This window comes from Pangasianodon hypophthalmus, chromosome 24 (assembly GCF_027358585.1).
Source record: "Pangasianodon hypophthalmus isolate fPanHyp1 chromosome 24, fPanHyp1.pri, whole genome shotgun sequence".
Taxonomy (NCBI): domain Eukaryota; kingdom Metazoa; phylum Chordata; class Actinopteri; order Siluriformes; family Pangasiidae; genus Pangasianodon; species Pangasianodon hypophthalmus.
Genome location: NC_069733.1, coordinates 13,722,676 through 13,861,103, shown reverse-complemented (window position 1 = coordinate 13,861,103; position 138,428 = coordinate 13,722,676). Strand labels below are relative to the sequence as shown.

The window sequence follows — 138,428 nt, the reverse complement described above, 5'->3', positions numbered from 1 at the left end:
AATTATTTAGTGCAGGCATCACTTCTTTTATAAGTTAAGACCTTTAACTCGACCGTATTTAAAATTCTGCCCTGGTTTTCAGTGTTCACTTAACCAGCACATGAGCTCATTTGTTTCTCAGACAGTAGCAGGTGAAAAATTGAACACGAATGCCAGAGCCCACTCACCTTTCAGTGCATGGCACATTTTAATTCCTAATGGATAAAAAAAGAAATATATAAATAATATACTGTATGTACTTTATAAATTGTATGTGCAATGAAATATGTACACCCTCTAAAAAGCAGCAACTCATTAGCTTTTTTTTTTTTTTTGGGATCTTTGCCAAATACCTTCAGCCAGTTTCAATTACGAACTGGAATATGACCAAATCCTTAACCTTGCTCAAGCACATCAAGTGTCCTCATGGTGATGAACTACCCTTTAATTAATTAAAAATGATCTTCTCATCTGTTAATGAATGGATGTACATTACAAGCTGGACACTGAGTGAAAGTTGGATGAAGTTTAATGGTCATAGGAACTTGGTGGGGCAGAAAGGAGTGTCTGCAGGAAAAGGTGCAGGCATGAAGTGAATGTTTTAGAAAAAATGTGATGGAAAAAATGAAGTGAAGTGAGGTGGACAGAAGGAGATGGAGAAAAAAAAACAATTAAAAAGCATGACTGATGAGGCAGGTGTGGAGGAAACAGACAGGAGAGAGAGAGAGAGAGAGAGTGAGTGGGTGGCAGGTAATGTGGAGGTGTTTAATCAGATTGGTGGAATGCTTCGTTGAATCAGGCTTCTGTCTTGATGAGGCTGTGGTTCATCAGTGTCCTGCTCTGAGTATTTCTCTGATCTTTACTTGCTCTGAAAATACACAGCAAGTCCTAATTCATCTGAATACTGTAGGGAACCGGGGTTGTACACTAATGTTAAACAATAAAGGAACAATCATCCCCGAATAACTTGTATACTAAGCTTTATAATTAACTTGACTAGCCAAGCCTGCATATACATAGTTCATTAGATTCTGGAAATTTGAGTCCAACATTTGCTGTCTCTACTATTAACATGACACTGAATATTGAACATCACTGGAAAATATTGAGTGAGAAAAAAAAAAGCTTGAAAAATTATCACCAGTATCACTAAGCACATCACAATAAATTATATACATTTTTTTAGTACAAACTTCATTATAGATTTTTATTTTAGGACTTCTACATTATCAACTCAGTGCAAAAACATTTTAGATTAGTTTTCCAGCACAAAATTAAATGGTACAGAAAAATGTTTGTATGTCAGTAAAGAAAGCAGCGTATTACGTAAGAGACCACTTTTCAGACAAAAGACATTATGAAGGCTGCTGGGTTTTGCTGCAAAAAATAAGAAGCAAGTGTGACAGTCAAAGTCTCCAGAAGAACTGTGGCTGGTTCTGCAAGATACCAAGTAAAACTTCAAGCTCATTTCCTTATAAAACCGCACAAATCATACCTGAGACTACTCGTTTTTTTAAGGCAAAGGATTGTTTCAAATATTGACTTTGTTTCATTTATTACTGTTTGCTGCTCTCTCTTTATAGTATTTTTTAATGTAGAAACATACATTTAATTTCACTATTTTTGAAGGCATCTTTGCTCTGCAGCATTCAGTGTGTGTGTGTAGTGCTTCAAGGTGGACTTTTCCTTTAAAGACTGAATTATGTTTTGAGATCAATACTCTTTCATGTCTACCTTGCAACTTAACCTAGTGAAGTTCTGGAAAGTGGAAAGAAAGAAACAATCTCTGTAAGTGCTTTGGGAAATGTGAAGTGTCAGCATAACCAACAAAACAACAATCCTAAAAAACAACATTCACTCAGCAAGACCTTCACCCCACACTACTTCTCTGTCATGAGATCAATACTCATGAGTCATTCCAATTATGAATTTGCATATGTGAGCTCATGCTGGCACCAATAGAATAACCTTACCAATGCTTTTGAGGTACTTTGATCTCTACCAGACCAAACCAGACCAAGCAAAGTAACTTCTCCAGGAATCAAAATGGCCACCTCAAATATTTCAGCACCTACAGTACTAAGACGTGACTCAGACAAGCATCCCATTTGCTACTATTCTGAGTCACCTAAATGATCTCATTGGGGAATTTAATATGCCTGGCTTAAATATCAACATGAGAGTGGGTAGATAAGTGTGACAAATGCCAAGCTGATAAGATTGAAGAAGGTCGTCACACTCCTGAAGCACTATGCTTGACACACTTTGTGACCAGTCGGTTGTGGCATTAAAGACAGGAATCATGAAGATGTTGGGTTTTGAGTTTAAGAATTAGTAGTGCCATTTCATGTCAGTCCAACCCCAAGATACAAACTCGGGGGTTACATACTATGTAGACTAGTTGACTAATACAATAATCCTATTACTAATACTAATAATCCTTGGTTGCTGCTGTGGGAGGCTGTCAAGTAGCTGGGGCCGGGGAAAAAAACAGCAGCAAGTCAGATGGTAAGAGAAGCAGGCTAAATGTAATGGACATGAGCTTCCATGCTGCATGCTCTCAGTTCCAGTACTCAGTTATTTTAGCTAAGCCACCTATGTCTGCCGCCAGGGCATCTACATAAGTGCATTTTAAGAACTGGTCCTTAAATCGTGTAATATGATACATGTTTACTGTCTTGCATATTTTTTGCACTGATTTATTTATTTCATTTTAACAATGTAGCCTAAAGCATTGAAGCTGGAAATGTAATTTATACCCTGTATATAGCTGTTAATTGAATTGCAGTTTGATGTCTTCTTTGCTGTTGCTTATCACCTGCACTAATAAAATAACCTAAACATAGCAGCATGTGCTGAATCAGTTTTTGCTTTAATTACAGAAAAGACAACTAATCAACTACTTTTTTGAAATTATGTGTTGACTAGTAAAAATAATATTCGTACACCCCCCAGTACAATCATGCGGAGAGCTCCATATGGTAATGATAAGAAGGACAGTCACAGGTATGAGCTTGCTAAAATCTCATAAATACTAACAAGTACACCCCTAAAATCCTAGACGCATTGAGACAACAAACAGATATTTTCTTCTTCAAAACAACTTTTCCTTGAAATATAAAGTTATTATAGCATTGGCTACAATTTACCAACAGACACAAACTACAAAAATGACACACCCTGTTCAGATTGCTTTCTAAAGAGCTTTCCTTCTTTATTTCGCTGAACCATGTTGCTGAATGATTCAATAAGAGCAAGCGAGTCTTTCTTAGACAGATTTACAGCACAAATTCAGCCATGCTACTCTCCTCTTTCTCAAATCTAATATCTGTCAAAACTTCCTGATAAGGATCAATGTGAAGCTTCCTGTCAGGATCATTGACAGTGTGTCTTTGGTTTTATTGTTGATTAGATAAACTGCTTTTGGAAAGAAACCCTTCAGGTGTCATGTGCTACTCTTTTCTGAGCAGTATCTGTGCCCTGAGCTTATGGTTATCTATGTGTGTGTGTGTGTGTGTGTGTCTGTGTGGGTGTGTGTGTGGGGGGGGGGGGGGGGGGGGGGGGGGGGGGGTTGGCAGCATCTTGTGCAGCATCTTAACTGATCAATTATTGTTTTGAACATGTAAACTGTTCACTGTAGCCTGTTATTTGTGAAGACGAGGTCGAAGCCGAACCCCACAGTGATGGACGTACTGAGAATGGAAGCGCTAGTGGATTTGTAGAAATGGGACATGACTGGCTTGAGTTTTTGCACTTAGAACTGATTTTAAAAAAGGAATTTGACCTGTAAATATGATTTAGTTATAGAAAAGACAACTAAAAATAGGATGGAGGAAGGACTTGGGATGAATCGAGACAATTCACATCCACGTAACTGGCGTAATACCAGGCAAGCCAGAGATGTATTCGGAGGAAACACAGCATGAACCCAGTATAGCAGAGTACAGTTTGAACCACATCATTCTTAATATGCCATCAAAGAGGCCTTTGTGATATAATGCATTGCTCAGCCCTAATATTTTTGGTCAAGCTATTGATAGATATTAGATTTTAATCTCCTATTTAATATAATGACCAGCTATCACTGGTTAGAGCTATTTAAAAAATCTGTGGATTTCTAGAACCACTTATCACTGTCTATAATACTAAATATAGGTATTAGTATAATACTGTAAGTTACTGCTAATTTTTTACTGTTAGACAGTTGTTTACATTTGTTAACTCTTTTCTTTCCAAATGTATATCTTAAATAAATTTAGAAATCTCAACAAAAAAAAAATCCAAACAAATTAAAAAGTGTTTATGAAAGCAGTCATTTCATATCAGTAGCTTTTCTGGTAGTTAGCTACCTAGCTGACTTTGCTAGCTAAGTAAATGTTGTCTGCAGAGGCTAGCTATTAGCTAGCTAAGTTCATTTTAGCTTACCTGTCAGTTGTTGTCTGAATGCAGACAAGGTACTGGATATAATGAAAGTTTAGCTCATTTTCAGTGTGAGTATCCAGCTTTCAGTGTAATGTCTTCAGTGTAGGCTGTTAGGTAGCAAACTTGATGCTAACAGGTCTTCTGGTTTAAACTTGTGTCACTCCTCCTTATATTACTGTAGCTAGGCTGTTTTGTCAAAAATCAGCCAGTGAAAATTCATTGCTTTAATGCCTAGTTTTACAGTAAGATCTGCCTCTAGTGTAAATATCTTCCTGTGTAAAACATTTAAAGCATTGTTTTGGTTTGAACAGTATACAGTATATAATTGTAGACATTACAGAAGTTCATTAAAGTGCATGGCTCATCCTAGGTAAATATTTTTTACACTGTCACATAGCAGCTTTACAGAAATCTGGATATAAATTTAGATCCCTAATGAGCAAGCAAGCTGCGACACTGGCAGGAAAAAAACTTCCTGAGATGTCATGAAGAAGAAACCTTGAGAGGAACGAGACTCAAAAGGGAACGCATCCTCTTCGGGGTGACATCAGATAGTAGGATTATAAATCATTACAATATACAGATGTAAAAAATTAGAGGCAAAGAGTACTAGGTATGTTGAAAGGATGTTCAGTATGAGTATATTGTCAGTAAGAGTCCTGGAATGAGCACAGAACAGTCTTTATGATTACAGCAACTGTTTTTTGGTACAAATCTACAGTATCCAGGTGAGATTATTCACTGAAGCAAGAGTGAGTCTTGGGAAGTGCACATCTTTGCAAGTGTTCCTTACAGTAGGATTAAATGAATAATTCTACATAGACTTTGAAATAAAATTGCCAGTAGTATGGGTTCTTCTGCATTTTAGATATTTTGTGGTTCGATGTAGTGTTTTCCCTAAGTGAAAAATCATCAATGAAAATTTTAGATTAGCCTTTAGGTATTGCAAAAGCTGAGACATGTTTTCAATCTTCTGACACACCGCAAAACAAGCACAAATGCCCTCAGAGTAGAAAAGAAGCTGAAAGGTAATAAGCTCTTAGAAAATAATAGAGTTATAACCACCTGGAGGCAGAACGCAATCTCTCGGAACAATCTACTGATATATATATTTATTACAGAATCCAGATCAGACAGCACACAACTTTCTGGAGCGTGTATAAAGCTCTGTGTGTGTGTGTATATGTGTGTGTGTGTGTTTTGTGGGTCTTCACATGTTCCCTGAGCTGTTTTTAGAAACCTGACTGAATGGTGACGCACGAGAGACACATCACGGCCTACCCTTTATCAAAAAATATCAGCTTCTAAAAATAAGCTGGCGGCCTGCAGAGATCTACCTGTGATCTCTATGAAGCTCTAATTCTGTGTGGATGGAGATGGCAAAGGAAGACCAGAAGGTCACAGTGATATTCTTGATAACCTATGTCATGACTGAGAACACTAATGAGACAACTGGGTAAGAGTCTACCATTTCGGGCTGTAGAAATAGCCATCATTTATTATGGATTAAGGAAGACTGAATTGCTTGATATTAATAGTGATGCAGAATCGAGGGAAAATGTCATTGGAAAAATAAAATAGCTCATGAGACCACGAGGCATTGATTTGAACAGTTATTCCTACTGTAAAAGCACAGACTGGCTCTTTTCATTTTTATATAGGTCAGGTTCAAACAATATCGAAATTTATTTGGGGGTGTGTGTGCGTCACTTGCTCTGGCTGAGTCCAAAGAAACTTTAGAAGGTCAGAAAGCTGCTGGAGACCAATTACTTTTGAAATTATGAGGAGAATGGCTAAATGTATCAAAATCTTATGGCACATGTTAGCACAAAGTGTCCTAAAGTAGTGCAGACCTAATTTACAGAATCACTTGCACCAGTATAGCAAAATCCCAGAGCAAACCATGGAGCATGTACTGTATATAAATATAGTATAAGCTACAAATAAAAAGAAACATGAACTAATGCATTATTTACTTATTAAGAACTGCTTACAGAACCAAAAGAACACAAACTGCCTAACTATTGTAGGAGTCATTTCTAGATTTATGTGAAATTATTATAGGATTTAATTTAGAATTAAAGTTGAACTATCTTGTGTAAAGATGTCTTAGCAATTTATCCTATTTTCATTCATTCATTTATTTTCAGTAACCACTTTATGGCTCATTGTCATGGTGGATCATGGTGGATCCAGGACCTATCCCAGGAACCCTGAGTGTGAGGTGGAAATACACCCTGCATGGGGCACCATTCCATTGAACACACTCATGCACACCTAGGGGTAACTTATCACAGCCAATCCACCTATGGCATGTGTTTGGGATGTGTGAGGAAACCAGAGAACCCAGAAGAAGCCCATATAGACACGGGGAGAACATGTGAAACTCCACATAGTAACCCAATTTCAGGATCGAACCCATGTCCCTGGAGCTGTGAGGCAGCAATGGTCATTTATTTAGACTTGCGTTGGGCTTTGGGATTTTTATTTTGATTGTAAGGAAGCAGGAAGTAGGCTTAAGGATGTCAGTCAGAAAAAAGGAGTACCTTAGTGTCAGTTAGTTAGATTGGGAGACTGTATTGGAAAGGTTTGAAAGGTGTTGGCCACTGTATAGTTCCTTACTACTTGTGGCTTTGATTTACTTGTCCACTTGTCTGTTTTTCAACTTGCCTTCTCTGCTGAATGCCTGCATATTGTCCACCTGCTGGATTTGTTGACTTTGCTTCATCAAGATATGGGCAAAGTTAAGAATTTAGGATTCAATATTTAGGTTTGAATTTTTGTTTACGTAAAGCATAACAAGCTTTACTATCCATCTATCCATCCATCCATCCATCCATTAATCCAATTCTATCCAATTCTATCCTATCCTGAGAACACTGGATGCAAGATGGGAATGCCAGTCCACTGGAAGGAATGCCAGTCCACTGCAGGGCAATGCACACCCACTCACCCACCCGAACAACCCACCCACACGCACACACGCACACACCTGGAGGCATTTTTTAATAGTAGGAGGAAACCTACACAGACACAGTGAGAACATGCAAAACTGCTCAAACAGTAACCAGATCAAAACCTGGATGCTAGAGCTGTAAGGTGGGAATGTTACCCGCTACAATACTGTGCTGCCTAGCTTTATATTTATGAGGTATGAAAATCAAACTTATTGATCCAGTTTCATTCTCTCTGTCATTGTACAATCCCCCTTGAGTTTCCTCCAATATTACTTGCATGATAGCATAAGCTTGAACTTTTTGTTTGCCATGAATTATCTGCCAACAAACCAAAAGCAGTTTTGAGCTGAACTCTGCCAATCCATGAAGTATTATTTCTATTTCCTAAATTAACTAAAAGTGTCATAAATATTGCTTTACTAAAAAGCAAACTTGCTACACTTATGATTACAAATTAGTCCAAATGAACTTAAAAGTGATTTATAATGATACTTGGCAACAGCCTTTTGAAATTCTCCTCACCACATCTAATCATTCTCTTGAACTGGGCTTTAACTAGTCCATAAGAACATTATCAGTTTAGGTTAAAAAATAAATAAATAAATAAATAAAAACATGAGTCTATGCATTTTTGCTTTTCTCATCTATAATGGATTATGACTCTAAATCCAGGCTAACCATAATATTTGAATCATCATAATTAAGTTGAAAATTATGAAAATGACACCCTGGTTTATTGATCCCCTTTCATTCTCTCGGTCATGTATTTTCTTCAATAATGCCAGCATGATGGCACAAGTATGAGTATATTTTATTCTTTGTGTCTCTGTCAATAATCAAAACCACAAGCTGTGAATGTGTACTTTTGAAAATGAATTTCCTCAATAACCTGAAGTTGTTTCAGGTGCAAAGCAAACCTTCTACACTTGTGATTTTACGAATTAGTTTAAAATCCAAGACACACGCTCCTACTGCCCAGTAATATTCCTTAAGTATAAAAATACAACACGCAGCACATGCTTTTATAGGAAAATAACCAACAATGGGGTGGTGTGATATGGCCCAACATGAAGCAGAGTTACTGTTACCACCCTGAAGTTGATTATTTCCCTACAGCATTGCATTTTATTCCTCTTATACCACAGCAAGGAAACGTCATACATTTAACTGTTTATAGTTATGTTCAATGTTGTGGAACTTAGTTCCTGTTGTTAGTTCTTACGTTACAGCAGCTGTATACAGTCATCCCTCACCAGCATCTCTTTTTTCTCTAGCGAGAAACCTTGTCCTCTGACCTGAAGACTCTTCAATGGCAGAAAAAAGTGCTGACACTGGAGTCTCCTTCCATAAACATTAAATAAACATCTCCTTACAGAAAACATCACTATATCAACAATTATATGTTTTTTCTTTCTCAAAACATATTTAAATCTGTTTACTATTAGTTATAATATAACATAGATTGGCCATTCAATTCGCTTTGTAAGTTGTTACTATAAAAATGATAACGTATTACTCTGCTGTTATAGGCATGAAACAATTGTGATTTAATCACACGGGTTTCCTAAGACGAACAAGTGTTTAAGATTTGAAACCTTTTTGAAGGTCAGGTTTGTTGCAGAGTCCTTGTAGAGGCATAGGGGGAAAGGGGTGGTGGAGTAAAGAGGAGCCAGGATGGAGGATTTCATGAGGAAAGCTTAATTTTACCTATTTATTTTTACTTAGTTTAACCCCATAGTTCTTACCTCTGTGGCTCTGTCATGTCACTCCCAGCTGTCACTCAGAGGACCCACCTCCTGTGTTTTAATTAATTTCCTGACCTCTGTCCAGGGAAATAGGCTTATAATTACCTATCTAGAGTGCCTCCATGCCCCTGACTGCATGCCACTACACCTGGGCCAATTATCAACCATGACTGGTGACATTTTCCCACCACTTTTTAAAAGTGCAGTCCATTAAAAAAAGAACTCAAATACAAACAAGTGACAAATTAAAGAAAAAACTAACAAAGTGATGTTGGACCACCGCAAGCCACTAGTACAGTCTCTGGAATGGCACTGAAGGAATAAACATGATCCTATCAAGAAATCTTCCCTCAGTTGGTGCTTTGATGATGATGAAGGATCTTTCTAACACATTACTCTAAAATTTCCCATTAGTATTCAGATGAGTTGCGATCTGGGGACAACTAACACCATAGCATGTGATTTACATCATTATTAAACTGTTCACTCTCTCATTAAAAGGCATTATTGCCCACAGAACTGCTGCTTACTAGATGTTTTTTGTTTTTTTGCACTATTCTCTGTAAACTCTAGAGACTGTTGTATGTGAAAATCCCAGGAGATCAGCAGTTTCTGAAATACTCAAACCAGCCCATCTGGCACCAACAACCATGCCACGGTTAAAGCTAGCTAAAATAAACTAACTTAAAAGGATTTCTAAAAGAATTGTTTAAGTCATATTCATAACACATTAGTGTTAGCTAACAGAATTCTGAAAAGATTTTTTTTTTTTTTTTTTTTTTAAAAAGTCAAAAATTAGACCTAATCTGAAATGTTTGAGTGTGTCTTTATGTACATACCGTATATGACACACCCACATCTGCGGTCTGCAGGCAGATCCTTCCTAAATATTTAACAACTGCTTTTTTTTCCCTAAATATCCATAATTGAAATATTCAAACTGGCAAGATAAAGTTTGCAAATCCCCCACTAAAATCCAGGTCAGTCAAGCCTAAGGTAGTACATTTGTGTCCTGATGAAAATCAGTGCAGTAACATTTTTGTTCCTTTGCTGCACACATTTTCATCTATCTTGCACCTTGCATGTGAAAGAACACAACCAATTACTCATACTGTCAGCTTGCTGTGACGTAGGATAGTGCTACTACGCAGGACACAGAGGGAATTCAGCTTTAACTGCACCCTGACCTACATACCTGAGCTTGGTGCTGTTGCCCTAAAAAAGGGATGACGACAGAAGCAGGAAGTGGAGCAAGGGGAGATGGGGACTGGGTGTGATTAAGGTAGTACAGTAGAGTGCAGCACAGAAACATAGAAGGGAAGAAGAAGGTCATGAAGGGGAGTGAAGAACTCTGCAGTAGAGAGAAATTGCTGAAATCTGATCTATAAATGCAGTTACAGCGATCTGGTTACATGACATTAGACACCAGATAGAGATGCTATGCTTTCTGTCAACATGTCATGTCTTTTTTTTTACCCCTAAACTCCATTGTGCCATTTGTTGGCTCCCTCTCATCAATCTCTTTTCATGTCTGGCTTCTGCACCATATTGATCTGTGTCTTAAGCTGACTGCTTATTTCACAATTCCCGACAGCTGTCTGCCCCCGAACTCATTTTCTCAAGTGCTCAGCTATTCTTCGAAGGGTCAAAAGTGTCCTCCTCAGGGTTTCCAGCCACATCAGTGGCCATGCTCAGCACTCAGTGCTTAGTGTCCTACATCTATATCCACATATATACAGACACTTTTGAAAACAGTTTTTTTCACAGTGTTCTGGCCTCCAGTCCACATGAAAACAGCACCAATAAAAATGAAGATTTTCAGAAAAAAAAAAACCCTCACAGATGGAGAAATGCTCTCTTTTTGCATACGGATGGGAAAAAAGCTGATGTCACAGCCTTAACCTGCACATTTTTGGTTAGTGTTTTTCAGCCTTTTTTCTTCTCTACCACTCAATACACATGCTCTTAATGTTATTCCTAAAAGTTTATGACTACTATCAGTTGTGTGCTCATGTGAATGTTTTCAATTTGTATTGCTTCACTACAGCTTACAACACAAACTTGGGCAATGCAAAAAAGAAAATTCCAGTGAGCAGTTTCACAAGTTGAACATGAGTTTGATCATAAGCCATGGTGTAAAGTTGATCCTAAACCAAAACGAGTATGGTGTAGAATTTCAGATATATTTCACCTTCACCAGCCAATCAGAAACAAAATCCCACATAGACAGATGATACCGCATCCAAAATCGAGATTAATATCTGTCTTTTTTCCCAGTGTAATATATTCAAGTTATATTTTTAACTGCAGATAAATGAATAAAATCAAAAAACGGATTGTGCTTTACAATAAAGTAGTGACTGAATTTATCTATCTCTTGTATTTGTATTTTATACTGTTATGCTCTTGTTCTGTTGTGTGGCTTTGATTCTTGTGTTTTAGTTATACGTTATAACTTAAAGCTACTTTGAAACTATGTTAACAGTAAATTTTTAGTAGTTTGTAAACATGAACGAATTGGCCTTTTTAAGTTAGGTTTACATTCTGCTCGTGCAACTGACTGCTGTACTCAAATATGCACATTCATCTTTAAAGAAGCATAAAACTCCAAACAAAATTAGACATGCTGGCTTCAGGAGCTTTATTCTTAATGCTTGATTTCTCGCATTTGACCTCTGATTTTCTCACCCTGACCTCTTGAGCTTTCCTTGGAGCCCTTTGTGGACCAGTGGGTTTCAATCAGTCGAATGCTGCGTTGTTTATTGTTGTCTTGGGTGAGAGAGCAGTCATCCTCCTGGCTTGGAAAATGGAATGCTTCTGAAGAAAGAAGAGTAAAATATAACAAGGGAATGACAGAAGGAGATTAGACAATCATTGTCTAGAATGCTTCTAAATGGATGGCTGGAAAGCCTCTCTTGAACACAAATAAAATTACATAATTAACTTTACATGCCGGGAGACTAAAGTACTCTTCAGACGGAATAAGATTTCCATCAGCAGACAACATCAGTAATGATTATGTCCAATTCACATGGGATAAGTTACAGAGATGGGAGTGTGTGAACAATATACTGTAGGCATTGTTGTCGCACCAATAAAGCTCCATGATTAGTAATATGCTACACGCAGAATATTCAACGCTTGTCAAACGTAGTGTGTTAGCACAAGTTGAGCTTGATTTGGTAAGCTACATGGCATAACATGCGTGGTCTAGGATAACAATAGTTTGTTGAAAGCTATCAGAAGTGTCACTCAACAATCATTTTGAATGTTATCTATATTTTGTTGTTCAGAATTTGAAACTCTTGGGTTCCGTTTGCGGTGTTGCAGGACAATAGAAAAGAGCTTTCTGAGATGCTCTTCTGCTCACCATGGTTGTAAAGAGTGTTTTTTTTTAAGTTACTATAGCCTCCCTGTCAGTCTCACTGTTCTCCTCTGAACTTTCTCATCAACAAAGAGTTTCCATTCACAGAACTGCCACTCATTGGATGTTGTTTGTTGTTCGCACCATTTTGTGTAAACTCTAGAGAATGTTGTGCGTCAGTGCAATCACGTTTTTCCCCCACTCTGATGTTTGATCTGAATATTAACCGAAGCTTTTGACCTTTATCTGCATGATTTTATGCATTGCACTTTTGCTGCCACATGATTGGCTGATTGGATAATTGCATGAATATGCAGGTGTACAGTTGTTCCTATTAAAGTGGCCACTGTGTGTGTATTACCTGGAGTTATTTATACTGGTCATTTTATAGAGGGTAAAATTCAGTGCAATCTTTCTAGACATGTGCATGCACAGTCCATAAAAAAAAATTCTTGACATGATGGATTGAGACAAGACTAAAATCCCAGAGATACTCCGGTAAGAATTACATCAGCGAACCTGCATAGGATTGATGGCACACTTGTAATTCCCAGGCTCCATCATAATGCTCTGCTCCAGCCTTTACAGCTACAGTATAAGCATATAAGCATTTTGAAACAGTCTGGAGATCCGTGGCCTTCTCCTAGAGGAGCTGGTCTTCCATTGGAGGTAAAATCTGCACATAAGCATTGACCTCCTTCAGCTTCTCCACAGCATCCAGCTCACCCTATCTTGGGAGTCCCTGTGGGCATATCAAGAAGAAGTCCAGAGCTCTGCGTACTCTCACTCAGTTCAGTGAAATGGAAAAAAAAACTGTGCACATCCAGACATACTCTTATACAACCCCTCAGAGACATTTGTAAATGTCTGGGGAGCAGTTTTGTGGATTTAAGACCCGGTGAAATATTCTCTCTTCATCACAACTGACAGCATAACACGATTTCACAATTTCCAGGCTGTTATAACATTTGTTATGATTGTTTGAAAGCATTACTGAAGATTCAGAAATTCATTGCCTACCTATTTGAATACGGAGCTTGGAAGCTGATAAAAGTATTTAAATATGAATTTATGAATTTATATTTCAAGTATGTACACATCAGTGTATTTCTGTTGTGTATTTAATAGATTTACATTTTATATTTTTTCTTTGTTTTTAACTTGCGAGAAGTACAATTTGCCTTTAAAAAACATATAGCAATTTGAAATTTGAGGTTCGGTTTTGAGATTTTAAAAAAATCAGAAAACCAACATATAAATCTCTGAAATTCAAATTTAAAAAATACAGATTTGACAGATATTAGACTTTTGTGTTGTACTCAAATAGCTAGTTTCTACAGCGTTGTTAAACGTTAGCTGTTTAATAGGAAGTTATCTAATTCAGTAGAACATAAAAAGCTCTGAACTCTGAACTCTGAAAGCATCTATTTTTCCCTGGGAATTTTAATTTATTAATGTTAACTTATTGACCGTCTGACACTGGAAACTCCTTCCATAAATGTTAAATAAATATAAATGTTCCATAACATTTATATTTGTAACATATATATTTTACTTATTTATATCCATAATATATGTAACATTCCATAAATGTTAAAACTCCTTACAGAAGATTTCACCATAATTTTTAGAGATGACACAATTCCACTTTTTTCTTTTCTGATACCAATACCGATACTGAAACCCATCTGATATTGTTTTCTTTAAAAACTACTAAGCTTTAAAATTAAACTTCACACAAAAATCACTTACAAATAAAATAAACATAATAAAGTATAAATATAATAAAATCAATCCTAAAAAAAGAAAAAACAGTCATCATTTTATATGTAAAACTTTCCAATTCCAAAAATAGACTTATTTTCCAAATCCAATTCCAGTCTTTGCTATTTGTTATAGGATGCTATATCTGATATTTTTTCTCCGATATCTGCAGCATGGCACCACAAAATACTGTCTTGTTCACCAGACCCTAGTAAAATGTCCTTTTAAAAAGACCCTACCAAATAATAGCACCACTAAAAGGGTAATACATTATGTTCTAGAGCTTTTGAACTTTGAGGACAGAAATAAAGTAAGAGCTGTAGGGTGTGTGTGTGTGTCTGATACAATTAAGATCAGGACCTGATAATGCATGTATATGCATGGAGAAAAGGCTTAAGTAAAACTCTATCACTGTCGACAAAGAGTAATGGCACATTGATTCACATCTACAAATGCATGCTTTTGGCAAGTAAAATCACTGCACTTGAGGCAGAAAGAGAAGCGATATGTGAAGCAATGCTTGCTGCGCACTCTTCTGCACTGTTCTTGTTTGAACTGATATTGGCTAGTGCTGCTGTAGGCTTTAACACTGCACAGGGACGGTTATGTACCACACAATATATTAGCACAATACATAACACTCACTGTCCCAAGAGTACAATAATGTTAAGATTATTGCAAAGCAATACTCGCTTTAACATTTTATGATGTGTTATGATGCTTTTGGGTAAGTAACAAGCACCGGTGACTCATGTTCCCTAGTTAGTCATGCCGTGGATGTGTGCTCGGTGCAGTCCTCGGCGCTCTGCTGAATTTGAGCTGAGTGTACTGGAGCTCTGGGGCCTTTAGTTTCTCCTGTCTCTGCTTCACCAGCTCCTTGTTCTTGGCTATCTAAAAGAGCAGCCATTCCCGTGTGGCTTTCAAAGATGCCAGACGTTTCTCCAACTCCTACAATGATAAGGACTACTGTTACTATGACCACCGCATTGGCTGTAACAAGGATTATTTTGGTCAAAAATGCATTTTAATCCCTAAACAGGTTCTATCCTTGCTTACAGGAGTCCACAGCCTTAACAGTTGTTTGCTGAGGATACATGCTGATTAGTTCAGCTCAGAGCTTTTCTCAGCTTCTCGATGTCCTTGATCAGTTCGATCACATGCCATAGACTGCTCGCTTGATCCGAGGACTTCTGAACCACAGGAGAGCCCACACAAAACAACAGCCTTTCAATTAAGATTTTATTAACTTTGCAATTCAAATCACAGGTTTATATGAATGCGCACATTCAAATACATTATCGTTTCTAAAGTAACAACTCATTCACAAGGACATGTATGGCAAACACGCCACATAATCTACAATTAATAATTAACAGATTTTTAAAAAATGTTATTTAACAAAGAAAAGCATATAAGCTTTGATGCGATGAAGAGATTTATTAATAGTTTGTTTTATATTTATGGAAGGAGTCTCCAGTGTCAGATCTTTTTAACAGTAGGTTTTCCACCGTGGGAGTTTTCATGACAGAGGACTTCGTGCTTTCAAGTTAATTTATTTTTATTAACATCAAGAGAGAGAAAACGAGAGAGGCTGGTGAGGGAACAACTGTTCGTAGTTGCTATAGCGTAAGTGATAACAGGGCCGAATGTGTTTCACGGATGTTCTACAACATTAAAGGTAACTATAAATGGATTAAAAAAGTATTGTTGTTCTTTAATAAATAAAAATGTAATAATTGGACAAATGCTGTGGTGTAAGAGGAATAAAACACCTACAACAGCATGTCCTGCTGTGTTTTACTCCTTACATATCAGAATATTGTTTATGATATATTATCTTGCTCTGGACTGCAGCAGGATTTGTGTGTTCAGCCAAAACGTCATGTGTATTCTTCTCTCCCAGTGCCACAAAAAATACACTGTGCATCAATCTGACATTTCTGGTACCTTTAGGATATGAACAAATTCTTCTTATCACATAAAATTCCTCTCACCTACTAAAAATTTCTTTATATTTCTTTATAAGCTGTTGTTCATTTTCAGAGCAGACATGGTGCTGTGCTTCTCTCTCTCTCTCTCTCTCTTGTCAACAATGCCTCTCTCCAACTCCTGTTCTTTCTCTGGCTGTGCTGCACTCAGCTCTTTCTCCCTGACCTTCTGCTCTATCATCATCTGCTTCTCCATTTGCATCAGCCGAGACTGCAAGAGAAGAAGCAGAGTCATGGAAAGCAAGTTGCTGTTATTAAACACTGAGCAGGCATGAGATCTACCTCAGTGCTGTTCATATCAGCTAGGGCATGGTGTAACATCCTGGTCAGCTTGGTGAGCTCAGAATGGTTAAGGAGCATCTCCATCACCTCCTGATAAAAACAAAATGACAGAAGTCTTTACTGCATGTTTCTTCAGCATTAGAAAATAAGCTGATCACAGATCCTTTAGATGAAGACTTTATTTTATGCACACTGGCCTGCTGCAGATGTTCTTGCAGCCTGAGGTTGGATTTGTGTGTGTGTGTGTGTGTGTGTGTGTGTGGGTGAGTCTATTTTTTTAGCCTCTGTGATTATCAAGTTAATTTTCTTACAGAATGTTCTCCACCTGGCACACCCTCTGGCATAAATAAACACACAAAAACTCACATTTAATTGAAAGTATGCTCCATGTTCATGTGGACTAGAACAGCAATGGTACTGAATACGAAACCCTTAGAGTAAAGCATTAAATATTCAGTTCACTGCAAATATTCCCCTGTGGATTCTGGCTGAAAACAAAACAAAATTGAACTTTATTGTACGATTTATCTACAAAAAAAATCAATTCCAAGTTTTAAAAAAGAACCCTTTGACCCTTTCCAAAACTGGTGTGAAAAAATAGTGTATGACATTTGGAAGAGTTATAACACAGATATCAAGAAGAAAGGAACAAGATTGTCCAAGCAATCTGGAACAATCAGAAGTTAGATGTAAGAAAGAATGAGGAGTGAATAGTACAACTCAAAGGTTCCAAAAGTTGGTCAAAGGGTACAAAAGAGGTCTGCAGCAGTGGACATACAAGCTATTATATAGTATTTATTTCATATTTGGATGGTACAGTGGTGCTTCTGGTGGTTTCCCTGTTAATATCTTAACATATACTGTTTAAGCATTTTCAAAAATGATAATAAAGGAATACACGAAATGTCTTTTTGGAGTCAATTAACTTTTTTTTATCATCTTGATTTTGTCCTAAGGGTGCACAAAGATTTTCAGTTGACTGTACACAGTATGAATCATAATGATGAATGTGCAAACAAGCATAGCAGATCCTTGGCAACAGGCAGCTGTGCTTTGTGAAAATTAAAAATTATAGAATGTACAGCCAGTTGGATGAGAATAAACCTGTGGGCAACATTTACTAAAACTGTAAACCTTTTGGAGCTTGGCAGCACTGATGAAGGTAGGAGTGGAGTTGGGGTAAAGCTAAGATTACCTACCAACTGTGGTGACACTGGCACTGCAAACATCAGAACATCTGTCTCTTTCCATTGCACTGAAATCTATTTAGTAAAATTGTCTCTGTCCATGGCACTTATATATGAGTTAAACTGTGTCTGTACTAAAATCTAGTTGAGTTAAACTGCCTCTGTCCATTGTACTCAAATCTACTTGAGTTAAATTGTCTCTGTCCATTGTTCTGAAAGCTAGTTGAGTTAAATTGTCTCTGTCCATTGTACTAAAATCTATTTGAGTTAAATTGTCTCTGTTCATTGTTCCAAAAATCAATTTGAGTTAAATTGTCTCTGTCCATTGTACCGAAATCTATTTGAGTTAAACTGTCTCTGTCCATTGTACTGAAATCTATTTGAGTTCATTTGTCCCTGTCCATTGTACTAAAATCAATTTGAGTTAAATTGTCTCTGTCCATTGTACCGAAATCTATTTGAGTTAAATTGTCTCTGTCCATTGTACCCAAAACTATTTGAGTTAAACTGTCTCTGTCCATTGTACTGAAATCTATTTGAGTTAATTTGTCCCTGTCCATTGTACTGAAATCTATTTGAGTTAATTTGTCCCTGTCCATTGTACTTAAATCAATTTTAATTAAATGGACTCTATCCATTGTACTGAAATCTATTTGAATTAAATTGTCTCTGTCCATTGTACTAAAATCTATTTGAGTTAAATAGTTTCTGTTCATTGTACTGAAATCTATTTGAGTTAAATTGTCTCTGTTCAATGTGCTGAAACCTATTTCAATTGTTTCCGCCCATGGCACTGAAAGCTAATTGAGTTAAATTGTCTCTGTCCATTGTTCTGAAAGCTAATTGATTTAAATTGTCTCTGCCCATGGCACTGAAATCTACTTGAGTTAAATTGTCTCTGTTCAATGTACTGAGATCTATTTGAGTTAAATTAGTGTGGCACTAATACTATTTATTTAAATTGTGTCTGTCTATTGTAATTATATGTATTTGAGTTTGATTGCCTCTGTCCTTAGTGTTAAATGTTAAACACCCAAACCTGTTCACACTTCTTATAACTGGCATCGGGTGAGCTGTCCAGTTCTAGTATTTTCAAAGTCTGCTCCAGCTCCAAGAGTTGGGCTTCTTTGCTTCAAACTTCAAACTGCAACTTCCTGTGCTATGCTTTCAGAGTATGTATGTGTGTATATATACAAATATACACACTTACATACTCTGAAAGCATAACACAGGAAGTTGCATGTGTGTATATATAAATAGCAGTGAAGTAAATGTGAAACTGTCACCGCTTAAAGTACTTCAGTTCTGCGAGCACTGAGCACTGAGCCATACTCTCCAGGGTCTACACTTGGCTTCTGAGTCAAGGTTCGTAGCAACTAGTATACATTTTTAATGACTTGCTAATGCTGCACTGCAAGCTCAAGTTGGATGCACTCGCACTCTCTAAAGATACTGTTTTAACCTAGCATGAGGGCTTCATTGCACAAGGCAACAACCAACATAGAGAGCGTTAAATAAAATGTTCCATTATGCACCTGATATGTACCAAAAAACATGTACTCATACTTGGTCTAAAAAAAACGGTATTGATGCATTCCTAACTGCAAGTGGGCAAATTGTACAACCACAGAACCATATAGACAACCTCAAAAAAGATACAGAAACACTCACAGTCATATTTTCTTTTTTTATTGTCAGGACATATTAGTTTGGAGAGGTTCAACAGAACAGACCACATATCTGAAATGTAAAGCCCTGTATTAAAAACAGAGTCAGATCCAGGTAGACCATATAGCAATTCCCCATGTGATAAATAATACTGAAACACTGTCTACTTTAACACCATGAATGTCAGTTACACACTACATTATTACATTACAATCAACACAAACAGACTCACTAAAGATCTTTTTTTCATCGATTAACAATCACAGACATAAACAAAACAAATGGTATACAAAAAGAGCAGCTAAAATGTATATAAAAATTGCATTGATTGACTTGCATTAGAAATGCTATTAGAAATGAGAAACCAGAGCACAAAGGTTTGTGCGATATGTATTTGTGTGTACAGCAGCTTATCTAGGAGTCAGATATTTAGTATTAAAGGGATACTCAAGAGTTTATCAACCTTATCTGCATCGACTGGATCTGTACAGTATGTGCAACTACCATGGGAAAGAATTTCAACACGTTTTTCTGTATTAGGACAATAACAAATATCTCGTTTACTCAAAACTCACTTAGAATCAAAGACTAAGGGCAGTTGCTAAACATTTACACGAAACTAATTTTTTTATTCTGTCAGTTTTCAAGTACAGAGAATTTTGTTGAATTTCTTATCTTTAGTAATAACGCATATGCTACAGATGAGGTGGATAGAGATTAGAGTGAAAATCACTGGAGTATCCCTTTAATCTATAGAAGGCACACAGTTTCAGATCTGTAAGATCACAACACTGGCCACTTTTTTTTTTTTTTTTTTTGAGTTTTTGTCCACTAACTCTGAAACCCTTCATGATGTGCGTAAAACACTGAATTGTGCAAAACTGCAGCCAGAACTGTAGGTATGATTTCACATGAAACTATTTGACACACTGATTGCTTTAAAACCAGTTTGTCCGTATATATCCTGTTCACTTAACTCAGGATGCATTAACACTGAAACAAATTACATTACCTTCCCTTTTTGCTTTGTAATAGTAAATGAAATTACCATCCGTCCTTCCTGGAATTAACAACTGTTTTACCTAAGGTATGTGCAAAAGTCAGGGATGTAGCCTCTAGGGGTGTAAACCTCAGGCTTCCACATGATACGATACGAATTTGATTCATAAGGCAACGATTTGACATCTGACAATACCACTGAATCTGCTACAACATAATATGATTCTTAAGGCAATGATTCAATATTTGATGATACCACTGAATCTGCTATGATATGATATGATTCAATTTAGTAGCCTCTGATCGATATTTCACTGACTTTGTTCGGAATCAGGGTTAGGCCTACTGGTAATTCATGAACAATGACGTTGTAGAGAAGGACTATTTTAAAAATATCGGGGTTACGGGCCAATCACCGTAGTAGCCTATTTATATATCAATTTTAAAATCATGAATTATTTCTATACACCATTGATAATGATAATCAATAATGATCAATGTATACTTAATGTCTTGATTTATTTCAATCATTGCCTTTTAAATCGATGCATTAATCCAAATCGTCTGATCGTTACACCCCTAGTATCCTCACTCCTTCCTCAATGCGCATCATGGCTCGTGTGATTGGTGTTCCGGTGCCGTCTTTGTCTTCTCACCATCTTGATGTCTTCATCCTGTGTAAAATATTAGATCAGCAAAAACAAACATCGCTCTTTACAAGCCAGACTTTATTCATGTTGTATTTATCCTTTATTCTTACTGTATCGGCGGTGTCAGCTGTCTCTTCTGTATTCTCGTCCTCTTCCTCCGTGTGCTCGTGCTCACTGCTGGCATTGGACAGCTCAAAGTCGGACAGCACCATGTCCTCATCGTAGTCTGTGTGATACTCCGATTCCTCTGTGTGATTCAGAGGTGTTAGGGGTGAGTATAACTATAAGTGTAAGGTATGCTCTAAATACAGTTCTCACCATCCACTATGGCCTGCTTCACCGGCTCTATCCGGGACACGATCTCAGCCAGGTCAGTGAACGAGGCATTGGGGCAGGTCACCACCTGCAAGACAAGAAAGCTGGGTCTTTATTTATTCACTGATTATCATCAGTTAGGAAAGAATTTATTGGGCAAAGCTTTTAACAACTCCCAGAGTAACTCATTAAAGGGGTATTAGGAACAACCGAGCAGCTGCTTAACATGCAAAATGTTACAGCTAATATAATATTTATCAAACAGGCTAGAAAGACATGTTATGAGCTAGCTGGATATAGAGTAGGGGCCAAAAATCAGAGAGTACTACCAAATATGGTTTATTCTACTGTGAAAAATTACATCATCTTGTTTAACAGTTTTTAAAATAACAAAAGCTAATAATAGTTCTCGCTGACTGCAAATAGTACCAACAATTAAGTAATAAATCACAACAGGGCATGGTGATATAGGAAAATAATCAACGATTATTACAGTGTGGTGTGATGTGGCCTGACACAAAGTGGAGTTATGCTACCACCCAAAAGTTTATTTTCAGAAGCAGCATGCCCTGAAGTGTACCACAGCAATTTACCAGCAGTTATTTATTAAAGAATGACATGCAGCACAGTTCCTGTTATTTGTTCTTATAACAGATATAAGCATTCTTTTTTCTACCAAGCTCTCTTTTTTCTCTCTCATGAAGTTAGTAAAACAAATAAAAATTCCTTTTTTACCGAGAAACTGGAAATGCACCAAGTCCTGTGTCCTGAAGACTTTTTCTGGACCCAATATATACTCGGAAAAAAAGGTTCAATGATTCTTTTTCTGAAAAGGAATGATGTAGGGCTCTATATGGAAAGAAAAGATTTCATCTTGCAGCAGAGAGTCCTTTGTTTGGTCCCTCTGGAGGACCCCTTAAAGGCACTCAATATCAGATCAGTGCATCTGTATTGTGTATTAGTTTATACCACAGCGCGGCTGGGTTCCTGAATCTGATGGGTCAGAGGGTGTGCATTATTTCTGTACAACAGCACGGCTCGGACAGTAGCTCCGTCTGTAACATGAATGATAGGTTAATATTAATGCACTTGTTCTAATACGTTACTGTTTCTATAGTAACAGCTCATACACCGGGACTACAGCAGACGCTCCACATAAGCTAAGACTAATAATCAGATTTTTTTTTTAAAAATGTGTTGTTTAATAAACTAAAGTGTATAATCGTTAATGTTAAAATTCGTTTTTGTTAAAAGATATTTATTTAACATCTATAGAAGAGTCTTGATTGTCAGCGATTTGTAACAGTCACGGTGCTTTGTCTGCATGGGAAAGTCTTCAGGACAGAGGAGTTTACGCTTTCCAGTCAGTTTCTGTAAAATGACAAGCTATGTTTTTTTTTTTTTAAAGAGAGAGAGAGAGATAATTTAACGCCATGCCAGCTACCATGGTTATTTTCATGGCGAGAAACAGGTAAAATTGTAGCAAATCACAAACATTTTTAAAGTTTATCTTCGATAAAAAATCTATAACTAAATCTGGCCTCACTTTATTCAAAATCTTTTCATATGTACCGAATAAAAAAAGAAATCGTCACAGTCCGTTAAAATATGCCTCAAAGATATTGGACTTTGGCATAAGGGGCATAAAGAGGGATCTTCATCCGTTAACAAAAACTTATGAGTGAGTCTGGAGCGGCCTATTCGGCAACGGGTGTAGATGATCTTGTCCCAGTGATTGTTCAAGTAGAAACGTTTTCTACCAACAACAGGATTGATTTCATAAAGTTTATTTGTACTGCACTGATCTCAATCGGTTTGCCATTTTTTTGAAGACATAAGAGTTTATAATGGGTTTGAGCTCTGAAGATGATTCCTCCTTAGCAGCAGCATCTGCTTGCTCATTCCCTGGAATTCCACAATGTCCTGGTACCCAACAAAAAATCATTTTAATGCTGCACCTCCAAGGACCACAGTCCTTTTAAAATTTCCACAAAAGCTGGGTGTTGGCTGGTGAGGGAAAGACTGTTGCACGTGACTATAACATTATTGAGAACAGGAAATAACCTGTCTCTTAGATGTTCGCCAACATTAAATCTAATAAACCGTTAAAATGTGTGATGTATCGTTCATTAATAAATTACACATTTTTGTAATTGGCAAATTGCTGTGGTATAAGTGGAATAACACACACCAGACTGTGCAGTTGTATGAAAATAAGTCTGCTTCACGTCATGCCACTTCACACCACCCCCGGGTGAATTATTTTGGTATAACTTCACGAACTGTCATGTGTTATTCCTATTTTAGTGATGTATTAATAAAACACAAAATAAAGATGGTTCTTAGTAGTGGACTTTTGAACCCTACACTAGGAGAAGCTATCTTACTGAGAGATGGGGTTCCACTCACATTAGTGCTCTTGCTCTTGTGGAACTCCTCCTGATGTCGATCCTTCAGCATTTTCTCCACCACACCACTGCGGCACCACACGTCAAACACCGTCTTCCCATGCTGATAGCCTACATCCTGCAGAGAAGTAAAAATAGACTGAGTGGATACAGATGAGAGACAGGTGGAGTGCTATCATTATAATGCTAATTGCGCTGTAATGCTACTCATAAAAGGTCAATGTAGTCATCATTACAGGTCTTCCATATTTAACCACCTCAGATGTTAACTGAATATGTCCCTTAGTTAGTTTAATCGTGTTGTTATGGTGAGAACTAGGATTAGCTAATCAGGATCATGCATTTTCTCTGTTTCTGTTTGAAAGCTAGTTAATGAAGTACTGGAGGTTTACTGCAGGAGGAAGGGAAGGTCTGGTTTTGTAAGATACGATATCCTTAACTGCTGTTACTAGAGTATTAATCAGTGGAACTGTCATAAAGGGTTTTTTTTTAATATTCTACACCTATTAACTTTATTAGTATGTCAAAATTGATGGTGGCTGGTAGATGGACCTATAATCGTACTCTGGCATCCACCCAAAATGCATGAGTGCATCACACTTTTTTAAATCACAGATCTCAATACTACATTTAATCACAGATCGCATTGTGATTTTATTTAGCGCATATTCTCATGCCACTAAAATGAATTCCTGGCTACACGACTGAAATGCAGAGCGAGGAAAGGTTGCTCACGGCGATCTCGTCGAACTTGCCAAACTCCAGAGTGCCGTAGCGGTCAATAGCAGGTCGGATGTACTCGCAGTACTCGCTGTCTTTTACCAGTTCCAGCTGACGCACGCAGCACACGTAGGCCAGCCGTGTCTGGATCTCCGCCATGTTCAGCACCTGCAGGGTCATTTATCACTGTAATAAATCGCATGCCTTATGGAAACACATTTTCACGTTACTGTTCATCACCTGGTGCCTGCAGGCCAGAACGAATAAAGAAAAGGCAATGAGGCAGAGTTTGCTCGCTATATGAAAATTCAGACCAGATGGTCATCACTACATTATTTTAGCTGGCGAACATATATTTTTATTACTACAGCCAAGTGGTGTTAGCTTGTTGCTGATGTAGGCCTACACTGCGTTATTTATTCTATGGGCTTCTTCCAGAGTCCTAACCTTCACTCTCTCCGCTAGAGGGTTCAGGCGTTTCCATAGCAGCCACCATCCGGATAGAGAGTCTCCGTAGTTGGTTAGGTTGGTCTCATCCTGGCTGCCCACGTCAATCGCAATCACTACTTTGGCACCCATCGAGCGAGCTACGTCAGCTGGGAACACATGGGTGTTATACATCATAAACCAATAGCTATTCGAACACACATGTCACCAAAGTGCAATCCTACCAGGCAGGTTATTGATATAGCCACCGTCCATGAGTAAGTGTCCATCTTTCGGGTCACAGAGTGGAGGCAAGTAGCCTGAGAGAGACATGCTGGCACGTACGTACCTCCACAGAGAGCCTAATTGTAAGAGACCAAATGAGTACACAGTTCATCAATGACCCACAGAACGTCAGGAATTGAAAAACAGAAGAATCCGAAGGAAAGGCACTGACCATCAGTGTGCACTCTCATGGCAGAGGCGGTGATATCTGTAGTGATGTTAAAGTATGGAATCCAGAGGTCCTGTAAGAAAGTAAAAAAAATAAAATAAAAACACACATACAGGCTCAAAATTAAATGGAGGCATATGGATAAAAAAGGTTACACAGCTGCATGACTAATCACAGCTCCAATAATGAGTTGATGAGCTTTCTCACAAGAAAAATCCAATCAGGATGCCGCAGAGACGAGGGACAAGAGACAATCTGGGTCCGCTCACAGGGAACAGAACCGAGCATGCTGAACATCAATAACTTTCAAGCTCAGCAAGCAAGAACACGCAAGAACAAATGCAATTACAGGCCTTTGTGATATAATTAACATTCTTGTACTGTACTGTATGTGCAAATCCCTTAGCAAGCTCTTTACTAAGCTCAGGTGCTCCACAGGTGGGGGACTGGTTTAAAGAGGAAAACTGCAATTGCAAGGAAATACTTGACAAGCCTTCACCTTCCTGCCAATCAATTAACCCTGTTCTCTCTGTTGACACTTTAAATGCCCGTGAAGTGTCTATTAAAGAAACAAAGGGTTCTGTTTGGGGCTGGAGCTAATTTCAGGGCCAGAAAATGTAAACTCAAGCCTTAAATAAAGAAACTATGGCATAGCAATACTGCAAATCACAGCTGTTCTAAGTTATCTTACAATTTAAATGATACTTGTATGATATACTTTTTGTAACACTTTATTTTAAGTAAGGAATAAAATCAGCTACAGGAAAATAATCAATGGCAACATGGTGTGATGGAGAGTCCTCTGTCTTAAAGACTTTCCCATGTCGGAAAACTTAAAGTTACAGCTTTACTTCTGATTGTTACAAAGAATTCTTCCAAAAATGCCAGAAATCTTCACCATATCAACAATTACACACATTTTTAATACATTTATGTGGAGCGTCCACAATACAAGTCCCTGTGGTAGTTGTTACTATAGAAACTATATCATATTAAAGCAAGTGAATTAATATAAACCAGTGATTTGCCCCTCAGATGGAACTACTGTCAGGGCTGCTGTTATAGAAAATTAATTAACACTTCTGGCCAATCAGAATCGAGAATTCAGCGTGATCTAAGATTCCCTAAACAAACATTAATTACAGCCTTCAGCATACAATAACAAAATCTAAAACTCAAAATTGATAAAATACACCATTAATAAAAGTAATTAATATAGTAGTAATGTTTTTTTTTTCTTTTTAAAAGACCACAACAGATTATCAGCATTTACTCATTTAAATTCAGATAATTTATGTAATGGATGGAATAACAGTGATTACTGTAGATATATTTAGTTCACAACTAGAACTAGAAACATCAATTTATATGTTACCTTATTACTTTTTAAACATTATTTATACTTTATTTTTGCTGAAGCGTTTATTTTTTTAATGTTAACTAATGCAGTAAGTAATGTTAGTTAAGGAAACCTTGTAGCTAGGGCTTAAAAAATGATATTGGTGCCTCAAGAAAAAACAGAATGCATATTTTCTCCACATGATAAGAGTGTTTAAAGAAAGACAGGGCTAAGCTCGGAGAAAGAGTTGGTATTTAATGTAGTCTATACTTGATTCAAAGACAAACCTTAATCTAGAGCTAAAATGTCCACACTATTTCCCACCTCAATTTGTTTGTCCTTAAACATTGCACCGATGCTGGAGTTAAAGGATGCCCCAGTAAACATGGAGGTCACTGGATATGTCAGGTCCAGGATCTTCTTAAACATCGACCCAAACTCCTAGAAAACAGATATGAAACAATGCGTTAAAAAATGATAGACAGTTAAAAACAGTACTGCTGAAATATATAGATTGGTGTTCTCACTATGGCCCATTCACGTGCTCTGACTCTCATACGGCTGTAGCTTCTCTCCTCGGCAAACAGCGCCCCCATCAGGGAGCCGATAGAAGTGCCTCCCACCAGATCAACAGGGATCCCTGCTTCACACAGAGCCCGGATGATGCCCACCTGAGAACAGCCTCTGTAGGGTGGAGAAGGTCAGTCAGCTGAAAATGTAATATCACACCAGTAACGTGCAAATGTAGCCAGCTGATTACTCTATCACATCCTAGATGATGACTGAAACATATAATATAACCCATGCCTGCTTCATATCATCTTTTCGCCCACCTTTAATATATTCCAGAGTCTGATAGGTAAAAAGCACAGACAAACAAAACACTATCAGCAAAGGATGCATAAACACACATGCACATCCAATTAGGTTGCCAAACTATGTATAGGGCAGAGAGTTCGAAGAAAATCCTAGTAAACAGAGAGGAAAAAAACTGAATTTCAGTGGACAAGGCAACTATTTTTTTTCTGCTGTGCGCCAAGCAACAGTAAGAAAACAGCATCTAATCATAAGCATTCCCTCCTCCATTTTTTTACTGACCAAAGAGACCACAGTCCTGCCCACTTGTTTTCTATTGACTCACAAAGCTGTACCTCGTGAATTCACAGGTCAAAGTTCACCTCGATAAAATTGGCACGAAGCGAAAGTAACTGGTTCAAGAAGCAAATACGAGCCTTTTACGTCCTACATCCTTTCCCCTCGGCTATTCTGCCTGGAGAAAACGTTTATTCATGTTTGTTCTGTCCGCTGCTTTAGCTGAAAAAGCCGATAAACATTGTTTTCATTGTATTTTACAAAGTAATTTTTTATTTTTTTCCCCCTTACCTCTACTATACCTCTACTACCCACTTGGTTAGGAAACCCTGAGCAGCTACTCATTCATGCAGTTATAACCACTCTTTACAACCGTGGTGAGCAGAAAAGCATCTCAGAGCACACATCAAACCTTGAGCAGGATTGGCTGACAGGAGTGGAACCCGGTGTGATTATCTGCTGTTGTACCCCATCTGACTCAAGGTTTGGCATGTTTTGTTTTCTGAGATGCTTTTCTGCTCACCATGGTTGTAAAGAGTGGTTATTTAAGTAAGCGTAGCCTTCCTGTCAGTTCAAACCAGTCTGGCCATTCTCTTCATTCACTTATCAACAAGGCATTTCCACACACACAACTAACATGTAGTAGGGTTTTTTTTGTTTTTCACACCATTCTGTGTAAATTCTAGAGACTGTTCCATGTGAAAATCCCAGGAGATCAGCAGTTCTAAATTGTAAATGAAATGTTGAATGTTAAATGCTAAACTGCTGGCACCTCTGGAGTTCATTTGTGTTAAAAAAAAAAAAAAAAAAAAAAAAAAAAAAAAACAGAGGTTCTGGTACTGGGACCACAAGCCGCTAGAAGTAAGTTTAGAGATCACACTGTTACTTTAGATGGTCTCTCTGTTTCAAGTAGTCTAACAGTAAAAGATCTCGGTGTGATTATAGACTCTAATCTCTCATTTGAGGCGCATGTAGATAATGTAAGCAGGTTAGCATTTTTCCACCTCAGAAATATTGCTAAGATTAGAAATATACTTTCGCTAAGTGATGCTGAAAAACTAGTCCATGCATTTATCACGTCCAGATTAGATTACTGTAATGCTTTACTATCTGGATGCTCATCTAGATGCATAAATAAGCTTCAGATAGTTCAGAACGCAGCAGCGAGGGTCCTGACTAGGACTAGGAAGTATGAGCATATCACGCCAGTCTTATCTACATTACACTGGCTCCCAGTAAGATTCCGCATCGATTTTAAAATATTACTCCTAACCTATAAAGCATTAAACGGTCTCGCTCCGCAGTATTTAAGCGATATGTTAGTACCTTACGTTCCGCCGCGCCTACTTCGCTCTAAGGATGCAGGCTGTCTATCAGTACCACGCATTGCCAAAACCACGGCAGGGGGCAGAGCTTTCTCTTACCAAGCCCCAAAATTATGGAATAGTCTCCCAGTTAATGTACGTGAAGCAGACACGGTCTCAGTGTTTAAGTCGAGGTTGAAGACTTATTTATTTAACCTAGCATTTAGCGACTAGTGTTTTTATCAAAGGAGTAGATCTGGGGGACTCGTGGATGTTGAGTTTTATCTCCACACGGTGACTGTGAGTGTACCTAACCACTTTCCTTCTCCTTCTGCCGAGCTACACTCCTGAGCTGCCGGTGATCCAGACCTCCCCCCCTTCACTCTGGACCTGTCCACCGGCAATGCTTCATACTGCCACGAAAACGCTTCAGCTGTTTTCCATGGACTACACCAACACACATTGTGCTCACACACACGCACACTACAGTGTAAACCCATATGAGGATGGGTTCTCTGTTGAGCCTGGTTCCTCTCAAGGTTTCTTCCTATCACCATCTCAGGGAGTTTTTCCTTGCCACCGTCGCCCTGCTTGCTCATCAGAGACGGCACACACACACACTTCACTTTACTTTTGTTTGTGTAAAGCTGCTTTGAGACAATGACCTTTGTAAAAAGCGCTATACAAATAAAAATGAATTGAATTGAATTGAATATTTACTGGGTGGAGAGTATCGCTGAGCTGAAATTAAATTGACGGTTAGACTAGTGGAAAATATTGAAAAGTCATTAGTTAAAATCAATCAGTGTGCCACAAATATGGACATGTGTCTGATTGATGATGGTGCTGGCAGCAGGTGCTGAGTGACTGAGCAGAAATGAAGAAATGAAGTGTGTGTATGAGTGTGTGTATGTGTGTTTGTGTGTGTGTGAGAGAGAGAGAGAGAGAGAGAGAAAGAGAGAGCAGTACCTAGCACCTCCTCCCCCCAGCACCAGGGCTATGGCGTTGCCTGTCAGCAATCGAGCCAGGCGAGAGAAATCAGAGTGGCGGTCTGGGGGCTTCTCAAACACACGCTGGTACATCTCTCTCTGAAAAGAGGAAAATGAGAGAGGAGAGCAGACGAGATTAGCTCACATATCTGTAATGACTGCAGAAATTCAGTGCAATCATATGGCTTTTGCTGCTGTTAACTTGAGATTAGCATTTACATTAATGGTGAAATTAGCATAAACTGGCTGTGTGTCTCAGATCAGGGCTTAGCATTAGTAATTAGTTTTAAAATGAGTGTGTTGGCTTTGGCACCAGTTTGGGCAGGCTCCTACGGCTGAAAACCCTGCGAGGGCATGACAGGTGCAGGTGTCTGGAGATCCAGCTGCGCATATTGAGCCACTCAGCTGTTCCTCTAGGTGGAGGTCCGTCCTCCCGATGCAGAAGCACCAGCTGCTTCTGAGCCCGAACTGCGCTGCCCTCCAACATCTGCTCCAGCTACAGCAGACAAAAAGACGCATATGAATGTTCAAAATGTCAGTGCTACTGAATTCTCAACAATGACTGGTTGAAAGGTGTTGATTAATTTTCTAAAACAGTAGCTCTGACAATAGTTTATATTAATGAACACATTCTAATACATTATTGTTTCTATAGAGATGAATTGTATGGTGTACTGCCCACATTAATGGATTAAAAAATGTGTGTAAGTGTTGATGTGAAATGAATTTTTCTGTAAGGAGAACATTTAATTCGTATTTTTTGATGGAGTCTCAAGTGTCAGGGGCCTTGTAACACTCAGAGATAAAGCTACTTTTAGGTAGGTGTTAAAGGCTATTTAACAAAGTAAAATCATTGAAATTTTCTGTAAAGTAACATTTTCCACTTTCCAGAACATTAAATGTAACTATAAACAGATAAAAAGTATGATGTGTCATTCTTTACTAAATAAAAAAATGTTAATTGTTGGCAAATTCATGTGGTATAAGAGGAATAAAACCCGTCAGGATGTGCTGTTATTGGAAAAGAATCAACTTCGGCGTGGTAACAGTAGCTCCACTTCGCGTCATGGCGCATCATACAATCCCATCATTATTATTTTCCTATAAGAGCATACGCCCAAGTGTTTTATTCCCTACTCATCTCTTAATAATTAATATAATAATGATCTGCCTGTTAGTGGTTAATTAGCTCCCAGTAATGCTATTGTTACGTTTGTTATTGTTGTTGTTAATGCATTGTTGATTGTATTGCTTTATTTATTTTCTAAAAGTTATGCTAAGAAAGCTCTTTCAACTGAGAAAAATCAATCGAGGACATTTTTATACTTAGCACGAATACTCAAGTCTGTACCAAGGTACACATCACAGGCCTTAAAGTTAAATAATGTTAGATCTTGAAAGTGTTTATTCTGTCCATGTGCAATTTACATAATTTTATTGCAATGCTCAAGAGTGTCATTATGGCTTTGGAAGCTCTTTGACACAAATTGCAGATGTCAAGACATCAACTCCTATATTGCAGAACTTGTAATATGTGAAAATTAAGCATGTTTGGCTCTAGCTGTAATCACTGCCTGTAATTTTCAATATCTAGACACTGAGTTAAACAGGCAGGTGTAGTAGTGTAATGCTAGTGAGTAGGATATCATTTAACACTTATAAAAATCACCTGGTTTATGTCCAGTGCTAATTGCTAACACGTTCCATTTAGAGACCTGACAGTGAATGCTCAGCGGGCACATAATAAACACACAATATACATGATGGGTCTCATTTATCAGTCTTCAGTAGTAAAGTTGTGTATAAATGTTTTTGTAACCCAAACTAAAATTCCTTCAACATGGTAATGCTGATTTACTTCTTACTCATGTGTGTATGCTGAAAGATGCCAATCAGCTGAATGGTCATGTTCATGACACAGCTGATTTACAATAAGTGATGCCTACAAAACTCCATAAAATGCAAGCTGACAATGACAAAATGATGACTACATGGTAAAAGTGTACTTCCTCTAAATCCTCCAGTAATGCAGCTCAGCCACTGCAGCTACCATCAGCTACCACAGACACTTTTCCTCTTGTTGTGAACCGACATTATTTTTGTCCTAATTGAATAGCTCGGGTCATTTTTCTTAAATTATGAATTTGTTTTCGACTGTGTTCTTGCAAGTCATTGATATGAACCTAAATATGAAATTTTCACTAAATTAGTGTGAAGCCAATCAGTCGAGGTTTACACTAGTGAGTTTCCTTATACATAAATTTTCACAAACTCAGGAGCTCTCATATTTCCAAATGTTTTTCTGATATTAACTGAATTTTCACATCTACCACATTTCTTGTGTAAATGCTCCTGAGAAGGATTTATGAATAAATTTGTTTGTATCCAGCTTGATAAAAGAGGCCCAATATGTATATGATTCTATGAATTTTGACCAAAAGGCATTTTTTCCAACCTACAAGTAAAAAAATCAAGTATTTTTCATTCATTTTTTTTCCTGAATTATGCATATTTCAAGCTAAATTTAGACATAACATGGCTGAAAACTTTCAAGCATTTATACAAACCCTGTGTGATGTTGAGTGTGTATAATGTATAGAGTGTGTGTACCTCTCCTACAGTGGGCTCCTGCTCTCCCAGACCCACAATAAGAATACAGTCGGCCTGGCGGATACAGCGCTGGGTCCACGGAGTCAGCGTGCTGTCTGACTGGTACACAACAATCCTGTGGATGTCCTCCTGCTGGCCCAGCCAACTGGAGAGCCGATACTCATGAACACTGGATATGAGACAGGACAGTACAAGTCACAGAGAAATAGTAACTGGAAGAAAGACGTAGTGCTACATGAATGTATAATACTCATGAACACTGGATATGAGACACGACAGTACAAGTCACAGAGAAATAGTAACTGGAAGAGAGAGGTAGTGCTACATGAACGTTGGATGAATAACCAGGCTGACCTGTCAAGTGCTGCGGCACCCAGGCGCTGTTTGATGATGTCACTGGTCAGGAGTAAAGTGGGGCCTGGAATAGGGACGAAGTCATGATCATTTGTTATCTTTTGGCTTATTAAAATGCCCAATCTTCTCTTTCTCCCCCGATAAGTATAAGTATATTCTCCACTCGAATGTTTAATTTGTCACCCATCTGTATCGTAATATAAGTAACACCTATTAAAATGATTTTTCAACTAAGCCAAACAGAAAGTTGAAAAATATTTGCAATTTAGCACTGATCCATTTTTATTACAAATGTAAAATGAGACATGGACTTGTATAAGGCTGTGAGATGAAGTTACCAATAGCGCTGAGAGCGTGCTGCAGCTCCAGGGCAAAGGATGTCATGGGCACGTCATCAGAAACAGGTAGGATGGAAACGGTGGACAGGTTGGAGACAGGATTACCTGCATCCCACTTACTGCCAGAAGAGTGCAGACCCAGACCATGAGCTGGGGGGGTATAGCCAAGAAAGGAGAAATTTAGGGTGGAAAAATAATAAAATAAAATAAATTAATAGATGTTATAAATATTTAGTAATATTTATCAATGCTATACTATTATCATTATTATTATTATTATTAGTAGTAGTAGTAGTAGTAGTAGTAGCAGCAGTAGTAGTACTAGTAGTAGGAGCAGGAGGACGAGGAGAAGTAGGAGTAGTAGGAGTAGTAGTAGTAGTAGTAGTAGCAGCAGCAGGAGTAGTAGGAGTAGTAGGAGTAGAAGTAGCAAAAGCAGTAGCAGTAACAGTAGTAGTAGGAGGAGGAGGAGGAGTAGTAGTAGTAGTAGCAGTAGTAGTAGGATGGAGGAGGAAGAGAAGCAGGAGTAGGAGTAGTAGTAGGAGTAACAGTAGTGGGAGGAGTAGTAGTAGTAGCACTAGTAGCAGTAGTAGAAGGATGGAGGAGGAGGAGGAGAAGCAGGAGTAGGAGTAGTAGTAGTAGTAGCAGCTTTACTAGTAGTAGTATGACAAAGGTATAAATCCTATACAATTCTGTATTATCCTATAAAAGCAATAAATTGTATAACAAATGACTTTTACTATGATTATGATTACTGCTACTGATAAAAGATACAAACATACTGATATACTGACAATATTTTAAAAATTAAATAGATGTATACTTTTCTTTTTAATCAATAATACAGTACGATTTCATACTAAAGTCTAAGGTAAAATACACCTGTTTCTCCCTGCAGCTCTTTACACACCTGATAACGGTCCACTGACTTGCTGCATGTTTCCCAGGATCTTCTGACCGAGGAGATGAATCAGCCTAGTCACAACCTTTGTTAAAAAAAAAAAAAAAGGTAAAGTTTAGAATGTATTTCCCTCTGTCTAAGGTTACTGTGTTATTACTGCTGATTGCTGGAACCTGAGGGTATTTTCTTTTGATGGAGATCAGTGCTCCTTCAGGCAGCTTGGCCAGCTCGGAGTCTCTCACTGCGTGAACTGTAGTGGCTCGGTTCATATGGGTCAGAGCTTCCACCTAGGAAACAATGTAAGGTTTCAGACGGTAATAGGGATCAGGAGACTATATTAGCTTCTTACTATTACTACTATTAACAGCAAGAGGACTCTTACCACGCCAATGAGGTCACCTCTCCCGTACTCTCCAGCCAGCTCTTTCTTCTTGTCCTCCCTCATGATGACGGAGCGCAGACGACCACTCAGCACGATGAAGGTGCTGTCTGACTTTTCACCCTGCCTGAGAGATAGAGAGACAGATACAGACTCAACAAACCCAACAGTTAATACATAGTAAGGTAAGCAAGCAAGACAGAAGTGGAAAAGTGGTTTAGTAAGTTCACTCGTCATTTCAGTCTTGGGCAAAGTCAATTTTTTTTTAAAGATAGACAGATAGAGAAAAATAGACAGATAGAGAGAGCAAGAGATGGTACCTATAGACGGCCCTTCCAGCCTCCACTGCCATCCAGTCCAGCGCAAAATCAATCTGTCTGACGAAGGGCGAGACTCTGCACACCACCGTATGAGCCACATTCAACACCACCTGTGGCTCCTCACGCATGATCCTGCATGTGTGTGTAACATCAAACAGTCAAAACACTCATACACTCCATACAGTGGATACATTTATTAGCTAGTCCACCACACAAGTGTAAACTCCCGTGTGTTGCCGAGGCCCATGTTGTGATTGCCTAAAAACTGTCAGCTATTGTAATATAATAATGGATGTCTAGCTAGTTAGGTAGTTAAGTGCCGTAACACAGACTAAATCAAAAGAATGAGCACGAATTCTTTGGAAGTGGACGACTGTGTAGCAGTAGTACTTATCCTATTCTTAAAAAAAGTTTCTAACATGCCTGTAACCTCAACTATCAGCAAGTCGTTGATGAACGTTTCGGCTATGAGCTGTGGTGCTGTCTCCTCACATTGCACCTAAAAAGATATCATTTGAGACTAGCTGGTGTCTCCACTTGGTATGTTTAATCATGAAGTCACTGCATTAGCTGCATTAAGTCAATAGGAAATAGTTTTTTCTATCTCTGGCTGTTGGAGAAGAGAAAAACAACCCCTGCATTCATTCATACGCACACATGTAATCTATGAGACATCTCGGGATATGGTGTGCAAATGTAAAACAAGCAGTAAACGTTGCACTGTGATACCTAATCTGTTAAATGCAATTCCAAGAACCTCACACAGTGATTCTGTCTCCACAAACAAAACATGAAGAAACCATGCTGTCTAACACAAAACATAATAAATGTCTGATTTCACTCTGATGGCTCAATGCAGCTTTTACTCAGTCCAAACTCTCAGTAAAATGTTCACCCACACTGCTATCCATCCAAAACTGTTTGTCAGATGCAGCCATAAGACCTCCAAGAAAAATCAATGAATGACATTTTTCTAATATTAATCACCCGTGACCTTTGGCAGAACAGTTGAGACCAATATCTCAGGACTATTACTCACATGAGCACTTCACTGCACGTTAATATCTCCCAGGAACAGACCAAGGGGGTGTATCATTTATGAGTGAATCACTAGCAGACTCTAGGAACTCAGCATTGGTAGAGAGGAAACACAGGTGGTAAACATCTCAAGTATTTATTTATAACATGAACACTAAAAAAAACTGACAACAACAGGACGAGACATTGCGCTGTATTCAGAGTTGAGTTAAGCACGCATTTAATACCAAAATCGAACACATAGCTATTAAGATTGTAGACGTAACTCTGGACTTGATGCTACTCAGACAGTCGCAAGACTTATGAGACTTATACATGGGGGTGGAGTTTGCGTGTCTCACTTACATGTGATTCTGCCCTTCGAACTATTTCTCTTGCCTGATATCATCTCACCAATGTCTGACAGTGTGATGTGACCACAACACCTCATGCTGATACTTATCTTTTGGGATGTAAATAAACTCAAAAATCTATTGGACGCCATTTTAGGTCAACATTAAATACAAAACAATAATGCTATTCATTTAATTATATTTTTATTGGATAAAATTATAAATTAAATCGAGCCGTTACATTTTATCCATAAAAAATTTGTACAGATAAGTGCTTGGTCAGATTATCCTTCAAACCATGCGCAGATTAACAAAAAAAAAAACAGGCATTTTTTAAAAATTGTTTTGACAATTCAAAATAGCAGACTGAGCGCATGACAAAATAGCCAAGTAAAATTAACTGTCAGTGCATGATATAAAATAATAAAATGCAAAATAATAAGTTGTGCTGCATCAAGTGTTATTTTATAAGCTGCTGAATAAGCCATATTGTTAAATTAAAACCAATTTTGCATTGAATAATGTGATAATTATTAGATATTTATTTCAATGCTTGCCATCTTCTCATACATCATTGCATTAGCTTTTATTTTTTATTTTTAAATCGTGTCTTACATTTATGGTGCATTGTATTGCATTTGACAGCAAAGAAAAAAAACATAATATGCTTCTTCAGTCTGCATTTTCTATCCCTGATTTTTTTCAGGCTTAAAGGCAAGTGCTTGTGTTTAAAGGCAGTAGTCTTGACCATGCTGCAGACGCTTCTACTCAAGAAACATCTGGCAACATCAGAGGCATGAACTACATGCAGATGATTTGCGTAATCTAAATGGGGTGCCCAGAGAATTGGCATGTGCGTAACCCCAGTGTGTATATACATAACTTGCACCTTGAAATTACTGATGTAACTTTTAAATTCTGGATACAGCCCATTATACATAACAAACCAATCATGACAAATGTATGGGAAGTCAATAAAATCTGTCAAAAGATTTCATTTAGTGAGATCTAATTACTGGTTTGGATGCACATTGTTGCCATGGAGATATCTTTAAATACCTTCAAAATTATTTCATAAACATGTGCAGCGAAGTGACATCATGTCAAAGCGACATTGAGTGATGGGTAGAACTGTAAAAATCTTGCCAAAGAAAAAGGGTTATCATAGAGAGCACTTGCAGAGATGTATGCAAAAGCTGAACCATCTTGTGTGTGTGTGTGTGTGTGTGTGTGGTTACTTACTCATAAAAGTGCGTTTTGGAGATGGATAGGAAGCTGCAATCACGGTGAGCGCGCACGCTGAAGATGAGCGGTTCTCCAGTGAGCACAGCCAGGTGACCCACCAGCTCACCCGGGTGAGTCACAAACAGGCACAAGTCCTCTTCTCTGTCAATCATCCGCTGGTATACATGGAGCATGCCAGAGATCACAAACTGCATGCTCACATCCTGAAATATGAGAAACGAAAATCAACAGAGTGTGAAATGTTGGGGGCCAAATGTCTAACTCTAAAACTTATAACTGTCTGACAGCCTGGATATGTAACCATGTAACCTCGGGGGCCCAGGCTACCGATTTTATCAACCCTGCTTTAGGTAGAGCATTTTACTGGGCTTAGAGAGTGTATATTACATGGGAACTATTTAAGGGTAAATGTGGTAAAAGAGTAAAAGGGTCATGTGATACAATTTGATCATTGCTGAGATCATCCAGACGTGAACTGTTTAGTAAAACCAGTCACATTTTAAAAAAAAAAAAAAAAAAAAAAAAAAACAGTCACAACAAACGTAATATACGTAACTCAAGACAGATGTATTACAGGACAGAACTAAAAGAAGTCTGACAGCAGTTGAACTCCTGGGTTGAATATCACTACAGACCTGGTCTCCTTGGTTTGCTACTACACTTCCAGCCTTCACTTGTCTCAGAGTAACTCTGCCTTCCAGAAGACTTGGGTCCTGGAGGATAAAGACAAATAAAATCAATATTATTATAAAGCCTGAGGCATGACTCCACACTCACAGAATTGTATTTGTTTAATTATTTTTGCCTGGAGCTGAATGATCTTGAGCAGGTCTTTCTTGGCAGCCTGAAAGATGGCGTTGACTTTGTTGTGGTGGACGTGGCCGGAGTGCCCCCCAGTGTCAGAGTAGTGGTACACCGCAGAGGGAGCAGGCTGCATGGTCACGGTTTTCTTCAGAATTGACTTGAGAATACAGAAAAATAACATTCAAGAAAAACACATCTATAATTTGTGTTGTCAGGTTGTAAATTATATGTGAATGTACCTTATACACTACAGGATTTGAAGAGAGTTCAGTTTTCTGAACAGTCATTTCTTCAAAGGCAGTGTTGAGATCACTGCCTCCTGCTGTAGGAAGGAAAAATTGTGTTTTAAAGAATTTAAAGAAGTTTACACTGGGAAATAAGTTCTCACTTAGATTAACAGCATCATCCACATCAATCTCTGTCTTATGTTAACATTGGGGGGGGAATAATTGCTGATTATCAGTCAGTTCTGTTGGTTGTACTTGTCTTTTATCAGGTTTTATTTATTTGTCAGCTGTCAGCTGTATAGAGTATATAAGCATGCTTCTCCGTTTTGATGATATTTTGGTGCAGGAGCATCATGGCCATTTTGATAGCTGGTACCTGAGTGTTTTATTTATATATATATATATATATATATATATATATATATATATATATATATATATATATATATATACATACACATACACACATATACATACCTACCGTGTGTTTGTGCATTCATACCCAGTGTGTATATATATCAGTCTTAAGTCATTTCACTCAGGATAGACATTTATATAGCCTAGTTTCATGTAAAGTTCAGTAAATATGTCCAAGTCAACTTTGGAACCTTTTAACCTCAAATCCAAGTCTACTTCTAGATTACTCCATCAACGCTATACAGGTTTTCTCAGACGATTGGAACAGCCTGTAATCAAACTACCTGAAAGTGAGCTTTCTAATGGAGTGGACATGGAACGAGATTTCCTGAAGGCTGCTGAGGGACTCTGCATCAGTCTGGGCTTCCCATCACCTGAAATGACCAGAATCAAAATTACACTTCCTTTAACTGAGTCATGGGAAGAAAAAAAAATACTCAGAGTTGTTGTGTTTCAGAGGTTCCCTTTAGGGCTGTGACAGTATATACTGTGATGAAAACTAAAACAGTTCCAAAATAGTTACCCTATTAAAGTTATTAAAGTTATATCACAAAAATGTCATTTCCAGATATGGCAGTTCCTGGGATTTTTCTGTCAGTTTCGATTCACTCTGCTGCCCTGACCAGAGGCAAAACAATAGACTTCTAGCTTTTACACCTCTGAATAAGACATTCTGATTGATGTGAAGTAGCCACAGCCAAAAAACTAAAAAGAAGAATGTGCAGAAATTGTTACTCTACACACATCAATAACAAAGAAGGTGGATGAGTATAGATCTATTAATGCATCTAAATACACTTTATTTTGTAAAATTGTCTTCAAGTGTCCTAATATGATCATTTTGTCCTCCCCTAGGACAAACAATGCATTTTTTCTAAAATTTACATAAGACAAACTAGGGCTCACTAATTCACCCAGTATCTCTATCTCATTCCTAGAGATAGAGGTGCGAGGTGAGAATACACCCTGGACTGAACATCAGTCCATCACAGGGCACCTGTTTTAATAAACCACTTAAGTAACAACAATCCTCTAAAGAAAAGTGTAATGTTAGGTTGCATGATTAACACATCATGAGTTGTTCATGCTGCTCCACAAAACTAAGAGGAGCAGACAGACCTGCATCGGTTTGCTTCTCTGTGCTTCCGTAAGCAAGTTTCTCAGCTATAGCTTCCTCTCCAGTGTGCGAGTGTCTGTGATGGCTTCGGCCTGGGCTTCCGTCACCCAGCACCCTGGCCACATTCTCTAGAGGAACGGCCTGACTCCCCTGAGACACACAACACACACATCTGGATGTTTTAACAATCAATATACCAGGTGAAAATCAGAGAAGACAATAACTGATTTGCACTAACACTTCAGTGTTATACAGTATGTCATTTAAAAGTCATTCATTTTCAATTTGAACTTGATATCGCTATTGCTATTGATATCAATGAAACACCTTTCAGTCAGCATGTTTTCATGTGCATGTCGAGTGTAATACTGCGGCTCTGACCGGGTTAAACAGCTCGGTGGTCAGCCCCAGATAGTTGTGCAGGGCGAGGAAGGTCACTCTCTGCAGACGCACCATCATGATCTGTACAACATACACACAGTAGGAATCAACATACAACATACAAAAGCTGTTTTGTAAATGGTTTGAAATTTTTTTAATGGATTTCCGAATGGGAGCGCCCTTGTTTACTCATCTGAGTATTATCCATTCAAGCTGTAGTTAGTGTGATGACTGTTGGTAACCAAATGTCTTCCAATTGCAATGTATTTCTATCTTTTCCTGTCAGTGCCTGGAAATAGGTTATTGCTCATTAGGAACTGTGGCTGCTTGCTTTCCAAATGTAATTCAGTTAACCTTTTACAGAAGCTACAGCCTCACTATGGGAGTTCCCCAGGGCTCAGTTACTGGTCCATCCTTTTTCTTATTGTATACTTTATTACTAGGCTTAGTGATTGATTGACATGTCTTTAAAATTTGGTCAGATCTTCTGAACGTCTTCAGTAACTGCTTTATCCTGGTCAGGGTCATGGTGGATCCAGAGCTTATCCTAGGAAGGGACACACTCTGGATTGGATGCCAGTCCATCTCAGGGCATCATGCGCACACACACATTCGCCCCTAGGTGCAATTTAGGGTAGATAATCCACCTACTGCCATGTTTTTTGAGAATGGGAGAACCCAGAGGAAACCCACATGGACAGGGGAGAGCATGAACCTGTGAAACCTCACATAGACAGTAACCCAAGCTCAGGATCGAACCCTGGACCCTGGAGCAACGTGAAGTGGCAACACTACCCGCTGTACCACCACACCACCATCGTTCATTGAAAAACTGAATTGCATTCAATTTGCTGTGTGGAATAATCAGTACCTGAACGACTCGGACCAGAGTTTCAGGATATTTCTCAAACACTGACTGAAAGGCTGCAGCAGGGAGACGGAGCACGGTGGATGGAGCTGCAGCACGGGCTGATACTGTCTTATAGGGGGCTGGATATCCCTATACAGGACAAATACATGACGTCAAACATCAGAGTAGTAGTTCAATAAGAAGATCGTGTGACTACAACATAGCAGTGTGCTCTGATGAATCTTACAGTGATGACATCCAGGATACTAAGCAGACTGTGGACGCTGTCTCCAGGCAAAACATGCTTTACCACCAGCTCTGTGCCGTCCTGAGAGGAAAGAAGAAATTGTTTATTTGTTCTCAGCAACAGACAATACGATACTAAACATAGGTCACTATATGCTTATCTAAGGAGAATTGTAAGCACTTCTCGATCCTGTCTCAAGTTTCATACAGGAGAGTTATACTAATTATAGAGCCAGTGCCCCATAGCTCATTTCTACCCAATTACAAACATTCAGGCTTTTTGTGAAAGACATATTTTTATATTTGCCTACATTAACCGCTGCTTTTTTGTGTCTACGGCACTAATAGTGATCAAAGTAATCAAACAACAAAGTCCGGGTGTCTGAATGTTTTGACTGGAAGTATATACGTTTTGACCTTCAACTTTGACCTTGCTGCTTTTTCAAGGTAAACAGTTGTAGTTCTTTCAACACCACCACGAACCCTTTGAGAGATACACACACGTACATACTGTGCACTATAATGTTGCAAAATTTTCTACCCGTACATGCACTGAAGTTATTTCAGATGGCCCGGGACTTACCATCTGATTAACACAGAGGTCCAGTCGGCCGTTCTGCACCACATAGATGCTGTCGTCTGTGTCTCCAGGCCGGAAAAGTCCCTCTCCCTGCTGCAGCTCCACGAACACCATGTGACGGCACAGCTCCAGGAACAGGGGCTTCTCAAAGTGACCCAGAACCCTGGGCACGGCACGGAAGAACACAGGAGACAGATTTACAATGGTCAGGCGAGGCAAAGATTACGTATCTGAGCTAGTCACTTGAAATTTGGGAGTTCAATTCTGAGAACTGCTCAAAAAACTGATCTGTTAATAATTAAAAAAACAGTACATTTAGAAAACTTCTTTAAAAGTCTCTAACAGAGCCCACCTGACGTTCTTCAGCATGTACAGGACCTCAGAAGGCAGGTGAGAATTTTGAACGTCATACTCAGTCAAATCTGCCTCCAGAACTGACGGAGGTGGCTCTTTGGGCTCAAGAGTGGGTGGCTCCCGCCGAATACGCAATATCCTTATTGGATAAATCAAAGAAAGCAAGTGCGACACAAGAAATTTGTCTCAAATATTTAATGGCAATGGTTAATAATATCTGGAATACACATTGAAAGGGTTATGTACTTGCGTGCAATTGAAAGAACTTTGGGTCTCTTTCTGGTTCGTTTTTGAGACACTGGACCTGAATTGGCTGGGGAGGATAACGTCTGCACCTAAAGCAAAAACACAACCCATTTGTGTACAAGGATGTGAAAATATGAGAGTTTAATACACACAGTGTTTATCTTTCATCTAGTCGTACATCTTGTTAATCACAGTTCTGATGCACTTTCCTGAGTACTGGAATATTGTCAGTGGTTGATACTTTCATAAATCATTGGTATTCACTGTAATAAGTTACTGATGGGACGTTAAAATCTGTTTTTGCACTGATTTGGTTTCATTTGACCTCCTTTTCCTTGTTAAATACTTTACATTTTTGTAAATGTTGAATCAAAAATCTCTGAACTTACAGTTTTTATACTGCAGCTTCAGTATTTTGTTTGCCTTTTTTTAGCAAAACCTCTTTGAAATTAAGATGTTTTCATGACGCATGCAAGTATTATAAGTGATTTAATATTTTTGCCATATTGCCCACAATAAATGAACAAAAAATATTAAGCCTTTCTTTGAGGCAATATCCACAACAAGGTGTACCTTTCTCATTATTTTTCGTCCGTAAAACATTACTTTATCCCTTTTCCTGAAGCGATACTTGGGGGTTCCAGTTTGCTGTTCTGTAAAACAGTGAGTCCACAGCAGGCAAACCATTTATTAGTACAAGAAGCCCATTGTAAATATCTCATAGCAGACAGCATCAAGGGAAGGTGACTAGACTTGTGCTATAATCTTGAAGGGCCTTCATTAATACTGAAACATTATCAAGACCATATGTCCATCTGGTCACCTTAATATATAGACTTATTACTGACTAATAAACGTTTAAGTGGCATTAAAGATTGGCATACGTACTTGCTTTGTATCTTCTGTACAGCAAGAATATGATAACACTAATGAGTGAGATAGCAGCTGCCAATCCAATCAGCACACCAGTCCACTGAAACATCAGAAACATACAGCAGGATATTACATACTGTAAATTTTAAACAAGTGACATTGATTTAAATGAATGTGATATCTTACCATACTGGTGTGCATCTGGTCCTCCAAAAAGTACAGCAGCCGAGCCCTAATCTCATCTCTGGAGGGCAGAACGGCCTAATGAACAGAACCCTCAGTGTTATCTGAGCCAGCTAAGGAAAACATACACTCACACACTCCTAAAGGTATACACTAGCATGGTATTGTGTACTGAGGAAAGAACAGAAAGCGTACTTGAAACTTACTTGAAACTTAATGGAAAAATTGGGGGCATGCTGGGATAGAAAAATAATCAGTGATGGGGTGGTGGGATGCAGCCCGATGTGAAGCGAAACTACTCTTACCACCCCAAAGTTGTTTATTTGACTACAAATGTACATCCTGGAGTATTTTATTCCTCTTATGCCACAACAATTTACCAATGATTACCATTTTTAATTTATTAAAGACTAACACGTCATACTTTTTATACTATATTAATAATGCCTAACATACAGTAAGTCAATATAACATCATGAAGAGTGTCAGGTTAGAAAAAGAATTATAATATCTCTTCTTAGGAACGCTGTAGGCACTAACACACTACAATACAGGCTGTATGTTTGGTAACACATAACCACAAATTCTTCCTTTTGAAAAGGTCATTCCCCCAGCAACTCTTGTTAGACTTCCTTTGTAAGTGAGTTTTGAGTAGTTTTCTATTCTTTTCTTAATCCTGGGAAACTGTTGACAGTTTTCTCACCACACACATATGCTAAAGATACAGAGAATAGAGACTAGCTTCAAAACAGAATAATGGAGTATTAATTTACTTTCCAATGTTCGGTGGAGAAATTAGAAATTCTTACTGGATAAATACTGCAACTGTCCTCTTCTTGTTTCCCGTCCATTACTATCACAGAAAAGAAGATTACATTCAGCATGTTTAGGCTTGCACCTATCTCACTTCTTTTCATTTTTGATATACTGTTATCAGAAGTACATGTGTACAAGGAATGTGCCTTAGTGCCAGAATCAACACAATTTGCTCGATAAACAATATGCAGTAGTTATACACAATATACAATCACTTACATAACAGACTGTAATTTTTAGAAAACATAGTCCTTTAGAGTGATCATCAGCAGGTGTTGCAAACAATTGTGCTACAGTGCGCTACAGTTTAGTCTTAAATGTCAGTCCTATTAAATTAAACACAGGGGCTTGCATAATTATTCATCCCTCTTGAAATTTTTCCACATTTTGTACTGTTACAACCTGGAATTGAAATGGACTTACATCAGGAATCTACACAAAATGTTGAAAGTATTGATTGGAGTCCACTTATGCGCAGTTAGAATTTCACACGGTCTCACCTTTGGACAACATAGTCTCCAACTCACCTACCAGCATGTTATTGGGAGGTGGAAGGAAACCGAGAACCCAAAGGAAACCTCTCTGGCATGAGAAGAACATGCAAAACTCCACAAAGACAGTTTGGGGAAGAACCGCATATGGGTGTTATGGTCAGGTGTTCACAAACCTTTGGCCATATAGTGTATATGTCATGAATCTTCACAAAATAAGCCATATTGAAACAATGGCCCATAATATTTAAATAATTCATTTAAAAAGTGTCTTGTGATCTCACCTATGGACAATTTAGAGTCTTCAATGCACCAACTGGCATGTTTTTGGGAGGTGGGAGGAAACCAGAGAACCTGAAGGAAACTTTCTTGGGTACAAGGACGCACAGTAAGACAGTAACCTGAGCTCAGGATCAAACCAGAGACCCTGGAGCTGTGAGGCACTAATGCTACAGGTTTAAAAGGGGTGAATACTTATGCATATTTTCTGATACCCAGGACCAACAAACTCACAACAACAACCAACAACTTTCTGAGAGCTACTTTTTCCCAAGTTATGTAAAACTCAAGAGGTGAAATGATGACGTGATTTAGGACAATCTGTGTCATGTTAGTTAACATATTTAATTCTGGGAGTGTTCTTAATTTAAATTGGAATAAATTACCAAATCTGATCTAATATTGATCAGGTCTTTTAGGCCAGTATTTACTTGGTGCACTATGACCCATGTCTTGATGTTCTTATTAAAGGTTTGGTGAAGGAACCCAATATAAATAGTATATACTATGTTGTAAAAATCATCAACTCAAAAACAACGTAGACTCAATTTAATACAAAGACCTGCTACACAGTTTTAAACAGTTGGGGTCATACGTTTACTTACGCCTTGCAGAATCTGCAGAATGTTAATAATTTTTAAAAAAAATAAGAGGGATCATAAAAATTTCATTTTGTTTTTTATTTAGTACTGCCCTAAATTAGCTATTTCACATAACAGATGTTTACATATAGTACATATCGGTGTAAATTGTTATTATTTTGTTTAAAGATCTTATTTTTTTCATTTAGTACTGCCCATCAGAAGCTATATAAGATATTTACATGTTTCCCAGATAACAAAATAATAACAATTTACACCAATCATCTTGTTCAAAAGTTTACACCCCCCTGGCTCTTAATGTATTGTGCTGCTTTCTTGAGCATCAGTGAATGTTTGCACCTTTTGTAATAGTTGTGTATGAGTAGCTCAGGTGTCCTCAGTGTGAAAAGCCAGAGCTCAACATCATATAAGTTGGAAAGGGGTCAAATATGCAGAAGATGCTAGAAAAGCAAATAATGCGCAGGACCTTTAGGATTTTTCTGAAGAACAGTGGGCAGTTTAACTACTCAGGACAAACAAAGTGACTCATGAACAACTATCGCAAAACATAAAAACAGCTGTTGATCATCCAGGTAACAACACACAGTAAAAATCAAGCATATGTAAACTTTTGAACTGGTTCATTTGCGTAAATTCAGTTATTATTGTGTCTTGTGGACTATATGTAAATATCTGCTATGTGAAATAGCTTATTCAGGGAAATACTAAATAAAAAACAAAATGCAATTTTTATGATCTCTTTTATTATTATTATATTTTAATTATTAACATTCTGCAAGGTGTATGTAAACCTATGAGCCCAACTGTATTTCTTCCTGTAACAGAAGAATGCAGGGTCCATGATCTGGCCTGTCAGTGTTCAGTGTAAGCAGACCCTCAGCACTGCCGTGTGTGTTTCAGGGGTCAAAGTAAAGTCAAAGTCAACATAAAGTCAAACTGGACCTTATGAGAACAAACTACAGTACAGCTGAGATGTCCAGAGCACATCTGGTGAGCTTGTGGTGTGTTTATTAAAATGACAGTGAGTACAAATTCAACTTGGAGGTCATCATCACTGTGTACACATAAACATGCCTGCACGCGCGACCAAGCCGCTCTATAAATACTAAACACAAACAACAACAAAAGTCACTAGCATTCGAGTTACAGATTAATGTCCCAGAACAGTTCTAAATTTAGTGAAAGATTTAAAGAGATTACTTACTGAATTTTGTTCCAACCCCCCGCCCTCCCTTTGTCAACACTATAAACTTGCCTGCTTGAATCAATACACGCTGTACGATTTCCCCCCCCCAACCGTTTCCGTTAAATCCCGCCTCCTGCTCAACGATTGGTTACTTCTTTACACACACAGCTTTTAACTGGCTAACAGCCTGTGAGTATAATGTAATAACCAATCGTGACGCAGGAGGTAGGATTTGTCAGAATATGGGTGGAAAAAAGATTTTAGTGTCTGATATTTCGATTGGGCTGTGGGAAAAAGGTTTTGACCAATAAGAAGCGAGTTCTTTGAAACGCCCATTCCGGCAGTTCACAAGCAGAGCTTCATTTAGGATACACGCTTTTCAAGGTGAGTGTGGGCTAAATAAAACAAAATGAGACATATTATATGTAATTATTGTTTTAATTGTGTTTTTTTTTCTTTATGTAACATTTACTTACTATCTTATGGCGGCTGGTAGGTTTGTTATTGTTAATATTTATAGACATATTGACAGCTAAAATGCTAACGCTAACTCACAGCATAGTAGTTTACTAGATATTAGCAGGTCTCGCGAGCTAGGTGTTTTTCTGAAATTATTATTAATTATGAATTATTTAAGGCAAGACGGTACAGGTGAATAGGGTAATGTTTGTAAAAAGTAAATAAATAAATAAAATATATCACAGCATTTCTTGGTTGTTGATATTTTTATAATTTTTTTTTCAATTACCTTTAATTGTTTGCATCAATTTATGCAAATGAGGCTTCTTCTAATTAAATGTACCTTAATTTTCATATTTAATAAAACCAAAAATTTAGTGAAGACACGCTCAAGAAATAGACTTTTACAGAATTGTCTATAATTTATAATGCCTGTAATTTGTTTTTTTATTTTTAAAATGTTTTTTTGTTTGTTTTTTTTGCCATTTTCTCAGTATAAAATCTAACCTAAACCCAACAGTTATCAACAGTTTGTGAAATTCTTCTGTAGTATCATATTAATTAGGTATAGGCATGAACATGTTTATGAATGCAGGTCATCTAGAAACTAAAATGTTTGGTTCTGAACAAAGAAAATTGTTAATAAGTTTGGTTTGTAAGGTTTATAAAGGTATATCATAACATAATGATGCAGAAATTGACATGAGGAAGCCAGCTTTTCAGGACTATATAACATGACATCATTCTGCCAAGTGGGTGGAGCTTAACAAGTTTCTAACTCTAGATTTAAAATTAGATTTATAACTTGGCTTGAGAATATTCTTGGGAATTTTACCTGGATAAATATAACTTTTCATGATTTGTAACAGTGTTAATGCATTAGTGATTTGATTTTGTCTTGAATCCTAGGTGAACTGGTTGGGGAGGTGAATAAAGAAAATGGGGCTGCTTTCGGCCCTGACTCGAGGACTGGTCCGGGGAGCAGACCGCACAGCTGAGTTCACCAGCAAGCGCGGCCCCAAGACCTTCTACAAAAGCCGAGGAGCCATGCCGGCCGGAGTGCTCACCTCCAGCAGGAAGTTCTTCCCTGTCCGGGAGATGATCCCCGAGTTCGTTGTACCCGATCTGCAGGGCTTCAAGCTGAAGGCGTACGTGTCGTACAGGAGCCCGCCGGGTACAGAGCAGCCCATGACTGCTGAGAGCCTCTTCAGCCAGGCTGTGGCTCCACACATCCAGAGAGACTTAGAAGCCAGCACATTTGACCCACAACAGCTGGAAAAATACGGCTTAGAGAAGACACAGGACGGGAAGCTGTTCAAACTGCATCCCAAAAACTTTGTACGTTAAATGTGCTGCAGTGACGATTGGACTGTGAAGGAAAAACGCTTTAGGATTTCTGCATGTAGACACCGGTATTGTACTATTGAAACCACAATTTGTTTAATTAAAATTGACCTCAAAATACAGATCATATTGGATATTGGTGCATTCACTGGCCAGGAACAGGCTAAATATCAGTTTTCATCAAGTCCCCTAAAAGCATTGGTAAAAAATGCTTTATTTATATAATATCTTTCTCTAACTCAGAGATAGAATGGGATAACAAAATGATTATACGCAATAAAACTTAACAAAGAGATAAAATGACAGTCATGATATGTCAGAATTACACCCCCAGCTATACAATGGGTGTTAAACACAATGATGATTGTGCATTGATTGGCGAGACAAGTCGAGGCAGGCAGTATATACTCAAACTGCTTAAACCCTATTTCGACAGTAGTACTTTCTCTGCATCCAGACGCAAATGCAATCTCTTTTTAGCACCCACTAACTAACTAACTGTGTCTGGATAAGCTTTTAGTGATAAATAACAGTCTAGGACGTCTCAAGTGTGAAGAGAGAGTTTGTATTGAATACAAAAGAAACAAGTGACCAGGAATGTCACATTGAGAAAAGATATTGGAGTTTGGTTTAGTTTGTTAATGGTAGCTTACATCATGGTGTAAAAACGTAGTTCTCAAGGTGGGGTCATTTTTTTTTTTTTGTAACAGTGGTGAAATTTTTTTTTTTTTACAACCCATCATGATCAGTGTTTTTACACTTCTAGTCACTAGCTCATAAATAATGTCAATTTGGACCTAATCTGTTCTGTTTTTGTAAAGTTAATGAATAAAAAGCTCTATGGCTCTAATAAATAGCCAGAATATTATTGTACACAATTAAATTACAGTCCAAGGGGTCCTTGGCTGAAAAAAGTCCCAGTACTTCAGTAAATAGTTAACAATAGTTAACTAAATAGTTAACTAAAAGCCATCACACACATACTGAAGCTCCTTCTCTCATGGGGCCCTTTCAGGTGACAACCAGTAGCTTCATGGCCTGAAATTCTGGGGTGAACTTCTGGGTGGAATCTAGCACTGATCTGTAAATCCAGCATATGGTCCTATAGGTCCAGTACGACTGACATTCAGCCGAGAATATCATCAAAGATCATTCAGTGATATATGTACCACATTTAATGGAAACATGAAATAAAAACAGCTATAATGAAAAGTGGAAGCCAAGTGAACACTGCACTCTTTCACCGTAAATAACAGAAAAAAGCACAAATAAGATATACATGTATATAATGTAATTTATTGATATTTTTGTGCATTTTATATGTGTGTTCTGTGCATAGATGATATAAAAGTATGTAAATATTCCATGTGGAGGAAGTGACTGGAAGATCTATAAGAAGCCCCGTCTGAATGGGACAATCTAAAAAAGGTCCATCTCTGGATATTTATTAGCTGTAGTATCTGTTCAGTTCGCAGAGTACCCTGTCTGTTCTGAAAAGAACCCATAGTTGCTCTTCTGTTACTGCTGCGCCCATCCAAAGATAAACACTCAGGAAGAGGGAGTAGGCCCGGTCTCTGCTGACTGCGTCTCAGTCTCTGGACTCCAGTCCCATCTCCACACATGCAGCATGTGGTCGTAGAAGGAGCAGGACGCCAGCAGGCAGGATAAAGAGGCCGAGTTGTCTCCGACGCCGGGGACAGGAGCCGGAGCCGAGACAGCAGTGGTGTGATCAGGGATGTAGCGTCCGCACTCGTCCTCCAGTGAGGTGTCGAAGCTGGCGGTCGGGGATTCGTACTGGATCCTGAGATGGCCTTTGGGCTCTGTGAGGGTGAGGCTAGCTGGTGTCGTTTCTGTAGGAGGCGAGGAGGGTGGAGGGCCGCTCAGGGGAAGCCGTGACCAGTCAGCTCCGTACGCTAACGAGTTGTGAAGGATGTAAGACGCCAGGATAGGACACGGGCCTTCATTTCCGTCTGTTAAAGCAAACATGGAGCGCTAAGAAATAAAGTACAGCTGATAGAAAAAAAAAATACTTTAGGTTCTACTACTGTCAGTAGAATCTAGTTGATATCATGTTATTAACAACATAATCAAAATAATTTTCAATACCATTTCCACCATGACCGTGATAAAGCAGTTAAGTGAAGAATAAAACATAACAGAGTGTGACGTTATAGAAAAATAATCAACGACGGGGAAGGTGTGATGTGTCCTGAGATGAAGAGGAGTTACTGTTACCACCCTGGAGTTGCTTATTTTCCAATAACAGCATGTCTTAAAGTGTTTTATTCATCGTATACCACAGCAGTTTGCCAACCATTAAAATATTATTAGTGCAAGATACATAGTGCTTTTTATCCATTTGTAGTTGTGATGTTGTGGAACGTCCATGAGACAAGTTAGTCCCTGTTATAACTTATAACAGCTAGAAAAAGTCGTTCCCTCACCAGCCCCTTTTTCTGTCTCTTGAAGTTAACAAAACAAAATCGCAGCTTGTCCTGTTACCAAGAAAACACAACGTGAAGCCTTTCTGGTCTTCACTTGACGAAGCTCCATCCCGCGAGCTTCATACCAGACCGCCAACGTTTTTGTTGGGTCCTGTGGGATCCCAGTCCTGAAGCACGCCTCTACCGTAAAGCATTAACTACGCTTTGTGGGTCTCTCAAAATCGCATGAGCCAAATTAAGACAACAATTAATTAGGCTACAGTATAACTTGTTTGAAGTGATTTATTTAGAGAGTTTAGATGAATATTAATTTGAGCTAATTGTTCACTGCCATTAGATTAGTTTGTGGAATAGCACCTCTTAATATTTTACTGTGTTTAGTACAGGCTATTTTAACGTTACAGATCGTGGAGCAAATGGGACGTCCTCGGAAACTAAAACACACTTTCCGGCTTACCCGCAGCTTGCTGGCAGTGAAGAATGTGAAAGTCGTTGTGCATGCACGCAGCCAACAGCAGGTGTTCATGAACAGGGTGCCACTTCAGTCTCCACACTCCTCCACCCACTGCCGTTTCACTGAGAGGCTGTCGCATGTTCCTCCCATCCCATAATAGCACGTTTTCATCGTAACTAAAGCAAACACAAAAAGGACACAGGAATAAAGTAATACGATTCAGCAGTGTGGACCGTGTTCATTCTCCACGTATGTGGGAGTGAAATTAGAGCTGCTTTACCTGCCTGTAGCCAAGATGTGCTCTCGATGGGGGTTGCTGTGTATGCTACACACTCCCATCGAATGCCTGTGAAGGAAGACGGAAACAGTAGAATCTGACATGACAGAAATGATAGTAGACACAATGATGACAGATCTTTGTATCTGCAGTAAAATGCATGCAAGTGTCACCTTTTACTGGTGAATGTAGGGGAAGAGGGACCCATCCTCAGATCCCAGCCCTTAAGCTTGCAGTCATCACCACCTGGGACATCACATTACAAACAAATGTTTCCTAAAAAGAACTGACATTTATATGAACTTTATCTGATGAAATCAGATGCTATTTAATTTTAGGCGTACTTGTAATGATTAGATGTGTTTGAGCGTATTCATTTGACTTGATAAGATTCTCGATGAGGCAGTTTTACTGCATTTTGTAAGAAACAGCCTAAAAATCTGCCTATTACTGGTGAAGTGGGCGTGTCCAATTTGCATATTCATAGATTCCGACTATCTTGAGGAGAGTGTAGGAGCTTGTGTGCCCTTGTTTTTTAATGATGTCAAGCCAAACTATTTATTATGCGATATAAAAATATTTACAAATTGTTCAAAATGCGCCAGCTAGGTTTTTAACAGGGTCTAGAAAGAGGGATCGCATTTCCCCCATACTGGCATTGCTTCACTGACTTCCTGTTGAGTTTAGAGTTGATTTCAAAATTCTTCTTTTTGTGTATAAAGCACTGTCTGGTCTTGCACCAAAATACATCAGTGACCTTCTTCACCCTTCAGTCTCCATCCAGAGCGCTCCGATCTTCCAATCGATTACATTTGTCTGTCTCCTGCGGTTGATGTAAATCTAAGGGTGATTGGGCTTTTCCTGTGGCCGGACCCAAACTTTGGAACAGTCTCCCCGTTCCTATGAGATCTGCGTCATCATTAGCTATTTTTTAAATCTTCCCTTAAATCATATTTTTATTCTTTCGCTTTTGAAAATGTCTAGATGTTGATGTTATTGTTTTTAGTGTTTTACCTTTTTCTATTGTACAGCACTTTTAAAGTGACTTGTGGCCAAGTATGGTGACCCATACTCGGAATTTGTGCTCTGCATTTAACCCATCCAAGTGCACACACACAGTAGTGAACACACACCCGGAGCAGTGGGCAGCCTTTTTTGCTGCGGCGCCCGGGGAGCAGTTGGGGGTTCGGTGCCTTGCTCAAGGGTCTCACCTCAGTCGTGGTATTGAGGGTGGAAGAGAGCGCTGGTCATTCACTCCCCCACCTACAATCCCTGCTGGACCTGAGACTCAAACCCACAACCTTCAGATTCACCTTCGGGTTGCAAGTCCGACTCTCTATCCATTAGGCCACGACTGCCCCCAACTTCTGATCAACTTATGTCGTGTTTAAATGTGCTTTATAAATAAATGTTAATTGATTGATTGATTGATTAAAAGGTATGATCTTCAAAACAAGTTTATATACATGGTGTATATAAAGGGAAAGATGACAGGATAATGACAGCATGACAACAGAAAAGCAGGCCCACTCATGTCTAACCGGAATAAACCAGCTGCGTATCCCAGTAACTGAAAGCCGAAATCCAGGCCTCAAAGTCATGAGCTTTCCACTGAGACACAGCACTCAGGTTATCCTCAGCCAGAGACAGCACCGTAAGAGAGCCGGTCGAGTCACTGGTCACCACCCGGGGGTCAGAGCTGTAAACAAACACAGCAACAGCTTAAACCAGGTCAGCTGGTATCGTGTGTGTGTGTGTGTGTGTGTGTGTGTGTGTGTGTGTGTGTATAGAACAGGATTAGTTTGAAAGCGCAGAGCCTCTTACCTGTCACCTCTCCCTGTTGACCAGTCCAGTGACAGTGCTAATCTGTTAGGACCCAGCTCTGTGCTTAACACACGCTCCAAAGCACACCTGCCATCCTACTCAACAGTGATGTCAGATACGCAAAGGACACTTAATGTGTGCGTTTAAACAGCAATCAGGGTAATATTTCTTACATCAGTCTCTCCATCAGTATACACAAAGTAGGTCTTACGTCTCACCTGCGTGTCTTTGAGCCTGTGCAGTTGGATTTCTCCGCATGCTGTGGCCATTCCCAGCAGGGGGCGCTCGTATATCTCTGTATGACACCTGAGGAAGAAGTTTGATTAATAACAGCGACTGCGTTTACATGCACATCAAATTCTGTTTATATTCAGGCTGCAGCCATATTCCGAATATGATGTTTATATGCGTACAGGCATCGGAATATTCCTGTATACATGGTTGTTGTAAATTTGCCCGAGTTGCCGTTCCTAAATACCTAGCCCACAGCTAAGCATCTGTTAGCACCCACAATTCCTTGTGGAATGAGCATGTGCATATATTCAATTTCAGTGGATTTACTGAATAAGGTGTTTACATGCGACAAATTTCCAATTAAAACAGGCATAATCCAAGGATGGGAATCGGAATATTATTTTAATCTGAGTTGGACAATAGGATTGTGGTGTTTACACGACTCAATACTAATTAGAATATTGCCAAATTACGATTAATATCAGAATATTATTGTGCATGTAAGTGTAGCCAATGAAAGGATCTGGGTTTTTTTTGTTTTTTTTTGCCAAAATTTAAATTTCCAAATGTAAAACTTTCTGAAATTTATTTACTCAGCCAAAGCTGACAATTTTGCTAAGCAATGGCACTGATCGACTGCATTTTGAGTAGGTGGAAAGTTGCGCAAGAATTTCCACAAAGATTTCCTTTAAAGTTAACCAAAACTTGTTTGATGTTGAATAATAAGTAGCTGGATGTAGCGAACCTGCAAAAAAATGCATTAGATATTACAGAAACAGGTATAAAAACATGCCTACACCTCCAGCACCTTGTAAATCGCTGTTGCATGGTCTGAATTTGGATACTGGAAAATGTGTCACGGCTCTTACCATTTATGACACAAGTACACTCACCTGTGTATGTTCACTACTAACTCAATACTTTCACTAGTTTTAAAGCACGTCATCCGAGCCTAGCAATTTAGCATACAAAGAAAAGAGGTGTGGACCTACAACTGACCCCTGAGGAAATCCTGCAGTAAGGCTGTGAGGAAAATAATACACGGGAAAGATTGTTTTTTTTTTTTTTTTTGGCTACTTTCTAAACGTGCCTTGGCTTTCCTGCCTATAAAGATCACGTTGTATAAGAAGGCAGTTTAACAAACACAGCAGTAAAAGCAGACAGTCTGTTTGGTGTGCAATGTCTCAAATCTCGCTAGTTAAGTGTGATTTCCTCACACAGTCAATGTCACTCTACATTCATACTTTGATCAGGTTGTTGGACGGCTATGTGCAGTAGTGAAACGGACATAAGCGTAATCACTTTAGTTCGTAATCAGATAGCAGATACCTGCGCCAACACATCACCATCATCATCACCACCATCATCATCATCACCACCATCATCATCATCATCACCATCATCATCACCATCATCATCACCATCATCATCAAAACAGAGAAGAGCACTTAAACAATCTGTACAGACGACAATCGACAAGTTTTAAACGTGCAATAGTTGATTTTTTAAAATTTCGAACTTGTACAAATAACATGGAACATATGTAGGTGATGAAAAAAACAACAGCAATGGTTCAAGGCGTGGCTTTAGCAGAAGTGTATTAAATTGCTGAGAAAACCTGTTTGGAAAACCGACTTCCGGTCCTTGTTTGTGTTCGGATGAACCTCCTGCCAGTCATTTTATAGACACTGGCTGTGGAGCTGCATGAACACAGCAGGATTGGGGAATGGGCTAAATGCACTAATCTTACCTAATGCACCTTTAAAACATTTACACAATCATGTGATGATCAGGTCCGAATCAAGCTGCGATCATTTCCCCACTGATGATCAGTGGAGTGAAGAGATGATGATGATGATGATGATGATGATGAGGCTCGTGTTTAAATGCCTCGAGTGACTTTTACCTCAGGTGACGAGACAGAGACTGATGTGGATGATGCTGATAATCAGCACAGTGAACTTCTAATTTGACACTAATGTTTTTCCATAAGTAGATTAGATGATGTGTGTAGAGGTACGCCGGGTGTCTTTCAGTGCATGTGGAATGAAATCTTTCACTTTTGGAGGTAACCAGACTTTAAAAAGTTAGAATTATACTTCTGATTGAGAGATGTGCACCAGATATGCATATTTCAGTCCAGGAAAATGTGGAGTTTTCATAGCTTGAGTAGAAAATGTCATAATCTGATTATGTGAAGGGTTTATCCAGTCCAGTCCACCACACACACACACACACACACACACACACACACACACACACACATACCATTTCAGATCTAGTATAGCTGGAGTGTCAATGCGCTGGATCTCAGTGAGTGGAGGAGTGAAAGATTGTTGCTGGTCAAACTGGAACAGGTAGAGGCGACCAATTCTGCTGGGATTCTGCAAACACACACAGAGCATTAAGCAGAATTACAGGCTGAGCAACAGCTTCATGATGCTGAAGCAGTTTTTCATTCCTAACTTCTCAGCCTAACTCACTTTCTCATCGTCTTTCTGAAGCTGGTACGTGCCACAGGCTACAATGTGGGCGTAGTGAGACAGGGGACACCACTCCACCGTGTCCGCACTCAGCTCCGTGTCAAACACCTGCAGGTTGCGGGTTCTAGAGGAACCCATTTCACCAAGTTCTGCATGCTACAGGACGCCACGCGCTTGGGGAAAGGCTCCACACTGTACGCATGCGCGAACATGGTGGGGAAGGGAGTAGGACGGCGAAGGCAGATCACGTGATTGATGTCATGTCAACGTAGCGTCGTGGGATAGTTAAGCTAGGATTAAAAAAAAACAAAAACTAATGGACAGAAGAGAAGGATATCAGCGTGCAAATGCTCGTTTCAGTTTCAGATGTTGATATTAAATTGCAGTTTAAACTAATTTACTATGTAATGTAACGACTCGCATTTTATTACCAATGCTAAACAACAGGCATTGTTTACAACTGCAATGAAAGAACTTTTACTTCCGGTAACCATTTCGCTGGCATTCATAAAATTCCCACTCTGAGGAAATATTGAATATTAAGCATGACCAAAAACCTTTAGAACTTATTCTGGATTTTTTTTAAAGTATTTTTGTTTTGTTTTGTTTTTCCATAACAGAAAATAGTTACCGGCAAAAGGTACTTCCGGGTCACGTGGCTGCCGCTCGTATTTACAAACGTCATTGTAGGTATAACAATGCATGTTCTGTTAATTGTGGTGTATCTATTGTAGTTCTGTGGCTTTGGCATGGATCAGGTCGTTTCTCAGTCCAAAAGTGTCCTTTGCACCTTGACAGATAAGAAGGATCAGTCCAAATATGTCTGTTTTACACAAAAGAAGCCTGCAGGGATAATTATTGGGTGAGTTGATAATGCAGTACAGAGGATAAACTGTCTTAACACAAGATCATTAGGTGTTTTTTTTTTTGTTGTTGTTATTTTATTTTATTTGTTTTAATTAGGGAGGTTTCACCAGTTGTGTTGTGATCTCTTCCTCAGACTGAGCAATGGTGAAGCTGTTTGGAAAGCAGATCTGTCAGAGGAAGCCCTCTCACAGCTTGTAAGTTCCTCTAAATCAGGTTTTCTCACCATTTTGCAGCCAGAGACCTCTTTCACTGACCTTCATACCATCACCTCGTATTGATTTAATCAGAATAATACAAATATTCTAATACTGAGCAACCATGCACTGTCATGCAGTGGATGCCACATTTGCATACCCTGGTATTTAAATGGAAAATAGTTGGGCATATATTATTTAATCATTTTTCTTACTAGATATTATGAAGGAACATCCATGAAACCCAACACTCTGAATGTCTTGTTGGTATAAATTAAATTCATTATTTTATCCTTAAGGGTGCACAAACTTTTGCACTTAGCTGTATTTATTTATTGGAATTGTTAGATTTTTAATCCTGAACTTTCCACCCACAAAACTCAGAATATAAATTGTGTATTTGAAATTTTGGATCTTATTAGAAGCAGTTTTCCTAGTTTTATTAAGATGGCTTCAAGGTAACATTATTTCTAATTGGTTTTAATTTAATGAGCTTTAGATTAAACCCAGTTCATTTATGTGACCAGTTACATAGACCTATAACTACAATAACTAAATATTAACTATTAAATAGCATGTATTCACTATAATCACAGACCACTGGTTATGTGTCATGTGTCTACAGGGGTTTCTGGACCACCATGACTCGTGATACTGAAAGTATTAATATAGTTTTTGCTTTAAAAGTGTGAAGAAGATAATCATCTTCATTTTTTTTCTTTCCAGAAGAACAAATTATCATTGAAATCAACAGAAGACTATGCCCTGAAACTAAAGTAAGGTTGCTTATTTAATTAAAAGAAGCACCATGATAGATAGATGATTGATAATAGATTAATGAGCCTTTATTTTGCTCACTCTTGGGTTGACCTGGTTCTCTTGTGTGCTGGATTTAGGAGTGCATGCAGGAGCGGCAGTGCGTTTGTCTCCCTGCAGGAGGATAACGCTGTGCTTCACTTCAGCTCTGAGCCTGCAGACCAGAATGTGTCTTTCTCCAAGCTCACAGATCAGGAGGGAAGGACAGAGCTCAAAGATCTGCTCTTTAAGATGGCGGACAGTCTAATGCAGCAGGACACTACAGGTATATAAAGCTGTTCAGTAGAACTTTATCTTTAAAGTGCGCTGTAGAGACGACAGAAAACAGGGCATATTCTTCATATATTCCTTAACACGTCCAAGATAAACTGGCATACACCTTATTTACTAATCGTGGGAGTTCCAAATGGGCTGATTCAGTTCTTTGAAAATGCTTAAGAACTTGATTAGTATAGCCGGATTGCATTGTTTCAAATTACAAATATGTTATCTAGACTTTTTGTAGAGTGTCTAAGGCAGATCATACAGATAAATTGTTGTCAGTCAGTCAGTTGTCAAGTGTCGCCAGTAGCACCATCTGAATCTAAAGGCCAGGTTTTGTACCCTGATAGGAGCCACGTCTTCATCAAGCCCTCTTAAGACCCCACAGAAGAAGAGCATGGGTATGTAGAAGTGTCATCCTGCATCCTTCTTTTATATGTAACATTCCAGATGGTGAACAAGTAGGCTACATGCTGAATAATGGCAGCTGTGTTTATTTAGGATTTGAACCCAGGAGACAGCCCACTGGCCCAACGATAGCAGTAAAGAAACGCCTTCCAGGGGATTCACTCATCAACCCAGGAACAAAACGGTGACTGACTTGAACAAATTTGTATGAACATTTAGAGTGGCTGAATGTTTATAGCATTTAGAGCATTTAACATTTAGAGTGGCTGAATGTTTAAAGGAACATTTTAGGACCTTAACAAAGTTCTGGGGTTCTAAGCTGATAGATAGGTGAATTGTTTAGCAGACTTTTTGCTTATTCCCTGTCAGGTAAAAGTCACTGATTTTGCATTAGAGTCTGATCTCTATTCTGTGAAACTAGAAGTTTGGTGTTAAAAGAGTTGCTAAGATATGCCCTCACTTCCTGTTTGGTGACTTAGCCATCAAATTCATTTGCAGGTTATGGTCAAAACTTCCTGCTTATCAAAAATCTGAGAAACAAGCTTTGTTTGGTTTGGTCTCACAATGCTGTGAACGAAATTTCATGATGATTGGATGAAATTTGTAGAAGATTTTTACTTCTCTTAGGCTGAGGTCCTTCAATGATATCCAAAATTATGTCTGAACACATCACACCATTGTGAAGATATGCCCTCACTTCCTGGTTGGTAATAATAATAATAATAATAATAATTATTATTATTATTATTATTATTATTATTATTATAACAAAAAGTGCAATAATAATAATATTGATTATGATAAAAAGTGCAATACTACTACTACTACTAATAATAATAATAATAATTATTATTATTAATATTATTATTATTATTATTATTATTATTATAACAAAAAGTGCAATAATGATGATGATGATAAAACGTGCAATACTACTACTACTACTACTACTACTAATAATAATAATAATAATAATAGTAATAAGGAAAATATTAACCATGGAAAACATTTCTCACTGGTTGTTTTGCTTTTTGCAGGAAGCGCTCTGCTATAGGAGTGGCCTTTGACGATGGAGATGACACATGAATCTCCTGATCCTGACCCTATGACGTGACTGCGCATGATCCTGTTTTAACCCTCCAACACAATCAGTGCAATTACTACAAGTCTGACTTTATCAACTGAAATAATTATTAAGAATGATTTTTAAACTTGCATGATTTTAAACCTTTTAAACCTAGTCTGAAATAAACAAATGTGCTATTTTTTTAAAAGGAGCTAACATGTGGCCTTTTTTATTTTTTTATAAGACAAAGAAAACACAGTTCAACATTTTTTTTATTTCCTGTTCATATTAAAAACACCTGAACAGCTCAGCACAAGAATATGGAAACGTAATCATCAGAAACGAGCTTAGAAGGCAAGTCAGTCTGTTACAAGTCAGTCTGAATTGGAATTCAAACAAGGTTTATTAGCATGGAAAAATCCACACACGAATCATATCCATGAATATGCACTTAATTAAATGACGCTTGAAAGTATTTACTCCCGGGTAAAAACTAAATCTTAACCCAAATCACTTCATTAAACGTCCCTCTTTGTTTGCTGGTGTCTTAATAGTAATATGCTTTCTGGTGAAGTAGGATTAATCAGCAGATTTGAACATGTGACTCTTATTTACAACAACATTAGCAAAGATGCAATTAACTCACATTTAGTTCATACATCGAAAAATATGCTTCATTTTCCCTTTGGTCATATCACATGAAAATAAATCACAAAGATGCCCAGGGGTCATCCTTATGTACATATACCAAGCGATTCCTTTTCTTTCTTTCGTTATTTATGCTTAAAATAGAGGATACTGTATTTAAAAATGAGGTTTTCTTCACAGACCAGCGTTATGCTAAAGCGAGAGCACTGAACAGAGTTAAACACTCGAAACACTATAGCACAGCTCAAACAGTTCTGTACAGCTTCCAGTAACTACAATCCAGCACACATCAGGACATCAGTTTTAAAAAGAACACATTGTTGTTGGTTTTTTTTCATGTCTTTAGCACACAGTACAGTGCAAAATGAATTACGGGTAAAATAAATACATCGTTATCAAGTAATCTGCACAAATGCAACAAAAATCTCCTGAAATCTATCCGTTTTTAATAAGAGTGAATCAGAAGTTCACCTTTGGCTTCACAGTGAATGCAAAACAGTTAACGATTAAATTTCTGTCTTTCTAACGTACGCATCACCTAAAAGTGAGAATAACGCAACTTTACGTCTTTGCGATGACTGTCATTGCCTGTAATTACACAACGGACATTCAAATGAAAATATACAAAGTGCTCCGTTCATCTGACAAAATGGGAAATTCAGGACGCTTCACTGAGGCACCGCTCTGTGCAAAAAAATATTTTCATGCCATTTACATTCACTAAACATTCGACGCCGTATTCATACCGTCCCCTGTGGCAGGGATGGACCAGTTTGACGACCAAACTCAAACCAGTATTTCAATACACGTCTCCTGTAAAGGTGCATTTGTACGTTGGGAATTGTACAATTTTAAATATACGACATACGCCTTAAAAACATTTCAATCAATAAAATATAGGACGTACCACAGGCTTGACTATATAGCATGCTCTCAAGGCAGGTTCAACATATTAACAAAGGTTAGATCTGATTTTACAAAAAAAAAAAAAAAAAAAAAATCATTATATCAGCATTTCAGCTGAAAAACAAATCAGTCATAAAAATAACATGATACAAAGGTGGAACCCCAAACGGTCGTCGTTTATCAGGGATGATATGTTATTTCATGACATCAACAGCTGTATAGCGCGAGTTCAGAACAGCATGAACCTTTTTTTTAGTCCTTTTAATTGTGTTAAAAAAAAAAAATCTGTACCATGTATCCGTTGAATAAACTTTTTTGATCCCATCCTAAAAGAGGGATATTCTCCATAACCATTTCTCCAAAAACGCAAAATCGCTCTATAACAGCACCGCGTCTGAGGCTCTGATCAGGAAGCCTGTAGTCTTCAGGAAGCCTGTAGGCTCGCTCCACTAGCACAGCGCACACGGATAAACAACACGTCTCTTCTCTTCTTAAGGCCAGACAGATGAACCCACAGAGAAAGCAGATTAGGAACATCTTCCCTTGGTCAGATGAAAGTCTTTACTTGAGGCTGTGTTTTTCACGTTTCTTTGACGGAGGTCGCTGTTTCAGCAAAGAGTATCTGTGTTAAAGGACAACTGCACCTAAAGGATAAAAAAAAGAAAAAAGTATTAGAGTACCTCATTATCATAATCAATTGTACTCTAATTCAGGAATTAAACACAGTGGGGTGTGCTGTTTTTGGAAAAGAATCAGTGACTGGCTGGTGCCTTAACCAAAGTGTTGTATTCCTCTTATACCATAACAGTCAACGATTACAATGTTATTTATAGTACCATTTATAGTAACATTTAATGTTATAGAATGCCACCAAAAGAAGTACTTACATTATACACACCTATAAACAGTCATTTTCTCAACAGCCTCTCTCTTTTCTCTCTCTTGAAGTTAACCCTCATGCATAGTGTCCACACTTACGTATGGACACTCAATTTAAGGCTCTTTTTTATGCTTTAGGAAAATGTAAGATGTTAATCACCTCCAAATCACTTGAGAGCATTACTGTAAATTAACGTAAACCTCTGTAGCTCTCTAGATTATTTGTCCTTGTCAATCTTTACTAAAGTTCTACATAAAATACAGACATGTATATATATATATATAACTAGTTAGTTTTTTGTTTTGTTTTTTATTTTTATTTTTTTAATTAGTTTTGTTTTTGGGAAGATGATTTTTTTTAATCTTCTTGCATCATGCAACAGTCCTGACCTGAATGTTAAAAATTTTAGACACTGTAAGATTTGATTTTTTTTTATTATTATTATTTCAGGCATACTGAAATTTTAGCCTTTTTTACTCACTGACAAACCATTTACTTTTAATACAAGTAATATTTAGACAGATATATTCATAGCTGATGCAGTTTTAAGTTTTAAAAAAATGAGAGAAAATATAAAAGAATCTGGATATATGTATAAATACTGGGCGTATAAATAATTTGTGAATGAAATAAGTGTTAAAAAGAAAAAAATGCCGCTTGTCATGTGACTGAGAAATAGCAAAAATGGCAAACTAAATAAGCATCTCCTTACAGAAATCTTCATTATATCAATGATTATATGTTTTCTTTGTTAATTAACATGTTTTTAATATGTTTATTATCAGGCTTAGAGTACGTGGAGCATCTGCCATACAAGTCCCTGTGTATGAGCTGTTTCTATAGAAACAGAAATGATAATGTAGTAGAATTAGTGCTTTAGTATAAACCTGAGATTTGAATTACAGCTGGGACTACTCTCAGAGCTGCTGATATAGAAACCAACACCTTCTGAACTTTATATACTGTAAGAGAAGAGTAGGAAGGTTTACCAAACACATGAGTACTGCCCTGCTGTCACAACAAAATTAATAATAATGAAAAAGATGTGAAAAGCTTTATTCGACTCTGCATGTGGGCCTCTTTGTTTTGTACTGTGACTCACTGGAACGAATATTATATGAATAATATTGACGTCCCACATTGAATGTGAATGTGAATTAAGTTTGTGTGAATTACATAAAAGCTGCTTTACTCTAACACATGCTTCACTACCATGGAAAAAATATTTCCGCAAAGATATATTTCAAAACAGATCAATCTGTTGGAAAGGTGTTATGGTGATGGAAATGTTGCGCGTGCTCTATGTGTATGTTGTATAAAATCGTGCTCTTCGTCTCACCCTCTCTTCCTCAAAACTGATGAGTCCTTCGTCGTCATCACTCTCCAGTTCCTCGGGCTCCTCGCTGACCAGAGCGCTCAGCTCGGTGTTGGTCGTTCGGGGCAGCAGGATTCTCAGCAGACGCTGCAGGGGCGACTCACTGCTTTTCTTCGGAGAGATCTCCTGCTGCTCCAGGTTGTCACTTTGCTTCTTGGCGAAGTTCACAAAGACCTACGAAAAGGATGGAATTTATAGAGCAGTATTTTAATCCTGATGAACTGCTGCTTAAGTGCTCAGGGTTTGGATAAAATATATCACAATATTATAATATCACAATATATAAGTTTGCTAACAAACGCCCGTCAAAACAGAAGTTACCTTTAAAAAAAAATGATCATGTCTACAAAAATTAATGATTTAGCATTGAAAAGGAGAATAAAACAAAGAACTCAATGCAATGCAATGCTTTCAGAGTTTGTAATTGTTGCTTTCAAAACGAATTAACTATTTTGTACAAAATAATAAAAAATAAAAAATAGTATAGTATTTCTACACTATAGTAGGGAAAAATATCACTATTCACATGCAACCATTTATTTCTCATTATTAGTTACAGCTAAATTGTAGCTCATTGGACTTTACAGTATAAGAAAAGAGTAAAATGAATAAAAGATTTTAACAACAGGAAGTAGTTATCAGATAAATGAAATCAAAAGCAAACAGAAAAAGTAAGATGAATTAAGATGAATTAGAAGTGTCATGGATATGCTGGAACTAGCATTAGACTACGATTCCCATCAGCCTCAGCACCGCACATGATCACGTCACATGACTGGTTACATCTGATTCATGTTTTTGGTTAATTATAAATACACTGGTATTTAAGTCACGTTTTGCACAACACTTTTGTCCTTTGTTTGTCTTTCTTTGTCTCGTTATGCTTTCATGTCTCATGGGTATGTTTCTCAGTCCTTGTATTTTGCCATGAGTTCATAGTTCTTGTTTTGTTTTCGTCTTTATTAAACTTGTATCTGCACTTGCACCTGCCTTCATCTCTGTTTCATGACAAAAAGTGTTAAAATACTTAAGTCACATGTGTTACATTTTCGCTCTGGGTTACATTCTGCTTACCGAATTGATGCTACTCATCATATACACAGCTGTACAGCTGTGGATGTTCTGTTAATCACATCTACTCAGCTGCACATCTGTCATTCCATACACCATTTTCACCATACATTACACTAATCATTCATCTTTCCTGGGGTTACTACTCCATTATTGCACTGACACTTTCACATTTAATCAGAGGACTTGTGTGTGTGTATTTAAGGCTATATTCATTGTATATTCTATACTATATTTTATCATTTTTTACTGAATATGTTTGTTGATATTTATTATTCTGAATACTCTTGTTTTCAAACTCTATCTATCTATCTATCTATCTATCTGTGTCTCACAGAATGATTAAATGCCAGTGTTACAGAAGAAAAGCCGAGACACTCACGTTATCCAGGGTGGTCTGGCTGACGGAGTAATCCTCGATACTCAGCACCTCCACCACCTGCTCCATCTTACTGAACACCTGAGCCAGAGAGATATTCTCCGACTTCAGCTGGTACTGGATCTTAGTGTGGTGTCTCTCCTGTGAGGCGAGAGAGAGCAAAAACCTGTTACAGCAAACTGAGCAGATACACACTCACTGTGCATGTATTCGCTTTACTCCACTCCATGTAGGATTGGTGGATCCTGTTTTTTGTTTGTTGTTTTTTTTGTTTTTTTTGCTGGTTGCAAAAAAAACACAGCAGCCCACAATAACACAGGACAGCTGTGAGAAAATAATTTATGCTGAATGAAAGATTTTTTTCCTCTGAAAAAAATTGTTATCTGATTCAGCAAAATTAATGCCGTCCAGCTCTCACAGACCCATATGACAAAATTGTGGCTAAGTCTTGCAAAGCCAAATATACTCACACACCTGACTGACACACAGGACCATTTCTAGCTAAAAGTGATATAAGCAGTCACTCCGAGACACCAGGGGCCCCACAAGAATGCAGCATTTAAATAAATTAATTAAATTAAATAAATAAACAGATTAGAACCAAATGTGTTTTATTATTATTATTATTATTATTATTGTACTACTACTGTACACACTCATCTGGGCCATTTCTAGCTAATAGTGGTATAAGCAGTTGCTTAGGGCCACCAGGGGGCTCCATAAGAACACAAGATTTAAATAAATAAATACATACATACATACATACATACATACATAAATAAATAAATAGAAGTGTAGGAATGCCAGGGTTTTTAAAACTAATAAATAAATAATAGCTTATTATTATTATTATTATTATTATTATTATTATTACTGCTGTTCAGAAATGGCCCTGCTGAAGCATTTATATGTTTGAGAAATCAAAATCTTACAAATCTGTTGATGCTAAATCTATTTTCTGTGGATGTGTACACAATGCACTATAGCATGACTTTAATGCTGAGAACTGAAAGGGTCTATAAACGGCTCCATAAAACTCCACAAGAACTGCAAATCCTGATTGCGACTCTATCTCACTTTAGGATTATTGTTGAGCTAAAATAAAGGAAGGAAATGTAATAAAAACTAAGATTTTTCCTCCCACTTTCCTTTTGCAGCCAGTTTACAGCTTGACACCAGCGTGATGTAAATAAAGAGCTTTGAACAAGGAACAGAAACTTGTGTATTAATAGTAACAATATAGTAAACATAAAAAGTGGTAATGAGTCCTATAAAATTAAAACCTTGCCTTTAAGATGGCCTCTGGGAAGTTCCTGTTAAAGAAGCGGATCACTTCCTTCACAGTAGCAGTGGTCTTGGTGCGCACTGTGATCATGTAACCATCCCCAAACCTGCGGATGTGAGATCAAATACCTCATACACTCATACTGGGAATAGAAACTAGTGGGATCTAACCAATTTATTTGCTGTGTTCAATAAACTACAGGTGAGTGCAAAAGTTTGCACACCTTTACTTGAACCCACAAGACATTTAATGCAAGTTAAGTTTTACAAATGTTCCTTCATTATTATAGGTGACAAAAATGGTCAAAAAATAAATGTAAATGTGGACTTTTACTGAACTTGACTTTTTCAAATTCAAAACAGGTGGCTCATCTGTTCATAGTCCATGGTGCTAGTCAAAAGTGCCAGTATGAAACAAAACTATCAAATCTAACCACTTCAAATTGTCTTTTTAGCTATGAAGTAATCACTAACAGTAACTGGTTACTGTTGTTGCCATTCAGTCATGTTAGTTGCTTATGTGGACCTTCATAAGAAAAGTATTTAATGTAGCTGGACCCTTACAGATTTTACTTGAATACTCGTGACTGATACCAGGTGTAAACAGGAAATGCTATTAAATGAATATGGAATTCTGTTTTGTAGATAAACTCTAAAAGATAGTTACATTTTCCCACACAGAATTTAAGAGTGTGAAAACTTTTGCACTCTGCTGTACTCACCTGTTCTTGAGATGCTGAATGCTGCCCAGACACTTGAACCTTCCATTAACCATGATTCCCAGGCGAGTGCACAACGCCTCACACTCCTCCATACTGAAAAAAAAAAAACACCGGTTTGGTCTTAACACTTACAAATAAATAAATAAATAAATAAAGTCCAAAAGTGCAGTGCTGGGATCTTCGTCACCTGTGTGATGTCAGCACCACCGATCGTCCCGTCTTGATGATGTCGAGGATAAGGTTCCAGAGGAAGCGGCGAGCTTTCGGGTCCATGCCAGTGGTGGGTTCGTCCTGTGGGACAGAGCAGAGGACATGATCAGAGACAGAGCTCGCTTATTTCAAAGGATACGGATTAGAGAACACAGCTGAGGAGCTCCAACCAGGAAAATCAGGGACGGGTATCCGATGAGAGCGATGGCTGTAGACAGCTTGCGTTTGTTTCCTCCGCTGTACGTGCCGGCCGGCTTGTCCGCATACTTCGAGAGCTGGAGCTTTTCCAAGGCCCATTGCACAACCTGAGGGGTGAGACAGAGAGGGACAGAGAGGAGAATGTAAACGGTGGAATGAAATGAGAAAGGATTGATTTGGACTAAACCTAAATTGCACTTGAAACAGTTGTTAAGGGAATTGCTTTTTCAAGTGGCTCTGCTTCTTTTTCCAAGTTGTTTAAACAAGTCTACATAATAGATTTTTACATCCTTAAATAATGTAATATGATACACTATGATACTCTGGCTTGTTATTTATAGAAGTAGCCTTTATTTGTCACGTATACTTTACAGCACAGTGAAATTCTTATCTTCGCATATCCCAGCTTGATAGGAAGCTGGGGTCAGTGCGCAGGGTCAGCCATGATACAGCACTCCTGGAGCAGAGAGGGTTAAGGGCCTTGCTCAAGGGCCCAACAGTGGCAGCTTGGCAGTACTGGGGCTTGAACCCCCAACTTTCTGATCAGTAGCCTAAATTTAACAATTAAAGATTAGCACAATGAAAAGCACTCCCTTACCCGTTCCTCGTCCTTCCACGGTATACCTCGGAGGCGTGTGTATAGCTCCAGGTGCTCTCGTGCAGTTAGATCCTCGAACAGAGCGTCAAACTGAGGACAGTAACCAATACTCTGCTGCACATGCAAAAGATCCTTCAGGATGCTGTGGAAAGAAAGAGGTTTAACCAGATTATTTCCTGTTATTCAATCACATACAAGATGATCCAGGCTTTCTTGAAGATAAATCTTTATCGTAATTAACTTTAATCTGCCATTTAATAGAATATTATAGTAATAGTGTGTGTTATGCATGCACTGATAAGATACACCGCGATGTTGTGTTTGAACATTTCCATAAGTCTTCCTGTGCTTACGTTCTTCTCTATAACACAAATTGACAGGCAGTGTGTGTGTAACCATGTTAACAAGCTCACTCATGCCTAGTGTGTTAGTATGTGTGAGGATAAGATTATTGCAAAGCCAATAGGTCGTGTCTAATAACCTGTATCCTTCGATAAACGCCTCTCCTCCTGTTGTGCTTTCATCTCCAGTCAACATTTTAAAAGTGGTCGTCTTTCCTGCACCATTGACTCCCAGCAGCCCAAAACACTCTCCAGGACGGACGCCCAGACACAAGCGGTCCACCGCCAAGATGCGCCCCATCTTACGAGACTTATACACCTACAAATGGATATTTATACATGTGAAATGTGAAATAATGGTTGACTATTCAATAGTTTATTTAAGTGAATTATGGCTGCACCAAGAGGTTACAGTTTCACCTTAGTGAGATTTTCAATCTTCAGCATATCATTTACAGCATCTCCTCGGAGCACTCTTCGTCTCTCGCGTGCCACATCAACATCATCGTCTTCGATTGGCTGACTGTTTACAGGCAATCTCCTATGCAGAAAATTAAAAACTCAGCATAATATACAAAATAATCTGCCTATTTTTATTTAGTTTAGTTCGAACACTGGGGCTGCACACACTCACTGAGGTTTACGGAGGAAGTTGTACTGGCACAGGATGGTGATAAGAAAGCCGACGAATCCCTCGATGGTCATGGCCACCAGTCCACGTGTCACAATGTCCCACTCAAATGGAGACTTCACCTTATCAAACTGACCTGCAGGACACAGGTTTGTTCATTAGAGGGCACCAAAGAACATCACACTGTGCCATTTATGAGCCTGAACGAAAAACAGAGAGAAACATACCTATCTTGGCATAGTACTCGTTGATGTATTCGTTGTATGCCATCTCCATCAGCCCATGACCCAGGTTATAGTTAGGAAAGATGAGGAAGCATGACTTCAGATAGCTGTTCACTAGCTTCAGATCCTAGGAGTGGATTGAAATATAGTATTACTATTAAAAGAAATCAAGTTCACTTCGTTTTCTTTCTTCTTTAAAGTTACAGATTTAAGTCTGGCTCTTACAAAACACTGACACTGGAAACTCCTTCAAAAAATGTTAAATAAACATCTCTTTACAGAACACTTCACCATATAAACAATTATATAAAAAATATAAACAATAGACGTTTTTCAAATCCGGTTTTGTGGATCATCTGCTATACTTGTACCTGTGTAAGTTGTTACTAAATAAATGATAGCGACTTTTGAATCTATGGACAAACCTGCTCAGAGACATACTACTGTCCACACCATGCTGTGATAGAAAATAAATCATCACCTTCTGATCAATCAGATTTGAGAATTCAACAGCTTTGTGGTATAAATACATCCATCCATCTCCTGTATGGCTTATCCTACACAGGGTCACGGGGGAGCCTGGAGCCTATCCCAGGGACAATTTAGACTTTTTAGAGATGCCAATCAGCCTACAATGCATGTCTTTGGACTGGGGGAGTAAACCAGAGTACGTGAGCGTGAAGTGAGCACATTAAAAGACAAACATAACGCTTCTGGCGTGTACCTTATCGTGTTCAAACAGCTGGAGAAGGAAAGTAGCCACGGTGGCCGTGATTCCTATGAAGAGGTTAATAACGATGAGGAAAACATAGGCTGTACTGGGAACCTCGAACCAGAAAGAGGCTGGATACATGATGGGGGTTATGGACCAGCTGGAGAAAATAAGATCATGACAAAAATACTTATGTCATTGATCACTGATCAGTGATTAACAAATACCAGCTTTCCTTCCTAAATACTTATAATGAGAAATGAGTCGTTTGATTGTTACCTTGTAATATAGTGGCATAATTATCATTCTGGTCCAGTATATTTGCTCTCTAAAAAGTATGTGACTGTTTTAGCATACTGGTAGCATATTCTATACATTCAAAAGTGGTTATATTCACAATGTTTACTAGAAGATTCCACCTGGAAAAGTTCACTCTCATGGTGTTCACAACATTTTCACAACAGTTATGATACAGTACTGACATATTTCAATATGGCGGAAACCACTGAAGGTTTAAAGCTAACTGTCGAAGCTAACTGTATTTATGATATAATTTTAGTCATACAGAGACTGAAAATGTTGTTATTCCCTACAATTTTGTCTTATTTCCACATTTAAATTGTCTTTCTATTGTCCATATAAAAGACGTATCAGCTGAGTGCTGAGTTTTTCTTTGTAATTAGCTTATGTTCAGTGTTCATATTTTCCAGTTTTGTAGCAAGTGTTGTCATAACATTAACCATGTCGTAGTATGATTCGTGACAGGCTTACCCATATTGGTATGATATTATATATCCATCTATATATCTATATCTATCTCTCTCTCTCTATCTCTCTCTCTCTCTCTCTCTCTCTCTCTCTATATATATATATATATATATATATATATATATAGTCCTAATTATGTATTATTTATTAAATCAAAGATTTAAAAAGAATTAGAATTGATAAATGAATATGTATTGCTTGTGTTATGTTTGAATAAAATAGGTAAGCGGTGACTTCAATTATCTCTATGCAAACAATGATCTAGGTATTTGTCCAAGTTCTACTCCATCTCGACTCCGACTCAGTGTTATTTCACGCGCTGAACATACATACCCATAGAGCAGGAAGAGAGCAACCACTGCTGGGAAATTTTTGGGGGATGTGTACGCAGGCAGGTCAAACACAAACAGAATGAGAACACAGCATGTAGCTGGAACCAGGTAATTCAGCTAACAGTGGAAAGAGAGAAAGCAGAAAAGTCATTCACACTCCAACAGTGCACTCAGTTTGAAAAAGGGGAACACGTGCCTCTGCACTCGTCCGCCATCTCACCATGTCCCAAATGTAGTTGGCCAGCCAGTAAATGACAGGGTCACAGCCGCTCACAAATTGCAGGTGCTTAGCCTTGGTGGACTTCTCAGCCACCAGAAAGACCACAAAGCTGGCTGGGACAAAGGACATGGCCACGATGATGAAGATGGCAATGACCACATCAGTGCCCTGGAGTCTGGTGTCAAGAAGTTGAAAAGTGTTAGAAACAAGCTGAGGGAGCTCAAAGAAAATAAGAAGAGAGAATGAGAGAAAGTATTAGAAAAGGGCATACAGGACAAAGGGGTGAAAGAAAACACTTACAGGTAATCCATAGAAAGACTGGCACTGGTCCTGTTCATGGGGTGATTAGTCACTGTGATACCTGAATATATGCATACACAAACACCATGATAAATAACTGACTACCCCAAAACTACCTAATGAAATATTAGCTTTTACACTACTGTATGTACTGGATGTTCTTCTTCCTTACATTCTAGACCACCAGGGTAGTTTCCTTCTGAATTAATGAAGCATTCTGGTGTACTCTTTTTCCAGCCAAGTACCAATAGCCAAGTCGTGACCTCGTGACCATAATAGTGACCCCACATAAGCAGCCTATAAAACATCCCCACTATGTCATGCTCATTCTCTTTCTCATTCTTGTTTTACTGAGGATGTGAAGAATGAACATTGAATATAGCGCTCTAATCCACTGTTTCTTGCTAATAAGCCTAATTTCGTTATTGTTAAATCTGCATCGTCAAATGAGTGTGCCTTGATGCACAACTTAAGTGACCGTATTTTGATTATTCTGCATATTACAATTCTTATGTCATTGTTACAGACATATGGCCTGTCGCATGTGTCTGTTTGTATTTCAGGACAGGATGGGGAACTGTTTGTTATGCCAGGCCCTGATGGAGTTGGAGGATGGACATGATCAACACCCAAATTTTTTGGGACCAGAGCATCTTTGACAATCTCATACATAGCCTTGCATTAAAATACAGAATAAAGGCTATTTATTTGTTGGCTATTTATTATTCTCTGAGACTGCGCTGTCACAGCAGGGAATGAAGCAAGCAGCAGACACAGCTGTAGAGTCTGCTAAGAAGAAAACAGTAAGCTCCTTTGCTGCACTGTCACGGCAGAAACAGGAATGAACAATGGGCTTGGCTGTTCAGTTCCATGGAAAGGGAAGAGTAAGTGCCTTTATTTCATTGAAACTCAGAGCAATGGAGTTGTTAGCAGCAATGCAACCGTGTAATGAAAGACAGACCTTGGATGAGATTAGGACAGATGCCGTGCATACAGAGATAGACCCTGATGTACTTTCAGTGACTGCATTTCAGTCTCTGATGACAGCCTGCCATCAAGGCAACTCTTACGATCAGAGCATAATGAAGGAATGAATGTGCTGTGGGCTGGAATTAAGGCTGTCTTGGCAAAACTAAAGATGAATCTTCGCTAGAACATAGTGGACCAAATGCTTAATCCATTTCATAGTACATCTGCCCAAGCGAGCGACTATACCAATTTCCCTAAAGAGTTGAACATCACAAACTGGAGTGTCACTTATGAATTTGATATTCATAATATATTTGATATTCATAATGATATTTGAAAATATATTCAAAAATGTTTGGATTTATATTATATATATTAATATTTGAGGTATTTTCTATTACGTATCAAGCTACATTTTGATATTTTTTCTGTGTAATTCTGACTCCATCATAGTTATGACAGTTTTACAGTACCATGTTACTGTACAAAAGCTATTGTATCAGATGCTCATGGTTTTCTATCAGGCATGTGAAGTTATTTAAGGCCATCACTCCAAACTGGAGTTCTTACCGTAAGCTGCAGGGTTGCCCTTGCTAAGGGGCAGGTTAGCACGCAGGATGGCATTGTTCAGCACGTTCAGGTATGTGGGCATGCTGTGGTAGCCTTTATTGTTATACAGCACCTGCAGAGACAGAAAGAAAGCAGAAACCCTGCTGATCAGACCGAACATGACCTTTAAGAAACCTTCCTAAGTAATGCACTCCGGCTCACCTGGGCTGATCGCCGCACTGCTATCTTGCGCGCCATGAGCGACATCTTTCTCCCAAAGGATGCTGGGACAGATTTCTGGATGTTTCCAACAGTGATGCCTCCATACCTGAGAAAACAGTAAAACAGTATAAGTAGAGTCTGGTTTGATAACACAGCTGTCAAAAAATAAGAACATAACAGCTCATGGTAGAAAAATTAATGTAAACTGACGCATTGTGACCCAAATGAAAATGCTAAGTTAAACGTATTATGTAACAGAGCTCAAGAAATCCCTATTGTGACTTATTTTGCTCTTCACCTGTGCAGTCTCATGCGGTCGGAAGTGTAGAGAAGGTACTCGGACACATTGCGGCCAGTGATGTCCACCAGAATATCCCCTGTGACCACTTTTGTGAGGGGCGGACGTCCGCCGACACCGCTGGGACATGAGAAGCCTGTTCCCTGCATGGAGCAGGTGCAGCGGACCGGCTCTCGAATAGACAGTGGCAGTGGAGGAGGAGACGTCACCAACTCTGTAGAACCAACACACATACATTACTACAAGCAGTCACATCATCTATACAGGCAATTCAGATTTTGATGGAGACCGAGCTCATACAAAAAAAAGAAGTTTACACATCTACCCCAAATGCACTCAGATAGCCAAGACAAGTTTGCTTCTTTACTTCTGCACTGGAGCAACAAGGCTAATGCAGAAGTACAAGTAAGGAACACTACGTTTAGCTTTCTGCAGTCTACATGTTTATATCATCATACCCTCATCTCACATCATGCTCTGTTGCTAAATATTCTCACTGTTTTAGCTTATATTATTTCTGACACTGTATGACACACAGTTATGTACAAAACCAAACATCAGACCAAACCCATTTCAGATGATCGCCCACATTTTGAAGAAGGAAAATATATAATTGTATTTTTGGTTAAAGTATGGCTTTATCAAACTTAGTGCAACCTTTTTTATTTGTTAAAATATCTATAGAACCCCTCAGTACAAATTTATTTTATGAACAGAAACTTTATTTTATGAACATCAAATTCTTCAAATATTAGGCTCATTATAAAAAAAAAAATTAAATATATTTATTGGAACTATATTGGAATGTTTTTTATTTCTGAAGTTCTAGTTTTTGAGTAACTGAGGCTTGGATTAAGCCCAATTAATTTACATGGTCAGTCAAATAGGCTTATAACTAAAAACTACATATAAACACTAAATAATAATAACAACAACTGAAACTCTTAATAACTAGTTGACAGGTATAAACATACACTCATAAATGTGTATATTTCCGATTAGTAACTAATTACTGAATAATATATACCAGTCATAAATAATATGTTTTTAAATAATAAGCTAGGACTCACACATTGCTCCAGGGTCATACAATATTTAACTAGCTCTTTACATTACTGATGCTGACATAAATTTGATCTAAGAAAGATTTACCACATTGTATGCTCGTTTGCTGCTTCTAGGTCATGTTTACCAGTGAAGCAGGAAATACTGGCCACTGCTGATGGCCACAAATTAATTTTCAAGTAATTTCAGTAGTGTTTGAGTGCATACAATTAATGCATACAAAATCCTTTTAATTCATGTAAACAGCCAGTAAAAACCTATCAAAGATCCAATAAAAAAATTAACTCAAGTGCTACATCAGCCTGCAGAGTGTCTTTAACTGTATCACTGACTGATGTGTATCACAGCTTAGGATTCACTGTAACGAGCCTCACCGTGGGCAGTGGTGGGCGGAGCTGCCGTGTAGTTCCATAGGGCATCGTCGAAGTGTGGCTCTGGGTAATCAGAGGGTGCAGGAGAGGGTGGAGGTGGGACGAAGTTAGACAGAGGTACCCCCTGGGTGAACGAGTCCAGGCACATGGGGTCAAAGTAGCGTGCAGCCAGTGTTTTGGCATTGTTGGCATAGGGGTTGAGGCTCTGCGCCAATTGGTCAAGTGTACTATTAAAGGGGGTTTTGAGCACACAGGTTGCACCCACGCCTGAGGGCAAACGCAGCGTATTGATAATCTTTTGAGGGCTGGCATCCGGGGACAGCTTGCTCCTATAACAGCAGAGCAGGACAAATGATAGTAAAGAGAACATCTGCAGCCTCAGGTTGTTTAAAGCCAGCTTTACTGTTAGTTTAAAAAAATATCTGTTTGATTGGCAGTAGTGTCCGCCAGGCAACTTTAACCACCTGACACAGTGTTGGAAACGAGAATAGGAATGTCAAAGTGGCATCAATCATCTTTATAATCATTTTCACCATTTTATAGCCATTTTAGGTGGAAATATGCACTATAATATGTATATTAATAATGTAATATCAATTCTAACACTTATGATTTGCACAGAGTATGATGGATAATTGGATAAATGTTGCTTGTTGCTTGTTTATGGTCCTGAGTCACACCTGTACTGCAGCCGGTCTTCATTGGCGAAGGGGATGAAGTTTCCTCTGGGCTGGGTGTAGTTATGATACTGAGACGGTGACAGAATGAGGGGAGGAAGATCACCTGCAGAGCCAAAACACAGCTCATAATAGCTTTTCAAATGCAGGGTTCAGCATGGCAAGTGACACACTCCTTAATATATTCTCTTACTTCAGCAATCTAAATCAATATTTAAAGATAACAGATGTGTGGATTGTTCTGTTGTGTATTGTGTAGGATAATGCTTGTTTTCCATAATTTCCATGAAGATATTGACACATGCTTGTGCATTGTAGCTTCACATAACTCCATCCTGCTCAGTCTTACCTATTTCAGGCACAGAGAGAGCGACGGTCATTGCCACGCAAACAAAGAAGGCAGGCAGAAGGATCTGTGAGAATAGGACCTTGGTATTCCTCTTGGCACAATGGAACCTCTTGACAATGAGGCCGTGGAATTGGCGAAGTCGCAGCCACCAGCCCTCCAGCTTAAAGCTGCCCTGGCCCTCCAGCACATGAGGCTCAGGGGAGCTCGGCTCCTCCTCGTCTGGGCAAAAGATAAAAAAAATTAAGGTCCACATCAATGCATCCATGATTCCTGTTAGAGCACCATATTTTAACCTATGAAACTTTTCTATCTAAATGGAAACAATGTGTAATGTTTTGCTGAACTAACCAGCATTGTAAATTTTAAATCTAGAACGCAGAAACTGACAAAAGCATGAAGATATGATATGAACATGATAACTGAGAATTTCTAATATCTAACAAGATTAACTTCAACAGACTAGAGCCAACAAGCCCAGGCACGCCTAGCATCAAAGCACCTTGTGAGAAACAATGTCAGAAACTAAAACCTTTCACAAATTACTTCTTGGACATAAATGGCAATGAACCCTGTGCAATAAAAACAAAATCGATATTCATGTGTGTTTCCTCCAAGTGATCTGGTTTCTTCCCACCTCCCAAAAACATGCCGATAGGTGAATTGGCTACATTAAATTCCCGCCGGGGCATGAATAAATGTGTGAACGTGTGTGCATGATGCTAACCCCCCCCACCATGTAAATACAAAGCTTGCTAGAAACCTGGATAGCTAGTTCACAAATTAAGTGATTACTGGGTAGATTAAATGAAATCTAGTCATTTATTTCTATGTTAATCCACTTTGTCCGTAGTGAATTATTGCAGCCACAGCAAACAAACATTAGATCTTGACAATTCCCAAAATCCTCACACTGCATATTTTGTTTTAACTACAGGGACTTAGTCCTATTAGTTAGGCCCTTAGCCACATTAACTCTTGGTGCACTGTAAGCCAGCAAAAAAACATTACTATAATATTATTACAAGAAGATGCCCACCTCTAAGGCTGGCTGAGTCCAGGTCCTGGGGATTATTAAACAGTGGGTAGTATTCACCGTAGAAGTCAGAGTATGGTCCTCCTTCATCACCTCTCACTGAGCCCACAGAGGAATTTGAGTGCAGCGAGGCCTGACTGGAGCTCAGCCTTGAGCTCATCACCATATTGCTCATCTCCACTTCAGGCCGGGTCACAGCACCAAGCGGAGCGCCGTCACACTGCTGCGCTGACAAAAGGGAGGAAGACTTCCCAACTGACGCCCCGCCTGGGGAGCTCTTCATATCTATAAGAGAAAGAGATCAGAAGAGTGAATCATGTGTATGAAGGCAGGACAGATAAACTTACAGCTTACAGACTTCACTGAGAAACAGTATACAAAGAGACATGTTTGTTTTTTTTTTTTGGTTTCCTTCTATATAAAACTGTGTCTGGCCTTTTTCCAATCTTCAGCTCTACAGTTTCGGTGAACCTTTGCCTACTGTAGCCTCAGATTCCTGTTCTTGGCTGACAGGAGTGAAACCTGGTGTGGTCATCTGCTGTTGTAGCTGATCCACCTCAAGGTTAGATGTGCTGTGCATTCAGAGATGCTTTTCTGCTCAGTGTGGTTGTAAAGAGTGATTATTAGAGTTTCTCTAGCCATTCTGGCAGCTCAAACCAGTCTGGTCATTCTCCTCTGACCTCTCTCATCAACAGGGCATTTCCACCCATGGAACTGCTGCTCAATGGATATTTTTTGGTTTGTTTTTTGTTCTATTCTGTGTAAACTCTATGGACTGTTGTGCTCAAGAGATCAGCAGTTTCTGAAATACACATTTTTTCCCATTTTAATGTTTGATATGAACATTAACTGAAGCTCTTGACCTGTATCTGCATGATTTTATGTATTGCACTACTGTCACGTGATTGGCCGATCGGATATTTGCATGAATGTGCATGTGTATGGTTGTTCCTATTAAAGTAGCTGGTGAGTTCATAGTGTTGTAACATCTTTTCATCCCCTCTCTCACCTGCATCACTGTTCTCAAGTGACAGATCTTCCTCCGACACTTTTAGAAAGACCTCCTCCAGTGTGGTGTCCATCACTCCAAAGCTAGTGAGAGCCAGACTGTCCAAACTCTGCTCCAGAGCCTGGCAGAAGGAAACTCACTGTTAATTCAGTGCTGGCTGAGTACTGTTCATATACCAAAGAGTCCAATTTTAAAACTAATGGTCTTTAATAATTCTTTTTGAAATTACTAGTGTCTGTGTGGGTGTGTTTACCTGAAACAGCCTCTCGAAGCAGCCCTTCCTGACAGCCTCAGATGGCAGGATGTAGGACAGCTCAGTGTTGGAGTCGGACACCAGCAGGCAGGAGGCTACATACTGTCGGATAAACTGAGTCACTCTGGTCTCTGAGCACAGGGACAGGGATGAGGATGGGGGCATGCTCGACTGATCTGTGAACAAACAAAGACAAGGATTTTAAGCTGAAATGTGCAAGCTGAAAGAAAGAAACGTCCAAGAATATCCATTTACCTGCTAGTTGATTAGGGAAAGCACAAGTCTAATACATGTCTAATACACTCATACCAGCATTACACACACTCTCTGTGACAGCCACGTCTCTTTCTCAGTGCATGGACTCCTTTAACTTTAAAATAAATTCCAAGGGCCCAGTACAGCTTGATTTCATGAACTTTATTTAACTGTGTAAACAATATTTTGTCTATTTATTAGCTCCACAGTGCTTTTTATTCCTGAATTTTCCATCGACAGAACACATTAGGTCCAAGTTGACATTTGAATGATTTCCACCCATGGCTTAACCCACTGTTTTTTAGAATGTTCTTCACAATCCCCTGGGGTTCTCCGGACCCCACTTTAAGAACCACTGCTACAGTGGTCCCTGGTCAATGATGGACAAGATAGAGTAAGGGGATCAGGTTAAATTTTTTGCCTGGGTCATATTTGTGCTTTTGTGTTTCATCTAAGGGTAATAAAGGGTAATTTATTCTGTAAATTAAAATAGGCAATGTCAGTCATGTTATGTTAAATAAGATGGAAACAAAGTCTCTAAAAACACTTTAGATGTGTGTCAAAGCAACAGACAGTTGAGGAAACACACAGTCTCACACACAATTCTCACCTGCAGGATTAGAGTCACTTTGCTTCTTCACAAGTGTGAGCTTATATCCGTCTCCGTAGGTGCTCTTGAGGAAGAGAGGTGAGCCACAGCACTTGAGCTTCCCGTGGGAGATGATGGCGATGCGATCACCTAGAAGGTCAGCCTCGTCCATGTGGTGTGTGGAGAGGAGGATGGTCCGGCCTGTTCATACACGCACACACACACACACACACACACACACACACACACACAAACAAACACACTCAGTTAGACAAACCCATTCATGCACACACAGATAAACCCATTCATGCACACACACTCAGTTGATTCTAAAAATAAGATAAATGGATTTTGAAAGTGTCATTCTTAATATGGTGACGTTTTCTCTGAGATGTTATTTAGAATTTCTGGAAGGAGTCTCCAGTGTCAGCACTTTGTGAAAGTCAGAGGTAAAGCTGTAACTTTAAGTTTTCAGGCACGGCAAAGTCTTCAGGACAGAGGACGTTTTTGTATCTATATCTATCTATAAAATGATAAAATGTAAGACATGTCATCCTTTAATAAAAAAAATGTTAGTGCTGGCAAATTTCTGTGGTATAATAGGAATAAAACACTTCGGGGCATGCTATTATAGGGAAATATTCAACTTCTGGAGGGTAACAGCTACCTCGCACATACTTCTCACAACACCCCATCACTGATTATTTTCCTATAACAACACAATCTCAAGTGTTTTATTCTTTACTTTTGACATTCTGCAGGTTAAATACCTATTTTAAGATTTTACTAAAGATTACTAAAGGTTTCCATCTTTTCTAAAAACTCATTTTTATATTACCAACATTGGGTTCATGTCTGATATGTCTGTCATTAAATACTTGAGGCAGAAATAGTTCAGTTCATGCTTCTGTTTTCACTTCCTTCGCATTTCTCATAATAAACTTTCAATAAAATTTCTTTGCCTGTTTTATATCCAGCAAAGCTGACAGCGCTCATGCTGCATATGCAATGCCTGAGAATTGCTCAATAAAAAAAAGTTATAATATACACCTGTCACATTTCCTCCATCTATTAATTATCGCTTCCACCTGTGCAAAAATACTGCATCTGCCATCAGGAGGATCTCTAAGCAAGCAGAGAGACTGTGTGTACATTTCCATAAATTCTAATAACTGAGATAAAGATGGTGTAGGTCAGAGAGAAACCCTCTGCTAAATACTACGCAGAATTACAGCAGTGCTCGTTCTAACCTTGTTTATATTTGAGGATGAGGTCCCATATGGCACGGCGGGCGTACGGGTCCACTCCAGCTGTGGGCTCATCCAGAATCACAGCCCGAGAACCACCCACGAACGCTATAGCCACTGACAGCTTCCTCTTCATGCCTCCTGAAAGCGTCTGCACCAGGCAGTGGCGTTTATTAGACAACTCCAGATCCTCAATCATCCTGCACGTAGAAGACAGAAAATAAACACCAGTGATGCAACACAAATATCACGCAACAGGACAATGAAGAAACTGTCATGATCTCACCCTCCCCACTTTGCGTCATGGTTCCCATGGCAACAGCAGCACATGCTCTTGTTTTATTGCTAGGCTTTGCCTTTGTCCTGTGATTGGTTAATTTCTGTATTGGATTTATCTTTTTCTAGTTTCCATTCAGTAGTTTACGCATATATACCCATCTACATATACTGAAGTCGCTGAACACAACCTGCTTCTCAAATGATGTACTATGCACTAACTTGTTTTGTGGACATTCCAACATTAAATGTAACTATAAACAGATAAAAAGTAAGATATGCCGTACTTTAATAAGTAAAAAATGTTAGCATGGGCAAATTTCTGTGATATAAGAGGAATAAAACACTTTGGGACATGCTGTTATACATTATAGATTTCAGATTATAGATTTTCCATGTTTAACATCATGCTGAGTACACACACCCTCACACTTCTAAAGCTAACTAACTGTGTATTTGTGTACTGTGCACTACATACTATACACTATGGACTGTAGAATATGTAGTACCTCATTTTCATAGGGAAGTAACATTTTGCACAAATGAATACGGCAAATTATAGAGTGGTCATCGTCGATGAGACACACCTAAAGAACCTTCACATGAACAGCCTTCAATTTTAAAACCCAAAAAGGGTCAGCATGAACTTTTTGCTTTCAAATTTCATCCACAATGTAGTGGCAGTTTTGCTGGTGCATCAGCCTTTCAGCAGAATTTAAACCGCAGTGCCATCTGGTGGCTCCGCCCCTTCCACTACGTAAAGTGAGCTGTGACTAACAAGTACCAAAAATGTCCGTAGTTTCAACTTTATGTCTCTGCAGTTTTAGTACAACATCGGAGTATTAATAGTACACCACATCTCACCGAATTTCCAACTGTAAATACATGCTACTTTCACTAAAATGTTACAAAGTGCGCAATTTGAGACATAGCTAGACATTCCCACGATGCTGCCGTAAACAGTAGGAATCAAGAATTCAGGAATTATTACAGATGAATTTGGAATTTGGTCCTACACGTATGCAAATTATTACAAGATAGCATGATAACCAATAACATGCTAGCTAGGTAGCTGAAGTAGCTAATATTATTAGAAAATTATAATAGTTCAGAAAATGATTGGGGAAGGGCACTCACTTATCCATCTCTTTACGGATGTCCTCTTCAGCCATGCCCTTCAGGCGTGAGTAAAACCACAGGTGCTCCTCAACAGTCAGCTTGTCGAAGAGAACGTTGTGCTGCGGGCACATGCCCAGGTTCTGCCGGATGCGCTCCATCTCCGTGCGGATGTCGTGGCCGTATATCGTGGCCGAGCCCGAGGTGGGGGGGAACAGTCCCGTAAGGATCGACCTGGAGATCAAACATACAGCAATGACAGTTTGGTGGATTGGAGAGGTACCCTAAAAGAGGCTAAATGGAACCCTATTTTTGGTTCTAGTCTCTGCCTTCAATGCCGTCAATGGACATTAATGTCTAAATGTACTTATGGCAATTTCTGTAAACATTAGATCAGCATTGCCCTCTAGTAGGCAATTTTCTGCCAAATTACTCCTCAATTTTTTTTTGTAAAAAAAATAGAATGGCCATAGTCCAACATTCCTGAATAAAGCAAACACATTTCATATTGTTCTTCTTGCAGAACTGATTAATTATTAAGACTTCCTTCAAGTCCTAAGGCTTACAGGTGAGATGTTTACTTTCTATACTCTATTTTATAGGTATAGTTAGAGAATTACACTAGCTAACTAGCTGAGTAAATAAATATTTAGGTGACATTCATCAAACTTCATTTAGCTGGTAAACTTTGATCCCCTTAAACTTTATAAAACATCTGAAATATACTCAGAGGAACAGTGACTTTTAATGTGTTTTAGACATAGAGAACGTTAGTCAGTTAACTAAGTGCTAGCTAGTCAAAGTTTTAAGCTAGCTGAGTAGATTTAAGCTAGCTGACTAACAGTTGAATCTTTAAGGGACATTCATTAAATGTTTCCATTTATCTATTAAATTTTCCTCCCTTTAGACTTCCTAATAGGGCTATTAAAGCAGAATCAATGGTTATTGATGTAGGATATATTTTTTTTCCAGTCTTGCACTCAAACAAAACCAATATAAGTTGCTACCCACATTTCCTCAACAACTTGTCTAAACTGGTGACACAATCTCAGCACCCCATGTCCAGATGCTTGTGACTGTTAGCACTGGAGAGACAAAATCCTGATCTATAATGAGCACCCAAATCTAAAAAAAATGGGAGACGTTCTCATTTTCAGCTGTCTGAGACTGACAGCTCATACAGTAGTGACGCAGGTGGCTGGCATCATGGTCATGACACACACAGTTTAACACACACATATTTCTCTCTCTCACATAGTGGTGGTCTTGCCGGCTCCGTTGTGTCCCAGGAAGGAGACAACCTGGTTTTCATGCAGATTTAAGCTCAGCTTGTTGAGAGCCAGCTTGCTGCCCGTCTTGTAGACTTTGGTGAGCTTGTCTATGCAGACCACCAGAGGTAAGTGACTGGGTTCCTCTTCTATTCCACGGGTTTCCTCTGGGGGCATCACACAGATATGAAACTCAGACTGAGTTCTATAGTTGTCATTCAGGTGCCACTCTATAATCTGAAAATTGATCTGAAATGAGGTATGACAGCAGTACCTGAGCGTCTGTGCTCCATGGCGCAGGCCTGATCCTCTTCCATCACGCTGAGCCTGGCACTGCTGCCCCATGGCCACTCCCAGGTCTCAATCCGTCCACTGCCCAGCCAATAGGACTTCTGCAAGGGGAAGTACCAAGGGCGGGGAAGCCCGTACATTCCTACAGAATGAGAAGAGTATCAGGGAAAGTGAGACAGACCCAGTGTATATCTCTGAAGGAACAGAGACAGTTTTTACTTTCAGAAGAGGCAGTCAGTCATAAAGCTTGGGGTCAAAAAAAAGGTCAAGTTCATTTAGATGGTAGAATATTTGACTCTGACATGTCATTAATCCCAAGTAACTGCTTTACCTCTTTAGCATTGCTCCAGTTTAAATTAAAAATTTATTTTTAATTTGAGAAATAGAACCAGAAAATATCACAAGCAGAAACAAACAAAAATATCTGCAGGAGTGGGCAGGAGTGGGATTTAGCTGTGTGATATCACAGCTACCACATTTATATGCCAGACTGAGATGCACTTTTTTAAACTATTTGTTAATCTTTAAAAAAATTTGGAAAATGTCTGCTAAAGTTAGTAAGTTTGCTATAGTTTGCTATTAAATAAGCTAGCTAGAGTTACAAGGTCCATAATATAATTCTTAAATGTAGCTAGCTCTCTATATAAAACGAAGTATTAATTAAGGTATTACATACGTATGCTGGTGTTACCATGATAGTGTGTTACTACAGTAGCTGAATACTATAGTGTGAACATAACGTAGATAGCTAGATAAGTAAACACCAAATTCCTCAAAGGTCCTTTTGTAAGGTCACATTATGGACCCGTTAAACAGGGGTACTTCCTCAAACAATATATTAACCCAATGTGCTGGCGTGTCCATTCACACCAAACCCCGCCTACTTGCAGCAGTTACCACACCCACTTGGAGTTTCCCTGCCCACTCACAGGCTGCTCCACTCTACAGAGATATTCTTCTCAGAAAAACAACTGTATGTAGATGTAGCCAATAAAGTCAACCTTGCTCAGTAATAGCTGTGTCATGGTTCACCTGGATGCACGGCCTCTATGTACCAGGTGAGCACGCCGTACACAGTGGCGTCGATGATCAGCATGACCATGGACAACAGCAGGTTAAAATCATCGCCCTCTACCGGTGACTGGTTGATGGTGCGCCACTGGATGCCCACACCGGCCACCTCGTACAAAGCAAAGTACTTTGAGCCAAGGCCAAAAGCAGTGGTGGACATCAGAGACTGCAGGAAGAGAGGAAGTCACATAAGAACAGAGGGACAGATGGCAACTCAGCTTCTACTGCCAGGTTCAAAAGACATTTCATTCTACAACACCATGTAGTGTATGTTAAAGATGAGCATGTGGCATGTGGAAGTTTCCTACCGCAATACACTTCTCAAAGGCTGTGATCTTGTCATGGGCCACTTCTTCTCTGATGGCCACGTACATGTAGGGAACGTAACTCAAGAAATAGATAATCCCACCACATGCTGAGGCCAGTTTGGCTTTGGAGTAGATTACTGACACTAGAAAACTAGGAGACAGAAAAGAGAAGAGATCATTCATCCGAACAAACTACTTTTCCATATTCCCGTACTTCCTGGTGGCATAATGTCATTAGGAGAATTATTTTGCAAATATCGTTTGTGGTTTTTTAATTTCTTAGCTTAGTTAAACGTATAGTCTTTTGATAATGGCAAAACAAACACAGTCCCGCTTGTCAGTGATCTCTACAAAGCCATGCCCTCAAAACACATGCACCAACTTAATGTTAGTGAAAGAGGCAGAGCTTTCTGTTTTCATGGGCAACGTGACTGACAGCCAAATAGAGACACCTCCTTGAGCTGATTGGTTGGATGTTGGTGGTCCCCATTGTTTATTGTTTTTCTCCCATTTTCAGAGCTTGAGGCACCACAGAGATGAGAGTTTCTCTTCCAAGCAGATTTTTAATGAAACTGACAAAATGAGAGAAGAAACTAATATTACAATCATTACTGACTCCACCTTTAACTTGAATAAAATGGCCCAGCTTGCAAATTGCCAACGGAAGAAGAAACAATATCGTTAGCTACAGCATGATACGTTACCAGAACATGATGGTGGCGATGGCGTATACAGTGAGGAAGAGCCAGATGATGAAGGGGTCGCTGTGGAGGAGCACTCGGCCGTACTTTAATATGGCTGTCAGTGCTGTCACTGATATGGAGAGCTGCACAAAGCCAGTGATGAACCAGGCCACCCAGTGCACAGCATTATTTAAACCCATCATCTTCATCACCTGAGAGGAATCATCATCATCATAAGCAGCCATTAATATATCAATAAATAATCAATATTTATATCAGTATAAACAGCAGGATCTAAAAGTTGGAATCCACTACCAGCAATCATTTATCAAAAACAACAAATAATTCTTTGTTGGATGATTTAAGAATACAGCTGTTTAAAGCTGCTGTGAAGCTCGTTAAAGCTCTCTCCAAATCCTAGTAGCTGTGCTTTTCTCCCACTTAAGCACTTACACACCTGATTGCCCAACAAGAAATGTAACAATGCTTAAATTGGTTGAATTTGGAGAATTAGCTTGGAATGCGATTGCTTGTTTGCAGCTAAAGTCTGAACCCACAAGCAAATGATACCCACGGCTAAACAATGACTTTTAAGTGTTATTTGTGATCTAGATAGTTATGCAGCTAGCTACATACACTATATGGCCAAAAGTATGTGGACACCAGACAATTACTATACACCCATGTATGCTTGTTTTTTTATTGCCGGTTAAGAGACATTAGAATAATAGATTACATCATTTTCTACCAAGCAACAGTTCAGCATCACTTTTCAAGCAATTCAAATCTCTCAGATTCCATCAGATCTGAAAGGTCACACCAATTTTCACTAATCTTCCCTTTTCCTCAGTCCAAATCCTTTCTTCTATGGCATTTAAACAGTATCTTTATCAGAGAGTGTGTGGGCAGCCGACCTGAACACACACAGTAGTATCAGCGAGTGTGATCACTAAAAAAGGACACAAGCTACAGTGTTTTGCATGCACACAAAAGTATCTGCAAGTGTGGCGCAGGAACTGAGCATTCAGAGAAATTGTCATATATGAAAGCACTTCTGTTCTACAAGCAATGAAACACACACACTTCCTTTCCACGCACTTGCACTTTTCTCATGAGTCAAATTCATTTCGAAGACTTTGGGCGTGGGAATAAGTCTTACGTTCCCACCACTATGATCAGTCTTAATAACATATACAAATGATCTGGCTGTCATAAGAACATGAGGAACAAAAAGGCCTTTCTAAAACTCTCGCTGCTCACCTCTTTGAGCCGATGCTCTTTCTCGGCCACTATGTGTTGGATCATCATGGCCACTGAATAAACCCAGGAGATTACCATACACAGAGGCATCATGTGCTCAATCACAAACAGGAAACTGCAAACATGAACATAGCTTAGCAAGCAGTAGTACTATCTTGAAATTTTAGATTATCATAATACCAAATCTGTAATTGCTATAACAAGTGTCAGCATCATCAACACGTTCAACTTCACACTTTCACTGTCCTCAGACAGCATTTACACCACCAATCCACTCAGATTTCTCTAATGATGGCTGAAGTGAGAGAACGCTAAGAAAGATAAAAAATGAAGACAGACTCACTCATCCCTGGTGTAGCAGGGGTAGGGGAACATCTGCACATAATTTCCGGGCTCCACAACATCATGTCCAACAAAAGTGTTAATGATTGCTCTCTCCATCATATCTAAGGTAACACAACACACTAGCGTTACAGAATTTCTTATATAGAGTTAACACACTACACACTAGAGTTACAGACATTCTTATATAGAGTTAATTAAACATCCAACAGTACATAAATCAAACGTTCAAAATGAGTGTATGGCTACTTACATGATAAAATAACAAGAACAGTCTTTTTATTTCCAAAATTTACATTTAAAGTAAAACTTAACACATACAGAAAAAATGGTTTTCAAGAATTTTTGAATGACTCTAGCCTTCTAGATTAGAGTTGGTTCTCCTTAATCTGGCCTTAATCTGGCTGGTATTAGAACATCTTCAGAGAGAGGAAATATGCTCTAGGCTTCTACGTTGAGCCTTTAAATGTTGCCCCAGACAGACTAACTAGAGAATATTAGACACTATTAGAAAGGGGTCTCTCTGGGAGGAACCCTTAAATGTTTTAGCTACCAAAAAGGGTAAAGCCTTTTCAGGAAGTTAAAAACTCTTGCCTATCCAAAGAATCTGTGAGTGTACATTTTTAAGCTCTCTGGAGGTCTAACTTCACAGTTTTTTCCTACATGGTGAAATTTTGTTCATGTCACAAAAAATCCCACTCTCAGTGCACAGTGTAGCAACCACTGCATTAGTTCTCCGAGTGCTTTGGTTTATGCATTTTCGTTTTGGTAATGTCTCCGCCCCTGTCATATCATTGGTTTCTTCCTCTATTGTGTTCACCTGTTTGGTGTTAACTCTTGTTTAGTTTGTAATACCCCTATGTGTTTGTTCCTCCTTGCAAAGTCTTGCCAACTGTATCATGTTTTCTTGTATCCAAGCTATTTTTTCCTGTGTTTATATTCTGTGTTCCTGTGTTACCGTGTATGATTACGGATATTCTTCTGATAACCCTGACTGCCTGTGCTTTAACTCATGCTATGGACTATGACTACAATTCTTGGATTGTTTACACAATCATCAAACCCCACGTTACTGTTCATTTTCATAGTCATACTGTGTTATAGACATCATCAAATCTGTGGGGTGTCACTGAAAAACTGGATATGATTTGAAGGACGTTTTAAGATTGTGGGTGAGAAATATGTCCACACCTCACAGCTTGAGTGTGAAACTAAAGAAGAAACCATCAAACACTAAACCAATTGTATGGCTGAGCTACATTTTTAAGTGCAAAACTGTGAAACTTGTGTGAAATTATTCCTTTAAAACCACTACATTGGGTGCGATGATGAAAAAGATATGCTCTTGTTGGTTTTTTTAAGCTCCTACATAAAATATAAAATATGATGCAGTGTTAAAAGTCGCTGATGCGACACTTTCCACCTGCAAATTCATGGGTGTTCCAAGCTTAGCTTAACCAGGTAAGCAGTTTACCAGAACACACTCCATTCTGAATAAAACAAAAACAAAATTTATTTATATCTCCATGGCAGTCTGCTCCTCCATGGGCATTACATGAGCAGATGATTTATTGCTCTACTTATGGTTTTGTACAGTCCTTTGCTTCAGTACAAATTGCAGAAACAATGTGAAAAGTCTGCAAAAAAATATTCATTCCTTTGCCAATAAAATCACCAAGCTTACAATGTCTTCATCAGGAACAAAAAGCACAAGTTAGAAATTTAGAAAATACATTTGCTTGAGATGTCAGTTGCCTGATGTAGTGAAAGCTGTTCATTGTATCGTATCACAGTTTAAAGGCTTCATATCTCTACCTTGGATCCACACAAAGCCGTAGAGGAAGTAGAACCTGCCGCCAGTGTTGGGTCCCGGGCGCCAGTAAGCACGTCGGATCTCATTAGTTTTCTCAGTGAAGCTGGAGTTCTGCCTGATCTTATACTGTACATGAGGAGGCAGCGAGCCATCCTTATTGGTCTGGAAAATAACACCTATACGGACAGCACATGTAGTCACTACAGCATGCTGTTATACTCCCACTAATGCAGCTAGCAATACAGTCTCGGGAAGAGCAGAAGAATGGATTTGTACAAGAAAAGCCTTTCACTCACTGGCAAATACGGAGACATTATCATGGTAGGCCTGGTTCAGAGTGTAGTTTACGATGCTCTCCTCATCCGGGAAGCCTTTGAATATATCCACACTCACCTAAAACATAAACGAGAAACAATTTTCTTATATAAAAAATGATGCTGCTCCATGAAAACTGCTAATAAAAATAAATGGATAAAACATTCAAGACTGAAGAGATGTTCTGGATTATGTAAGGAATAAAACACAACAGTGTGTGCAGTAATAGGAAAATAATCAATCATGGGGTGGTTTGCTGCGACTCGATTGATTATTGTCCAATAACAGTACATCCTGAATGTTTTTTTCCTCTTATACCCTAGAAACATGCAAATACTAACAATTTTTTAATTATTAAGGAATGACACAATTTTTTTAATGCTGTGGAACGTCTGGGAAACAAGTTGAGACTGTGTTAACTGCAAAAAAGTAATGAGAAGCTTGAATAAGACCTTTGACATGAACTGGATCCAGCCGCAGGCGGCGTTGTCGATGGTGTCAAGCTGCTCCAGCAGCGTGCTGATGTTTGGCAGGGTGAAATTCTCCTGCATCAGACTTTCTAACAGCTCACTGTCCGAGGCGTTTAGCAGCTCGGGGTGCCTCTGCAGGGCAGAGGTCAACTATGGAGACAAAACACACAAGGAGAAGCATAATAATTCATATAATAATTATTTCATACAGTAACCTTCTACAACCATAGATGGCTTTAGCTTATAGAATCCTTTCAGTTAAACAAAACTATGTAACACTGACAACTTCCCAGTGATTCCAACTGGCTAATAGCCCTTTTTTCTTATGACTAAGGTGATCGTTTTGGAGCCTGCTAACCTAGAACTGCTTTACTCATTTCAGTGACAAAAAAGCTGCTGGTTGGCTGTAAAATTAGCTCAGTTCCAGCACCAAAATGCTGCTTGTCTGGACCCTAGATTCCAGGCCATGACAACAAGTGAAGCAAATCAAGTAATTTGCATTAAAACAATACTTGGTAAATCACTGTATTCAAAACATGGCTTGAAAATGATTCTTGGAAGAAATAAAAAGAAAAGAAAAAATTTATATTGTACAAATGATATCAATGTTCTGAGATAAAGATGACTAAACTGACTTTGGATGGTAAGATATGTTCAAAAAAGAGAGAATTACAGCTTGTAAAATCCTCCACGGTCATTATTTTTATGCGGTTCTTTTGTTAACGCCCACATCTCATTATGTAATGGTTCAGCTCGTCAAAACTGTGGAAATTTGCTCATTCCACAGGGTATCCAGGCATCCCTGGCCAAACTAGACACATTTTTTTTATCAAAGAGCACTGAACATTTAAATTTGTCAAAACTCAAAAGTTTGCATTTGGAAAATGGCCTAATTTTGATTAGCAAATACTTGATTTTTGCCAACTGTTTCAATTCCACTATCAAGGTGCTTTAGCTGCTGCGTTTATTGATGGCGTGTTACCTGTTGCAGCCATGCCAGATGATTGTGCAGTTTGCCCTCCTCCAGGAAAGGTCTGAGCTCAGCTGAAATGTTGAGCCATACTTTAGCATAATGAGTCACGTTGCCTACGAAGGCAAATGTCTCATTGGCCTAGAGAACGAGAGTCGCATTCCTCCATCATCACAATGTCCATCCCTCAGACAATAATAAAAGGAACCTGCTAGAAACATGCTAAATATCTTTAAACTTTAAATGCTGTTAGCAGAAGGGCAGGATTCACACACTCATCCTCAGGGCTGTGAGATTTACTTGCCTTCTGAATGACCTTATCCACCTGTGAGCCAATGGGAGAGTAGAGGATCTTGGGATTTGTAGTCATAAGGTGAACAAGAAGCCCTAAATTCCGTTGCTCTTTGCTGGTAAAGCCGAGCGAGCTCATGTTACCTTGCTTCAAAGCTTCTGGCTCAATAATCCTGGTGAAAAAGTGTGGATTTAGTTAAGTCAGAAGGGGCTCTACAAGTAAAGATGATTGGATAGCCACACTAACACAAACAAACCTGTTATTTCCACATAGAATGGGCTGCAGCCCAGCCCATAGCTGCACAAAAGCAGAGAACTGGGAGTGAGGATTATCTGCCTGAGTGTCCTTCCCCTCAGCAAGGTTTTCAGTGGTGTTGGTACCCCAGGTGGTGGTGTTGGAGCTCCAGGTGGCATTGTTAGCAGAAAAAGAAGTCTGGTGCCCTGCACATGCCCCTTTGGGCAGCAACTTGGCCAGGCCTGAGAGCAGATCCACATCTTTGAGCAGCTTTTCTACCTCAGCCAGGTCCTTCAGCAGAGCACCCAGGTGGGACTGAAATGGCAGGGCTGAAGCATTGGTCTGTTCCAACTTTAACTGTGGGGATGGAAGGACAGAGAGTGATGGTGTTAATTGAGGGAGACAAAGGCATAGAATTTGAGACAGTAAATGATGAATGAATGGATAGATGGATGGGTAAATGGATGAGAGATGAATGGATAGATGAATGGAAGAAGGATAATGGATAGGGGTATGGATGGCTGGACGGATGGATGGATGGATGGAAGGGTAGGTAGAAGGGTTGACTGTTGGATGGATAGATTAATGAATGGATGGAAGGATGGATGGGTAAATAAGTAGATGTACAGATAGAATCATAAGCGGACGAGTGGGTCGATGGATGAATGAGTAGGCAAATAGTTTGATGGATGGGTATGTGGGTGAATGGATGCATATATGGATGGATGGATGTATGGATGAATGAATGGCTGGATGAAAGTATTGATGAATGGACAGATGGATGGATGAGGAAGAGACAGTTGAATAGGTGGAATCATAGGTGGATGGGTGAGTAGAATGAAAAGATACAGTATATGGATTAGTTGAAGAATGAGTATATGGATGGATGGATGGATGTGGAGGAGACAGTTGTATAGATGGATGGATGGTACATGGGTGGGTAGATGAATAAACATATGGATATAGATTACTTGATGAATGGGTATATGAATGGATGGATGGATGGATAGATGGATACAGAGATAGGTAGATGTAAACATGGATGTTAGGATTGTTGTTAGGATATTATGGATTGTTAGGTGGATGTGTTAAAAGATGGACGGGTAGATAAAAAAACAAAATGGAGAAACTGAGATATAAATAAACAGATGGACTGATAAGATGAATGGATGGATGGAAAAATGAATTGATAGACACAAAAAGACAGGCCATTCTAATTGCCATTGGAAATGTGTTCATTACTCTTTATACCTTCTCAATGATTCTCTGCATGTCAATCTCATCCTTCAGCTCCTGGCTGATCTGTGCAAAACGTTCTGCCTTCTGCCCCGCCTTTCCTCCACACACGGTCTCCTGATAGGCTCGTAACAGTGACTGCTGCTTCTCAGGGACTGATAGTATCGTGTTGAGCTCACTGTCCCTGCCCTCCCCACATGTAATTGACTCCAGCACGTCAGCCGTCAGCAGAAGTCCCTGGGAAAAAGAAGAGCTGACGATAGATACTTGCCATGAAGAGAGTGGCTTGGGTACAATGCCCCAGCTAACAAGCTACTGGTTTGTCAAGACTGTCAGTATGATGGAACGTTAAAGGTGAAAACACACATCATTAGTTGTTGGTGCACAATTTTAAAATGTGAGCTCATAAATGTTTAGCTATTGAAAATGCTGACTGGCTGGTAAATTTGGAAAACAACCAACCACAGTAGCCGGTCAAGTGCAAATGCAAAATGTAGACAACTACAGTGAAACACCTCCATCACTACATCCGAATACAGGAACCTGTTCCACATTTGGACTCCACGCACATCATTAGTTTAGCCCTGGCCATCAGCATCTTTGCACTATATAGCACCTCGTACATTAAATACGAGAGCAAATTTAGTACCACACAAGCCAGGTGCATGACTAACCTCCATCTTCTGCAGTCTCCATGGATCAAATTTGTTTGTCTCCCCTCCTCCTCCTCCAGCGATGCCCAGGGCCTGGGACAGCAGCTGGAGAAGATCGTGCTGATCAGCTGCTTTAGCTGGGTCTCTCAGTGCTTTGTGCAACAAACCCCCTTCCAGACTCCTCAAGCCTCCCAGCAGCTGCTCCTGGAGTCACACAGCATGGTTTAGTGACACTGCATAGTTTCCAGGAGTAGATTTGCTCATTTGGGGGGAAGGGGGGGTAACGTTTTGTATTCAGTTCCTGCTACCTAACCACACCAACCAACCAGGAGGTGATTTTTGGGTATGTATACCTCTGATTCATTTACATCTGTATTCATGAGGCATTTTCTGCACCAAGGGTATGTGCCAGTCCAGTGATTATGTGTGTGTGTGTGTGTGTGTCTCTGTGTGCATGTCACAACGTACCTCCAGCTGTAAGACTTTTTCTCCAGGGCTGTGAACACGGTGACCTTCGGGCCAGCCTCCACTTCCTGCACTTGCTTTGGGATATGTGTCAAAAATGAGGTTATACACCTGCATCAAACACACACACGCATGCACACACACACACACACACACACACAATGTGACTCCAATAATCTCAGCCTCCTCTTATTGGATACAGAGAATCTGATATTTTGTTTTTATACTTTTCTGGCCACAACCTTCAGAATGCTGAAGGTTGCAATTTGATTCGTTCTTTGCACTTCTGTGTGCTGGTCTTCAGTGGGAAAACAAAAATGTTTACCCAACGCAACACAATTAGTGTTGTGTCAGAGCCAAATACAATGACTGGAGTTCACCGAATCCTGTCTTTAAAAGTCATTCATGAGTTTTGTATGAAGCACTTGAGTGGTGAGTAAACAAGATAATCTCGTGTGTTTGCTGAAGGTCTAAGGGAGAGGTCTATGCTTTGTCATCTGCCATGTCAGTCAAATTGCTTCTTTCTGTGCAAGTAGGCACTTCTCGACTGTGTTTATTGATGAAACATACCAGACTCTCTAGCGAATCTAGATGTCTGGCTTGTGACACTACACTGTCAATGACAGCTTCAGAAAAGGACATTAAATTAAGAAAGGTAAGAAATGAGAAATTCAGGTAATAGAAAGACACAGTGACTACACAAGTACAGACAGATCCAGAATTATTCGCACCCTTGGTAAAAATGGTTAAAACTTAATTTTCGCAAAAAACATGAAATTTAACATTTAATTGAAGTATATCTGTTCTAAAACAGGGACGTCCAAAGTCTGGCCGCAGGGCCAAACACAGCCCCTGGACATATGTTAACTGGCCCGCAGCTTCTCTCTTAGAATTTATGATACGTTGCAATTCTTCCTTTGACCTGAGCAGACTTTGTTAACACAGTTAGCTAAAATGCAGGTAGCCTTTCCTTCTGACTCCACCTGCAAATGAATTTAATACATGATATATAGTCTTGACTACACACAAAAAGTGCAATGTTAGTGAGAAGGGGCAACTTCAAAAGAGCTGGAAACCACTAAGCATGGAAAACCTTTCGTAAATTCTCGAAAGAGTCCTTAACTAAGGTGGATTTACAACCAAATGTTAAAAATGACAATCTAATGTATGATTGTTTGTCCAATCACTTTTGGTCCCTAAAACAGGGAAGACCACATATTAAAAAGTGTTGTAATTACCACACTGTTCACCCAATTTGAATGTAAATACACTCAAATTAAAGCTGCAGTTTGAGCTCATACTCATTATTTAATTCCAACTGCAATATACTATGGTAGACACATTTATGACTATTTAAATATGACCTGTCCTTGGATGAGGTCTAATCTGGCCCCCTTTGAAAACCATCTGGGTACCCTTGTTCTAAGAAAATAAGAGACCCATATCAAAACTCTAAAGTGGTCATCCATGACTTCCTGCTTCACTGGGACATAAATATTAGGTGACGCAGAGGCCAAATTCCCTTAGTCATTCATTAACATAGGAAAGATTAGATAAAACACAAAGGAAATGAGACAAAAGAGTGCTGACCTTCATAAATCAGGCAACAGATATGAAAATGACATATAGCAAATATCCACTATTAGAATAATTTAGAAACAACCTGAGCTGTAATGAACCTGCATAGAATTTCTCCTTGATCACAGATTTGCAGAAGATGGTAACATTTCAAGGTCAGTTTCCAAAAGCAATTAGACCCCAAATCCATACCAACAAATTATTTGGAAGGTGAATTAAAATGAGAATTAAAGAAAGCATTTTCTTTTATAGCAAGCACCTTCCTGATAGATGCTACTGGAACTTGACTGAAATGGAGTTCTATGGTCAGATGAGACAAAAATAGAGCAACAAACCCTTAAAGTGGATCTGTCATACATAAAGAGGGATAGTCATATAAAAAAGAACCAAATCCTCTCTGTTATATATGGAAGAGGATCATATATCTGATGTTCTCGGGCTGTTTTTAACTCCAAAGGCTCTAGGAAGACTGTTAGGATGCATGGCATCATGGACTCCATGGGCATGGAGATTTTATATGAAAATCTGGCTGTCACTGCCAAGACATTACAACCGGTTCATGGTTGGATCTTCCAGCTGGACAATGATCCAAACCATATGTCCAAATACACATAAAAAATGGTTCAATGGTTCAGTGATCACAGAATCAAGCTTTTCACATGGCTATTCCAGTCTTATGACCTGAACCTCATTGAAAACCTGTGGGCTGAGCAGAAGAAGAGAATCCACAAGAGAAGACTGAGGACCCTGGAGGATGTGGAGAGATTCTGTATTGAGGAGCGATCTCAGATCCCTTGCTTTGTAATCTCATTCAGCATTACAGAAGAAGACTCAGTGCTGTTATGTTGGCTAAAGAAGGTTACATAAAGTACAAAATCTTTGACAAGGGTGCCGATAATTCTGAGACTGGCTGTTACCTATATTTATTGGTCTTTTTAACACCTATACATACGCACCTTTTAGGTATGCCACTGCATCAACCATGGGTATCTACTGTATAATGCTATGCTGTATAGAAAAGTCGTGCATTAGGTGGCATTTCTAAATGGAATTCTAAATGACTTGCCAAAAAGTGGCCCAAATTACCACCTTAAGCCTATAAATATATACAAATACTGCAAGCCAAAAAGTTTCAGATTCTACAACAGGGGGAAAAAAACTGTAGGTTAAATTTACTGCCTCCAGGTTATTTTTATTCCAGTTAGAGTGTGGAGGAGTTGCTTGAATTGTGCTGATGTTACAGCATAGGTGCTCCTGACATTCCCAGTATAGCAGCAAGTTAACAGCCTGGCACTTAATAGGCAAAGAGCTGAAGTTCACAATATTAGCCTGTGCCATTAGCACGCTCCCGTTCTGCTGCCAAAAAACACAATAGGTAATGCAAAAGAGAGCAGGTTAAATGCGGATGCTGTGTCCTGGGAGCTTTATAGAGGAGTGTGCTGAATTTGGAGAAAGGATGAGTTACAAACCTCTTTAAGGTTGACGGGGGATGAGAGAAGCAGGCTGGCCGTGTCGTTGGACAGAGAGAGATTTTGGGTGAGGAACTGCTGGAAGTGAGTCGGATTCCTTAGGACGCTGCCTAAAGTGAAGCCTGGAATCAGAAACAGCAGAGCCTCATATAGGCTGTACAGCTCAAGCATAAGTTAATACACATATTATATGATGTCATGCTTGTGCTTTAAGAAATCATGCCCTAACTCTGTGTGCGTTTAAATATTTGCTCTGACAGTCACTATGACCACTGCAATTGTTTTTCGAGTTCTGTTGGTTTGGGTTTAGGCCACATTTCTGTTTTTGAATGTGAAAGAATGTGTATAGGTACGAGAATGTGCGTGTGTATATCTACAGACCATGGCTAGTGTTGAAGCTGTTCTCTAAGGGACTCTGGGCTGAGCTGATACTCTCCAGATGCTGCTGTAGTGACTCCAGCTCCTCCCCGAGAGTCGGCCCCTCTGACGTGAACAAGTGATTCTGCTCCACCACCTCCCCGATCCGCTCCAACAACTGAGTCACGCTAAAAGAGGATTTAAACAAACAAGGCTTTGATACAACATATTCAGGAAGTGAAAGAAAAGACCAGAGAGTATGCGAGAGTGAAAAAAAAAAGCATAAGGAAATGACAAGGTTAGTCAGAGATCCATTATAAACCAATACATCATTATAGTTCAAAGCTGAAGTCATAGTGTGCGGTTCATTACGCAGGCTCACCTCTTATACACACACGATTACAGGTGCTAATAAGGACTGCTGTTAGGTGCTACAGACACAGTGGGAGATTTTGGAGGTGGGAGAGAGAGATACAGCATTAGAGCATTAAGTCTTTGACTCACGTGGAGTTTTTATATTGCAGGAAGCCGAACTCGTCTCGCTGGCCATCAGGACACAAGGACTGCATGATGGGAATGATGCCCGCCGAGGTCAGGGGGGCAGCGCTGTAGAAGGCTGATGACGCCGTTCCCAACAGAGGATAACAGGAACGCCAGGAAATGGATGAAGATGATAGCAGGTCCAGTGGAGATGGTGATTAGTAGGGTTTAATTAATCAAGATGTGAATTGGAAAGGACGAGGACAGAGTGTGGGTAGGTTAGAGAGAAGTCATTGCAAATAAGCATGGAGTGGCAGAGAGATGTAGAAGAATGGTGTTAGGAGGGAGACAGGCGAGGAAGAATGGGTGGAATGGGCGGAGGGGATAAGAAATAAAATCAAACCAAACCAAAGAGAATCACAACAAGAGAAAGAGAGAGGGAACAGTCACAGCTCAGAAAAACAGTCAGGAGGTCAGGGAAGGTTTCAGATGTCAGACTGTATTAGGTAGACTAGCTTTAAAGACCCTTTTTCTAACTCTCTCTCTCTCTCTCTCTCTCTCTCACACATACACACAAATGAGTTGTCTTTCACTGGAACACAGAAATACTAGCTTTGGTATGTTTCCCACACACTACACCCTACGTATTGACAGATCTATAAAAAGCTCCAGTATACACTGAGTTGTCAGTTTATTGAGCTAGACCTACCTCGTATCTACACACACTGGCTGTTCTTTGGAGTAAATCTACCATATAGTTCACTCTGTATGTGCACAATTACTGCTGCCCTGTTGTTTCTCATCCCGACTAAACTATCAAGCAGATTATTATTGGATTATTAGCATGTGTGTAAATGTATCTACAACTGTGTTACAGCTACTACATTGAGCTGATTAACTGTTACCAGCATCACACACACACAAACACACACACACACACACACACACACACACACTACCATGGCAGTATAACTGCTGTGCTGTGAAAGAGCCATTGCACCGATATGGTGGTCCCTTTCCATCAGATGGACAGGGCAGAGGGGGCTGATAAATAGGATAGATCAAGTCTAAGTAAGGAATAAAACATGATGAAGAGTGCTCTAAAGGGAAAATAATCAAAGACGTGGTGGTGGTGTGATGCGGCCTAACATGAAGCCCAGTTACTGGTCCCACTCCAAATACCATGTCTTTCCAATAACGGCACATCCTTACATCTTTTTGTTTTTTACCATTTTATTTATTAAATGGACGACATGTCATACTTTTAATTCCTTTATATTTGTGGAAAGTTCAAAACAAGCTCGCTTACATTATAGCAGATATAAACAGTCATAACCCCCCCAAACAGCCTCTCTTTTTCCTCTTTCTTTTCTCTCATTGCTGCTTGTTGTTCCTCTTTCGGTTGCTCCCGTCAGGGGTCTCCACTACGGATCATTGTTCCTCATATTTGATTTGGCACAGTTTTTACGCCAGATGCCCTTCCTGATGCAACCCTCCCCAATTTTTATCTGCGCACTGGCCAGGAATCAAACCCGGGCTGCAGTGGTGAGTGTGCTGTGGCCTAACCACTAGTCCTCCAGGGATCCTTCTCTCATTGCTGCTTGTAATGTTACCAAAAAAAAACACAAGGCCTGCTGTCCTAAAGGCAAGTTGGAAAACTGGAGACTGCTTCCAAAAATGCTACATAAACATCTCCTCGCAGAAAACTTCACCATATCAACAGTTACACATTTTTAATCAGTTTATGTGGAGCATGCACAAGTCCCTGTGTAAGCTGACACTTTAAAAACAATAATATATTAAAACGAGACAAGCATTCAACAACAAAAACAGTAATTTTGTGCCTACAAAAGTGACCTACATGGTGAAATGATGAAATGGCTAATAAGTGTTATGTAAAGTGGGTGTACCTACTAAAGTACCAGCTTTGTACATAACTCAAACCTCAACTTATTCTATTCAGTAGAACAATTTAAGAAGCATCAATTCAACCTAAAAGTTCTAAAAATTCAATTATCAAGAATCGACCGTACCCGCTTAGGAGTAGGATTTACGGATAAAGCAATCCCGTGTCCTACATTGATCCTGTAATTACCAAATTGGGCTTATAACTGGTCTGATGATTTAATGATCTTTCACTTAATGAATGGCTCTGGGAAATGTGAGCTTCCATTACAATGTCATGGCCATTTCACATTCAGCCCAAGCTGCTGGTCATCTTGGCATCTCCCTCCCAGAGGATGTCATCGCAAGACTGTTGGCACTGACAGCGGCGTAGAGAAAGTTAAACATAATCTGCTGACTCTCCTTTTCTTAAGTGTTTGGATACTGCAGTAGACAGCCTGCGGAGCTGGCATCTACTCCTGCTCATTCTCTCTCTTCTCCTTCCTCTCTCCACTAATAACTCGCCTCCTTCCGGCGTTCTGGAATTAGATGGCGTGTGCTCGCTGTCAGTACCTGCCCATGCAGTAAAATCTCTCTGTTTACACAAGCGGGTGTCATATTTCTCCTGTTCCAGTGATGGCTGGTCTAGTGAGACACGCTGGCTGTCACACAGTTCAGGTCTAATACACTGCTGTCTGACATCTGCTCCCTCTCTGGCCGAGGATTAACACAGCAAACACAGTCAGAGGAAAAGCCTGGTCGCCAGATAATTCCATTAAACAGGTTAAACAGTAGTGTGTGAGAAGAGATTACGATTTAAGATTTAAAGGACTAGTTTGGCAAAAAAATTAAATGTCAACAATTTCCCTCTTACCCCAGGGTTTGCCAAGGGTTGCTTTTTAATTTCGCAGTGATGCTACGAGACTACGGCGGAATACAAGTCTGTCTCATTCAACTTTGGGGTAAACTGTGTGTAAAACTTAGTAAATTTGATTTTTCTACCAAACTTTTCCTTTAATGTATTATCTTTGTATAAGTAGTAGTGTTGGAAATAAGTAATAATGCTGAAATGTTAGTGTACACAAAGACATTTTCAGACATTAAACATTTGTGCACCTTTTGAATCATTCACTCATTCATTAACTCATACATTCATTAATACATTATGTGTGAACTGTAGTGAGTGTGTGCTGGTGTCTGCTCAGTGTCCGGTTCTGTAATATGGTCCTTGCTTTCATTAACTTCACACTGATATAAGAAACAGGATCTGCAGCACATTCCATTTAAGTAAGCGCCCTACACACACACACGCACACACACACACAGACGTGCACTGCTACACACATTAGAGCCCACACCAGGACATACGCAGAATTAGGAAACAGAGAGGCTAGATGCAGCACAGATGGCATGGCACACACAAATTTCATAAAATCAGAAACACTGAATAAAAAAAAACAATGTTTAGACTTACACACTGGTCCAGCATGCAGTGAACATATACCATGGAAAAAAGAAAGAAGAACACATAGAAAAGAGAGAGAGAGAGAGAGAGAGAGACAGAAGAACAGACAGAGGAAAGGACAGATGACAGAAAGGAACAAAAAAAAATACAAGAAAAGACAAAAAGATGGTGTTTGATTTCATTCGGCATTGGAAACAAAAAGGACACTATGGTGACGGAAATTAATGAGGACGCTCTCTGAGAAAGAACACAACTAACCACTGTGCCAGAAGCCGAAACGTCTTTGCAATCAACGATGGATTAGCAAAGTTGCTCAATAATGCTGCGTGGCCACATACAAGAAGACAGTAACATTATTTTCTATAATCCATCAGTAGCTAAATTCAACTCATTCATCACACAATCGGAGATGAGCGCTCTCCAGTCTCTCCTATTCACTCACAGCACCAGCACTGTTATTGACTGCTGTAATAGGAATACTGGGAGTGTTGGGTGTCATGCTAATGCTTCCTCACCAATTAGTTGCCCTTCCACCTGAGGAGTTCTGCTAACTAAGTGGAAAAAGGAATTGTTTAGTGTAAAACGGCATGCTTGATGTTCCTTTTTTTAGCTTTCCACTGTAACTATATCTTTGCTGATCAACTACATGTGAGGTAAGTGGAAAAATGGAAAGAATTTGTAAATCGTTTTTTTTTCCCACCAAACTATTTTTATTTACCCAGTTTGCTGCCAGTTTCTCCACTTTTTTTCTCCCATTCCTTTCCCCTCTCCCTCCATCTTACCTTCTTTCACAGGGATGGCTGGCTTTTTCTGCCTCAGACCCAGCAAGATGAAGAAAAGAACCAGAGGGATGAAGATCTCAAACGCCAGCACCCACTGTGAACACACACACACACACACACACACACACACACAGAGCAAGGCAGTGAATATGGCTTGTCAGGATGCTTTCTGTCTAATTGTTATTGCTATTGTCTGTGTGTTGCTCAGTAATGTGCAAGAACTGTGTTAGCATGGACAGCCTGAGCAAATTATATACAGTTAGAACAAAGTACATTAAAGTGAGATTCATAAACTTTAACATTACACACAGTTAATGCAACAGTGTTCTAGCTATGCCTGCTAGGTTAATGCTTGCTAACTTGCCAATATCATAGCATTTACACTTAGAAGAAGTTGTGGCTTGACCCAGAGGGAGGAAGATATGAAATTACCTTTTCTTTTCAATAATAAGACCTTCTAAATGTAATGGTCAGATTGAATTTTCTACTTTATTAGTGCTTTGTGGGATGGGTCCCTGGAGGACTAGTGGTTTGGCCACACTGCTCTCACTGCTGTGGCCTGGGTTCTATTCCCGGCCAGGGACCTTGCAATAGTGTGCTCTCAGTGCCAGTTCCAAGCCCCGATAAAATTGGGGAGGGTTTTGTCAGAAAACTGTGCCAAATCAAATACGTGGATGATACCAATACCAATGATCCGCTGTGGCGACCCCTAACGGGAGCAGCCGAAAGAGGAGCAACAACAACATTAGTGCTTTGTGGGATAATCTTGGCTAAGCTGTAGACTTGGTTGTTTTATCTGTCTTTCTAGCATTAAAGAGAGATGCTCCACAATAATTAGATTAGACCCATTCAGAAGATATGAAGCTCACAGACAGACTCTCATCTATCAAAACACGTTTCCTAAATTTTTTTTTTGCTAAATATCCCTTATGACTTGACATACAAAAATGTCAGGGGGTCTGTCACTAGGATTACAGATCACAGATCTGTCTACTGCAATGTTCCCAGCTCGCAAACGTGGCTCAATTTTTATTGATTTTCAGGCACAACAGTCCCTAGAGTTTGCACTGTAGTGGTGCAAGTGCTGTTCCAACATGCATTCATAAACAACACACAACACTAGAACACAAAAATTATCCAAATATATAAGTATAATCTAAATATATGAAAAATGAAATTATTAAATTGTCTAGGGGTGTTTTGGCACCTACAGTAACTCAAATAAGCACTCTTTACAATCATGGTAAGCAGAAAAGCATCTCAGAGTGCGCAACACATCAAACTTTGGATGACTCACTTAAAACAGCTGTTTGAAAAGAAAGAACTGATTAGCTATCACTAGACTGTGAATCGTTATGTAGGTCAGCTGAGTCAATTTGGTTGAGCCGTTAAATCCACCGGTTGCCGTGAAGGTCATCTACTACACCAGACAGCCAGTGTCTGCTGCCAAATATGCAATCTTCAGCAGGCAAATGACCCGAGGCTGTTACTCAAAAGTGTCCTGTTACACAGGCATACGGGTGGGGAGTGAGCTATAGAGAGGAGAAAACAAAAGAAAAGCAATTTACCAAACACACACACACGCACACACTCTCTCTCTCTCACACACACACACACACACACACAAACCACAGCAGGTGGCTTATCTGAGTCAGTGGGTTGGATAAAGTATGCAAATATATTCTTGCATTGTCAGTGTCACCTTAAAGAACATGCTCCACTATTATAGCACCTTTAAATGCACGCTTTATAGAGTCCATATGGAGTTTCACATTATAATGCTGACCACACGCTCTTTTCATGAGCTTTAGCTGCAGTGTAACAGTGACACTTCAAGGAAAACTCTACTCTGAAACACATTAAATATGCTTCTGTCAACATATTTGGCATATTTGGTATGTCCTTAGTGATTTTGGTGGATTTTTGCTTTAATGTTTGTGATATAATCTCAGTTTTTACCCACACAACAAAAAATGGATCTATATCTCTCAGTGTTGGCAACTTTGTTTTTTTTTCTTTACACAGAGCTAGGCCTATATTTGTCACTGCAGAGCTCTCTCATAGAGGGCGGAGGAGGTGGAGAGATGATGATGATGATGATAATGATAGCTTTAGGTAAAATTAGGTTAAAGCTTTGGATAAGCTACACCTCTGCTATCTGCAAAGGAAACAGTAAACACCCACATTGCACATATGAGCAGATATGCTGCTGTTATTCAAACGTTTTTGTTGTGCTGCCATAAGCTGAGTAGGCCACATTACACCATCACGTCATTGATTATTTTCCTAAAACAGCACACCCCCAAGTGTTTGAATCTTTATTTTAACTGACCACAGTTTTATCTATCTCAGTATGTTTTCAGAAGCCTTAGCAGGAAAGGAAATAAAAGGGGAAAATGAGACAGAGGATGACTTAGTTTAGCTTTTCATCTGCTCACTCCTCCATCACGTCTGTCTCTTCACACCCATTTCATCTCTGTGCCTCTCAAGGTCATGATAAACAAGAGGCCTTTCTGCACGCTTCCCTCCCAATACACAAAGACACATCTGACAAACTCCACAAAGCTTCAGTTATAAGAGTGTGAGCAGCGAACAGTGAGTACACACATACTGCTGAAAATCAACGTCCACAGAGAGCACTTGTCTCTTTTTAAAATTCTTAAAGCTTATTGATTTCAAAGTTGTGGAAAGGGCAAAGAGAAATGTTTGATTTGAATATTAAACAGCTCCTGCGTTTGAGTCAGTGAGTGTGAAAATGCCTCCTCAGTTTTCCTGGCACTGAATTTGCATGTCGGAGGCTGATCTTCCATTATTTATAGGTGGGCCAATGCATTTAAGTGTAGGCTATCTGTTTAATGCCATCTTTCAGGCAGAGAGCACATGTACGCACACACACATACACACACACACACACACACACACACACACACACACACACACACACATATTGACAGTACTGACAAAAGCCATATTAAAGTTCAAGGCCAAAACCAAGCAAATCAAAAATAGCAGCCTTAAACAAACACAGCTGAGGATAAGATCATCACGATCCAGAGTCTGCAATCAAACCATGTAAAGAAAAGCTATGCATGATTAATAATCCCAAAATTATCCCAGCTATGTTTATGAATTTTCATTGCCTAGACAAAACAGGTTTAGAAAAATTAGAATACTTTTAGAAAACAACAATGTCAAAGTGACATTCGTTAACCAGCTTGGTTGGTTTAATGATGCTTAATAGCATTTATACTACAGAATGAATGCTCGATTCTGATTGGACAGAAGATGTTAACGGCTCGGGCAGTAATTCCACTTGCAAGAGTTATTATAGGGCCTTTGGCGCCACTTTAGTTCCAGAACTATATTTACAGTACTAAAGTACTGGGTGATTTTGCGCAAACTATTTCCCAGTACCATTTAAAGGGTTGCATTCGCACCGACAGTGGGCACTAGGAAGTGACGTAAGCCGATCGACAGCGACGTCATTTGTGCGTGGCGTTCAACAACGGAAACAAAGAACAACAACGTAAACAACCGGAGGATGGAGGACACTGTGATCGGAGTTGTGTTTTTGTTGTGTCTCGCGGGTTTCACAATAATGGACATGGAATGTCGATGTGTACGTAAAGCGAAATAAGTTGACACTACAGTATGTTTACACAGCGTTTTAAATCATGGCGGGTGAGGGCGTTTTCGTACGCATTTGGCCAATCAACATCTACATATGTCATCGATAGTACCAGTTGTGCTGGTTAGACCCTGCTCCGGAGTAGGAGCTAATTTCGTTCTTGAAAAAGGCAGTCCGGTACTAAAATCGCACCCAGTTCTGGAGGTGCGAAAACGCCAAAAAGTGGGTAGTTCCACAATTAGTTCAGGTACTATGAAAAGGTTCCCGCGGTGCAAAAGGCCCTATTAATGCACTCATTCTGACACACATCTAGAGTAACAACTTACACATGGACTTGAATGGTGGAAGCTCCGATTAAACCAATTGTTTTAAAAAAGTAGGCTAATTGTTGATATTGTTGGGGTTTTCTCAGACGAGATTACAGAGGAGATTTATTTAAATTTTTGGAAGGAGTCTCCTGTGTTGGTAACAGTGTTGTAACAGTCAGAGGTAAAACTGTAACTTTTCAGATACAGGAAAGTCTTTAGGACAGGGGGCTTTGGGGTTCCTTGGTAACGTAACGTAACATGCTGCTGTTTTTTTCTTTGTCACTTCAAAAGAAAGAAAAAAGAGAGAAAAAAGTGATAAGAACTACCTCGTTTTGCAGACGTTTCACAACATAACTATAATTGTACCTCTAAATGGATAAAAAGTATGACAAGTCATTCTTGAATAAATAAAAATTGGAATTGTTGGTAAATTGGTGTGGTTTAAGAGGAGCAAAACACTTCAAGACATGATGTTACAGGAAAATAATAACCTCAGGGTGGTAGCAGATCACACCACACCATCACTGATTATTTTCCTATATACTATTCTCCTATAACAGCACAGCCATTTTATTTTATTCCTTACATAGTAATTTACATTTTAATTCATTGTGCAATCAAAGAATTGAGAAGCAACGATGCTATGAACAAAATTTATGGAGAGAGATTCTGTAAGTGTCATATGTTACCCGAGTGGTCACAGCGATGACCGTTTACTGTGCCAGTACAGTCTAATTAAAATATCAATAATATATGCTTTAAAGATTATACTGTATGCATCAAATATGGTAGCTGGTATCAGTATTATAACACTGATGCTTTTAAAAGAACACACATTTATCACATCTATCAACTTTCTATTTCTATGAAATTGAAGATTTGAAATTTATAGCTTACCTTTCATTAAAAACAAATTAAAAGCAAATTTCAGTTACAGTAGATTCACTGGTGATTGAGTTTTATAGTGACCATCCAAATCTATTAACAGCTTGGGAATAAACAAACGTTAAAGAGTGCACAATAAAGTGAAAACACAATCTCAAATGATGCGAATGCTGTTGGGGAAATTGTGCTTGGTTCAGTAAATTGGAGATTTATTTGCTCTAGAGGTTATAGACTTTTTATAGACTTTTCAAACAACCACAAAAAAAATCTGTATTGACTTTTTCCTCCCACTCCTTCCCGGGAAGACCCTAATGGATGGAAACATTGTAATCCAATAACGCAACATGGGGTTGAAAACGACACTTTGCATTCATGATCACATTGTAGCAATACATCTCACTGAAACTCTATAACTCAAGTCTGAGATTTATCCAGCTGTGTGTGTGTGTGTGTGTGTGTGTGTGTGTGCATGATTATCACTGGCAGCCAAGTGAGTGTTGCTCCTAAATGATGTGTGGCTGCGTTAGTCATGCGCATGCTGCAGGTCAGTAGCTCCCAAAGGACTCGGCCTGCATTGATTTCTTCTTCATCCCCTAAATAACTAGTGAGAGATTTCCCTCAGGTTTCCCCTTGATTTACAAGCTAGCAAACATAGTAACACTCACAGCAGGCTCCCAGGGCAGGCCCTAACCAGGCGAGTAAAAAAATCAGACTTTCACTTTTATATTCTGATAGATAGATATAATATAGATATGGACGTTTGGTATCGGAGACAACAGAGCTGATAAATAATCCTCACCCTATACGAAGGTTTTGTAGTGAATGTGGGCAGTAAAGAAGACTGTGTTGTTCGGATATTTTTCCTAACATCATGTGACCAGATCACTACAAACTGAAATTGAAGAATAACATAATATGATAAATGAGGTATACACTCACCAACCACTTTATTAGGAACCCCTGTACACCTGCTCATTCATTCAATTATCTAATCAGTCAATCATGTGGCAGCAGCTGAAAATTCAGAATGAGGAACAAAATGTGATCTCAGTGACTTTGACGGTGACATGGTTGTTGGTGCCAGACAGGCTGGTATTTTTAGAAACTGCTGATTTTCACACACAAGTCTCTAGAAGTTACACAGAATGGTGTGAAAACAAAATCAATTGAGCAACTCCGCAGGTGGATAAGAGAGGTCAGGGGACTATGACTAGACTGGTTTGACCTGACAGAAAAGCTATGGCAACTCAGATAAGCAGTGTTTACAACCCTAGTGAGCAGAAAATGCAAGTATGTCAAAACTTGAGGTGGATGGGCTACAACAGCAGAAGACCACATCTGGTTCCTTTCCTGACAACCAAGAACAGGAATCTGAGGCTACAGTGGGCATAGACTGACTGAAACTTGACAAGATTGAAAAAACACCAGGCTACCATACACACACGCTAGCCCGTCCTCCTTTTATACAATGATCAAGATTAGTATTAAATGTCTTGCTTTATTTAATTCATATATTTTTCCATACTTAATTTTTCTTTAATTAATATCATTAATATGAAATGACTAGGTCAACCAACTTTTCATTACATTTGTGTGTAATTGATATATATAAGCTATTTAAACTTGTGCAATCAGTAGCCTATGTAAAATTTTGCCGTAAACCAATTACATGATTTGAAGCTTGTCAAAGTTTACATTATCGAATCTCCTTGTTCATACACAAACTCAGACACTCTTGTAGGATACAAATGTTTTTGTGAATAAATTTCTGGTGTAAATGCTCCTATCAACGATTTACAAATAAATTCGTTGGTATCCAGCTTGAACAATGAGGTCCAATGTCATAGTTCAACATATTCAGAGGAGAACACCACCCTGTTCTGCATACGTGATGCCCATGATTGGCTAAACGACAGAGGAAGGGGTAAGCAGATCATCATTCCCATCAAGAGCAGACAGCCAATTATGGTCCCTTAGGGTGCGTTCGAGTATGCAGTGTTTAGTCTGTTTGTCTAATTATGCGCAGTTTGAAATCTGGACGTGAAACTCGCGTTATGTGTGACTGTGAAGTCGTCAGGATTCAAACTCCATCTTCCATACAATCATCTTCCTACAATAGTGTGAAACCTTAGACAGCTGTGCAATACTGGCAGTGCCGCAATGCTCAATGCACAATGACTGCAAATCCACAATCTCTTTTCCAAACAAGAACTAGAAGCTTTACAAACTTCTGAAACAGACTTTGATCTTGCTGCTTAATGCCTCCACCACTTTTAATCAACAGCAATCACAGCACATCACAGCTCTCGAGACCTTCTGTACAGGAAAGTCATCAGAGCACGAATTACTGGAAAGTCTGGGCTTTGAGGCTTCTTTTTATCTTCTGCCAAAAAACACAGACACAGACATTTTCTCTGCTTCTACGTATTCAGCTCCTACATGATTAGAAAGATGATCAGGCACAAAATGGTGATTAAGAAGACAATTAATCAGAAAAGTGTAATGATGACTCAGTGTTGATGCAAATGTTCAGCCAACAGGGTAAGGGAATGATTATTATAGCTCTCACTATGTCTTGTCTGCAACCTAACCTGTTTGTTCGTTCTCATCTATCGGTCTCCTTTGTTTAAGGTATCACTTTCACCACTACTGCAACAAGTTAAGCTTCAAACGCAATTCCATGCTCCTGTTTCTGTCAGCCAGCAATATCCAGAGGTCACGACTGTTTGCTCTGCCATTTCCCAGTAACAATGTTGAGAAGACAACTTTTACTGGAACTCTATCAGGAATCTTTCAGGAATATCAGTGAAATCAGTGAAAAGTCAACTGTATGATTAGATGAATCATGAGCTCTAGCTTCACACAGGATTAGCAATCGTCAGTCTTGCTTAGTAATACAGGCTGCTTAGAAAACCTTTTCTTACATATACAGTTGCACAGACATGAGTCTTAGCCGTGTCTGAATATAGCTGTGGTTAGTGCAATGGAACTCCATTTTAGGTATAACATATTTAGCAGTTTAGGCCACCTTGGTGCATCCAAGACCGAGACTGGAGTTGGACTGGAGTTGAGAAAAACATTGGTCTTTTGACATATATTTAAATAATAAGTTGTACTAGCATACTCCCAGTGTGAAATTGCTTCTACACAAAATGCTTAAAGGTTGGCAGGTCTGGTAAAACAATATAGTATGAGTAAACGTTCAGTGTAATATCATGTAGGGATGATAAAATCATTATATCATCCAAGCATAGCTATTGAAATTAACACTGCACACGATGTATAAGTGCTTGTTTACTAAACCCAGTGAGTTTAAAGAAGCACTTTCTGGCGAACCAGCCAACCACTCCTGCTCTTGCGGATTCCCACATGCATTCCTTTCCCAAGCTTGGTGACACATTCTCCCATCGTTAGCAGTGCTGTGCGACTGGGTTAATCTGAGTGTGTTGTGCAAGGGACCCAGAGAGAGTTGGTATACATAGGAGGGACATCTCGTTTCAACACTAATTGTGTGGTGGGTTTTTTTTTTCCACCAGGCCTCTGCCTGCCGTGTATAAATCCAGCAATGCTCAGGTGGGAGTCACTTAGCAACTGTACCAAGAACTATAACCAAGCAAACACTGAAAATAACAACATCATCATTATTAAGTTGTGTTTACGAGCAGGTAAAATGCTTCAGACTACCTACATACAGTGCACTTTTAATTTCTTTTAATCATGAAACTGCCCCTAGAACATGTATAAAGAAATTGCAACAGGCATTTGGATCTACTTGTTCAATTTGTCTAGAGCCCAATTATACAGATGGCAGCATTAGAAAAATGAGTCATCTAACTTAAAGGTTAATTAACCTACGTGTTCTTTCAGTGACTAATTCATCTAGCTGTAATGAGTGTGAATAAAGAGTCATTATGTGTGAACCTATTATCTATAAAAAGCACATGAAATCAGGAGTCACAGCTACAGGGGCACTGGGAGCAGACATTTACATGAATATGTTTAAATTTGTATGCCCCTGTGTAGTCACACATGGGATACTGCTTTGCATACACTAAGTGGATGGAAGGACAGCTAGACAGTTAGACAGATTGATAAACAGATATGTAGAGATTAAAGAGTGAAAACAGGTCATTGCCCTGCTGTCACAGTTTTACATTCTGCCTCAGTAATCTCTTTAAAATTTAAAGGAACACTCTGAAGAAAAACAATCTAGCCACCAGAGCTGTGTGAAATGTCACAGATGTGATGTCGCTGTGCTTTAAAGCAGTGTCTGTCCTCAGTTTATGTGTCATAATAATCAATCATATACATAACAGCATAAAATACATTTGCAGATCAGATTGGAAAAATGAGTCAAATCCAGTGAAATACTGATTAAATAATTCAGACCTGTATTGGCTCTGATACTTCTCTATTTATTTAATGCAATACCATTAGGTCAATAATAGTAGTGAAATGTGCAATATATTAATATACACTGTAAAAAAATATTAAGTTATCCCATGTTTATGTGTTGTGTGTCTACACTAAGAATATCTGTATGCATAAGACACTTAAATATAAATGCAGAAACTGCAATTCAAATGTTTCTGAACACTTATTCATAAGTGTTATTAGAGTTTAATTTCTATTTCTGCCACAGACCAAACAAAAATGTACAGAAGAGTAATCACACAGTAAAAATATTAAATAAGTGCTCCACCAAATACCTAAGAGCCTATTAACTTGCCACCCTCAGATCCTCACAGGACTCTAAATGAGTGCTTTATTAAAGGCACCTAGAAAGGTAAATCTGATAAGCTTATTGATAAAAGACTCATAAGTACTATTCAAGGAGGTTTGGTAATGAACTTGTAAGTGCTCTGGCTAGTCAATTCACACAAGATAAAATATCTGTTTAATTTGCCTAAATTATGCCAGTTATCCTGGTTTATCACAGAATAACCTGGATGTTTATATCAGTATTGTGAGATTGCAAAAACACTCAAACAACAGCAACACAGCAAGAGTTGAAATCTAACACCAGGTTTAGGACTAAATGGACCATGATCAAGTCCTCAATCATAGAGGGAGCTGCAAGAAGCTGTAAGTTGCAGGCTGTCCATGCCTGTCATGGTGGTAACCCTTGGATCATGTAGATGGACACCAATGATGAGGCTGGTGGTGTCTGTCATGGTGGGAACCCTTGGATCATGCAGATGGACACCAAGTGGTGAGGTAAGCCATCAAGCTGAAGAAGGAATCAGAGGACTTTGAAGAAGCCATGGAAAAAGACTTTCATATGGCCTCAAAGAAGGAAGGGAGATGCTGAGCAAATGGAAGGAGCACTTCGAGGAGCAGATATGGCCTCTTTTTAGAAGGTAGTGACTGAAATCTTTGGTGTCCATCTCTGTGGCAGCAAGGCTGCAGGGGGCTAAGAGATTTGGCCAGAGATGGTGAAGGCACTGGACAAGGCTGGGGTTGTGTGGTTAACATGCCCCTTTGCATAAAGATCTGGGGCAGTGCCTTTGGACTGGCAAACTGGGATGGGGGTCCTTATTTTAGTTCCAGTTATAAGAGAATTATGACTGTGTCCCAGATTGGGTCAGTGGCAGCAGGGTTTCAGTTGCTGTACCTGTCTGTGGTGATGAACAAGAAGCTCACCTATGGTACCACCGAAAGAATATGGTCTCTTGTAACTTATACAAGTAGTGGAAATTAGGTTCCTAAACAGGACTGCTGAGCTTTCTCTCCATGACAGGTTGAGAAGCTCAGAAATCCAGATGAGTTGGGAGGTGGCTCAGGCCCCTTACAAGGATGCCGCTGGGTTGGCTCCCATTAGAACTGTATCAGGCAGGTTTGACTGGTCAGAGCCCCTGGGGCTGACTCAGGACCCGTTAAAGAGATTATATTTCACAGTTGACTTGGAAACATCTGTTGATCCCCAGGAAGAGCTGGAACTGGTGACAGAGACGTCTGGAATGACTTTCTCAGCCTGTTGCCAGCCTTTTTTTTTTTTAAACAAAAATAGTGTTTATAATTTTTTTAACTGGTAGTGTACATACTACCACAATTTATATATCTATATAGAAAATGCCAAAAATACTAACACATCCGATATATACTAAAACAAGCTAAAAGACAGCGAAACCAAGCCTGGATGATTAAAAGACAAGAATAAATTATCTAGTGTCACCACAGATGGGAGGTGGGCATCAGTCATTCTTCCTTCTACCACCCTGCAGTCTTTACTTTACTGTGCTGACAGGACTACAGAGAACCAATCATACACACATACACACTGCTGCATGTAAGGCCCTTGAGATGGCAAGAGAGACTCCAACAATGTGAATGAGACAGATAACACACAACAACCTGAATGAGAAAGGCAACACACACAAAGTCTTGGAGACTTCATCCTCTCCTCACAGTATCTCTAACAGTCCATCATCTCCTCCTCTTCCTGTTTTCCTTCCCAGGCCATACCCTTCACTCTCCATCATTCCTGTCACAGTGGCCACTTTGCCTTTTCACTCTCACACACTCCTCGGAAATACGATAATGTGGTATATAAAGACCTAATAACAGTGATCATATCTCAATCTGGGCTGCCAGTCAGGATGGTGACTGGGCTCGGCTGCTCAGTGAGACATGTTCACTGCAGCAGGATTGGGTGAACATGCATGTGGTAAACAGTCCGGCTCGGCTCTTTTCCAGCCTTTTGTACAAACAGACTGTAATTTGGAACGATTTGTTGAGTGACATGAGTGAGGACACAAAACAAACAAGTGCGGATCAGCCAAGAGTCATGAAAAACACATTACACACTGAGCAGGAGCTTTGCTGCATATCTAAATAGTAGACAGCTCTTACTCTCCTTTTTTCTTAAAGGAAGGTGACAGCCCTAGTAGACATGCTTGACGAGTGTGGAATTTGCTTATTTATGAGAAATGCCTCAACTAATAAGAACAAAGGAAGCAAAAGACAGGCAACAGATGAGAAAGAGAGAAAAGAGAGGCTGTGTTTATGAAGAAACAGGTGGCAGATGTTAACCATTCCATTGTAGCAGCTGCAGTGCTATAGGGATGACAAGGCAAAATTTGAAAGATAAAGCAAGAAAAACAGCCTCAAGGTGAAGCACCTTCCCACAGCGCAAAAGATAACAGGAGGTAAATTGATTCCAAGTTGTGACCATCAACCTAGTCACCTGCCAATTCCCACCCACCAACTAGCTCTTCCCTATCTTACAACAGCAGGGAGGGTGAAATCTAACACGTGCTTCCTCAGACACAAAAAACAGCCAACTGCATTTTTTTCAACTGCTGCTCATGCTGCGTTTCTAATGTTTGCAACCTCAAGGAAAAGTCATTTTTGGTTATGAGATGTGGTGTCCTGTCCTCACATGGCTCATATAAAATTTGTCTGGCAGGAGTTTTCTCAACATATTTAACCACAAGCTGACTGGTTTTGTAAACAGTCAAGTCAAGTCAGGTCAAGTGGCTTTGTTGTCATTTCAACCATATACAGCTAGTGAGTACACAGTGAAATGAAACAACGTTCCTCCAGGACCAAGGTGCTACATAAAACAAAACAGAGAACTACAGTAGACATTACATGTATTTACATAAAGTGTACAGTACAAACATGTGCAAATGGCACAAGACAAGTACAAGTACAAAAACTATCAAAACAAGACAACGGAATAGCTATATGACATTTTTTGCACTGAACCACCAGGTTTTGTCAGTGTTTCCACACACCTGCGTTCCACACACCATTCCTGATTCTGAAAAATTCATCTTGTCATCCATGCATGCTAATTAATCTGCCTCCTAAAACCATTCTAGTATCAACAAAGTTGCGCCTCGGTCAATGTGCATAGTGCAGCAGGCAGTGGGATTCAGCTCGGGCCACGATTACAGCACCACCGTGAAGCATGTTGTGTTTAAGCACAGCTATATACCAAATGAAAACTGTTGTGTGGACTTAGTGGTTAGTCCACTCCTGAGTACACATAAATCAGAATAGAGTAACTCCATTATTTCACTAACCTTTACTATCCTATAGCGCTTTATTTTAGCAAGACAACTTTTAGCAATTTCATTATGCTAGCTGCATAAACTGCCTCTGTAAGGTAAAATTAAATGAAATCGATAATTACTGTATAAACCTTTGAAGAATGTGTGCATTTGTGTCATGACGAACACTGACCAAAATGGCTGTTAAAAAAGAGCGCTCTAAGGTTGGATGGGCATCAAACTAGTATTTCAAAGCTGAACGATGCAGAACACAAATTCTTCCCATCTTCTATTCAGCAAAAATAGGACACTGATAGACATTTTTCTAAGACTGACATGATATAAGATTTAAAAAATCACTAACAAGGTGGCTGAAAACAAGGCTAATGTACTAAATGGACGTTAGCCATGTATTCAGGTGACAGAAGCTTATACATGAGGGTGAGGGTCCATAAAAGCATAAAACTGAGCCGTTGGGGGTTAAGGTCCAGCAACGTTCCTATGACAAAATCTTAACCACTGAGCTACCACCACCTCTGCCACTGCCACATGACTGAGAAATTGTGTGGGAAAGAGGGAAACAAAGAGGGAGCAATAATGACTGACAGAATCTAGACACACACACCCTGCTGCTCCGCCTTCACACAGCGCAATGTTGCCCGCCTTAGCAGGGACCCAAACAAAGCAGGCTTAGTCACTGCCTGCTTAATTAGAGAAGGAGCTCAGATGAAGGTCCTGGTAATCAACTGAAGGAGGCAGGAAGAATAAACAGCTGTATGTACCAGATAGACAGCATAAGATAGAGACAGACAGCGTAAACTGTCAGACACCAAAATGACAGAGAGACAAGTGAAAATCATTGAAAGACAAGTAGACTGGTGTCAGAGAGAGACAGACAACCACTGGAGAGAGGCAGACAGGCATTGGCAAAGAGACAGGCAGCACAAACTGACTGACACAGAAGACAAAGAGAGATAGCAGAAAGAGACATATGGGCACCACAGAGAGACAGACAGGCAACATGGAGAGACAGACTCACGAGTGAGACAAGGGCACAGCATGGCAAATTTGTGCCGCACACTCCTCTGTGTGTGTGTGTGTGTGTGTGTGTGTGTTATCCGAAGGGTACATGAGCCATACCAAAAACAACACAAGGAGAAAGAATGTCAATCTCCATGTGTCTTTTCCTATCACTTCTCATTCTTTTCACTTTTTCTTTCCCTTTATCTTGCTCCTTCACTGTGACCCATTTTCCTGTTACTTCAGTTTCTCTTTTCCATTCCCCTCCCTTCCTGTTCTCTCTCTGCATACAGTGCCTTACATAAGTATTCAACCCCCTTGAACTTTTCTACATTTTGTGGTATTACAACCAGGAATTGAAATGAACTCAACTGTGTTTTTTTTTTTAACACAAGATATCTAATATTTGAAAGTGTCAATTTTTTTTTAATTAAACAAAAAAGCAGATGTTGGTTGCGAAAGTATTCACCCCAGATGATTACTTGGTAAAATCACATTTGGCTGCAATTCAGCTGCAAGTCTTCAGGGATATGTCTCTATCAGCTTTGCACATCTGGATCCTGATACTGTTCCCCTTTCTTCTTGGCAAAATTCCTCAAATTCTATCAGATTGGACGGAGACCATTGCTGAACAGCAATTTTCAAGCCTTGCCACAGATTCTCAATCAGATTAAGGTCTGTGCTTTGACTGGACCATTCTAACACATTCAGTGTCTAGGTTTTGAACCACTCCAGTGTAGCTTTGATGGTATTCTCAGGGTCAGAAGTCTCAAGTCTCTGTCAGACTGGAGAAGGTTTCCTTCTAGGATTGGCCTTTATTTTGCTTCATCCATTTTACCCTCATTTTACTCAGATTCAGTTTCCTAATCCCTGCTGATGAGAACAAACCTCACAACATAATGCTATGACCAACATGCTTCACTGTGGCAATGGTGTTTTCTGGATGATGAGCAGCTTTGGTTTTCCACCAAATGCTGCACTTTCTGCCAGGGCCAAATAGTTCAGCCCTTCCGATGTGTTTAACCTGATCTCACACTCTCTCTTTCCTCTCTCCAGGGATGGGAAGATAATCCCTCTATCAGGCCCAAGTCAAGGCCATCTCAGAGGAGAATTCTCACAGAGGTCGTATTCACCTCGGCCACCGTATCTCCTCAGTTTCTCTTCACTCCTCACCCATGTTGTAAAAGATACACACCAAATCACATTCTGGAAACCTCCTGCAATTCATTCATGAAAAGCAGACTGTGTGAGGAAGGTGGAAACTGGTCCAGCCCTGCATGGCCTGATTTCTATTTCACACTGCGTTTCACACTTATAAAAAGGTCAAAAGAAAAAAGCACTGCCAAAAAACTCACAGAAATCTCACCTGTTCAAACATTGGACTCATCCCCTAAACATCTTGTGTATAATGATAAGCAGGGATATCTACGCGTAATGATATTGTGCTGGCAATAATCCCGAGACACGAAAGACAGAAATCAACATCTTTACAAACACTGACATTTTGTTTGTTTCGTTGAAGTTATTTCTGAATATGTGATGACGCCAGTAGCTTTACTGTCACTTAATCACTAAAGGACAACTCTCTTTGATTGCTGATGTTTTATGTACATCTGAAACGTAAAAAAAAAAAGGCAGCCTGCTTGGACTATATTCTGAGAAAGGAAAGCGTCCAATCATGTCCAAACTGAATGTTAATATAAGAGCTGTCTGCTGAGATACCTTCATCTGGCTGATTTTTGAAATCTGCATACAGATATTGTTAATTGTCATATGTACCCCATAATCCTGTGCGTCAGCTCTGGTACAACAACCACTCTGAAAAAAATATTTTGTTTGACACAGAGGCAGCAAGTCATCAAGAAACCTGCCTTCTGTTTGGATACACCAACACTATTTTTAATTATCATTATGTCATTGTTCTCACATATTTTGCTAAAATGTTTATAAGAGCAATCATATTACCCAGCTTGAGTGGAAACTTCTACAAGAGTAGATACGTAGAGGCCATCCAGGGTAAAATGGAAATTACACTCTGCTCTTGCTAATAAGAATAGACATCACATCATCACACACCCATCAGCTTTAGCCAGTCCATAATGTATGTAGCTTTTACGACAATATGAGTGTGTCCCAATACTCATGAAGCCACTCTAGAGTCATCTAGCCATTAGCAGAGATCGAAATGTATCAAATCACTCTGTAAATGATGAGAAACACAGTGACCTTAAGAAGCAATGGTACAATAAGGTTTGCTCTATTGACAAACAGATTTCAAGATCCTGAAGCCTGTGCCCAGAAAAGTGTACAAAAGATATTATACACTCCTAATTAATGGAGCCTAGTTATCATGCCTGCTTATATTGCTTTAAAGAAAATTTTGCTGCAAGTTTTGAAGGTTGAAAGTGCATCACCAAATGTTCCACTATATCACCAATAAAAACCTGCTTAAAAGGTGTTTCTTTCAACACTATCTGTCGGTCTGATCCAAAGAACTCCCAGAGTGAGTGATAGTCTGGTCTTAAACGGTTTTACAAGCAGAGATGATCCTGATTGGCACCCCCTTGCGCCCTACTCAAATCTAGCCCTGTGCATAAACACGAGGATGAGAGTACCATTTTATGGCAAGTACTGTAGCACAAGAGTCTCAACTAAATTTCTCTCTGAGAATAAAAAGAAAAGCTCAGTCTAATGGTTAATTGGTAGGCTGGCACTGCCAAGCAGCATCGCCCTACTGAAATACCCAGGGAAGCATTGGCAGTCTTCAGAAGTGTAGGCTTTTTGGCGTTTTTTCCCTGTGAGAAAGTATCTCCAGGATATGAAGTGCAGATTCTGGATGAAGAGATCAATTATTAACAGCTTCACGCAAAGTGTCATTTATCCTCACCACTTTTTGTCTTCACCTCACATGCTCTCTTCCTTTCAGCAGAAGTTTTACTCTGACTGGCTGCAATTAAACTGGCATTCTGCTGTCGTAATAGACGGTTTATTGTGTTAGCGGCAGGACAATAAAGATCTGTTCTCTCTCTTTTTTCCCTTCCTCCCTCTGGATCAGGCAGACACGAGCCGGCAGTGACTCGGTCGAGTGTGACGGAGATTGAGATCACTTTTCAGCAAGTGTCCTTCTATGACCGTGTTTCGCCTGTAAAAGATGACGCTAGTTTGCTGAAGAAAAAGACACCTATTGAATTCTTGTTGATTCATTTTGTATAATAGCAGCTTGGACAGGAGTTGCTCCACATAAACAGCAGATGCTCCACATAAACAGATAAAAAAAGTGTTAAAAGTTGGTGAACTCAATGAGATGTTTACTATTTTGCATTTTTGGAAGCAGTCTCCAATATCAGCACTTGAGATTCCTTCCAATGTCAGAGGCAAAGTTGTAAGGTTTTCCACCATAGGAAAGTCTTCAGGATAGTTGCATTGGGCTGCATGCAATGTTGTATTTTATTCCTTAGAGGATAGAACAGTCCAAGATTATGAGCCAAGTCAGATTGCTTTATGAAGTTTAATACGTACATCATTATGTAAAATATTTTGTAAAATATTAAAAATGTCTAACACCAAATGTGTTAATTAAACAGTGGCAAGTTTGAATAAAAAAAAAAAAGATAGACATATGACGAAACACTAAAAAATGTAGTAAATCACCAAAAGAGAGAACTTCCTGGGTGTGGCTTAATATTCAATGAAGCATACTTGATTGAGAACCCTCTGTCCACTCCAGCAGAACTATGCTGCGGGTAAAGATCACACAAGATTCACCTATTTAAACACTGAAAGCATTTTGGAAAAATTTCTTGAAAAGAAATACTTTATAATCTAGAACCCCAAAATGTCCTCTGTTTTATTCCCCCTCTGAGCGAACCTGAGTTAAAGGTTCTATGCAGAACCATACAATATACTTAATCATACATATCTTTAACCTGAGTTTAACCCAGGAAAAGATCCCAGGGCTGTGGAAGACAGCTTGACTTGTTCCTGTCCCTAAAAAAAGCAGCACCCTCTGCCCTAATTGACTATCATCCAGTCACCCTCACATCCCATGTGATGAAGGTGTTGGAGAGACAGGTGCTGGCCCATCTTGAAAAACAGGTGAACACAGCACTGGACCCTCTTCAGTTTGCCTACCAAACTCACTCACAATACCTCACTCACTCCTTCATGGGACAGGAGGTATTGTGAGAATCATGTTCTTCAATACCATACAGACTCTACTGGGTAGCAGCATGTCTGAATGGGTGGTGAGTAGCACAGGAGTACCACAAAAGACTGTTCTGGCTTCATTGCTGTTCACACTCCACACCTCGGACTTTCAATACAACAATGAGTCATGCTACTTGCAGAAGTTCTATGATGACTCTGTGGTGGTAGGGTGTATTAACAATGGGTAGGAGGCAGAGTACCGGATGGTGGTTGACAGATTTGTGGAATGGTGTGAGAGCAACAAACTGCTACTCAACGTGTCCAAGACCAAGGAGTTGGTGGTGGACTACAGGAGGAAGAAGATGATAACCCAGCCCATCTTCATCTTGGCAGAGAAAGTCATGGTGGTCAGTGATTATAAATACCTTGGTGTCCACCAAAACAACAGACTGCACTGGAGGAACAACAGCAAGGCAGTCTACAAGAAGGGTATGAGCAGACTCTACTTCCTGAGGAAACCTTGATCCTTCAGTGTATGTACCAAATTGAGGAAAGCCCATCTCCCACCTCCCATCCTCACCATGTTCTACAGGGGGACTATCGAGAGCATTCTGAGCAGCTGCATCACTGCCTGGTTTGGGAATTACACCATCTCGGATCGCATGACCCTGCAACAGATAGTGAGGGCAGCTGAGAAGATCATCGGGGTCTTTCTTCCCTCCATCACAGACACTTACACCACACGCTGCATCAGCAAAGTCACCAGCATTGAAGATGACCCCTCACACAAACTCTTCACCCTCCTTCCGTCTGGCAAACGGTACTAAAGCATTCGAGCCCTCACGGCCAAACTGCGCAACAAAAACACACACACGCATACACACACACTCAACTGAACATCACCCCATCCCCGGTTGCAATCTCCATATTCAATTTCTGCTCCTACAAATATTTATTATATGCTTTATATAATCTTTAACTCTCTACCCGGCTGCTACTCCTTATGTTTACATTTACAGCAACTTGTATTGTTACTGATTCACTGATTCACTGATTCACTTTCTACTAGAACTGTGTACTAGTCGGCGCTGCACTGTAACTTACTGTGCCCATTGGCTGTTTTTGGTAGTCTTGTACTGTCTTGTGCCATTTGCACATGTTTGCACTGTCTACTTTTTGTAAATATATGTTGTTTCCTGTAGTTCTGTGTTTTTTTATGTAGCACCTTGGTCCTGGAGGAACGTTGTTTTGTTTCACTGTGTACTAACTAGCTGTATATGGTTGAAATGACAATTAAGCCACTTGACTTGTCTTGAAATTGCTCGAGACCTTCTACCAGTCTGTGGTTGCAAGTACAATATTCTTTGCTGCAGTCAGTTAGGGGAGCAGCATCAGAGATGGCGATGCAAAGAAGCTGAATAAGCTAATCAGAAAAGCTGTCCCCATCCTAAGCTGCAAACTAGACACAGTGGAGGTGGTGGTGGAAAGGCGGATGGTGGACAAAATGGAGAGAACCATGCCCCTCCATGCCACTCTGGCCAAACAGCAGAGCTTCTTCTCCAGTAGACTACAGCAGCTTCGCTGTAACAAGGAAAGGTACAAGAAGTCATTCTTGCCCACTGCTATCCGACTCTATAATGAGTCAAGAACAAGGTTGGGGAGCTACGTGGACATTGGAGACGGCGGACATGTTTACTGATTTTGCATACCCAAGTACTACACAGCATACATTTTACATAGGGTCACTGCACACACGCACTGCCACTTTACTTATGACTGCTGTACATTTTTATACTCACACTACCACAACTGCTCATCATACATGTCTACACATAACTTGGAGAGCTATTTATATGTATACTTTTATTCCTTCTTTTTTTGTGGTATATTGTGAGTTTATTGTGCACTGATACTGATGCCATTTTATTGTAGAGTAGAGTAGAGTAGGGTAGAGAGTATTTTATTGATCCCTAAGGGGAAATTTGGTGTCACAACAGCCACAACACAAAGCAACAAGGAAGACTAAGACTTAACAGTTCACAAGACTTTAACAGAATAAAATTCCAAGTAAATGCCTTTAGTTAATCATTCAAGAATCCTTGATTACCCAATTCTAAGACTAAGGCTGGACTTCTTGGTTCTAGATGAAATGGTGCTATAGCAGAACCATTATTTTTGGACATGCAAATGCATTAAAGTAAATGAAAACCGAAGAAGAATCAGTTTCAGTTCCTCATCATTCACAGTTGTTGATCACCTCTATTTCTACATCAGTCAGTCCTGTGGAGTATAGTTCTGTCAGTTTGGTTTTTCTGGTTTTCTTTCGGTCAGTTTCAGTTTTGGTTTTTGTGCTCGTGTATTTTTTTTATTATTATTATTATTTTACTCTCTTCTTTCTTGGTCTGCTCTGCACTTCTCAATTCTCTTCTTTGTATCTTCTCTCTTTATTTAACATTTAGTGAGTCTGGGTGCTTTCAACATAAAGCATGAGCATGAGGTTTACACATTTAGTTCAGCTGGTTAAAGTGGTGACAACACTAACTAGGCAACTGGGTCATACAAATGGAAAGGTATAGTGAGATTGGAAACAAGATTAAGATTAACTACATTGCTCTCAGATGTTTTGGTAAACTATTAAAAAATGAATGTATGACTAGTGCATTACTTCAGTGCTTTCCATTATACTGAAATGCTTCAATGTCGCATCACAACTGGTGGATTCTCTTATATTTGGAAACTTTTACTGACCTACTTTTCATGCATTTATTCACTCCCTACAGATTAATATATCTCCCCATGTGTGCTTGGGCTTATGGCACTTATCCCCTCTCTGTTTGGACATATTTACTACATGCTTGAGTTCATAGTGTCCTGTTAAGTTTACACTTCCCTATCCTATAGCTACACCATATGGCCAAAAGTTTCTGGACACCTGACCATCACACCCATGTGTTCGTTCCCCAAACTGATGCAACAAAGTTGGAAGCACACAACTGTCTGGAATGTCTTTGTATGCTGTATAGCAGTATGATTTATCTTCACTGGAAATAACGAGCCTAACCTAAACCTATTCCAGCATGACAATCCCTTGTGCACAAAGCAAGCTCCATGAAGACATGGTTTGCCAAGATTGGAGTAGAAGAACTTGAGGGGCCTGCACAGAGCCCTGACCTCAACCCCACTGAACACCTTTGGGGTCTACTGGAATGTAGACTGTGTGCCAGGCCTTCTTGCCCAACGTCTGAGCCCAATGCTTTTGTGGCTGAATGAGCACAAATCCCCACAGCCACGTGCCAAAATCTATTGGAAAGACTTCCCAGAAGAGTGAAGGCTATTACAATACAAAAGACAGACCAACTCCAGACTAATAAGCATTGTTTTGGAAAGGGATCTTCAGCAAGCACATGTTTTTTTTCCCTTTTGGAGGGGATATATTGTCTGTGTGTACTACATGTGAATACATTATTCCTACTGAGCATGTTCTATGTTCTAAATGAATACAAATATAGATACAAATAGAAGAGGTACTATTCTTCAGCTTCACTTTGAGATTGTGTGCGTCGAGACTCTGGAAGTACGTTGAGTAGGAAGCTTGTTGGCATGGTTGCCAGGTTTCAACAAAATTCTCACCCATAACTAAAACCACACAAAATACTAGCACAAAAAGTTTGAGCCTTGGACAAGGGAGATGCATTTTTGTATGTGAAACAGGTTAACATTGGTGGGCCATAAAGCACGCTCACATGCTGTGCATAGGGCAGCATGAGGCATAGTGGTAGCATAAAAAAAAACTAATATAAATACAAATATGAATATTTGGAGCACAAATCAAATGCAGATACAGATACAAATGTGGCATTTTTCTTACACCCCCAGCGTGGACTGTGCTTTTATATCTGCCTTTATTAATTTTTTTTTTAAAAAGAAGTGAAGTTTCAGCTATCAGATAAATTAAACTTTCAATATAGTAAAGAACACCAAAGTGAGCCTCTTATACATAATCTCATTACTACATTGAATATGATCCTATTTAAACGTAGCAATGCCTTACGTCCTAAACTATATACTTTTGATGATAGCATAGCACGAAAACTTGCATCCTGTCAAAATGTATAAACTCTAATTTGATACTTCTAGTATATTTAAATATGGACTTGAGTTAGAACAAGGTGCAAGAAGTCAAAATGCCATATTTTCCAGACTATAAGTTCCTCTGGAAATATAAAATGCACCCAGTTAAATTCTGTCTGATAAGTGAAAAAATGTTATAGGTCACTTCTCTGGCATAACCATGGGGCTTCATTAGTTCTAAATTAAATGACCTGGAAAACTTAAAGGAATAGTTAATGATTTCATTGGACGTTTGCCAAACCTAGCTATTTGGATTCAATCTCAACTCAAAATTCAACCCATTCTTTCAATGATCTTGACCGAAATCTAATTTACAAGGGGCGCTTTCTAAATAACCAGGCTCCAAGATTGACAGGCAAGTAAAAACACCTCCTTATTCTAATTTGCTGGATGATGTAGACCCTGACTTTTTTTTTCATCCAATTAGAGATTGGCACAGTGACCAGAAATGTTTCACTGACTGCTACAGGAATGGCAGGAGGACTTCATCAAAGTATTTAAAAAAGTATTCTGACTTAAAAACTGCTGACCCCATCTTTAAAGACTTCATAGACATGCTGAAAGGGATCAGTGTGGAGCTTTTGCTTTGAGAATTAAAGCGCAGGCTCATTTCAGTGAGTGTGTGGAGTCTGTATCTACACCTCAGTAGAGGGGAAAAAGTTATTCATTGCTGTCACAGCAGGGAAAAAAGAATAATTAAAATGAAGGCAGCATGAAATTAAAATGTACAGTATTTAAGCAGTGCAATGGGTAACTAATTGATTTTTTTTCATCAAGTTAAATGTCAGCATGGTAGTGTATTAAAAATACAGACGTCCCATGTGAATGAATAAGATATTATTAGTGTTGAGGACATGCATTCCATCCAGTGTGTATTCCCGTCTCATGTGGTGTTCCTGGGATAGACTCCAGATCCACAGTGACCCTGACCAGGATAAAGTGCTTACTGAAGATGAATGAATGGCTTAGTGTTGAGACATGCATGTATAGTAAGTGCACGAGAGTGTTCTCTACCACACGGAAACAATGTCAATTTGAACTGATCACAGTGTGGACATTATGTAACCTTGAAAAGCAAATGTCTTCAGATTAGTCCAGCAATTCTAGTTTTCTGAATATAAACCGCCACAGCTTCTGTAACAGATCATCTGGACCAGAGACATTAGGTCAAAGTTTTCAAAGATGTTCATATAATTATCATTTTATAAAATATCATTGTATTTATATTCTGGTCTGATTAGGAAGTATTCTCCCCATGTCAAATTCAAAACGTATATTTAAAGTGACTTCAATTTACCTTATTTATAGGCATAAACTAATTATTAAAGGTTAAGCAGTAATAAGTAACTTTAGTCACCATTCTGTCACGTTAGCTGTCCTTTGTAAGCAAGGAATGTACATATAAGGAACTGTACGTAGCTAGATTTTAAATCAACACCCCTGCTACAAATTTTAAATCAACACCCCTGCTGTGGATCGTCACCTCCCGTTGAAAATTAGTGACTTCTGAAAACTGAACATCGCTGGCAGCGTGAACACAGGGATAGAGCTTAAGTTCCCAAAATCCTCAGGCCACAATGATCCTAAGAGTTCAATAATTGCATAATTCGCACCCACATGCACACACATGCACACACACAAAGTATTCACAACAAATTCACAGTTCATGTGCAGAAACCTTTCTCTCACAGTTAACAGGTGGCTCACACAGCAGGACTGTGAGATGAGCCATTCATGCACACAAACAGCAACCCCAGCCCACACGGATGGAATTGATATTCCATCACGACTCACGCAAACACACAGAAAACAATCGATACGAATCCTCGGTTCGACTCTTTGGTAAACTGCTTGCCGTCTCGTCTGCAGCTGTCCGTGCATGGTGATGTGCGGTGAGGAATGGGAGAAGAACTGAGAGAGGAGCTGAAACGGGTTTCAGCATGAGTGGAAGTCTGTTACCCGTTTACCTGCTTTAGCCCCAGGCTCTCGTTAGCCCTATACGAATACGGCATTATGAGATAACTTTCCTTGGGATGATTATAGTTAGAAAGAGCACACTCATCTCCAAACCCAGTCCGTCATTCAATTACGGCAAACACACAGCGGGCTGCCAAAGGCCAGGCTTTTATGGCTGATCCTGTAGCCAAATGAAAGCATAATTCAAATCCTCTGTCTTACTCATGCTCCCTCACTCCAGCCCTGCTCCCTCTCTTCTTCTATATATCCCCACTGTTTACTTCCACATCTAATTTTTTTCCTGCAATCCATTTCTGACTCACTACACTCTCTTCGTATGACTACATCCTCTCTTCTTCTCATTAAACGCGTTGTCCTCTGTCCTTATGTCGTTATCCCTCACTATTCAGTGAACTAATGGATCCAGATTTGCCTCAGCCTCCATATATATCACCACATCTCTTTATCAACCCACATCTCCCCCTGTGCACTATGATCACTCTCTCCCTGTTTCTCTCCTCATTTCTCAACTTCCTCTCCACCTTCATGCATATTTCATTTAGCCTTTCTCTCAGGAGTAAGGACAGCTTTCAATAATTCACCATGTTGGATTAGCAGGACACCTCCTCCCTGTGTAAAGCGTCACTACACTAACTTCATATCTCACCCTCATTAGTTAAACTTGTATTAAACTTGCTCTATAAATAGAATGAAACCGCCTACTGGTTGTTGGCTGGTTATTTAAATGTAGAATGTTTTCATCAGATAGCGATAGCAATAGCAATAACAGAACGGCTAGATGATACAGTATGTCCAGGTTATTAGTTTTTTATTCATATTTGCTGGGTGGACAAGTAAACTCAGCGGGCTAGCCTTCACCAGCTAGGAAAAAACATAGTTACTACTCAAAAACAATCAAATATAGTCTATTAAAGAATTTGGTATAGATATTTAAAGCTATTTAAGATATTTAGCTAGTTAATTGCATTAATACAGACAAAAACGAGGTGATTGCTTGGTTGTATGAAGGCACTTAACTAGCTAACTAGCTCACTATATGTTATCACATTACGTTACATTCTGGGGGGAAAAAACATAGAACTGGAGCTTTTACTTGTCTGGTGAGCTAGCTAATGAATTTATAATTTGTCCACCGCTGCCGTGAATTTTGTGAGGATGTATTGTGAAATGTACAGAGTGTCTGGTGCAATGTATTGTGGTAAAGTTTTGAGTCTGGGTTCCTGTCAAGCTTTCTTCCGCAGGCCTGGGAGGGGCTGCCTTCAGTCTATTCAATTGAAAATCCACTACCAACTTTTAAACAATCCAAATGTGTTCATTATGCTTTCAGATTTCAACTGAACTGCTTACATGTATCTTAACATCAACCCCACTGAAAACTACAGAGCGTAGTAAGTAGCTAACGTCAATGAAGTATGTTAGCCAAGTGCTGCATCGATTTTGACTTGAACAGAACTTTAATGATATCCATTTGAGCAAAACACACTTATTAACCAGACAGCAAGAACAAGAATTCACATCACACATCATTTTGCTTTGGATATCGTGGTTTGAAATGCTTGGTAAAATTGAAAGTAACTGCCATGTGTGAAAGAACAGCACTTCAGAAACACATCCAAAGTAATACGGCCTGAATGGAAAGACAGGACGGCAAAACATTGCTTCAGAATGACAGTGAGTCAAATACTCAAACGCCACATGAAAGCCGAGTGTAGTCACTGGTGGTACTTTAAACTAAAAAGTATGGATATTTTAATATTTTGAATGTCTGAATTGTTCTGAATGTTTAGCTTGCATTTAGTTATTCGTGTTCTTTGTGAAAGTAATATACAATATGCTTAAAACATTCACTGCAAAAAAATGACAAGTGGAAATACCTTGAATATGGTCAAATATATAGTATTTCCTATTACAAGTTTACAGTAAACCAAATAAAAGATTATTAAACCTATTTCAAGCCATGTGTACTCATTTCAACCTTGAAATAGTCTTGTTCTACTGGCAGATAATATTACTCATTTTAAGCATTTATTTTTAAAAAGAAGCAAAATTATTTGCCAGTAGAATAAGAAAACTACAGGCTTGAAATGAGCAATAATGTCCAGAAATAGGTTTAATGATCTTACATTTGGTTTATTGTCAAATTATATTAAGAAATACTAGATGAATATGACAATAGTCAAGATATTTTCACTTGCTAAGATGACATTTTTGCAGTGTTGGCCGTGTAGTTTCGTGTTCATAGTGCAGCACATCAAAATTACTTCATGGTTTGCCAAAACCGGTAACATGTAGGCTAGCATGCCAAAAAAGGGGAGCACTGGCACATCTCAGAGTTCCTGAAGTGGTTTCAGTTATCAGATGTGCAGTTAATGTTTTAAATGCAACTTGGGTGCATGAATCTGCATTTTTATGTAGATAATCCTAATATTAGAGATATTATCCTAATACTCATGACAGGACCGAGCGTAAACAAGGTCACAGTGACTGCCGTCTCCTTTCCAAGAAGAGAAAAAATGTAGATACTGAGAAGAAATACTGTAATTTTATATTAAATGTCCAAAACGTCATTGGTTTTTAAAGTAATTTACAATGGTTCTAAATGACATACACATTTTTTTAATTAATACCCTCCCTCTGTAATTTAGTGCATTTTTTTCATGAGTGAATGACTGCCTTTTCCCCCAAGGCGGGTTCCTCGGGTTCAGAAGCAGTGCCAGAGTAAAGCATGTTTTTAAGTGTGTTTATTGCCTGCTGAACCAACACTCCAGAACAGTAAATAATTCTCTTGGATCTGCTGTATTAATTTTCAGAAATGAAGCCCATCAAATTTGCGTTTTTGGCTGACGTATGTGCCTAATATAAAAAGACACCATCTTTGAAAATAAGTACACAGTTACCACTGAAACAGCACTGCAGGGCTGGAAATACAGTTTATATCCCACCTGTTGCCATGGTGTTCGAAGGGACAAATGAGAATTGGCGCACCGAGTCAAATGACCTTGGGTGACATCATACTTAGAGGTTGAAGACTTTGACCAGGGTGGAGATGCATGGACACTCTTCTATATGTGTGTGTGTGTATTGGTATGTTTAAAGGATGAGAGAGTAAATGCCATCTTTCCTGTAAAATCATCAAAACGCGTGCACACACACACACACACACATACACGTGCACACTCCTCCATCAGCCCTTACATTTAGCATGTATAATTCAGAATGCTGACATTCAACACTCTCAGTCTTCCCAGATATCTGCTGTGACTGCATCTTGATCCTGCTCACTCTCTCTCTCTAGTCTCCATAGATACACAGGCATAGCCCTGCCTCAGCCAGTCATTCAAAGACTGCGAGCTGACACAGGAAGTAGGTCAGCCGAGCCTGCATTCGGCATAAAGTGATGGCAGACGGTGCAACACAACACAGCAACATCAGGTCAATGGTTTCCAAACATCCAGCCATCAGTAAGCTCCCTTGTGATGTGAAATCACATTATAAGACATACAGCTTCAAGAAAGAGCTTGAACAGACATTAAAAAGGCAGGGTACTGGGTAAGAAGAGCAGTAGTTATGACAGTTTCAATCTCATTTATTTATGTGACACTTTTAGTTGTTCATTAAGGCATGACACTATAGGTAAATAGGGTCATTTTTTAAAACAAATGATAATTTTTGAAATTAACACTTTTTATTAAAATGTAACTTCATTTACAAAACATCCTCTACGATTGACATTTCTTTGTAAACACACACAGAATCATGAACCTGATGAACCTGTTAACACTTCCGGTGTTATGCATGTAATCTTGCGACAGCTTCCTGATCCAGCCAATAGAACGATTTCAATATGTTCTTCTTTTGTCATACTTAAAGACTATATAAAATATATAATATAAACTAAGTATGAAAAATTTTGGAAGACATTTTGCTAAAATTGTTAATTTCCCATATGTATGGAAACTTTTGGGACACCCTGTACTGTAAATACACTCATCAGAGAACATTTTGTTGGTATATCACTTCTTTATTGTTTAATCAAGAAAATACCATTGTCAGGTACTAGCACGGAGGGTCCTGCTTGCTTTTCATGTTTGTTTTCAGTAATGTCTTATCATTGGTTTGTTTTCCTAATGTTTGCACCTGTTCTGTAGACAGCCCTACATTGGTTATTTATACCCTGTTTTCTCCATTCCTCTTTGCGAAGCACATGCCTTCCTGAGGCTTACTTTCTGTTCCTGTTTTCTTCTGCTTTTCCAACACGTGCATGTTATTGCTTTTGATTTTGGATCTTTCTTTTATGATACTGAGCCACACTATGATTCATGGATTGTTCTTTATAAAACACATGCTGATGCTCTAGCAAGGCGCACTAAAATTTTGCCTCTAACATTGCCTCTAACATCCTGCCTCTAACTGAATGTTAATGTTTTTTTAATGCCATTTAATAAAATAAATAAAATGTAGCATAAATCCAGCACTTATCAACATTTTGAGATCTTTGTTATAGACAAACGTACAATTTTGTGAATTCAGGTCATCAAAAAACTGAGATTTTTGGTTCTGAACATATAAAAAAACAGTAGTAAAAATATATGTGATTTAGAATGTTTTCACTCTAATTAGTGCGGTTTATAAGATTCTAAAGGAAATTGACACGTATGTCATAATGACATATAACGTCTTATTTATATCACCAAACACGTGTTTCAGGAATATATGATATGACATAATTGTGCTATGTGGGCAGAGCTTAAGCCTTCGTCAGAGTTGCTACACTGTACGTTGTGGTAGTCACAAGTGAACAAACACAGTGTAAATTACACCAGCACGATGCATCACGATGCAAAAATGTGAGGATGTGCACTGTAGAAATGTGCAATATCTGTATGTGCTCCCACAGAGATAAAATACATAGAAAGCACACTGGTCATCATGTGGTCATGCAGATATGTGATCATATTCTTTCATGGAGAGACTGTGAGATTTCCATCTCATTACCAAGATGGGAATCATCTGCATGTGATGTGACTGATAGCCAGACAGCTCCGGATTGCAACCACCAACCAACATGTGTTATATGTTATATGCTTACACAACCACATTATAACAGTTAAAATAGCTCTTCAGCTCTTTGTTTTCTCTTACCTTTCAAACAGCACCATTCCGTGCCTCTGTGATCCATGGTGCCTGAGAAAGAGGCCACGGAAATCTGGCATTTTAGCCAACTTTGGAGCCCTATTTCAGCTGGGGAGTCAGTCATTTTCAAAGTCCCCAGGACAGACATTTTATTTATTCAATTACAATTTTTGGGAGAATATATACATTTATTTATTTATTTTTAAGATATGATGAACCTTAATGGTAGTACATTTTGTTTTGTTCATAGTAATTTTTAATTTATTTAGTTTTACCTATTAGTTTTTATCTGAAAAGTCATTGACGTGACCAAAATCATTATTTCTACCTGTAGTGTATTGCCTTAATAAAGGATTTATCCAAGCAGTTGCTCAGGGGTCAACAGTGGCAGTCTGCCAGTCCTGGTATTCAAAATCATGACCTTCAGCTCCCTAGAACAGAGCCTTAACTACTGAGCTACCATTGACAAAAAAAAAAATTTGATTTGATCAGCCAATTCAGATGTGCCTATGCCTACAGAATGATACAACAATCAAAGCAGTTGCAGTTTAAATATGGATCAGTGTCAGTGGAGGTGATAAATCATTGTTACATTTATATCCATTTTATGTTGATGCTTACAAAAATAGAAATCCACTCTTTGATTAACAGTCAGACATAATTCTGTCACATTACTGCAGTAAAACCTTCAAAACACTGGCACTATAAAAGTGTCATCAGCAATGCAAATGAAAGCACTGCCTGTACCTGAGCTTCCTTTACAGGAAATGAACAGGTTAACTCATTACCTAATGATACAATCATGGTGTCTTTCTGAGAAAGATTATGAATCAAGCACTATCCAGACATCTAAAGGAATGTCAGGTAACACGTTTTAATATTATTTAATGAAAGTCAGAGATTCACTTTGAGAACATGCAGTTATTTGTAGCTCAGTGGTTAAGATGTTAGACTACTGATCGGAAGGTAATGAGTTCAATCTCCAGCACCACCAAGCTGCCACTGCTGGGCCCTTGAGCAAGGCCCTTAACCCTCCACTGCTTAGTTGTATAAAATGAGATAAATGTAACTTGCTCTGGATAAGGGCCTCTGCCAAATGCCATAAATGTAAATGTATTTCTAAATGAATTGACCTTTACACCACAATGCTGTTAAATTCTCCATCCCGAATGTTCAGATGCTGTTGGTTAATTTTCCATAACAGCAGCTCGGAGAAGAGTGCTGTCTGTAAGGTTTATATTAATAATTAAGTTATTATTATTATTATTATTATTATTATTATTATAGTAATAACTTAAACATGGACTTGTATAATGAACACTCCACACAAATTCGTGTGAAAATAATTTAAGGTTTTCTCTGAGGAGACATTTAGTTAACGTTTAAGAAAGGAGCCTCCAGTTTCAATGCTTTGTAAAACTCAAACGTAATTCTGAAACTATGCTTGTAAACATGGGAAAGTCTTCAGAATGGAGGGCGTTTTGGTTTCTTGGTAACATGACAAGCTGCATTTTTAACATCTTATTAACTTTGAGGAAAAACAATAAGGTTGCTGAGGGAGCGAATATTTACAGACACTATAATATACATTCAAACCGGAACTAACATTTCACAGACAATCCAAAACATTAAACGTAGCAATGGATTTAAATTACAGTGTGTCGCTATTTAGTTAGTAAAAAAAATTAGCATTGGCAAATTGATGTATAAGAGGAACCAAATATTTCAAGACGTTCTGTTATTGGAAAGGAATCAACTTCGAGGTGGTAACAGTAACTCCCTCATTGATTACTTTCCTATAACTCACACCCTATTATGTTTTATTCCTTACTTAATACATAACAGTTTGCTGTTAATCATATCGTGAGTCAATGTTAGAACTGTATGACTAATGCATCCCACACCATTTTCAAGAAAAACCCACTGGTGTGTCCAGGATTTCAGATGTGGGACGGCACCTCCTAATTATGTACAGGACGAGGTTGTATTTACAGAATATATAATTTGTTCTTTGGTGTGAAAATGAGTATACATAATGACATTACAGTATTGGCTTCATAGATGTTCTAAAGTTTCTAATACTGAAAGGATTTGGGCAAACAACACTACAGTGATTTAAATCAACATCAGCCAGATTGGATTTATTAACCCTGCATGAACTGCACAAGAATAGAGAGGTCTGAGATAGGGTAACAACCACATTCTTCATAATTTTGGTGAATTTTGCACAAGAATGTCAAATGTGCCAACACTTTCTTACCCTCTAACCCTATGCATTGGTTCATAGCACATTATAATTGCTCCAGATGCTAAGTCTTTATTCAGTATCTGTGCAAAAAAGAGAGCATTAAAGTGATTCTGCTACGGCTGCTAAGGTTTGCTGATGCGCCGTTTCCCGAGGCCCATCAATCTAGTCCTGAACTCCTGAGCACGCCTGATTAAACCGGCCCTGTGACGTAGCTGTAGCTAATCTTACAGGGGCGATCCTTTCCTCCAGGGATCCTGAAATACAATTGAATAGGGCCTGGTGTTGCTAAAAATAGCTCACAGTCAAGGCCGTGGCATATGCTGACTGCGCTGTGCGGTCGCTGGGTAGAGGAAGCTGGGATGATTGGAATAAATGTGTAAATAGGCACAATCATAATAGATAACAATGTAACTTTCAAGTTTTTCCCCCCAGCATGAAAGATTCATTCCATCAATGTGCACTATGAAAAGAGTATCACACTGACGTTTAAACAGTGTATTAAAGTGTATGAATGATTCAGCATGTTTCCTCTGATATTGTTTACAACATGATTCACGTCTACTTTATGATCCTTCTATGAACATTAAATTTCAATATCAATTTGTGCATCTCAGCAGCTCGAGTTTCAGTCTCATCCTCCTCTGCTGGCACGCTATCAGGCTGCTTGATCTTTAAGCCCCCAATTCAAGCATCTAGCATGAGCTAAGGTGAGAAAAACAACAATTCTCGAGGGATAAAATGATTCTTAATTTAAAACAAATGAATAGTGGAGCTTCCAGTCAGGACACGCCAAATTACTGCTCCATTTGAATGTTGCTCTTTACATGAACAGCACTACATGCTCGCATTATTTCTGGTAACAATGCATGCATAATGTAATTGCAAAGTCTTATTTGCTTAGAATGGAAAGGCTTTTGTAAAATCATGCTACCCTCTGTATTTAAACTCGGAGAACAGCCTTTATTTTTTTCCTACAACTTGCACTGCTTTTTTTTTAGATTGAATGAGCATTCTTTCATCTGTGTTTTATTATCCTTGCATACCTGCTCCACAGTCTGTGAGTGCTTCTATTGTGTACATTTTGTTTAGGTTGGGCTGCAAAATTAATATTAAATGCGACATAACAAAATGTCACATTTCCAGCAACATTTCCAGTCCCTTTTTTTGTACAATACAAGATATCAATGCCTGAAAGTGATGCGATCCTGTCTTCTTCACAGCTTCATGTAACTCTATGCAAGTTTCAGGTGCAAATTTATGCAAAAGTGACAGGTGTCATGGCGACATTGTGTCCTGGGCTCAGCTGCATGAGCTGGTGGCAAGCTTGTCGAATCTGATCTGATAACAATCCAGCATTTCCGTCCTCTTGGTGTATTCCTCTTGAAGATGGTGCCTCCTGAAGTAGGAATTTTTGGTTTCCTGACAGATTTGTCCACCTATTACCTGCCTATAGTTTACATTCCCTTTACATTCCCAGGTCCTTTGAGCCACATGTCACCTTCCCTGACCCCCCCACTGCTGAAGACATCAGGAACAGTGACTGATGTTAGTCAGACAATATCATTGTGTGCCTTTCAAAGCTTCAGCAATCACTGATATACATTTCTCCACTGATGTTGAAATTTCTAGAATTTACAGAAAGGGATCATGTTTCTGATGAACAGAAATACGCTGTGACAGTTCACATGCAAGACTATACTGTGCAGCTCTGACGTGAATGCTCATGTTCTGCTTTCATGTGCTGATTACTCCATACAGACTTCAGTCCTGCTGGAGGAGCACATCAGCCTGTTGCCTATGTATCAGAAACACCAACCAAAGCCTCCACAAACATGAGGATTATATTCTTGTTTGTGGACACGTTTAAAGGCAGTAAAGCAGTGAATGTGGTGGTTCGTAAGCACTTCTGGGTCTGTATGTGCATGATGTGCATGGGAATAGATACTGCAGAAGCATCATGGGCTCTGGTTCAGCCTCAGCATCACTAGACTACACTGTGGGAGTTGCTCCAATGCAACCTGTTAATGACTGACTGTGTGTGTGTGTGTGTGTGTGTGGTGTTTTGGCAAATAGCACCAAAAGCACATATACACACGTGTCCAGTGATCTGACAGCAGTCAAACACACATCAAGTTTTGATCATGCATGTGTATAGAGATGTTCAGGGACAGTGTTGTGATTATTACACAAGGCTGAAGACGACTGAACACTCACCGGCCCTCTGCGCTTTAAAGAGACGTTCTTCCACAGAAGAAGATGGAGCTGATGAAGGAAACCCATGTCTGATGCAGTAGGAAACGAATCAGATGACTCGGCCAGGCATGAGAGCGCTGAGAGCGCGCGCGGCTCCGTTACCAGCAGCGCGTGAGCTGAGCGATCATCGGTGTCGCTGTAACGGCTGAAGCGCTCCGGTGAAATCCGCTGCTTTCCGGTGAAGCGCCATGTACAGAACGCGAGGCTTGATGATCTGCAACACCTACTGCACAGTGCCTGGATTCTGACTCCTCTACAGCCGGATCAGTGCTCCCTGGACTCAAAGGCGTGTTAAGAAAAGCAGCTCAGGTCGAAACCGACTCCGAAAAAACAGCTCGTGAGCGCGCGGATGCGTTCAGCGTCAGAACTAACGAGCGATTCGTGAATTCATGAATCATTCTGTATGAACGACTCCTTTGAACCGAGTCAGGGGAATCGATTCGCAAGCTGAGAGAGCACATTTGGTTTTGTTTGTTTGTTGTTTTATCTACCTGCTGGAAAAAAAAACAATGAACCCTCATAGAATCTGTAATGGTTTTAATGGTTATAATGGGAATTGTACTGGTTTTAATGGAAACTCTAATGGTCCCTGTGGGTCTCTATTGGTAATCTGTTACCTTCTATTGGTGGCATGTTATGTCTAGTGTCTAGTGGATACCATTAAGGACCAGTAATGGTAATGGTTTTAATGGTTATAATGGGAATTGTATTGGTTTTAATGGAAACTCTAATGGTCCCTGTGGGTCTCTATTGGTAATCTGTTACCTTCTATTGGTGGCATGTTATGTCTAGTGTCTAGTGGATACCATTAAGGACCAGTAATGGTAATGGTTTTAATGGTTAGCTGATGGTTTGTAATGGTAGTTGTAGTGGAAACCATTAGAATTTCTGCGACGGTTTCCACTGGTTTTTTTTTTCAGCAGGTCTGCCACTGTCATGACATATGAAATGTTCAAATGTGGGAATGCATGTATATCTATATATAATTGATTTGAATTTAAAAGGTTGTCTTCACTTTGGTAGAGAAGAGTAGACCTACTATTATATCATGTTACTGTATAAATGTAGAGTGAGTTCCAAAGGTCTGAGAGCACCAGTGAAAATCTGCTGTTTTTCATTCTTTTCTAATTTAATACAACCATTTTTATTACAAATTATATGATTGACAGCAATTGGAGTGAAAAGTGGAATCTTTGAAATATTTCTTAGTATTTGGTGCATCCTCTTTTTGGTTTAGTGACAGCGTGCACTCGAGCAGGTACAGACTCTACAAGTTTGTGCAAAACCTTATGATCCATTTTAGATCCAATCTGAGTCTGAGTATCATCTGAACACAATAGAAGAGATTAGACATGAGGAAGATCTGACCAATATCACATGGTCAATATCACGAATGTGCTTACATGTAAATAGGGACCTAGAAATTGTGCAGAATCTTAAATATTAAATATTGAAGATATTGAACATTTACTTTCTTTGAGTTAAATATTTCAAAATTTCAAAATCTTATGTTTATTTGCAGTTTTAAATGGAAAAAACAAAAATAAATCCCAGATTTTCAGTGTGGTCTCAGACTTTTGGACTCCACTGTAGTTTTATGTGGAAGTTGAGAGTTTAGTCTCCACCACTGGAGTCGCTGCATTTCTCTGTTTTTGACTGATTTATTTATTTTATTTATTTATTTAATTTTTTTTTCTGTAGAAAACTAAACTATTTAAATGAATAAAGTGACGCGAGTTTTGATGGGTTTGATTCACTGTTTGTGGCTTTCCGGTCCGGAAACAGCACCTCTGATGTACCTCTGCTGTAGCTTTCAGTTTTACACAAACCCCCTGTCAAAATGTCAGCCTGGCTCATGGATAAGTAGGAACCTACTGTTTTCTGCTTTCCTGTAAACTACAAATAAGAGCTGCAGAGGTCATGTAGTGGCTAATTTACTGGTCAAGGCAATGCCCATGATATAAAATACAAAAATTATAATGTATTATAATATATTAAAATTACAGTGTATTAGCTACCCTACGTGGTTTTGTGGTCATAAATGCACTTTTTTTCAGTAAGTATATTTTATATGCACAGTGAAAAGAGAAAAACCAAAACTTATCATAATTAGTATAATCATTAGAGGTTTCTGGTGGTTTGTAATTATGTTGGTTATTATTTATTTATTTATTTATTTATTTATTTATTTTATGCTTTGTGATTCCTGTGATTCAATTCACATTAGGATGTAAATCCTAATGTTTTTTTGTCAACTTGAGTTTTGTTGTTGTTGTTGTTGTTGTTGTTGTTGTTTTTGGTAAGAGAGAAATCATTTATGCGAATTTTCACCTACACCTAAAAGAATCTGAAAGTCAAGATGGGTCATACTTGTTCATTTAACTTTAGCATAAGTATATTGTAGCATCATTGACAAATGCACAGGAGACTGGAAATCTGTTTCCATACTTTATTCCCTAACACTTAACTTACTCAAACTAGCCTGTCCTGCTCACATCAGCTTCTCTCTCCTCACACAGCATCTCTTCCTCATTTCTCTCCCTTCTCTTTTCATGAAGAAGATTCTGTACCAGACAGAAAAGTACTCAGT

At 39.1% G+C, this 138,428-nt stretch overlaps 5 protein-coding genes across 7 annotated transcripts; 2 read left to right on the top strand and 3 right to left on the bottom strand.

The window, feature by feature from the left end:
* Positions 1–19,361: 19,361 nt before the first annotated feature.
* pnpla7b (patatin-like phospholipase domain containing 7b) lies at positions 19,362–47,273 on the bottom strand. The gene is made up of 36 exons (XM_026931387.3): positions 47,237–47,273; positions 44,654–44,697; positions 43,848–43,922; positions 43,677–43,761; positions 43,362–43,441; positions 42,789–42,877; positions 42,541–42,681; positions 42,192–42,351; positions 41,610–41,690; positions 41,384–41,512; positions 40,513–40,593; positions 40,134–40,281; positions 39,299–39,388; positions 38,610–38,692; positions 38,372–38,527; positions 38,202–38,279; positions 37,564–37,769; positions 34,952–35,083; positions 34,635–34,758; positions 34,426–34,539; positions 34,262–34,337; positions 33,355–33,504; positions 33,017–33,080; positions 32,663–32,831; positions 30,366–30,548; positions 30,033–30,151; positions 27,195–27,351; positions 26,992–27,108; positions 25,332–25,401; positions 25,120–25,236; positions 24,896–25,044; positions 24,464–24,616; positions 23,730–23,846; positions 21,324–21,408; positions 21,116–21,252; positions 19,362–21,029 (listed from the first exon to the last, which is right to left on the bottom strand). Exons 2-36 carry the CDS (start codon positions 44,693–44,695, stop codon positions 20,955–20,957), a joined length of 4,032 nt encoding a protein of 1,343 aa, XP_026787188.1. The 5' UTR covers positions 44,696–44,697; positions 47,237–47,273; the 3' UTR covers positions 19,362–20,954.
* A 234-nt stretch (positions 47,274–47,507) lies between these two features.
* On the top strand, positions 47,508–49,689 carry mrpl41 (mitochondrial ribosomal protein L41). Its single transcript, XM_026931214.3, has 2 exons — positions 47,508–47,602; positions 48,587–49,689. Exon 2 carries the CDS (start codon positions 48,617–48,619, stop codon positions 49,022–49,024), a length of 408 nt encoding a protein of 135 aa, XP_026787015.1. The 5' UTR covers positions 47,508–47,602; positions 48,587–48,616; the 3' UTR covers positions 49,025–49,689.
* A 492-nt stretch (positions 49,690–50,181) lies between these two features.
* On the bottom strand, positions 50,182–56,949 carry dph7 (diphthamide biosynthesis 7). Its single transcript, XM_034299062.2, has 9 exons — positions 56,738–56,949; positions 56,523–56,638; positions 54,239–54,326; positions 54,021–54,115; positions 53,738–53,895; positions 52,370–52,442; positions 52,200–52,265; positions 51,923–52,095; positions 50,182–50,991 (listed from the first exon to the last, which is right to left on the bottom strand). The coding sequence occupies exons 1-9, from the start codon at positions 56,873–56,875 to the stop codon at positions 50,570–50,572; spliced, it is 1,329 nt and encodes a 442-aa protein (XP_034154953.2). The 5' UTR covers positions 56,876–56,949; the 3' UTR covers positions 50,182–50,569.
* Positions 56,241–60,557, top strand: paxx (PAXX non-homologous end joining factor). Of its 3 annotated transcripts, none has more exons than XM_053228733.1 (9): positions 56,241–56,322; positions 57,358–57,377; positions 57,472–57,599; positions 57,738–57,798; positions 58,525–58,574; positions 58,695–58,879; positions 59,226–59,276; positions 59,377–59,467; positions 60,321–60,557. In XM_053228733.1, the coding sequence occupies exons 1-9, from the start codon at positions 56,256–56,258 to the stop codon at positions 60,367–60,369; spliced, it is 702 nt and encodes a 233-aa protein (XP_053084708.1). In that variant the 5' UTR covers positions 56,241–56,255; the 3' UTR covers positions 60,370–60,557. The 3 variants fall into 3 exon arrangements, with proteins under 3 accessions (XP_053084708.1, XP_026787014.1, XP_034154954.1); XM_026931213.3 differs by lacking the exon at positions 56,241–56,322 and adding an exon at positions 57,021–57,223; XM_034299063.2 differs by lacking the exons at positions 56,241–56,322; positions 57,358–57,377 and adding an exon at positions 57,042–57,223.
* A 46-nt stretch (positions 60,558–60,603) lies between these two features.
* On the bottom strand, positions 60,604–136,213 carry abca2 (ATP-binding cassette, sub-family A (ABC1), member 2). The gene is made up of 49 exons (XM_053228731.1): positions 135,800–136,213; positions 102,113–102,206; positions 98,006–98,117; positions 97,526–97,689; positions 97,145–97,266; positions 94,101–94,208; positions 93,654–93,836; positions 92,995–93,216; positions 91,766–92,100; positions 91,522–91,681; positions 91,230–91,358; positions 90,230–90,397; positions 89,759–89,855; positions 89,465–89,638; positions 87,651–87,753; positions 87,308–87,422; positions 86,069–86,259; positions 85,365–85,515; positions 85,018–85,222; positions 83,969–84,127; positions 83,681–83,861; positions 82,448–82,660; positions 81,038–81,234; positions 79,809–79,988; positions 78,944–79,119; positions 78,691–78,811; positions 77,685–77,966; positions 76,649–76,867; positions 76,303–76,405; positions 75,626–75,951; positions 74,187–74,400; positions 73,889–73,994; positions 73,688–73,799; positions 72,149–72,209; positions 71,849–72,023; positions 71,630–71,745; positions 70,541–70,688; positions 69,820–69,943; positions 69,596–69,728; positions 69,382–69,502; positions 69,102–69,280; positions 68,621–68,762; positions 67,995–68,129; positions 67,802–67,905; positions 67,615–67,707; positions 66,892–66,999; positions 65,612–65,744; positions 64,123–64,332; positions 60,604–62,547 (listed from the first exon to the last, which is right to left on the bottom strand). Exons 1-49 carry the CDS (start codon positions 135,863–135,865, stop codon positions 62,512–62,514), a joined length of 7,506 nt encoding a protein of 2,501 aa, XP_053084706.1. The 5' UTR covers positions 135,866–136,213; the 3' UTR covers positions 60,604–62,511.
* Positions 136,214–138,428: the final 2,215 nt, after the last annotated feature.

Bases quoted from the DNA above. Each gene is read 5' to 3' on its own strand.
- mrpl41 (XM_026931214.3), top strand. From the start codon at position 48,617: ATGGGGCTGCTTTCGGCCCTGACTCGAGGACTGGTCCGGGGAGCAGAC.
- abca2 (XM_053228731.1), bottom strand. From the start codon at position 135,865: ATGGGTTTCCTTCATCAGCTCCATCTTCTTCTGTGGAAGAACGTCTCT. The intron at 89,856-90,229 runs GTCTTATTCAAG...TTTATGTTTTAG, and splicing joins GGATCCAGTTCATGTCAAAG to GTGAGTGTGGATATATTCAA. The intron at 81,235-82,447 runs GTGAGTGCCCTT...TTCTACGTGCAG, and splicing joins ATCCGTAAAGAGATGGATAA to GATGATTGAGGATCTGGAGT.
- pnpla7b (XM_026931387.3), bottom strand. From the start codon at position 44,695: ATGGACGGGAAACAAGAAGAGGACAGTTGCAGTATTTATCCA. The intron at 43,762-43,847 runs GTAAGATATCAC...CTGATGTTTCAG, and splicing joins ACCAGATGCACACCAGTATG to TGGACTGGTGTGCTGATTGG. The intron at 32,832-33,016 runs GTCAGCCTGGTT...TCTCATATCCAG, and splicing joins GGTGCCGCAGCACTTGACAG to TGTTCATGAGTATCGGCTCT.
- paxx (XM_053228733.1), top strand. From the start codon at position 56,256: ATGATGTGTGTAGAGGTACGCCGGGTGTCTTTCAGTGCATGTGGAATG. The intron at 57,799-58,524 runs GTAAGTTCCTCT...TTTTCTTTCCAG, and splicing joins AGGAAGCCCTCTCACAGCTT to AAGAACAAATTATCATTGAA. The intron at 59,468-60,320 runs GTGACTGACTTG...TGCTTTTTGCAG, and splicing joins ATCAACCCAGGAACAAAACG to GAAGCGCTCTGCTATAGGAG.
- dph7 (XM_034299062.2), bottom strand. From the start codon at position 56,875: ATGGGTTCCTCTAGAACCCGCAACCTGCAGGTGTTTGACACGGAGCTG. The intron at 54,327-56,522 runs GTATGTGTGTGT...CTTCTTCCTCAG, and splicing joins GCTATACTAGATCTGAAATG to GTGTCATACAGAGATATACG. The intron at 52,096-52,199 runs GTAAAGCAGCTC...TGTTTGCTTTAG, and splicing joins CACATCTTGGCTACAGGCAG to TTACGATGAAAACGTGCTAT.